We start from the raw sequence: 142,223 nt of genomic DNA, 5'->3' as shown, positions 1-142,223 counted from the left end.
GCAAAATGATGACCAGGAAAGACAACGGGGCACTCACCTTGCTAGAGGTCAGGAAAACCAGAAGTGTCCCGTCCCCCCCCCCCTTAGCAAGCACGAGGACATCTGGTGGGGACAGCCAGGCCCAGCAGCTGCGCTGTCACACCACAGCACCTCGGGGAGGCAAACACAAAGGCTCTGGAAGTGACACTGTCTGTAATGGCAAAGGAAAAGAAGCCTAAAGTCAAGAAAGTAGATAAGGAAATTTCAATAATCACACAGTGGAACTCTACATAGCAGCGAAAATGAGTCATCACAAATCAGCATCACAAGATTGAAAGAGACAAGAAGCAGGAAGCCTGCCCCTGTGATGGCACTTCTGTGAAGAGGCACAGCAATGCCACCTGAGGCTCAGGCATCCTGGGGTGGAGGTTGTGAAGGGATGCCCGGCAGCGATTAGCTCCACACTCCGTCTCCATGGGCTCTTTCCTGGAGTGGGAGATGGCCAGAAGGGTGACACACAAGCTGTCTCACAGTCCGTGGGCTCCTGCCCGCTGGCCCCTGGACCTGGGCGTGACCTGCGGTTGTGCAGAGCAGTCGCTGTGACGCACAGCCCCCATCACAGTGCAGAGGTTGGGCAATGAGGTGTGGGGGGTGGTCAGTGGCAGTCATTCTTCCACGTTGTGCATGCCGATCATTGCCCCACCTATTTTCAACCCAAAGAGTAGGATCACCAACCCATAAACATATTTCTACTTTGGAATGAAACAGGCTTAAATTTGAGAACTGTAACTCTGACGGCAGGACAGGACAGGAAGAGGAGAGTTTGCAGACAGAAATGTTGGTGAGGTGCAAAAAGCCTTGAGTAGTGAGGACACAGGCTTGAGGCGGTATCTGGGCAGCTGGATCAGGGAGGAAGGGGTGGAGGTGAAACCAGCTGGGTCTGGGCACCAGCTGCAAGGGCTGGGCTGCCAACACAGACCGGCCAACACAGGGCAGCGTGTGAAGCAAGGTCATTGGTCAAGGAGAGGCAAGCCAGCTCAGGTGTGGACAGGATGACTGAGTTGTGATGCTCAGGTGTCCGCCCAGGTATGTGGAGCCTGGATCCAAGCACCCGTCAGTGCTCAGCACTAGAGCGCACTGTGCAAGCCACTCACACCCTGGGGGCCTTCCAACAGAGAAGGGAGAAGACAGAAAGCTCAGAGAAGGCCTCCTGGGGGTGGGCAGGGTGCCAGCAGGAGGGGCTCGAGGGGAGAAAGTTGAGAGAGTACATTTCAGAGGGTTGCTGGCTGAAGGACCAAATTAGGTTGGCACAGTTACCCGGGAAACGGGGAGGACCCTGGAGAGAGGGAGCACTCAGTAAGTCCTGAGGTCCCACAAAGGATGGCATAGCCACAGTGTGCTTCACGGTGGCCTCAGAGAGGGGGTTTGTGCAGGTGTTCTAAGGAGAGTTGAAGACACTCAGGAGAAGCTCTCCATTGCACTGAGGGTTCCACCAAGTCCTGATCCCAGAGGCAAGAAATGACCACAGGGAGCAAGACTCTGAGATCAGTGGGTGGGAAGGAGGCTGCCGTCGGCTGGGAGGCAGAGAGAAGGACGGGAAAAGAGAGGGTGGTGGGGACACTCTCTCCTCTGACCACCTGGCTCCAGGTTAACATCACAGGCACTGGGCTGGTGGTGGCTAGGGTGTGTTGAAGAGGAATGGAGTGGGATGCTGTCCTCTTCCAATCTATATTCACTCCGTCCCCACCCCCCAGAGGGCCGCGCAGTGACAGAGACCAGCATAGACGGAGCTGCAGTCTGGTTCGCTTGTGACTCCTTGGTAGGTTTTCGTCTTCATTACAGCTCAGTCTGGGATCTCCTGTCTGTGGTCAGATGGATAATCAGGAACACCCTGAGCCTGTAAGGCTCCAGGGCCATTGACTATACCTACTGGGTCAGTATTTTGCTACTGCCATCAAAGGCCTGACAAGACCAATTAGAGGAGGAAAAGTTTATTTGGGGTTCATGGTTCCAGAGGTCTTAGTTCACAGAGTGCTGGCTCCATTGCTGGAGTCCTGAGGTGAGGCAGAGTGTCATGGCAGAGGAAAGCACATGGGGACTTGGCACCAAGAAGCAGAGAGAGACTGAGCTTGGCTTACCAGGGACAAAATGCAAGCCCCAGAGGCACAGCCCCAGTGACCCACCTCCTCCAGCCACCTCCCACTGCCTACAGTTACCACCAGTTAACCCTGGTTCAGGTTCTCCTAACCCATCATTTCACCTCTGAACTTTCCTCATTGTCTCACACATGAGCTTTGGGAAGACACCTAATAATGAAACCATACCTTCTGCCTCTGTGCCCCCAAACTCATTCTCATCTCTCAGTCCATGCCCAAGAGTCCCCACAGTCTCCACAGTTCCAAGACTGCCCAGAAATCCAAGTCCAAAATCTCCACTGAAGTAAACTCTCAGCGAGAGCCCTGTAAAAATAATTTTAAAAAAGCAAGTTATACATATCCAATATGTAAAGGCACAGAGTAAACATTCCCATTCCACAGTGTGAAATGGGGTCTCAGAAGGGATGAGACCAAGACAAGACTGAAATCCAGTTGGGAAAACAAGCACTCTCTCTGGATAGTTCCACATCCAGCATCTGGGCACCAGGCATCCTGATGTGAGAGACTCCAAAGGGCTTATGTATCTGCCCCAGGGCCTTGATGCTGCAGCCCATGTGGCTTCTCTGTTGGCTTGTCTGGTAGATAATGGTAGACATCCATGGTTCTGGCATTTCTTAATCTCAGGGGTCTCCCCTGCAGCTTCAGCTTCCTCCTCGGACTCCCATGCTCTGCCCTCTCAGGGGCTGCCTGCAGGGACTCTGACCTTGGGGCACCTGCCTGGCTCCTTAGGCCTTCCTTTGAAATCTCAGTGGAAGCCTCCTGACCCCCTGGCTCCAACATCCTGCAATCCTGCAGAACCAGCACTGCATGGGTGGTGAAAGGTAAGTGATACCACACTCCAGCAACCAAGAGATCTTTATTGCTGCAGTGTCTGATTAATAGGGAAGGAAGAGAAAAAAGAGAGAGAGAGCGTGCAGGGAGAGGAAGGGGGGAGAGCAAAGAGAGAAAAAGGGAGGGAGGGAGGGAGGGAGGAGAGAGAGAGAGAGAGAGAGAGAGAGAGAGAGACCCCTGCAGAAGAGAGTTTTTATAGCCCAAATCTAATGGGCTCTCTGGGTCTGCAAGCTGCCTTGTTGGTGTACAGTGATTGGGTCATATAGTAGTTGCTAAGGGTATCATCTTCTGTTCTCAGCAGACTGGGCAGGGGCTAGATGTGGGTTTCCATTGCACCAGACGGGTGGGGGTTAAGCCTTGAGTGGGGTTGAGTATTCAGATTTGAGGCCAACAAGTGATTAGGAGCCAGACGGGTGAGGGTCCAGTGTTCAGCCCACCCTGCAGCTAACATTTGTTCAGCCTACTCCTCAACTAACAGGTGACACCAAAGTCTGCCACCATCTCGAGCAGTAGCCAAGCCTCAAGGACCATGGCTGAGGGAGCCTCTGAGTGCTGGTCATCTGAGCCTGGAGAAATAGCTTCCTAGGCCCCTCTATGCCAGTGGCGTGCCCCACTGGTCTCTTCTCAATAGAACTTTTCCTTTTACACCCTTGAGCCTGAGATGTGGTCTTGCCAATTCCGGAGATGCCCTCAAGCCGTATTTCCTACTCTCTCTGGTCAAAGTCTTTAGCAGCATCTCTGTAGTGGCTGTATTATCTTTAACAATCACAGCTTCCTTAGCCCTTGGTTTATTCACAGTTTTCTGGCCACACTGCAAGTTTCTCATATCTTTCTGCTTTGCTTTCTGCTCCTGATTATCACAGTAAACTTGGCTAAAAGCTGCCAGCAATATCCATGCCACCACCTGAATGCTTTGCTGCCTAGAATTTTCTTTTGCCAGATTAAGAAGTCCATCACCTTTAAATTCAGCCTCACAGGAAATCTCAGCACAAGGGCAGAACACAGACAAACCTCTTGGAACACAACATGAATCAACTGTGGTCAGTTTCCAGGAGAGTTGTCCTTCTCCTCTGAAACTGTAGTCGCGGCCACTTTGTGCTTTGCTGCTCTGCCACTGTGACTTGTGTTTAAAACGGACACGGACACATTTCTTTCTCCTCCTCTCTCCTCCCTAATCTCTCCCCCTCCCTAATCTCAGGAAAACAGGATTACCTTTCTTCCCTATCCTAGGCAGAGTTATCTGTCCTGAGCACTCACCCCAGTGATCCAGACCTTGGGGACAGCACCAGAAGCTCTCAGAAACTACCTCCCAAATTAACAAGTGAATTACAGCTCCAACAGAGAGCACTTGGAATGTAGACTTTGAGTCACCTCTTTAACAGCCCCCTGTTCCTGCTGATGGGCAGAATCACAGCCTCTGGGACAGGAGTCCCCTGTGTTTCTTTCTCCTTTGCTAGCAAAGCAATAAACCTCTTTTTTCTCTTTCTCAAAACCATGTTATTGTTATTGGATTGGAAACAGGGACAAGGACCGAACTTTCAGTAACAAAACCACAGGATCCCAATCTTTACTGTGCACAGTCCTGTTGGCAATCTAGTTTTCTAACTCCCACCAGAATTGCCCGTGCCGTTAACATCAGCTTACAACACTCTAAAGCCTTTCCAGTTTGCTCTGCTAAAATTCCCAAAATCCTGCCATAAATTCCAAAAAGCTCCAAAAGCTTCTAAACCATATGGTCAGTTTTGAAAGGAAAGTGAGAAAGCGAGAGACGGGCGAGCGAGAGTTGAAGGATGGAGACCAGGGAGAGAGCCACGTGGAATTTTAAAGGCCATCACTCTGTAGAGAGGAGAGAGGCCCGAGTGGTTCAGGTGTCAGCCTTTGTGGAGTAGGGAGCTGTAGCTGAGGCACCGTGGGGTAGGCTGGGGTGCTTTCCTCAGAGCTAGGCGGGATGGGCTTAGGTCCAGGGCACCGGGGGCTTTCCAGAGTCAAGGGTTGAGGGGTTGTGTCCTTCTGGGACTGGCTTAGGGCTATGGTACCATGGGGTAGGTCACTAATGGGGGTGGGGAGTTGGGGTAAGAGGAAGTACAGGAAAGTGAAGCTTACTTCATAAGATGGTGCTAACATCTAAGCTGGCTACTCAGATGTTAAGTCAAGACCCTATACGTTTAGTCACAGCAGTGAACCTACTTTTCAGTACCAATTTCTATTTTAGTTGGAGTTTTCACTGCTGGGGCCAAAAGACATGACAAGAACAATTAGAGGAGAAAAGTTTATTTGGAGCTCCTGGTTTCAGAGGTCTCAGTCCACAGACGGCTGAGTGCGTTGCTCTGGGCCTGAGGTGAGGCAGAGCACCCTGGGGAGGCTGTGGTGGAGAGGAGAGGCTCAGCACATGGCCCCAGGAGTCAGAGAGAGAGCTCGGCTCAACAAGGACAAAAACCGCAAACCTCAAAGTCTCTCCTCCAGCCACACACTACCTGCCTACAGCTACCACCCAGTTAACCTCTATCTGAGGATTAACACACTGATTGGGTTTAGGCTCTCATGACCCAACCTCTAAACTCTCTTGCATTGTCTCCCACATGAGTTTTGGGGGAACACCTCATATCTAAAACCTAACACCCCCTCTCCAGTGGCTTCCTGGGAGAAACCATGCTCCGTGTTCATGGTGGCACCATAGAGGTTGACAAGGTGCCAGCTGTGTGTGGGCCTCAGAGCGCAGTGCCTTCACTTTCAGTAATGTGGTCTTTTCCTGGAATCACATGGCTTGCCTCTGTTTTTCTGTGAGTAGCAGTTAACTGTCAGCATCTACTAGGAAGTGTACAGGAGAAAATCAGCCTGCTTTCTTGAGCATCAGAGAACCCCTGTGCCTCCCTGGTGCTGGCTGTAGAACCTTCTGCTTCCTATGATTCTACTGGATCGAAGTGCAGGCAAGGGGTGCGTGGAAGGAGAGTGACCCATGGCGCATCCTTGCCATCTCACCTGGGCAGGGCAGGTAATTGGCCAGAGGAAAGACTTAGGCCACACGAAGCCTCTCACCTTCAGAGAGAATTTGTATAGATGATAGTTTCCTGACTCCAGATGTGAGAATGTGTCTGTTTTATTTACTCAGAAAAATTATCCAACTTCCGTGCCCACATCAGATAAAAACAGCTTCCTAAGAACAGACTGATCTTTGGGAGCTGGAGGTTGGCAGGCCTGGAAAACTGCTCTGGGGGACCTTCCAAGGCATGCTCAAGGGCACCACTGTTCTTGCTTACTTTCATGGAAATACACACATAAATCATATTTTCAAAATGATAGCTATGTCACTCAAGTTCATACTGCAAAACACCCGAATGTTTTATGGAAACAGAAACTCTGTTGAGGGCCACAGCCGAGTTGGGATGAAGCATGGCATTTTTGCCAGAAGTAGTGGCTGAGAGGTGACGCCAGCGAGCCATTAAGATGATGACTTTTGAGTTCTCTGGGAGTTCCCGTTGAGTTCCGGTTGAGCTCTCGAGGGGATTCCTGAAGAGTTCCCATTGGTTGGGGAAGTGCCGGAGGAGGGATTTCCGGTTGGTGGTTCCTGGAGGAGCCGTGTGGCGTTGGGAAGAGTTCCTGGGGAGTGTGTGTGGAGTGTGCTGGTGGAGTTCAGAAATAAAGTTTGTTCCTCTTAAGTGGCTCGTGATTTGTGCCCAGCCAGACTGCGGCAAAACTCAGAAGATTTATTGAGTGTAATTAAACAACACAAATCTACATTTTATTTCATTAATATGGAGGCTGGCTGAAGTTTAGAAATTTCTAGACAGTAGTGCCAGAAAGGATGTGTTTTATCTTTATTAGCCTCTTTATTTTAGAGCAATTTGGGTGTGTACAACCATGCAGGTGGCACAGAGCGTGGCTATAGAGCCTGTGCCCATTTCCCCTCATTAGTATCTCATATTAGATGGCACATTTGTGACAACATAGGAGCTGATTTCAATGCATCAGTCTCAGCTGAAGCCCTCAGTCTCTGGCTGATGCCTCAGGTCCTCTGCAGGAGCTCATCCAGGACCCTGCCCTGCATTTAGCCATCACGTCTCCCTGGCTTCTCCCTGGCTTGAAGGAGGGCTGGCCAGATATTTTGTAGACAGTCCCTTGATTGGGATTGTCTGGTGATTTTGTTTTGATGAGACTTTTACTCCAGGGTTTGGAAAGAAGACCCAACACACAAAGTGCTGTTTTTGACATCACATCAAATTTGCGTGCTTGTCCCTGCGGGTTTGCAGCTTCATCACCTGGTGATTGTGGAGTTACTCTTCCCCTCGTTAGAAGGGAATGTTGGTCGTTTCTTTCTGGCAAGGTCTATTGCTTCTTCCCTGGAGTTGGCTACGGACGTGGTCTCCAGGGTCCTGGGACTCACACGGTGGGCAGTTCTGCTTATGACCAGTTTCAGTCAGCTCTGTCCTCACTGTGAACAAAGACCTGAAAAGAACAACTTTGGGATGGAAAGTTTACTTGGCTCACAGTTTCCAAGGTTCAGTCCATAGACAGCCAGGTCCTGGCTGTGAGCCTGAGGTCAGGCAGAGCACCATGGCAGCGGGCGTTGCAAAGGACAGCAGCTGGGGACATGGCACCAGGAAGCAGAGAGACTGAGCATGGCTCACCAGGGATGATATATCCAGGAACCTACCCCCAAGCCACACCCCACCTGCCTACAGCTACCATCCAGTTAATCCCATCAGGGAATCAATGCACTGATTGGTTAAGACTCTCATAACCCATCATCTCACCTCTAAACTTTCTTGCATTATCTCACACAGGAGATTTCGGGGGACACCTCCCACCTAAACCACAATTTGACCTGACATAGTGTCCCAACACCTGGAAGCCCAAAGCAATGAATGAGGAGACCAGTGCTGAACTGCTGATGCAGGAGGATGAGCCTGGGTAAAGCAGGAGCTGCCCTGTCTCCACTGCGTCTAGCTGTGGCCGTAGTGGAGACAGCCACTTCTGCCCAGTCCTTGGTGAGGTGCATAAAGGAAACACACAGGAAGGGTACCTGAGGGCTCCAGCGAGCTGTTCAGGCTGTGGGCATAAAGCCAATGCCCAGCCCATGACGACCAGCAGGGGGCAGCAGACGGAGGGCCTCAGGAGAACTGCACTGCTGCCGGTCCCTATGAATCCCTGCAAGAATGTCTCCTAACATTTTGGGTCTCAGCATCCTTGTGGATAAAACTGGACAAACCCCCTCTGTCTGCCTCCAAATGATGTGAGAATCAAATGTTAACATGGTAAAACATTTTACTAAGAAGAGATAAATATCATTTGAAATTGCACATTATTTGAAATTTCACAATGAAGTTTTGCAATGCCCCCAAATGAATTAAGATGGCACATTTGGAGCTGGAGGTTGGCAGGCCTGGAAAACTGCTCTGGGGGATCTTCCAAGGCATGCTCAAGGGCACCACATGCAAGAGGCAAGCCATGTGATTCCAGGAAAACACCACATTACCTTCTAGGTCTCAAGTTGTTTTTGTGTGTTGTTTTTATGTTGTTAATGATATAAAATTTTATTCAGAATTTTGAAATTATATCTATTCCTTCTTTAGCATTTTTTCAGGATTAAACCCATTATTTAAAATAGTTCAAGCAAGTAAAGACTGTATTTCTGCAGATGTTTAAGTCCTCTTTGTGTGAAGTGGTTGAACTGCATACTGTTCCCAACCCTGCTTCAGCATTCTTCACACCTGCTCAGCTTCCTGCTGGTCGGGTGGGAGGTTGTGGCGGGGAGTCTGCCTCCTCTCAGCTGGGCACGGGTGGCTCGGTGGCACAGAGAGGGTCAGGTGCCCATCAGCAGCCCGCAGTGACCTCACTCAGAGGATACCCAGGCCCTGGGGTCTGCTCAGGAGGCACTGTACTCACCTCCTGCCCACACTCCTGACACAGGACATCTGTCTAGTGTAACTGAGCAACTCTGCCACTGGATAATAAGATGACAAGCCAATGGAACCTGGCTGAGGGTTTGGATGGATCCTGCATCAAGGAGGATGCATCAATGGCAGGCAAGCAAACAAAAAGGTACTCAGAGAAAGATTGTTACCCGAGAAAGAAAAGCACACCTGTGGGAATGGCCAAATGCAAAAGGCTAGGAGTTGGAGAGGCTGTGGAGTGGCTTGTCACCCATCACTGGTGGAAATGCACAACAGTTTCATGTCTTCTTGGAACCAAACATGCCTTCCACATGACTAGCCACTCTCCTAGGAATTTACCTAAGAGAAACAGAGCACCCACCCCCACAGGGACTCAGCACAGGTGTTCACAGCAGCTTCATCAAGGCTGGTGCCTGGCTGGGGCCAGAGGGTCACTGCCCCAGGTCTGAGGGTGAGGGCATACTTGAGTGGGCACTCAGGTGCCTCGTGGGCTCACCCACTTCTGGGACCTATCTACAATTGCCAAAGCCTGAATACAGGCCTGTGTTCATCAGCATGTGGGTGGGTACGCAAATCATGGGGTGCACACACCTCTTCTGCAGCAACATGGAATGAGATATCGATTCACACAACAACACGGATGAGTCTGAAAATAATTTTTCAGGGTGGAAGAAATCAGACAAACAAGATATATAGTGTATCCTCCCACTTGTATAAAATGCTAGATGAAATCTAATCTGTTCTGACTGAAAGAAGATGAGTGGTCTCCTGGTCTGCGGAGCAGGGTGCAGGAGGGAGGAAGACAGCAGGAGGAGAGAATATCTGTGGGTGGCAGGAGACGTGCAGACCTTGGCAGGCGACGGTCTCACGTCTGTATACGCTTGCTGACACCTGAACTGCCCTCAGTATGTGCGGATGAATGTAGGTCAATGACAGCTCATGGAAGCTGCTAAAAATAAAATAAGATTGAAAACAATTTAAAGAAGAAACCCTTCATGGATTCTAACTGGAAAAATGAGACATGGTAGAGATCATTGAAAAAAACAAATGTGGGCTAGATATTAATAATATTAGGAGTTTATTGGTATGTTTTAAAGTAATAGTGTTGTAAAAGTGAAACAAAATTCCAGTGTTAGGAAATTCATCCTGAAGGAGCAAGATTGAAAGGCGAGTGACTCACCTGAGACAGAAATTCAACCAAGAGATTTTATTGGGGGGTGGGCGCTGTTCGGAGGGGAAGAAAGGAGAGGGAGAGAGCAGAAAGGAGAGGGAGAGAGCAGAAAGGAGAGGGAGAGAGCAGAGAGAGTGAGGCTGCAAGCCTCAGCTCAAGAAGGGTTGCTCAGGTGACGTGGCAGGTGCTGATTGGCAGGGTGACTAGGACTGGCAAGCGGACATGTCTCGTGGGGATTGGTCGAGAAAAATTTGACTTTGGCGCCCTTGGGCTTGGTGCCCTTCGGAGAGGAAGGGGAGGGGTAAAGGATCACGTGAGGTGATGTTCTTCTCAGGAGATGGAAACTTAACTTCAGCGGGGCGAAACCTGATGGGGGAAATAAAACCAAAAGGCAAGGTCTCCCATACACCCAACAAAGATCATATGATGTCTGGGATTTATTTTAAATAGTTCAACAAAATAATCCATAGAACAATGAGTAGATTAAGCAAGTATGGCAAAAATATCAAGAACTGTTGGATCTAGGGGTCCATTATATTGTTTTTCTACCTTTTTTTGTACGCTTGATAGTTTTCTAAATAGAAATCTAAAAAACTGATCAAGTATATTTAAAAGAATCAGATTAAAAAAGAAAAATATTTGAATTATCAAATTTAATGGATATATTTAATTAGATACTACAGAAGACAAAATTAATGAAGTTTCTATAGAAACTCACCATAATGTAGAGAGAGAAAGAGAGAAATAAGAGTTAGGAGTATGGAGACTAAGGCAAAGACCTATCCTATATGGGCCAATTCCAGAAGAAAGAGGGAGGACGGTGCCAAGAGAGACTTGCAGAAACTATTTCTCAGAGGGATTCCTGAGAAGGAATTCTGAGCACTGCCAAGGAATCCCTGAGAGCAGGAGGGATGTAAGCCCCCGGTCAGGCACAGCAGCAATCTGCTGGCCACCAAGGGCGGGAGGGAGGTGGTCTCCAGGGAACAGACCTGATTGCTGACAACCATCTGCAGCAGGAGCCAAGTACACGTAGGATGTCATCAGTGGGTTGAAAGAAAAAGTCTGTAAACTTGAATACCAACGCCAGAAAAATACTTTAAGCCAAGTGAAGACATATTCAGGTAAACAAAAAAATTACAGGTTTGCCACCAGATAGCCTCTCCAAGGGAACTCCTCAGAAATGTTTAGGGCGTGGCAGGAAATGATCCCAGGCAGAGTCAGATCAATAGGAGTGGAGAACAAGCACCCAGCAAACCAGGAGTCCAACCAAAATCAATGAGGCTATGTAAAGCACTCCCTTCTGCAGTTCAGAGCCACAGGATTAAAACAGGACAGCAAGAGCCCAGCAAAACCCAGGAAGGGTAAAAGATATTAATTAACACCAGACTCTCCAGAGCATGAAGAAGCTTCTCCATGAAGCTTGTAAGGTGCCCTTCAAACTAGTGAAGGGGGAAAAGTAAAATGACAAAACAAAGTCCAATCAAAAGAAGACAAGAATGTAAGGGAGAATAAACTTCTAATGTGGGACAAACAGAAATCATGAAATAACGTAATAGCTGCGATATTTTCACACTGTGCTTTTAAAATCAGAAGACAAGTATAATAAAACTCTGCATTATGTCATAATGAAAAAAAAGTTGATGGATATAACCCATATGCCCATAAAAATAAATAAATTATGATATAGTCAACAATGAAAATAAACAAACCATGGCCACATGCTTCAGCATCAATGAATCTCATACACACAACACTGAGCAAAGAAGCCCAATACAAAAGAAATCATATGAACTTTAATGAAAGTTCAAAGTCAGGAGCAATGATGCATTGATTTAAGAATATCTGAATCAACTCTAAGCCACAGAGGAAAGGCCAGGAGAGCAGCACTAAAGAGGAGCAGCGTGTGGGGAGGACTCCTGGAGACATGGAGGGTGGCCTGGGGAGGAGCATTTATGTGGCATACAAGACGTGGCCTAACACAATAGCATCTCTCCTGGTGGTGGTGCCAGGAAGGGCATGTTTGAGCTGTCTTGCATTCATTAGCGATTCACTTTTAAAACAAAAAACAGCAATTAAGAAATGAAAGACAAAGCTGCTGCGCATGGTAGTGCACACCTGTGATTCCAAAACTCAGGAGGCGGAGGCAAGATCGTGAATTCAAAGCCAACCTCACAACTTAGTGAAACCCCTGTCTCAAAATAAAAAATAAAAGGGCTGGGGAGGTGGCTCAGTGGTTAAGTGCCCCTGGGTTCAATCCCCAGCACAAAAATAAAAAAAGACAGAAAAGGCAGCCCTCCAATGAACCTCACGCGCTCCACTAAAGAGTGGTCTAGAAAAATCACCGAGGTACAGGTGAGGGCAGGAGGAGGGGCCAGGAGCCAGGCTTCTGGGAGACTGTCAGGAAGGAGTTAGGTGGTGTCTGGTCAGGAGAGCACTCAGGAAGTATCCCAGGCAGGGGTGACATGGGGCCTGGCTGTTGTTCAGGGTTCCGGAAGGATCTACCTGAAGAGAATTTGGAATAGTGATCCATTTTATGCTTTGAATATAGTAGCCCTGGCTCTGCCACTGCAACTTATTTTTAAAATGGACATGTTTCTGTATTTTCCTCTTCCCCCTCCTCCCTAATCTCAGGGATTGCTTTTTTGCCCGTCCTAGGCAGAGTTACCTGTCCTTGAGCACACACTCACCACAGGAACAAAGTAGTCCAGACTTGGGGACAGCACCAGAAACTCTCAAAAATGTAATCTCCCAAATTAACAAGTGAAATTACAGCTCCAACAGAGAGCATGTGGAATGTAGCCTTTGAGTCACCTCTTTAACAGCCCCCTGTTCCTGCTGATGGGCAGAATCACAGCCTCTGGGACAGGAGTCCCCGTGTTTCTCCTTTGCTAGCAAAGCAATAAACCCTTTTTCCTTCCTTATTAGATTGGCATTGGGGACAAGGACCAGCTGTCAGAAACAGATTTATGGAAGGGTCTGCTCACCAGGCTTTGGGCAGAGAGGTGACAGCAGTCATGCATTAAAGATGAGGGGCTCCCAGGGTGGGCCCAGAAGGACAGGCAAAGAAGGAAAGCGGAAGTCAGAACTGGGGGCTTTCGGAGACAAGGGGCGTCTGGCTCCGTGTTGATGAAATGTTTCTGAGCTGGTTCTGCCGTCTTCAACCAGCACCTGAGAAAAGGTGAGAAGGTGCTCTGGGTAAAGAGGGCGGCACTCTGCTCGGGAGCAAGTGGGTGCAGCCATGGGGACCAGGCTAGAGGACACAGGGGAGACCTTGCTGATCACCGGGTGCGACCCCCATCAGGCACCCCCCTCCTGCGGGTCGTTCCCACAGTCTCTGGAGAGGTGGGCTCTCGGCCTGGTGGGGAGGCTCCGGCTGGGGTCTTGGGTGGTGGGGGGCTCTCCCACAAAGGGGGATGCAGGGGTGGGAGGAATCTCCCGTGGGAGGGGGCGGGCTCTACCTCTGGGGGTGGTGGGCGCAGGCGGGGGTCCTGGAGCCGGTGCTGGGAATCAGTTGAGGCCAAGCCGCCTTAAGGGAATCGCCAAACCTCCGTGTAGGGTTTTACTGGGGGATGTCTATGAAGCACGGAGATTAAACCGTAGGCACTTAATCTCAGAGGTGTAACACCTAGCCTCGGGTTCCGATATAAATTAAACCTCTCCTCCTTTCAGGTTCATTATCAAGAGTTTGAGAAATTTTAAGAAATCACCAAATACCTCCAAGGTATCAAGACAGTAATAAATGGCATTATTCATCAGGATCCTGACATAATTGCCAATGTAAAATAAGTGACGTCTAGGAGGCTATTTCAATGAAGAAAGTATTTTTCTTTAAGGGAAACATCAATGAAAATTATATTCATAGCAAAAATGAGCCTCCGGAGGCTTTGCAGTGCTGGGCATCAATTCCAGGGCCTGGCACATGCAAGGGAAGCACTCTCCATTGAGCGGCACCCCAACCCCACATGAGCCCCTTCTACAAGATTCATTTAGAAAACGGTGAGTATATTTATCACTTTTATACTGTAACTGTAACTGTAGAAAAAGTAACTGTAAAAAGTTACTTTCTTTTTACTGAAATAAAATGCCAATTAAAATTGTCATTTGAATTGTTGGATACAAACCCAGAGTGCTAATTTTAAAATATTTTTTAAAACTCTTAAATGTATTTTAAATAATTTAACCTTTTCTTTGAGATTTGAAAAATATTATAAATTGAGGGAACAAAGATTTTAAATGCTTATTTTATTATTTGCCTTTACTGTACCAAGTGAATATTACTGAATGTCCAATATGGCTCTTGAATCTCATATTCTAAAAATGACATAGATTACAGATGCAGATTGGCCAAAATTGTCACATACCAGAACACAGTGGGGCTTTCTGAAGTATCCTCCACCCCTCGGCTGTTGATGTAAGTTGTACATAGGACATGCGGATGAACTGGATCCTTATAAATGCAACTATGTGCAGCTATGCAGTATCACCACCATCCCTCAGCCCTGTTTCACTTTCAACATGAATTTTTAAATGAAAATGGAGAATACATTGTTAGCAGCAGCTTCGGTGCAGTCAGGGGCTTGGAAGTTAATGCAACATGAAACGTAGATGTCAAAGGACAGAGGGTGACATGGAAAGTACTACCACAAAAATGGGGAAACGTGGAAAAGCGGATCCTTGGAGAGAAGTGGCCTGCTGGGTACTGAGGAGTAGGGACAGGATGAGGACCCAGCCAAGAGGGCACCTGCAGGACACAGGAAACTTCTGGGCAGCAGTGAGCCGTTTCATAGGCACACACTGTGATATGCTGTCACTGCATGCAGCTAAATTCCCACAGGGCTCCCCCTATGACCCTGAATCTCTTGGTTTGACACTTGGTGGATTTTTTTAAGGTAAAACAGCTCAGTGCTTATTAATTAAATATGGATGTTTTATGCTTTTCCACTTTAAGTTCAGTAAGAGAAGGAATACAGACCCTTATACATTTGCACTTTTGTGCATATCAACTACCGTTGAAGTAAACCTGGACACGGTGGGCATGAGCCCCTCGTGTAGTATTGTCTACCACCCCTATACACACTGCTGGCCTAAGAGGACTCCTGAGCACTGCTGTCTACCGCCAGTCATGGGACATGGTGCTCATCCATACTCAAGAGTCAAGATCAGCTGAAAAATGTGTTTACACTTTTTTAAAATTACTATGTGATTTGAATTACTTTTTAGCCATTCAAAACCTATCATAGTACGTATTACAATAAGATACGGAGCTGCAATGAGGAGGTAGCTTCCAAGAGCTGCAAAGGAGAAGGACCTGCCCCCCCCAGAACAACTTATATTAGGGAATTCAGTCCAAGTCCTTGCTTCCTTCCAGAAGCCTCCAGGGAGCAAGGAGGCAGGGAAAGGGCAGAGGCAGTGGAAAAATGCAAGAAGCCTCAGTATTTCTTACCCCACTGTGATCCACAGGCTAATTAGAGCTCTGAATGCTCCTGCAGGACCCCAAGGCAATTTCGAGGTACACTTATCTGTACACTCCAGGGTTTATAGGCTACTGATTTGATTTTAAAGTTTGGGCAAGACCTAAGAAACCTTCTAGAAGACTCCTTCACTAGAACCCTTAGGACTAGCTGCTCTCAACTCTGATGCAAAGCTCTGTGCTCATGATAAAAGGCTGAACTTTCACTGCCCACACTCCTCGAGGGCTCATTGTACCACATGACACTGCTGCCTGGACCTCTCCCATTTTTGGAGTCGCAGGACACAGCACCAAGAAGTTGTTTAGTGTGTTTCTTTGAAAGCAGAGCAGAAAGAGAGTGGGAGAGCTGTGTGGGATGGAGGGTAGTCTTCTTACCACTGGGTGCTCTTCTCAGGAGAGAAAGGCACCAGAGAGTAGCACTCCAGTTCTCTTCTGCAGTGTGGCAGGCCCAGGGCTGTCCAGGCAGACTTTGCTCTTATCCATAAACAAAGCATCATTACCTTTTTATAACAAACATTGTGGTAAGGTGGCCAGGCAGACCGAGAGCAGACTCCTGGCTGCCAAATGTGGTAGTTGACTTCAGTGAGTTGAAGGTCCTTCCTGCAGGCTTTCCCCAGCAGCCACATTGCTCAGCACAGCCACAGGCACAGTGACTTGCAGCACTGTCAGGCATCTTCAGGAGCATGCCTCTGGCCCCCAGGTGCCTGCTGGTGGCTCACACCCACGCTCAGTCGATCTCTGGTTAGCTGGCCAGCCAGTGCTACTTCACCCCCTGACTGACAGATGGCTGCTCCAGGTAAAACAAGGATCTCATCCAGATTGTGGGCCTGCTGTGGGACTCCAGGAAGAGGAGTGGGAAACAGACCCATGCCCCTTCCACCCAAGGCAGGTTCTCTAGCAAACCTGGTGGCACTTGCTTGCAGCACCATGGAAAGGGTTTGGAAAGCCAGACCAAACCCATTTAAGCAGGTTATTTGCTACCAGGCTTTTCAAGCCTTCGACATACTAATAGATTTCTTTCCCCAAACAATTTCAGGATTTTATTTTGCCTGAACCCATCTTGTTCTCTTAACCCATCACTCCACAGAGCTCTTCAGTCACCTCCCTCAACATGGGGACCTGCTCATCTGTGGGGACTGGCTACCTTACGCACTGTGGGATGTTTAACAGCATCTCTGGTCTCCCTCCACTTGCCGGCAGCACCTCCCTCCAGGCTGTGACCACCTGAAGTGTCTCTGGATGTGTGTCTGTCCCCTGAGAGGCAAAGGCCTTCTAAGTTAAGAACCACTGATACATTCGAGAAAAGCTGATCATGCCTCCCCGCTGTCTCCGATGGCCAGTTCCCCAGGTTTGATGCCTCAGATTTTTGAACCCTGCCTTCCGTCTCTTTTGGCTCCTTATGTAAACACACACTTTAAAATTTCAACTTAATTTTTGGACAGGTGCTGGTATCTATCGTTGAGTAACACAACAGGCTGACTACACAGACCTCAAGTTAGTTGCTGCAGGTGGCCTCAGGAAGGTGCCACAGCTAGCTTCCCTGGAGCAGCGAGCCACCTCTGCCGGCCTTGGTCAGCTTCCTCAGGACTTTCAGGGGTGTCAGCTCCCTCTGGTAGGTCTCTGCTAGTTTATTTCTGACACCCACTCCTACCCTCACTGCAGTGTGGTGCCACACGTCCTTCCTTGCTCACCCCCCGCTCACATGTCCTTGCGTAAAATGACAGTAAGGAGAGGCTAGGTCCAGGGCCTCCACTCACTGCATCAAACACTGTAGTCAGGGCTGGGTTTTGTCTGACGAAAAACTAAAAGGAAAAAAATGAAAGGAAAATCCCATCACTTCAGAGGAGCTGTGGTAGAGGGAGGAGGTGCCGCTGGCCGCTGAGGCGCAGATGCCTGCTGGAGAGTGCAGAAGTAAAAGTGGGCCATCTCAGCAGGAGGACCCAGATCAACGTGGCTGAGGCTTTCAAAGCTTGTAGCCTTGGCTCCTCAGGCAAACCTATTCCTTAAGCATTCAATTTAACACCAGGTATATTGGTACATGTCTGTAATCCCAGCAGCTCAGGAGGTGGAGGCAGGAGGATGGCAAGTTCAAGGTCAACCTCAGCAATTTATTGAGACCCTGTCTAAAAAAAAAAACAAAACAAGGACTCAGGATATAGCTTGGAGTAAAGCACCCTGGGTTCAGGCCCCAAAACCACCTACCTCCAATTCAATTTGACTTTCAGACAGATCCTTGCAGGCTATAGTATGCAAACTCAGTTATCTAGAGGATACAAAGCTCAGTGCTGGATCTCAGGCATTTTCCATACTTTTTTTTTTTTTTCTATGGAAAATTGTTAAAACGAGTTCCTCTCACCTCTGGAGGAGAGAGAAGTTGTCATGAATGTTCTAGCTACTAAAGCAGAGCTTGAGGTTGGGTACTGAAAATATGTTATGTGAAATAGTAAACAACCTAAGTTCTTTCAGAAACTTAGACCAGCAGGCACAGGGATCCCACTCTGGCCTGAAAGGAGCAGGGCTAGCAGAGCAGCTAGGCCCTGGTGGAAGCGGAGACGGCTATGTTCAGAATGAGCAGGCTGGTAGGTTTCCATGGACAGTTGCGCCCTCGGCTGTCCACTGGCTGCAGGTGGGTTTGGCTGTGGTCTCACGAGGGGTGCCCTTCCCTAGCTGCCATGCATTCTGTGCATCACTGTGGAGAAAATCAGTGACCCCAGGGTCCTGTCTGCTGTGGAGAGCAGGGACTCCTTCCAGTGCTGACCAGCCTCCTCCTGTAGTCAGCCTCCAGGTGACTGAGAAACGCCAGTCTCTGTGACCAGGAGGAGGTGGGCTTTGCAGAGTAACTTACCATGGCAGGCAGACCCTGAGCAGTCTTGGGGGTGCTGAATTTTGAAAACCTAAAAACATTTTTTTTTTTCCTTAAAGCCCAGTACATTCCATTAATTTGACATCCTCAAAAAGTTACTGGAGGGCTGGGCTTGTGGCTCAGTGGTAGCGTGCTCAATTAGCATGTGTGAGGCACTGGGTTCGATCCTCAGCACCACATAAAAATAAAGACAATAAAGTCCATCAACAACTAAAAAAATATTAAAAAAAAAAAAAAAGTTACTGGAACAGAATTTCACTGAGGCGTTTGGCCTGGACCTAGGAAGGAGGATCAGCTTATCTCTGCAGCTCCCAGCGTTTTGGCAGGTGGGCTCCTACCAGTCTCTGTGGGCCTTTATTTTCAAAATCATTATGCTTTAATCAGCCTTCTGCCCTGCCCTGGCTTATCCACCCTCAAGTTCAGCCCAGGCCCTTAGGACTGCCCAGGACCTGGCCCTCCGCTCACTTGCTTTCCTCTGGATGGCAGCATTTGTTTGCCATGTCGACCTTTCCACAAAAACTCCAAGTTTCTTAGGTCAGATGGTTTCCATTAAAATCACAGAATATTCCATGGAATGCGTTAAATCGACCTCAACCAGACAGCCCTGCTCAGCCGTCACGGAGCGCAGTTTAAGGAGAGGACGAGGTACTTCAGTGTCTTTTCAGTGGCAGTTTGCTAAGATGACTGGGTCACAGTGGTGAGGTGCCTGCCTGGCATGCATGGGGCTTGGAGTTCAACCCCAGTACCACACAGGAATGATATAATGGCTGAGTTCTGAGTTAAGAGGGAGAGACAGCACTTATTTTCCACCTTTGTTCACTGCGGGCTTCCCGTTAGAGCTGAGCACTGACCCCAAGGATAGTCACTAGTGATGACCATGATTTTGATTTTCTCTGGCCAAGCTCCACTCAGGCACCTCTGAGCACATCTTCTCTTGGCACTGGAGCTTGAACCCAGGGGTGATTTACATTGAGCTATATCCCCCATCCTTTTTGAGACAGGGTCTTGCTAAGTTGCTGAGGCTGGCCTTGATCTTATGATTTTCTTGCCTCAACCTCCCAAGTCACTGGGACTACAAGCATGTACCACCACACTCGGCTCTGCGCACTTTTTCAACCAAGGCTTAATTGCCGCAGTCTGGCTGGACACAAACAACCGAGCTGCCACAATGCCTTGTAGATTCAAACAGCAGCCTTTATTCCTGAACTCTCACCGGCACTCTACACACGCTTCCCGGGAACACACTGCCTCCACCAGGCTCCGCACGCCAATTCTCTCAGAACCCCGCGAGAACTCAAGGGGAACTCCAAAGTAGGGGGTGGGTGCCCGAGGCAGCAGGATCCGCCCTAATCCCTGAGCAGGGTCACCTTTCAACCATTCCCTCTGGCAAAAATGCCAGGCATCATTCTGACTAAAAACTATAAACTGTGGCTCTTAACACTTAATGTTTGGACCTCATATTGTTTCTGCTGATTCAGTTTATCCAGAATCCAGCCCCCTGCCCCATATCTGATTATCTTTATATTGAGCAGGTTCCTCATCCTCCATGTCTCCCTGCTCCCCACTTGACGTCTGATCACCCAGCCTGCCCCCAACAATTATCATTAGGTTGGTTTAGCCAAAGTCCCACTAGTTTGACATTCCTGTTAGTCCATCCACTGATCCCCACCTTGCTTCCTGACTAGAAACCCACTTTCCTTGTATTTGGTGTTGAGCCCAATTTCTCTGTTTTGCTGCAAAATCCCAAGGAAGTAGTCCCTATGATACCACTGTTGACCAGTGACGAGTTCTTGCTTCCCCAGTGTTGAAGAATAACACCAAAGAAGCACACCGAGGCAAGGTCAGGATAGAAATCAGAAGTTTATTAAAGGACAGCAGAAAAGACTTCTCCCGGAGGAAGAAGGGGACCCAAGAGGTGGAATCCGTGGAAGTGCGGTTGTCTCCCCTTTTTATAGTTTTGGTGATGGAATGTAGGTTGGAGGCCCGAGGGGTGGGACACAGGTGGGCTTAATTATCACCTTTTGGGATGGGCTATCTCCAAATCTGTTGGGGCTGTTTCCTGGGCTCCATTAACATTTCTTTGAGGTGGACTTTGGCCTAGGGCCTTTTCAGGACTCATTAACATTCCATGAGTTGTCCTGCATTTTCCCTGAGTCATTCCCAGCATGGCCTCCATTTTAGATTTCACTCAATATTAGACCCAGTTTACCTCACTACACTGACTACCTAACTTTAAATCTGGCTTCATTCCCCCCTCTAATTTGGGAACTCCTTACTGCTGTAAGGAAGGGGGGCGAAGAAGATCTTTCTGGCTTCTTCAGGCTGAAAAGGGACGGTGTGGGGCAAGCAGTTTGGAGTCCCCCTTTAAAAAATCGGGTCTATCGAGTGGGTCCATGATAGAAGTCTGATTGAGAAGTAATAGACTGGAGGGCCATTTGAGTGATGGGTGGTCTATAAGAGAAACAAGAATTCATTAGTGCTGGAACCAGATTGATGCAGCAATAAATCCCATAGCACAGGAATATGCCAATGAGTATGATGGCAAAGACAAAGACTAACAATGTTATCCACCAGGAAGTACCAGAGAACCAGGAGCTAAGATATTGTCTCCATGACAAAGTTGCTGAGGACATGGCTTCTGTCTGAGCATGTAAATCTTTAAGGATATTTGTCACATTGCCAGAATTGTCAGGGATGCAAACACAACATTTAACTTTTAGGGTTACAGATGTCCTTTCCTTAAGATACAGTTTAATAACTTAATGTCATCTGAGCTTGCAAAATCCTTTTACTAGTATGACCTCAGTGTCTAATAGAGAAATATCTAATTCTGTTACTTAGGGCTGGTAACCATACTAGCAAACATTAAGCCTACCTGCGTAGGTTAGAAATAAAGGCCTTGAACTAAAAACTACTCTGGCAGTTCCTTTTGATAGTTATCAGGCATTCCTGTCTGAGAATCTCTTTTGAAGCCTCCAGTTTACTTATTTATGGAAGTTACATTTAACTATTATTTTATTTAAAATGCCCAGGAATAGCTGTGTTTTGGCTTTGACTGTCTTTGCTAAGTGTTTAAGATGAAGCAGTCAAACTGACTTTTGTTTCTATCTATTGTTAACAGTCAGCTGAGTTTAATTGGGAGTCCTCGGGAACGTTACAGCAGCTTTTCAGTTCTGCTAGTGCCATTTGCGCTAGGATGGGTCCAGGCCTTGCTTGACCATGTGGCTTCCCTCGGAAGCATCAGGGATGTCTCCCTTCTCTGATGACCCTCCACTTCATAGCAAATGCACTGATTGGCTTTCCGTCCTCTACTGGTCTCATTAATCTCCCTGTTCAGGAGGTTATGTGGCCCAGAGTTGCAGAGCCCTTTGGAGAAGTCCCCTATCCCCTGACTCAGACTGACTCAGAGGGCAAAAGCCAAATTTTTAATTTTAAAACTTGATCTTAAACATCTAGCAAATAAGTTAACAGCCTTATATTAAGAGCACTGAGCTTTAATGTCTATCTCTCTACATGTAGGTGGTAACTCCTTATCTTAAGTTGACCCAGGTTGTAAGTTCTTAAAGCAGTACCTCTTTAAAACATTAACAGGCAATCTTTAGACCATCTAAAAGCAAACTACAAAACAAAACTAACTAGGGTAAAAACATATTTAATTCATGTAATAGCTACCTTGAATTTTGGTGGAGTTATACATTATAATCCCCTGTTTGAGATCCTGGTAATCTTGACAAAAACTAACCTTTGGACACAACTTTAAATGTACTGAAATCTAGCTTACTTCTTTCATAGTCACTTTCACATGCAGTGAGATGGGACATAGAGCCTTATCTCAAGTAAGGCGGGGCTCTTCATAAATCTTAAGTACTGTAGTTCTGAGACTGATTTTTGCTTTTTAAACATTATTTTACAAAGCTTACATAAATTGTTGTGAACTTGAGCAAACACAACATAATATCACATCTAAAACATGAATTAAAGAAAGGCTGAAAGCTTTTAACCTTTTGTAGAAAAGTAGCAAAGTACTTTTGTTTTGCAATAAAACCTTTACATAGATTAGGCTCATTAACTTAAAAATACATTTAAATTGTATCTCAGTGTAAAAAGTAACATGGAACTTTACATCTTATTGATAACAAGTCCAGTTATAGAACACAAATGATATAAATAAATCTCCAACATGTTTTTCTTTTTTAAGCCTAAAATTACCATACAACTTTAGAACACAGCTTGATATACTGTTCTTTCTAAAGCTTCTACCTTACAGACTTGTATACCTGGAAGATATGAACACATTAATAGCACCAATTACATTGATGTTTTTATATTAACCAAGTTTAGCTTTTAAAGAAATAACCTAGCACAATTCTCTAAAACAACAGCACTTGTTTAACCAGCTGTTTAATTTCTTTAAGATTACTTTCTCAAAAACTTACACTTATAAGCAACTTACACAGACCTTCTTTATATCATTTACTTAAACCCTCTTAATTACTTAATCATATAGACTCTTATCCAGAAACACATTTTCCCTCTATTAAATCCATAGATTTAACTGGAACCTTTTAGTTTCTCTTTTTTATCTGTTAACCTCCTTCTGTTCCCATTTTGAAACAATATTTGTAAATTTTATAGACATCAAAATTTTATTAGGGCCTTTTTGAACACCTAGAAAAACATAAGCTTAATTTAAGACCTCTTTTTTTTTATCTATTTACCAAATTTAAATTGAGCCATTTGAATCACGTGAATCAAAGATATTTGGATCCATTTTTAAAATTTTTCATGAGCGCTCCTCATCTGTCAATTGTCATATCACTGCATGATATATGGACATACACGTATACAGACCTACTGACATACAACACGTAACACAAGTGTAACACAACACAATAGTAAAGGCCTTGTTGCTTTCTCAGGTGAAATCTCATTGCAATGTTTAAAAACTCCATAGTTGATCAAAAATAGAACTTATCAGAAAAACATTAACTTGTCTGTAGGATTAAAATCATGAGCTCAAAAAAAAAAAAAAAATACAGAATCTAAGAAAAAAGCAAAAGTCCTAGAAAAAATTGACCGGCCTGTAATTAGTAAATGCCATACAATTTACTCTTTGGTTTAATCTAGTTTGAATTTTGAGTTCCCATAAAAAGACACTTTTACCCCTTTTTTTTTTTTCCCTTGGGCCTCATATCTGTCTCCTACTGAGTGCTCCAGGCTTCTTCTATTTGCATATCAATTTAAGCCCTGACTGAGGTCTGGGAGAACTGGAATTCTGAGCACAAACCTCATGCCTAAGGCATTTTAACCATAAGTCACAATTTCCAGGTTTGGATGTTGAAAATTATGATACAAGTTTAAGATACAATTTATAAAATTTCATACCTTTACATTTTCCTACACTAGAAAAACTTGCTCACGCAAAACTGAAAATAGGATCTCTACCATCAGAAGAAATTTCTTTAGGATCATTAAGTCACTTTCTTTGTTCTGACATTCCTAAAGTAGTATTAAGTTACATTAAATCACCTGAAAAAAATCTTAAAAGAGAACCACACACTACCATGTATATCCCAAATTAAGCTTTAAAAATTTAAGACTGTTGTTATTCAATGTTATTTCAATAAGCCAGACCAACGTCCCAATCCAACATTTTCTTTTCCTGAATCTTACACACTAAGGGGAACAGATACCAAATCATAATTTACTATCCTTGCCCAAATTAATGCACTGGTACACCTAGTGAAATCTTTTCAGGCTACCCAGTTCAAAATTGATGAAAAAATAAAACTGAATGATTGGGAGTTACTTGCCAACTTGGAAGTAGAGTTCTTTTAATTTTCTATCCTAAGTATCTAAGTTCTCTGGCATGAATTATCTGAAATCACAAACAATTACTTAATCCTAACTTTTAACTACAAGATTGTGCAATGCTTCAAACTCATTTAGATACCAGATGTTACAATGAAACATCATCTTTTAGACACACATTTAGCCTAGATTATCCCCAAGAAACAATCAGACAACTAGATAAGAAAATATCTCTCCAGGTTTTGAATTTCCATTTAATTATGACTCCTATCAGTGGCACCATAGATTTCCCCATGAGTGGACCAGATGTTTTCACATAGGGGCAACTGTGGTGTAAAATCAAGGGTCTCAGTGTGACTGACTTTACTGCATTCAGGTGGAGTAATCCTTACAGTGCAGGGAAAGAATGAGGAAATTCCCCAAAGCGAAAATGGCTCTGGCAGCTGCTGGGAATTCCTGTCTCCCCTTTACTTACAGGATTAGCTTCTTTGGATAGATCCGATCCCAGGCAATCTGGCATATCTCCTAACTTTCCAGTAGAGTCGATTTTTATCTGCCTTAGGTCTTGAAGGGGGAAGGAGGTATGTACTTTGATCGGCCCAAATTTTTCTCTTGATTTTTTCCTCAAGTGAGTCCAAGATTTTTTCTATTCATGGCAGATATCATAGCTAAGTCTACTTTACACTGTTGGCATAATTTAGGATTTTCCCTTAGAGCAATGAAAATCTGAACATACAGCACCTCACACCATTTCCTTTTTGTAAATTTTATCAAACTGTCCCAATTTTTCAATATGCAGGCTAGTGGTGCACCTGGCGTATTGGAGAGAGAGAAGCTCCCGTCTGAGTGAGAAGAAAACAGGATTCAGGTGCCCACGCCGCGCCGGAGAAAACTGTTCTCATTAGGGACATCTCCCTAAGTTTGAGCTTCCTAAATGGTCCAGAAAACCCGTCTCTCACCTTGCTTTGCCAAGGGGTTTCTGGTCCCCTTTAGCAAAGTGCTAGGGTCTCAGTTTGCCCTGTGCCAGAGACCCTGGGAGGATTCAGACTTAAGGGCATAACTGCATCCTCCTGGCCACTAAAAACCCATTGGAAAAGAGAAACATGTTCTCTTTTGTTGCCTTTGCTCTGTAGACTAGCAGATTACCTGAGGAGTTGATTCTAAAAATGCTTCTCTAGTAGCTTGAAGAGAACACAGCTCATTCTAAACATTGGGTGGTAAAACAGACTATTGAAAGTTACCTATGCACCTGAGGGAACCTGGGCAGATTTTACTAATTATCTCATGCCTTTCTCAGTCCTACAACCTGAATTGCTAACGTTTCTGACCCACGAAGGAAGGGGAGCATCCAGGAGGGATTGGATGCGGGGTTTGGAGTGTTGTGTAGCCCATACGGAGGCAAATGTGATTGGGGCTTTCCCTCAGTGCCACTCATCTACCGATCACCCTAGATACCCCTGAGGGCTGTCGGGAGAAGGCTCAAGAGAAAGGAACCTTAAGAATCGTCTGAGTGTAGCCCAGACCGGAATTCCGCAGTTGTTCCAAACTCCTTCCTCCACCTCCACACATCTGAGGCAGATTGGGATTTGGGACACTGTGTACTCACGCCAATTGCTCTCCGGGCCCAGACAGAAAAGTTGGAAGCGACTTTGGCAGAACCTAACATGCCTGCTCTGTATTGAACAGGTGATTAAGAGCTGCCTAGGCTGAGAAACCTCTCACTCGAGTCTTGAAGAGTGGCGGCTGCGCTAATTGCGTTTAAGTAGCCATCGGGTGCCCACCTTACCCTCCAGAAAGAAAGAGAAAGATGCACCTCAAACAGACATGGGGTGCGTGCACTTACCTCGGTGTAGAATCTCGGTGGGACCTCCAATATGATACCGCTCTTGACCGGTGACGAGTTCTTGCTTCCCCAGTGTTGAAGAATAACACCAAAGAAGCACACCGAGGCAAGGTCAGGATAGAAATCAGAAGTTTATTAAAGGACAGCAGAAAAGACTTCTCCCGGAGGAAGAAGGGGACCCAAGAGGTGGAATCCGTGGAAGTGCGGTTGTCTCCCCTTTTTATAGTTTTGGTGATGGAATGTAGGTTGGAGGCCCGAGGGGTGGGACACAGGTGGGCTTAATTATCACCTTTTGGGATGGGCTATCTCCAAATCTGTTGGGGCTGTTTCCTGGGCTCCATTAACATTTCTTTGAGGTGGACTTTGGCCTAGGGCCTTTTCAGGACTTATTAACATTCCATGAGTTGTCCTGCGTTTTCCCTGAGTCATTCCCAGCATGGCCTCCATTTTAGATTTCACTCGATATTAGACCCAATTTACCTAACTACACTGACTACCTAATTTTAAATCTGGCTTCACCTACATCTTGAAAAAAAGCCATGCCCTGCCCCCAATAAAACTTTCTGTCTTTTAACAAGTTTCATTTATTTTCTTTAATAGCAAAAGTAAGTCTGAGAAAGGAAAAATGAAAATGCTGGTTTTTGTAGCTTCCTGAATTTCACAAAGATTACCATATTAAGTCCTTTGGAGCCCAAATGTACTTTCATTTTTCTCATGCTGACATTGACCCTGTAAGGCAAGCATTATTCTACTTTTTGGACAAACAGGCTTAGTGAGCTTAGATAACATACTCGAACTCAGAACCTTCTATGTGGCATCTTTTAATCTTAATCCTGTTTCAATGAGTCTCCACTGTGTAGTGCAAGTTTTCACTGGTGTCCCGGAAAATTACATTCCCATGAGATTGATTACTAACATTTAAGTTTCTAGGAAAAAATCTCTAGTGATGTTAGAAACTTTTTTTTTTTTAAAGAGAGAGAGAGAATTTTAATATTTGTTTTCTTAGTTTTCAGTGGACACAACATCTTATTTATATGTGGTGCTGAGGATCGAACCTGGGCCGCACGAATGCCAGGTGAGCGCGCTACCGCTTGAGCCACATCCCCAGCCCTGAAACTCTTTCATCTAGATCATTATTCTGTATTTTAGAAAAGACTTTTAGTATTGACAGCAAACTCAGCCAACTGTATTTTAAGATAATTCATTATTATTCCTTGGAGGCTAGTGATTTTTTTAATATTATTTTTGGAGTTGGGCACAATATCTTTATTTTATTTACTTATTTTTATGTGGTGCTGAGGATCGAACCCAGGGCCTTGCACATGCTAGGTGAGTGCTCTCCACAACCCCAGCCCGAGAGTAGTGATTTTTAACTTGACAGTTTTTGTCACCTGATAAACATCAAAAGGAAGCCTCACTCTCATGTCTGTCCATCACCAGTCACCTTACCCCACACCAGAGGGACTGGAGAGGCTGCTGGCTTCCTCCCAGAGCCCAGCAGTGACAGTAGCACCCATGAGTCACCTGCAAGCTCAGTGACACCACTGCTGTTTGTTGTGACCTTTATCTAGCCCTACAGCCCTCACACCAGCCTCCAGCTCTCCAACTGTGCCACTAACCCATGAGGTCCAGCCACTGCCAGGGTTGCAATTCAGTAGCCTTAGCATGTGTGGAAAGAAATACCAATCAAGAAAAGCAGACTGTTTTTTACATGCTGTAGAAGGGAGTCAGCCTCCACTGACACTCCATTTTGGCAGAGATGGAAAGGCAGGCAGAGCAGCAGCTAGGAGAAGCTTCCCAGTGGAGAAAGGCCCTCTCGCTCTTCCTGGTTGATGAGCCAGTTTCTTGCTTGCCACAGGAGTTGCCCCATTTAGTGAGCTCTCTTCCACTCGGAGGTGCTTGCTTCTCTCTGTGGGGTCCATTGTCTCTGCACAGGCTCTTCAGCCCCATCTCCAGCCATACTTTCTTGTTCTCCCACCTGCTTCTCAAGCTGGACCTGAAATCAGGCTTTGGGCTTCTGTCTAGGGGACAAGTCAGGCACTTGAACAGGTGACAATGCTGTGACATTGTTGGGAAAAGTATAAATGGCAGCCGAACCCCAGAGAAAAAACCCCAACATGGTGCCTAAGGACCTCTTCTTCCTCTTTTCTGCAGTGGCTCGAAAAGTTCCCGCCTGTGTGAACTCTCCCGCCAGCGCCAATTTCAAATCTCACTGGCGGGGAACTTAGCCCCAATAAGAACTAATTCCTGGGCTCCGGAGCTGATATCTGGAAGAACTTGCCAATAAACAGGTGGCCTGCCATATATCTAAGCCCTACCATCTCCCCTTAGTTCTATGTAAGCACACAGCCTTTTGCAATAAAATTGGAATTCTCCCAGTGAAGTGTCTTTGCGTGGTGAATTCTTTCAGACATGACAAATGAAATGGAATACCGAGTGGTCACTCACTCTCCATTCTCCACACTGCAGGGAAGGGCCATCCATACACTGTCTGGAAACTGTCAGACAAGAACACAGCAAGATATTTCTGGGGGCCCTTCCTGTGCAGAGCCAGACATTCCAGGACTTACCAAATTTCAAGACATCTGCTTCTATTGTGACAGCCCCTTTAAAGTCAGAAGCCCCAGCCTCCCCTATTTCCTGATAATTGTTTTCTGCAACCGAGTTTCCTCATACTGAGGCTGGAAACGGAGGAACTGGCTCCAGAGCCTGGGCAGGCCCCAAGGAGGGCTGAAAAACTGGAATTGTGAAATCTCTGGCAGCAGGGTCTGGCTGCATATGCACATTTGTTTCCCGGATTTTGTTCCTATACACTGCACCATTATCATAGGATGGGCAGAGGTAGAGTAGCTGCCTTCCTGGTTTTGGCCTAACTGGGATAAAATTCACTTCCCTTTTTGTGTTGCTTTCTCTTATTTCTGATGTGGGTGGGTGACCAAATCTAGTTCATGGGAACTCCAGCAGGGCCTCTGACCTGGGGTGCCAGTAAAGTACTATTTTTCCTGTTGATGAGGATATTTATGTCTCCATTCATAGAAATCAAAAGGTATAAAATTGACGGCAGTGCCAATAATTCTCATCTACAGATCTGAAAATGAATTTTGTTAACAGGAGATCAAATTGATGTCTGCCCTCTAGGAGAGAAGTCTTCAAACATTGTACTTTATTTTTATTATTTTTAAAAATTACAGTAAAACCAACATAACACAAAATTCACCATTCTGACATTTTAAAGTCACTCACACTGCTGGGCAGCTATCACCATGTCCATCTCTGAAGCTCTCTGTCTGGTAGGAAGGACTGTAAGGGCACCAGGGCGAAGGTCCGATGTGCCACTGGTACGGAGCACTGGAAGGGCATTGCTTATCCCAGGATGAGCAAGTTGGTAAAATAATCATGACGCCCCCATGTTTGGAATCTAAAAAATGAACTTCTGAAGAGCCCATGAATCAGAGAAAAAAATGGCAAAACAAAGTGACATTCTGGATATGGCTGGTTCTGTGGTATCAATGTGTCCCCAAAGGTCACGCACTGGAGAAGAGTCTAGCCCTGGTGCTCTGGCTTGCTCTCCCTTGCCCTCAGCCTCTGGGCCCGAATGATGCAGCACAAAGGTTCCATGGATGCCAGTACTGGTCTGTCAGCTTTCCCAAACTCCAGGACCACAAGTAATGTAAGTTTCTGTTCATTTTAAGTCATCCAGTCTCAGGTAATCTGTTACAGTAATAGAAAAAGGACAAAGATAGATGGTAATAAAAAGTAGAGAGGAAGGAATGGAAGGAGGAAGAGAAGAGAGGGATGGAGAAAAAAAGAGCAAAAATTAAAGAAATAAAACCAATAGGACATCTATACATATAGGTACATACACACATGAGAGGGGATTTATATGGGAACCGGCTCATGCCATTATAGTGCAGACCCTGGGGTGCTCACTGATTGCCTGGCTTGGTCCAAGTCTGAAGGCCTCCAGACCAGGGGAGCCAATGGTCCTGGGAACTGGGGAAGGGCTGCTGGTGCCAGGTCTGGAGTCCAAGGACCAGGAAGCCAGGATATCTGATGCGTGGGGCAACAGACCTGCATGCCCAGCTCACTGGGCAAGTACCGATTTGCCTTCTGTTTCTCTCTCTCCTGGGCCTTGGATGACTGGATAGTGCCCACCTAAACTGAGGGTGGTCTCCCCATGAGTCCACGAAGACTCAGATGCTGACCTCCTCTGCAGCACCCTCACAACACACCCCAAAGCATGCTTTTCCAGGTTTTTGGTGTTTCTAATCTAGTCAAGTCGACACCTGAAATCAGCTCTCACAAAGGCAAACACAAGGTCAGGATGGAAGGGGACGGGTCAAATGCACTGAGCAAGGGCAGTGTCTGGAGTGCCACACTACTGCCCTTGAACACTCAGATGAAATGACACATCTGTAAAAGTGCTGACACTAACATGTTAAAAAAACCCAAAACTGTCCATTAAATACTGTGAAATTGAATCTGTAATTAAAAATGTGCCCATGAAAAACCTCCCATATGGGGCTGGGGATGTGGCTCAAGCGGTAGGGCGCTCGCCTGGTGTGCGTGCGGCCCGGGTTCGATCCTCAGCACCACATACAAAGATGTTGTGTCCGTCGAGAACTAAAAAAATAAATATTAAAAAATTCTCTCTCTCACTCTCTCTCTCTCTCTCCCCCACTCTCTCTTAAAAAGGAAAAGCCTCCCATATCACATGACTTCAGAAGTGACTCAAAAAATAAGGAAGTACAATTCTAATCTTTGAGAACTCTTAGAGTAAAAGGTAATGGTACATTTTTTAGTTTGTTTTATGATGCTAGCATCATCCATATAGCAGAACAAAGACACCAAGAAAAAGGAAAGTGAAAGCCAGTTTCATTTGTGATTACAACTTTACAAACTTTCAACAAAATTCTAGCGAACAAAATATAGTTATATATCAGGATACTACATTATAACTGAATTGGGTTTACCTCAGGCACACAAAGAACACATCTGGGAATTCCTGCAGGGGGCAGTACATGTGGCTTGTGCACACAGGCAGAAGCCCTGTGCAGCTGGAGGCCACACTGACTGAAGCTAAGCAGGTGCCTGAGGGCTGCAGTAAAGAAGGGTAAGCAAGAATGATTCCCAGACATTATCCAATGATCAAAAAGAATGAGTTATGAATCAATGATAGATGATTTTCCAAATTACTGTGCTTAATGGAAGGGTGACTGCCCCTCTCACCCAAAACAGAACATGCATACAATTTCGCATATACTAAACTAGGGAGTTTTAACTCATCTAGAATCATGAGCAACTGCTTGGGGGGTAGGAGGAAGGGTGGCAGAGGCAGGAGGGCCTTTCAGGGTGACAAATGTATTCTCTTCACATGGTGATGGTTAACCCTGTGCAGGTTAGGACTTGTCAAACCATACACTTGAAGTTTATGCAGTTTATTGAATGCTAGCTGTACTGCAATAAACCAGCCAGGCACGGGATCTCTCCTGGGTCTTGGGAGGTGGGATGGCAGTGTGTTAGTGGTACTCACATCCCCTTTCATAGGAGAACTTGAAGAACAAGGATATGGTGGGCTAAATACACCTGCTTTATTCTGGTTCTGTTTGATGCAACATGCAATTGGGAATACTGAGAATGCCGATAGAAATATATCCGATATTTAGGAAAGAGGTCTTGGGTCACAACACGGAGAAACCCTTCCAACATTCTTCTACCAAGGGTTGCCACAAAGAAACAATCCTATAAACCTGCAAAAGGGGTGTGGCTGAGGATGGTGCACATTCTTCCAAAGCAATTTCACCAAAGTACCTTCAGTTAGGACTGGATGCCAAAGGCAGAGACCTTAATTTAATCTGGGTTTCCTTGAGTGCTCTCATTGGCTCACATAACTGAAAAGTACACAGATAGGATTGGGATCCACCTGGTTCAGGGCTCCAGTGGAGACAGACCCACATCTGAGCTGTGCGTTCTCTGGTTACCTTCATTTCCAGGCCACTAATGCCTGTGGCTCCAGAATGACATTCTCATGCTGCAGAGGCTTAAGGAACAGAGTGAAGAGCTCTCCCACTCACACACATCTTCCTTTTCCCTCTGTGACTCTTGAGTGTCCTCTGGTGGTAGGTTAGGATATGATAGTGGCAACCACAGTAGGTAATGGGCCTACAAGTGGAGAAGGGAAAAGACTCAAAGGAAACACTCAGTTGCCACTGGCAACAGTTATAAGGAGGAAATGGATGATGGGTGCAGCTCAGGGATTATTTTATTTAATTTTTTTAAAGAGAGAGAGAATTTTAATATTTATTTTTTAGTTATTGGCGGACACAACATCTTTGTTTGTACGTGGTGCTGAGGATCGAACCCGGGCCGCACGCATGCCAGGCGAGCGCTACCGCTTGAGCTACATCCCCAGCCCCTCAGGGGTCAGTTTTTTCTGGACATTGGTCCAGCCAAATAAACCATGTGGGAGGTTCTTGCAATACTGCCTTTTTTTTTCTTGGTACTGGGGAATTGAATCCAGGGGTGCTAATCCACTGAGCCACATCTCCAGCCATTTTTGCTTTGAGATAGGGCTTTGCTAAGTTGTGTGGGACCTTGTTAAGATGCTGAGGCTGGCTCTGAACTTGCAATCCTCCTGCCTCAGGCTCACTCTTTGCTGGGATTACAGGCGTGGCTACTGTGGCCAGCAACACTATCTTTAAATGAGATGGTACCTGTGTTCTCACTGGAGAGCTGCCTATTCTGTCATGCTGAGCCTCTGCTTTTCCTTCACTCTGCTCTGACAGATCCAGGGTTCAGAATCTGCTTGCCTCTTCATTCCTTGCTATTTCTAATTGCATCAAAGCAGGAATCTTAGCCTGGTGCAGTAGTACATGCCAATAATCCCACGGCTGCATTTTATGTGTTTGAATTTAAATCATATTTTGTTCTGTGAATTTGAAGCAATTTACAAAAGTGTATGCCTATCAGGGTGAATAAATAGCTGAGGAAACCATATTGAAAGGAAAAAACAGAAAAACCAAAGGCAGAGGAAGTAGCAGAATGCATCCAACAAATCCTCTAGTTACAAAAGGTGAATTTAAAATTGGATTTCAAGCTCCTTAGATGAAGAAGAGAGGAGAGCATAATTAGTTGCAAGATTCCGTTACCAAGAAAATCAGACAATTCTGTGGTTTGGATAATGTGTTTTCTTCCTAATGAGTGTTAAAAGCAGTGTCTTCAAATTTCTGTCAAGTTACCATTGTGTGTAGTTACTGAAGTTACTTTGGTAAAATTGCTTTGCAAGAATTTGCATTTTCTTCAGGCATACCCCTTTTGCAGGTTTGTAGGATTATTTCTTCATGGCAACCCTTGGTTGCCACATATAATGCACATTAATTTATATGTCCAAGTTTTTTTTTTTTTTTTAGAGAGAGAGAGAGAATTTTTAATATTTATTTTTTAGTTTTCAGTGGACACAACATCTTTGTTTGTATGCGGTGCTGAGGATCGAACCTGGGCCGCATGCATGCCAGGTGAGCACGCTACCGCTTGAGCCACATCCCCAGCCCGTATGTCCAAGTTTTTATGATTTGCCTCTAACCTTTATTCTCAGCTTTACATGCTACTTGAGCCTTAATATGCATATGGAAATAATATTCAGATTTTGCCCAAACTTAAGATTTCCCCCCCCTTTTTTTTTTGCAGGGGGGCGGGTACCAGGGATTGAACTCAGGGGCACTTATCACTGTGCCACATCCCTACCCCTATTTTGTATTTTATTTAGAGACAGGGTCTCACTAGTTGCTTAGTACCACACTTTTGCTGAGGCTGGCTTTGATCTCTCGATCCTCCTGCGTCAGCTTCCCAGCCGTTGGGATTACAAGCGTGTGCCACTGTACCCGGCTAAGATTCCTGCTTTGATGCAATTAGAAATAGCAAGGAATGAAGAGGCAAGCAGATTCTGAACCCTGGATTTGTCTTTAGAAAATTACTTAACCTCTTTCAACTTCAATTTCTTCATCTGTAAAAAGGCATCTTGCAGAACTGCTATAAGGATTAGAGATGTTTTATATAAAAGCACACAGCACTACTCAAAAACAGATGTTGATAAAACAATTATCATTTGTCATTCACTGGCTGGCAGATCTTGGAAATAACCTAAGTATGAGAAGCTTATCTAATTGAGGTTTTTCAGGAATTGTATGACTATATGGAAACATATATGGACATACATAAAGCAGCTGACACACAGCTTCCCTTCTTGACTGGTCTTCACCTGAAAAGATCTTTCCTAACCAACTCTGTTAAAATGCAAACCTTTTTCTAAGATATAGTTAAAACAGCATCCTTCCTATTTTTCTAGTGGTAATTAGTCCTGCTTTCTCAAAATTCTCTACTGGACTTTTAAAAACCTCGTTACAACTTGTTACTGGTTTTGTCTTTTTTGCCCTTCCAAGTTTCAAGTTTCTGGCCAGTGGATTGTTCTTACTTCTGACTCCCCTGTAACACCCTGGTAGGCTCAGAGTAGTCATTGTCTATTGCTTTGAACTAACTTTGCTGAGCCTCTGACGTCATGATAGACTGCTTCTGACTTCCTTGAACAAATGGGTTTCTCTGGTCATTCATCATTTACTTTCTTAACCTGGCCTAATACTTTGTTGCCCTGCAGGCACATCACTTAGTGGAATGACTGGGCCACACCAAACAATGCAGGATGAACATACCTGTAACTCTTTTAAGTTCTAACATATTAACATTTAATGTACCCAGGAAACATCACTGACTTCTGGCTTTGTCCTCCTGAGGTCCAAGGTCCACCCTCTGGATGCATTTAAGTTCCAAGGCTTTTGCCCTTGCAAGGATGGTTTGGCAATGACGCTGTCTGAGGCATCCAGAAATGCTGCAGGAAGATGAGGTGCTCAGCAGAGATTTTCCTGGAATGAAACCAATGTATGTAAACCCAAATGAACACAGGATAAAGGCCTGGAACGTAAACCACCATTGGTTCAACCTGTGGTGACTCCATAGGGCTCCAATACCTTAGGGACAAGCTGCCAAAGGGCTGGAATGATGCCGCTGGCGGGCCACACTTCGGAGCCTGATCAGGCCATGGGCCCTGATGCTTGAGAATGGGCTGAGCTGGGGCCCCCAATACCCACCGACAGGATGGTTCACCCCACGGACCCAATGCCAAGGATGGATAGGCCTCTCCACGGTCCCGGTGTTTCCGGAGTCACAGGCCGCTGTGGTCCTCGTGGCCGCTGAGGGTCCGGCTCCAAGGTCCCCCGTGCCCGCAGAGGAGACAGGCCTCGCTGGTTCCCTTGCCCGAAGAGGGACCGGCCTCCCAGGTCTACGTGCCCGCTGGGGGGACAGGCCTTCCTGGTCCCCGTGCCCACCGAAGGCCACCCCGAGGGCCCCGGGCCCGTGGACCCACAGGCCACGCGCGGACACCGGCCGCCCGCGGACCGGCAGGTGACGCCGCCGCCCGCCGGGCCGCGCATGCGCGCCGCGCCGCCCCCGCCCCCACCGCGCCCGCGCCCAACGCCCCCGCCGCGGCCCGCGGGCCATGGAACCCGCCGAGGCCGGCGCGGTGCGAGCGCTGCCGCCCGCGCGTCCGGGCGCCGTCGCCCCGTGAGCCCGGCGGGCCGGTCCGGTCCGGCCGCCGCCCCGCCGGTGCCGCGCGTGCGCGCCGCCGCCGAGCCAGACGCCAGAGAGGGGTGGCCGCCGCGACGATGCCGCGGGGCCGCCCCCCGAAGCCCCGGGACGGCGCGGCGCGCGGCGACTCCGGTAAGGCCCGCGGCCCGAGTGCCCGGATGGGCGCGGGGCGCGCCGGGAGCGGCGGCGGCGGCGCGATGGCCGGCGGCGCAGCGCGGGCGGACGGATACGGGCGCCGCGGCCGGCGCCTCCGCGCTGGGCCTACTTTCCGGGCGCCGCGGCGGCGGGGGCGGCGGCCCGCGCGGCCGCTCTGCGCGCCCGCCCCCCGCCCGCCGGGCCCGCGCCCGACCCCGGCCCCCGCCCCGCTGCCCCGCCCCGCCGCCGCGTGGGAGGCGGCCGCCCTCGGCCTGGGCCGCGGGGAGGCGGGCGGTGGCGGCCGCGGGAGGCAGGATGGGGGCCGCGCGGCGGAGCGACCCGCGGGCCGCAGCCGAGCCCCAGGGCGCCGGGAGCGCAGGGCGTGCGCGCAGCGGGCGCCGGGACTGTCGCAGCCGCCCGAGCTCAGGGAGCGCCGGGCTGACCCGGGCCCGCAGCCCTGCGCTCTGGAGCGCTGATCCTGCACTTAGTAGGTGCCGGGCTGGCCCGGGCCCGAACTCCCAGAATTCTTGGCAGGCACATAGTAGGTGTCAGGAGTATTTCTGTTGCCTGGAACCTGAGCTCGGAGAGCTTAGTGCGCACAGTGGGTCTCAGGAACTGTTCTTCAGTTTATGCTTGTGATATAACTCGGATTCTGAAAACTGATGCAAATGTACCTCGTCTCTGCTCTGCCACGGGGGTTTAATTTTCTCCTCACGGCAGCTTGATTAGAACAATTGGATTTTACTGGACAGGGACTCCACTTGTGGCATGGTGTTTTTGAGGTGCAAGGCTAATGGGTCTGGAGGCAAGGAGCTCTGCTTGAGTGCTGTGATTGTGATTTATTTCTATACTTGGGAAATACCTGCCAGTACTTAGTCCCAACCACTGTGGTACTGAAGTGCCCCAGGACAGTTTGCACATTCAGAGAGGCTCTTAGTGTGTGGAAAAGATCTTGCATAGGACGGAGGGAGGATGCATGCCTGGAATTTGTATAGGAGCGGTGGATTCCACCAGGACTTCCATTATGCTTCATATAGCCGGTTGCTTAGGCTAGTGACTCAGTGTCAGGCTTTTCTTGAGTTAATACAGGCTCATGACAGAATTTGAATTAGGAGCAAAAGTGCAGGAACCCAGAATAAGGTCAGATCTGAAGATGCAAAGGAATAGTGTAAGCTGGGCATGGTGGCACATGCCTGTACTTCCAGTGACTTGGGAGGCTGAGACAGGAGGATCACAAATTCAAAGCCAGGCTCAGCAACTTAATGAGACCCTGTGTCCTCTGAAGCTTTTATGGAGAAAGGTGATTGTTTGGATCAGTGCGTGAGCTTAGAAACAAGACATGGAAAACCAGAAGTTATTATTGCTGCTGCACTTGACATAGTTAAAAGGCATGTAATTTAGGGAGTTGTCGTGGACCTGGTATCCATGCATTTCATTGAAGTTCATATACATTGTCGCCTTTTGGATTGTGGGGAGTGATGCTGGCAGATGTTAACAGGTATGTGTTAGGTAGCTGGGTAGCTGGTCAGAATTTTTATCAATGATTGGTGGTTTCTCATTCCTTTTGCTGCTTTGCTTTGACATTATCTTGTTCATTTTTTTTTTTTTTTTTTGGTTAATATGACTTATGCCAAGAATAAAGTGCAAGCTGGGCATGATGGTGCATGCCTATAACCCCAGAGACTCAGGAGGATTGCAAGTTCAAGGCCAGTTTTAGCAACTTAGACCCTGTCTCAAAATAAAAAAAACCAAAAAGGGCTCTGGGTATGGCTCAGTGGTAAAGTGCCCCAGGTTCGAAGCCCTCACCCCTCGAAGCAAGAATAATTTAAGGTGCAGTGTCTCTGCTATGGGAAGGGCTTGGTGGAGAGACAGTGTGAACTCCCATTGACAAGAACCTGCACATCCCATCTCACCAGGTGGCAGCACTGTCCACTGGGTTTTCAGGCTCCAAAGCTAAGAGCAGTTGTTTCTCCTGTTCCCCACAGTACTTCCCACCCTAGCCTGGTAGCCTCTTTCTCAGAACTGTATTTCCAGTCTGCTCCGTCCTTCCATCTCTAAGGTGGAGCTTCTTACCAACCTCTGCTGGTTGTCTCCTCCTTGAATCCATCACATGGCAGCCTGGATGATCTCTTCAGGTATACCTTGACAGCCACACCCTGTTTAAAGCTCTTGAGTGGGCTCCTTGTCCCCTTGATATAAACCCTGCACCCCCAATTGACCTTGGAGCCCCATACCCCTGTGGGATCATTAAGAAAGCACCAGGCTCAGCAGCATGCCGCTGGGCCATGTCCAGAGGCCCGCTACTCTCCGGTGGGATCTAGAATTCCTTGGCAGGTTTTGATTGGTTATGATTTAACATGCTGGGGTTTTGCTAAACTTGGGTAATGTGTGTAGTACCTGAATATACATCTACCTGCATTTAAAGTTTTCCTGAGAAATCAAAATTCACTAGTAGGAAAGCAGGTATTCAAAGGAGGCCACTGTATCTCTTAGTGAGAGGGAAGAGAGAGCACGAGGCAGGGAAAGAGAATTCACACAGGCAGAGATGCTGTCAGGATGGTGTCCACTGCCCACCTGGGTTGCGGCCTGTTCAGATCACAAGCTCCCCAGTACTGGGAGGACTGGTGGGTGAGTTTTCCAGTTGATTATCTTTGCTCTGGCTCATCATCACAGTAAACACTGGCGTTTTGGAAGACAGGTGTTTGTGTACATGCTGGAGCTTCTGACGAGGGCCCTCTGGCACTGCTTTTTGTGAGTCTTTTAGGCTGAAAGACCTGGGTGGCCTGGGGTTGCACCTTGAGGTACTGCAACCAGCAGGTAAAATCAGATTTGTCTCTGTCTGTATAGCTGGCATGTGGAAACCGGGGTCTTGGGCTGTCAGTCAAGAGGAGAGGGGATTGTGTTTGATCCGAAGGGAGCCTGGAATAGAAATTGGAAATCAGTCCTCCTTCTGCCACTGGTTGGTTGCAAGACTTTGACCAAGTGCTTCAGTCTTTCTGGGGACTTAGTTTCTGAGCTATCCAAGAGCAGGGACCATGTGACTCGCCCTATTTTGGGGGATTATTATTCTGTGTTGCATTTCGTTTCCACATGAGTACCCACTTAGGAGCATAATGTTCAGGTGGTGCTTAGCCTGCACACCTCTCAGTGTTGTGGCCTCTGAGGTTCTCATGGCAGCGGGTTTCACTTGGCTCCTGGAGAGAGTTAGCAGGAGAGGAAAGCAGGAAATGCTGTTCTAAGGGAATCCTGAGACAGGGCAGGAGCCCTGCTGCCTAAAATTAGGAGCTCTCAGAGGTATTGGTCTTGGGAGCTTCAGACACCCAATTCATTAGCTCTTCCCATCTCTAGATATTTATCAGGCGTTGGGCACGTGCTGCGTGCCAGGTCCGTGAAGGTTTGGAGAAACAACGCTGAGGAGCAAGGACTAACAGTCAACTTTACCTGATGATGTCCTGCCCTGGGGAGTGGCAGGAGATGATGACAATGCGGGACACTGAGGCATGGCTCAGCTTGTACAAAGCCCTGGGTTCGAATCCCAGCACTACAAAAGACAAGCAAAAGACTTTGGAAGCTGACCAGCCTGGGAGGAGGAGCAGAAATGGAAAAAGAGAAAGTAGAAAGGAATTAAGAAGAGAAGGAATGGTAGAGCTCACCTGAAGTGACAGTGATCTCTAGTAGCAATGGTGACCCGAGACTCCTGGGTTTTCTTGGGGATGGAGAACACTTGGGTGAGCGGGTGGCAGCACACCACAGGGTCAGGCTGGTGTCCTGGAGGAAGGATGGACTGTGGGACAGGGTAGGAGCCAGTGTAGTGTGTAGTGTCAGCAGAGAGAGGAGGGGAGCCGTGCTTTAGAAAACATGTTCAAAACAAAGTCACCGTCGGCCAGTCTGGGGATTAGCTTGGTTGCTTAGAATTTGGAGCTGTTATTTTTCATTTTAACATTAAGAACATGTAAGGATCTGTGGATGACCGAGATCTTAACTGCACAGAGGTTTTCTTGAGTTAAATCCCTGCTGTGCTCTGAATGTAGCAGGTTTGGTTGGAACGTGGCATCATATCACAAAGAGGCCAGTGTGGTGCCTTTAGGTTGGGGACAAGAGGCAGGGATTCAGCCTGGTGGCCTAGCATGGGGAGAAGAAGGAGTTGAAGGTAGCTTGCTAGACCCAGGACCCTAGGATGCTGCAGGAGGTGGCTGTGGCATTATGTGATTGAGGATGGTCCTCGAGCAGCAAGTGAGCGTCTTGGAGATGGACACTTTCTAAGTTATTGGTAGGCTCAGGACCTGCTGCTTCAGGGAGCATCGTCTCACGGTTCTTCCCTACTCCAAGATATATTTTTTAAGGTCGGTATTTTCATAGAGTTAAATTAACTTTAAAAGTAGACTTTAAATTACTTTTAAAAAGTCAAAGTTTCTTAAATCTTTCTGATGACTATGTAGTTTTTGTTTAGTCTTGATGGTGAATATAGAGCCCATATTAGCAGAAAGGCGAATAATGAAAGCCACCAATGGTCATGTTTTTGTTTGCCAAATGAGTGTGTGGAAACACTGTCCAGGAATTGACATACCAGTCCCCAGCAGTGAAATCTTCAGTGGTCCCTTCTGTCTCGTCGCGGGGGCAGGAGCACAGACTGAACAGTGCTGCTCTGGAGGGACTCTCAGGTCGGACAGTGGCTCAGTGATTGTGTGTGTGTGAGGGGAGTGGCAGAGGTGCACATCTGGTGGCATGTTAGGACCTTCTGCCCCGAGGCTCCTATGGTAGCTGCTGTTTGAGAATGCAGCCTGCATAAGGGACGCACAGTTGACGAATGTGACTCGGCCATCGCGGAAAGCAGCCCTGGCATTTGCAGTTAGACGCATGGCACTGGAGGACTCCGCTGAAGTGAAGTGAGCAGGTGCAGAGGACCGGCACCAAGTCGACCTGGGGTAGAGTAGTGACCACCAGGGACAGGGTGGGTGGGGGAGGTTGGAGGAGGGTGGTCCCCTACGGGTGATGCACACTGAGTGTGTGGGAACACAGTGGATCCCATCCTAGTTGTGATTAGAAGATGCCGTGGTCTTCAGGAGGGTGGGCCGCAGTGAGACTGCCATTCATTTCTGCTGTCTTAGCTTATTGGTCCCTGAAAGGATCTGACAGCCTCCGTGGCTGCAGAGAACCCGGAACAAGGTCTCTAGGCACAACTTGTGTGCATGCCTTTCAGCAGGACACTGGGGTCTCCTGCAGCCCCCAGGCCCTCCTCTGGGTTAAGACCCCACATCACACTGTAAGAGACATTAATACACCTCTTTGTGGACCACAGATTCTTTGGGGACAGAAATTGGAATGGTCTTAAAGACAGGATGGAGGAAAGATGTTGCTGGGCCTAGAATACTGCCCAGAAAGGGTGGACTGAGCAGAAGGGAGTCAGGGCCACACAGACAGCAGATCTCAGCCCAGAGGAGGCCTGGGCTGAAAAGCCACCAGCAGAAGGACTGGCCACACTGCCGAGGTGTGCCCCAGGCAGGCGGGTCCAGCGGGCTCTGGGTTTTAATTTATGTTCAGGGTGCAAACTAAAGCGTGCTTGCTTCTCTTCTTCTCCAGTCGTACTTTAATTTTAATCATTATTTTGTCTTTAAGCCAACTTAATGTTATATCATTACCGTTTGAAAGAAGAGACTTGCTGAAGACACCATTTATTATGTCTTGAACTTTGTTAAAAAAGGGAAATCTTACTTCTTAAGATACTTTTTTTCTGGAAATGTCTTAGTTTTTAAGTGAAGCATTTTCAAATTTAATGGATTGTTCCATGTCTCTTAGGTTTTTTATCTGTCAGATGCAATTAAATCCCTGATCATCTTTGGTAATACATTAAGAAGTTTCATCACAGCTAGGAAAATTATTTTATTCTATATCTGGAGATAGCTTTTTAATTTTGCATTTTAGAAATTTAGTTGAGGATCCCTTTTACTGCTGTATCTAGCTTTTAGGTTAAAATGCTACTGAATTTTTAAAACAAATTTAAACACATCTGTACTTCCCGCTTCTTAGTATTCTTACCGTCACTACAGACTTCTCTGAAGGGAATAACATCCACTGATGCAGTCCCCCAAATCCTTTTATTTGGGCCTGTGGATTCATAAACAGTTTAGTACAGACAATTTCAGTTTGTTCTATCTGGACATAGTTTAGAATAAATAGAATCAAGTTTATGTAAAATCCTTCCTCAGTAGACTTTTTAATTTTTTTTTTTTTTTTTTGTGGTACTTTCTGGGAATTGAAACTAGGACCTCCCATGTGTATGTGTTCTACCACTGAGCCACACTCCAGCCCTTTCTAAATTTCATGTTGAGACTCTTAAGTTCCTGAGGCTGGCCTTGAATTTGTGAAGAGCTTGCCTTTGTCCTTTCTCAGTTTTCCTAGCAGCTGGGATTACTGGGCATGTGACAATCTACCCAGCAGCGGACCTTTTTTTTTTTTTTTTAATGTATGAAATTTTGATCTTTTGAATCATTAATATTTCTTTTCTTAAAGTTATACATGACAGTAGAATGCACTTTGACACATCATACATAAATGGAGTACGATTTCTCATTCTTCTGGTGGTGCATGATGTAGAATCATACTGGTCGTATAGTCATATATGTACAGAGGGTAATAATGTCTGATTCATTCTGTTATCCTTCCTACCCCTGTAACCCCCCCACTTCATTCTCCTCTACCTAAAGTAACTCTATTTTTCCGTAGCCACCCGCCATCATTGTAAATTAGCATCTGCATATCAGAGAAAACATTCGGCCTTTAGTTTTTGGGGATTGGCTTATTTCGCTTAGTGTGATATTCTCCAGCTCCATTCTTTTACCAGCAAATGCCATCATTTCATTCTACTTTAAAGCTGAGTAATATTCCATTGTGTATACACACCACATTTTCTTTATCCATTCGTCTGCTGAAGGACCCCTAGGTTGGTTTTAGAGTTTAGCTATTGTGAGTTGAGCTGCTGTAAACATTGATGTGGCTGTGTCCCTGTAGTGTGCTGATTTTAAGTCCTTTGGATATAAACCAAGGAGTGGGATAACTGGGTCGAATGGTGGCTCCATTCCCAGTTTTCTGAGGATTCTCCATACTGCTTTACATAATGTTTTCACCTGGAACACTAATATTTCTAAAAGCTTGACTTTGCCCTTTACCCTAAAGATCTGCAGAAGAGTTAGTTGCTGTTGTCCCCCCATCTGCCCCTGCCCACCTCCGCTGCACACACCTCCTATCCTTGCTAACAGGCAGGTTTCTGCCCAGGGCAGGAGGCTTGGCATCAGGGGACTGCGAGGTTGTCCTCTCCCATAGGAGTGTGCAGGGCTGTGAGAAAGGTGTCATGCTTGTGCTGTCCCATCTCTGAAGGAGCAGAGCCCCTCCTGAACCCAAGTTTTCTCAGATCCCAATTTTTGGAATCAAATTTGATGCAGAGTTGCATGGGATGTATTCAGTCCCTATGCAGTTCAGGTGCTTTATGTATTTACATCCTAATTTTAAGACTTGGAGTATATTTACTTATCTTAGAGAAGAGTAGTGGGGATTTGTGACATTCTTGACAAATCTTGTGATTATTCTTGAATATTCTTTGCTGTATTTATTCTTGCTGGAGGCTACCTTAAAGTTTATAGCTTTACCTGAGCGACTTCATAGGAGGCTTAGTGAGAGCAGGATTGGCTAAGCTGCCGCTTCCCTTAACTCCCTGGACGCTGGCCCCCTGAGAGGACAGAGCCTTTTCTTTTTGACTTAATCTTGCTTTGCAGCAGTTTTTAGAGATAGGTCAAATTGGAGAATTAGCATCTAAAGGCTTTATGCTTCTGCTGGAGTTTGGCTTACTGAGTGATTGAAAAAACAGTGTGGATTATTGATGCCTCTCAAGGTGATTTAGAGGTGACTGCTTTATGGTCCCAAGGGATTAAAAGGAAATTAAGTGGGTCTGTGAAGTTTAAGAAGCTTCATTATGGCCTTTGTCTGCTTTTTCGTACTGTGACTGAAAGACCTGACAAGAACAATTTTAGAGGAGGAAAAGTTTATTTGGGGGCTTATGGTTTCAGAGGTCTCAATCTATAGATGGCAGGCTCCATTCCTCGGGGCCCGAGGTGAGGCTGAACATCATGCAGAAGAGTGTGGTGGAGGAAAGCAGCCCACATGGTGACCAGAAAGGGGACACACAGAGACACTCCACTCACCAGAAACAAAATATATATCCAAGGACTCATCCCCACTGCCCGCCTCCTTCAGCCACACGCTACCCACCTTCAGCTACCACCTAGGTAATCCCTGTTAGGGGACTCACTTGATGATTGGGTCAAGGCTGTTATAATCGAATCATTTCTCCTCTAAACCTTCATGCACTGTCTCACACGTGAACTTTTGGAGACACCTCACATCCAAACCATAGCAGCCTTCGAGACCAGCATGCATGGTTTCAAGTCACAGGTTTCTAGAAATCTTATGATGATTCTCTTATCTTGTATGTCAGCTATCTCAGATTGCTCATTTCTAACTTTAAAACAAGTTCATTGTAAAAAATTTGTGCATTATTAATTTCCTCTCACATCTTTTGTAGATCTCTGGTATGGGTTGGTTTTTAAATAATAATCAAATAATTTAATTTTGTTTATGTAATGAGAATAACACCTGGTATTTATTGTCTGTATGTACACAATTGTGTAGATGGGATGTTACCACTGAACGCGGAGAACATTGATGATGACTGTCCAACTCCAAACTTCCACAAATGTGAGATCTGCCTGCTGTCCTTCCCAAGAGAGGCTCAGTTCCAGCGCCACATGAGGGAGCATGAGCGGAATGACAAGGTATGTGGGCCTGAAGCTGGAGGACTGGTAAGAATCGACATGTAAAGGACGACTTCTTAAAATTAGGTTCCTAAGTCATAGAACATTTTATATTGTCTAAACATTTTGGCATCTTTTTAAGAGATTGTCATAGTGAATGAGTCTATCGAAGTTATTTATAAGTGAACAATTTATTTATTAAATATGACTTTTTTCTGTAGTTTCAATATCTAATGTGACTAAGTGCAGATTTGGTGTATTTTAAATGTTTTTCTGCAGCAGGAAGTTTTACCCTTATGTGCTTTTGAAAGGCATTCTAGATGTTTGATTGATTGATTCATTGATTTTTGCAATATTGAGGATTGAAACTAGGGCCTTGAACATTGAGGTAAGCACTGAGCCATATCCCAGTGCTTTTTAAAAATTTGAGACAGGGTCTTTCTAAGTTGCCCAGGCTGGCCGTGCAACTGTGGTCCCCCTGCCTCAGACTGAGTAGCTGGGGTTACGGTGTGCATTGTCAGGCCTGGATTGCATCCCGATGTTTTTGAGTTCTAGCAGGAGCAACACCACCTGGTGGGTTGATTGGTTGGTTGGTTGGTTTTGGTGGGTGGGGTTGAGTCAGGGCCTATGCATGGTAAGCATGCCCTCTGCCACTAAGCTACAACCCAACCCCTGTACCATCCCCTTGTGGGTGTGCCAAGGATTCTGTGTAGTCATGGAAAAGGATTTGCCTGACGGTTGGAAATGGTAGTGGTGGTCATAGCTAAAAAGTGGTTGCTGATTCTTTTGTGGTAGGGCAGTGTAAGCTGGTGAACTGTGGGGACCAGGATCCTGGGTCGTCCTGGGCCACGGGAGGGCTGCCTCAGGCTCTTCTGGCCGAGCTTGGTGTGGCACAGAGGGAAGTCGGGCTCTGTGACCCCTGGGGGATTCTGCCCCTGGGAAGCAGCTCTGGCAGTCTGGAAAGGCAAGTGTGGCTTTCTGTGCTAGAGGTGGCTCTGTTGGCAGCGTGAGTGCTCAGAAAGGAAGGGGAGGGTGCTGCCTGCGGGCTGGAGCTTCTCCTTATCCAGTGCTGAGACTGTGACTGGCACATCTGCAGGCACTTCACCCCCAGTGCTGTCTGTGTATGCCATTGTTCTGCCATCCTTGCTGTCCTGCCAGTGGCTTTGCTGTGTCCCTCTGGATCTATTGACACAGGTCCCTGTGCAGCTGAGAAGTGTTTGGAAAAGGTCTGGATTGGTGCTGGCTGCTGTTTAGAAACACTAATTGAACAAGTATTTGTGGAAAGGTTGGGTTTCAGTGGCTTCTTTACTTTTTTCTCCAAATAGCCACATCGATGTGACCAGTGTCCGCAGACGTTCAACGTCGAGTTCAACCTGACTCTCCATAAGTGCACCCACAATGGGGACGACCCCACCTGCCCCGTGTGCAACAAGAAGTTCTCCCGGGTGGCAAGCCTCAAGGCACATCTCATGCTGCACGAAAAGGAAGAGGTACTGTCCTATCCTGAGCTCAGGGCCAAGTGCTCCTGCTGGTCAGCAGGGTTTTACCTGTGGACTGGGGTGTGTGTGTGTGTGTGTGTGTGTGTGTGTGTGTGTGTTGGGGATTGAATCCAGGGGCACTTTAACACTGATCCACATCCTCAGCTCTTTTATAATGTTTTGTTTTGAGACAGGGTCTTTCTAAGTTGCTTAGGGCCTCACTAATTTGCTGAGACTGGTCTTGAACTTGCCGTCCTCCTGCCTCAGCCTCCTGAGTTGCTGGGATTACAGGCTTGTAACACTGCATCTGGCTACATATGAACCAGGTTTTTTTTAAAAAAATTATTTTTTCTAATTTATTAAATATGACAGCAGAATGCATTTCAATTAATAAGTAAGCCAATCCCCAAAACCCAAATGCCGTATGTTTTCTTTGATATGCTGATCATTTCAATTCATAGTACACATATAGAGCACAATTTTTCATGTCTCTGGTTGTATACAAAGTAGAGTCACTCCATTCATGTCTTCATACATGTACTTGGGGTAATGATGTCCATCTCATTCCACCATCTTTCCTATTCCCCTGCCCCCTCCCTTCTTCTTCCTCTGCTTTGCCCTATCTAAAGTCCCTCCATCCTCACACGCTACCCCCCCACCCCCATCCCCACATGGATTGGCATCTACATATCAAAGAAAACATTTGGTTTTTTGGGATTGGTTTACTTCACTTAGCATGATATTCTCCTACTCCATCTACTTACCTGCAAGTGCCATTATTTTATCCTCCTTTAATGCTGAGTAATATTCCATTGTGTATATATACCATGGTTTCTTTATCCATTCAACTACTGAAGAGCACCTAGGTTGGTTCCACAGTTCAGCTATTGTGAATTGTGCTGTTATAAACAATGTTGGTAAAATGTTGGGTAAAAACTGAGGAGGGGGATAGCTGGGTCAAATGGTGTTTCCATTCCAAGTTTTCCAAGGTATCTCCATACCACTTTCCATATTGATTGCACCATTTGCAGACCTACCAGCAATGTATGAGTGTGCCTTTCTCCAACACTTTGATGTTTGTATTCTTAATAGCTGCCATTCTAACTGGAGTGAGATGAAAACTTAAAGTAGTTTTGATTTGCATTTCTCTTGAACATTTTTTCATGTGTTTGTTGATTGATTATATATCATGTCTGTTTAGTTCCTTGGCCCATTTATTGATTGGGTTATTTGGTTTTTTTGGTGTTAAGATTTTTGAGTTCTTTATATATCCTAGAGATTAGTGCTCTATCTGATGTGTGCAGTAAAAATTTGCTCCCCAAAAGTAGGCTCTCTATTCACCTCACTGATTATTTCTTTTGCTGAGAAGAAGCTTTTTAGTTTGATTCATACCATTTATTGATTCTTGCTATTAACTCTAAAGCTATGTCTTATTATGGAAGTCAGGGCCTAATCTGACATAATGATATAATGACTTTTTTTTTTTTTTCTATTAGGAGCAGGATCTCTGGTTTAATTCCTAGGTCCTTAATCCAGTTTGAGTTGAGTTTTGTGCATGGTGAGAGATAGGGGTTTAATTTCATTTTGTTGCGTATGAATTTTCAGTTTTCCCAGAACAATTTGTTGAAGAGGCTATCCTTTCTCCAATATGTTTTTGGTGCCTTTGTATAATATGAGATAACTGTATTTGTGTGGGTTTATCTCTGTGTCGTCTATTCTGTACTCTCGGTCAACAAGTCTATTTTGGTGCCAATACCATGCTGTTTTGTTATTATTGCTCTGTAGTATAGTTTGAGGTCTGGTATAGTGATGCCACCTGCTTCACTCTTTTTGCTAAAGATTGCTTTAGCTCTTTGGGTCCCTTATTTTTCCAGATGTATTTCATGACTGCCTTTTCTATTTCTATGAGGAATGTCATTGGGAATTTGATTGGAATTGCACTAAACCTGTGTAGTGCTCTTGGTAGTATGGTCATTTTGACAATATTAATTCTGCCTGTCCAAGAACAAGAGAGATCTTTCCATCTTCTAAGGTCTTCTTTAATTTCTTTCTTTAGTGTGTTGTAGTTTTCATTGTAGAGGTCTTTCATCTCTTTCATTAAGTTGAATCCAAGTATTTTATTTATTTATTTATTTTTTTGAGGCTATTATAAATGGGGTAGTTTTCCTAGTTTCTCTTTCAAAGGATTTGTCACTGATGTTCGTAAATGCTTCTGATTTATGGATATTGATTTTATATCCTCTACTTTGCTGAATTCATTTATTAGTTCGAGAAGTTTTCTGGTGGAATTTTTTGGGTCTTCTAGGCATAGAATCATATTATTGGCAAATAATGATAAATTGAGTTCTTCTTTTCCTATCCATATCCCTTTATTTTCTTTTGTCTAATTTCTCTGGCTAGAGTTTCAAGAACTATGTTAAGTAGAAGTGGTGAAAGAGGGCATCCCTGTCTTGTTCCAGTTTTTAGAGAGAATGCCTTCAAATTTTCTCCATTTAGAATGATGTTGGCCTGGGGCTTACTATAGACGGCTTTTACCATGTTGAGATATGTTCCTGTTAGCCCTAGTTTTTCTAGTGTTTTGAACATGTCAGAGTGCTGTATTTGTCGGATGCTTTTTCTGCATCTGTTGAGATGATCATTTGATTCTTATCTTTAAGTCTATTGATGTGGTGAATTACATTTATTGATTTCTGTATGCTGAGATGACTTTGCGTCCCTGGGATGAACCCCACTTGATCGTGTTGCATGATCTTTTTGATATGTTTTTGTATTTGATTTGCCAGAATTTTATTGAGAATTTTTGCATCTATGTTCATTAGAGACATCGATCTGAAGTTTTCTTTCTTTGATGTGTCTTTGCCTGGTTTTGAAATCAGGGTGACATTGGCCTTATAGATTGAGTTTGGAAGTGCTGCCTCTTTTTATATTTTGTGAAATAATTTGAGGAGTGTTAGTATTAGTTATTCTTTAAGGGTCTTGTAGAACTCAGCTGTGTATCCATCAGGTCCTGGGCTTTTCTTGGTTGGTAGGCTTCTGATGGCATCTTGTGTTTCATTGCTTGAAATTGATCTGTTAACTTGTGTATATCTTCCAGATTCAGTTTGGGCAAATCATATGACTCTAGAAATTTGTCTGCCTTCGATATTTTTATTTTATTGGAGTACAAGTTTTCACAATGATTTCTAATTGTTGTCTATTTCTGTAGTGTCAGTCATGTAGTTCCTTTTTCATCACGGATGTTAGTAATTTGAGTTTTCTCTCTTCTTCTCTTCGTTAGCATGGCTAAGAGTTTATCAATTTTGGTTATTTTTTTTCCAAGAACCAATGTTTTTTTCCAAAATTTTCAATTGTTTCTTTTGTTTCAATTTCATTGATTTCAGCTCTGATTTTAATTAGTTCCTGTCTTCTACTGCTTTTGGTGTGGATTTATTCTTCTTTTTCTAGGGCTTTGAGATGTAGTGTGAGGTCATTTATTTGTTGACTTTTTCTTCTTGTAAGGATGAACTCCATGCAGTGAACTTTCCTCTTAGTACTGCCTTCGCATGAACTAGAACTAGTGTCCCATGAACTAGAACTAGTTTTATACAGATTTCCAAATTCTAATAGTTATTTTTAAATAATCTCAGTTAATCTGCAGGTCACTGATGAGTGTCTGATTTTCTGATTTGGTCATTACTGTAGGTGGAGCCATCAACTCTTTTTGAGTGTGTGTGATGCTGGAGGTGGAACCCAGGGCCTCTTATGTCCTAGGCAAATGCTTTACCCCTGAGCTACATCCCAGCCATGTGCAGGTGATGAGGTAGAGCTTGGGTGGGCAGCTGCACTTCTCTTAGCCCAGTGTGGCTGCACAGGCCAAGAGCAGAACTTTCATGCTCTGTGTTCTTTGGAGATGCTTTTCAAAATTTGCTGTGATTTCATCCACAGTGGGGCTTGCAGTCCTTCCTGTCCACTCCATTTGCTGGGGTTCCTTTTGCTGTTGTCTGGGGGCTGTGCCTGGAAGCTCTGGGAGTGGCACTCTTGAGTGCTTCCTGGGGTCAGCACAGACCACAGAAGGGATCCAGTGCAGCAGTGAAAGCTACTCATAAAAGAGGCAGAAAGTTGACTTAAAATACCTCTTCTTACTATACCTGAACATATGTTCTTAGGAACATGGTTCACCTTTTAGCTGTAGGTGCTACACTCTTAGAACACCGTAGGCTGATGTTTCCATAGAGCTCTATTGAAAGGAGTAGTCTGAAAACCAGAGTGGTCAGTAGTCTATCAGAATAAATCTCAAACTCGAGAAGTCAGCCAAAAGAGTGAGCACAGCTCCAGTCACTTAGGAATGGTTTCCTGAAAGGCACTTTATTGTTGAGGTTCAGTGTTTACTGAGTCATCACTTCCTGTAAGGGGCTGCAGGGGGTGTGGGGATAGCACACTCAGACACACCTGCTCCTGGGGGCTGTGCACACACCTGTGCTGTCTGGGCAGCGCTGCAGTGAACAGTGACATGGAGAGGGCCCAGGATGCCACGAGGGCAGCTTTCTGTGTTCTGATCCGGGTCTCGGGCTGCGGGTACCATCTGAAGTCCAGAGATGGGTGCTTCTGGAGAGCGAGAATGGCTGCTGGGAAAGCTGGGCAGGAAGGGCAGTGTGGCCCAGGGGCTTGCAGGGCAGCCTAGAAAGGGGAGGCCCTGGGGCTCAGGTGGGTAAAGGTGACTGCCCAGCCAGGGACCTGGGCGGCAGGGAGCGCGACCTGTGCAGATTGCATGCTCTGGCTCCTTACAGATGCCCATCTTGAGCAGGTTGAGGTTGATTTGGATGCTGTACATTTGCCCTGGTGACCTACTGGCCACTCAGCATCATCACTGTTACCTCAACAGTCTGTTTCAAGGGAGATTGGTGTTATCTCTAGTGCGGAGAATATCTCGAAGTGAGGGCTGTGGTCCCTGTGCTGTGCATGCGTTTTGGGTCTCCTGCCTGGGACTTCCTCAGGTGTGGCCCAAGTGCAGAGCTGGAGGAAGGTTCTGACTCCTTTGGAATGCTGGTGGAGAGCAGAGGGACAGTGGTGGCCCATCTTGGCTCTGACCAGGGATGCTCAGCCCTGCTTTCCAGCCTGGTGAATCGGGCACACGCCAGCATTTTCACAATACAGAATGGACTTGTGGCGTGTTTGCACATATATGAAAACACGACTGGAATGTGCCCTCCTCACGCTCCCTGTGCTCCCCTCCTCCCCAGCACTGTCGGCTCTGCTCTGCTCTTGTGGAGTCATCAGATGCTTCTGAGGAACATCTGACAGTATCCATGGAGACAGTCCCTGAGATACGTACCCCTGGTCCTTTGGTACAGCAGCTAGTGAAGAGGACAGATGTGAGCAGAGCGTGAGAGAGTAAGGCCGGGAGGGTAGATGTGAGGGTCAAGTTCAGCTTTGTACTTTGAAAGAGAGACGTGGGGGGATGTTTGTTACGAGGACGAGCATTTCCTTCTGCCCAGCATGCAGGGATGAAGAGAGGGCAGGCCTTTTCTGTAGAGATGCAGTAAGGGAAGATACAGATAATTGCTTCCTTTTTGGCAGAATCCTAGAGTAAATTTTCTTTATTATCAGCACATCACTAACAACCTAGTAATTAATTATTTTCTTCAATTATTATATAATAATGCTAATTTAAAGTCATTTAAGTTTAAATCATTGTTGGACTGCTCAAAGTATTTTATTCATCCTTGTCATTTCCTGAAGCATAATTCTAGGTAGGATCAGTTACAATGGCCTGATTGTAACAAGGTTTGCATACGTTTACAAAACGATATCCATAGTAATTAGAAGAAATTTGAATGGAGAGAAATGCAATTTCAATTTTTTTTTTTTGTAGTTGTAGATGGATGAAATAATGCCATTATTTTATTTGTATATGGTGCTAAGGATTGAACCCAGCGCCTCACACATGCTGGGCAAGCACTCTGCCTCTGAGCTACAGCCTCAGCCTGAGAAATGCAATTTTTTTTTCTTTTAATTTGGAAGTAACCACTTATGTTCATTGACAGATTAAACTCACTTTTTCATGTTTGGACAGTTTGTTTGGAGGGACTATAAATACTAGCATAAATCATTTAAGGAAATGATATATTATGGAACTGCATGTGGGTACATGACTGGAGCCTGTGCCAGGCTAAGGGCCACTAGCGTGGCTGCCGAGCACTGGCTTTGTACCACAGTGCATCTTCTGCGACGATCCCAGCACAGTGGGTTTTGTCATGGTCTCCCAGGCTACTACAGCCTGTCCCCAGCACACTGCAGGGAAGGTGGACTTACCTGCGGCTTGTGTGGGCCAGTGCTGGCCAGCTGCAATGGAGCAGCAGTAGGAATAGCACCAGCAATCCCCCAGCAGGTGAGGTGCATTACTAAAGAGTACCCAAATATAGTTAACTTAGTGTTTTTCTTTTTGGTATGAGGGGTTGAACTCAGGAACAGTCTACCTCTATGCCCTATACCCAGCCCTTTTAAAAAATGTTTTGAGCAACGTCTTGCTAAATTGCCCAGACTGGCCTCGAACTTGTGATCTCCTGCCTCAGACTCCCCAGAAGCTGGATTACAGTGCACACCACTGTGCCTGGTGGTCAGTTCAGATCCTTAGTCTTTTTTTTTTTTTTTTTTGCGGTGGGCTTGTGCTGTCCTGTATTTTAGCCTGTTTCCTGGCACACACGCAGGGCAATTCAAGATCAGCTGTGCCCGTGGATCACACTGAGCAGAGGATGTTGTGTCTCCATTTGAAACCCCTGAGTCTTTGTTCTGTTTAAGTGGTATGCTAAAGCACAGTCTGTCCTTGAATTCTCTCCTGGCCCTGTTGTAGGTTGAAGTCATTCTGTTCCTTCGAGGTTTTGGGAACAGGTGGCTCAAACGCTAGCTGTTGAAGCCACATGGTATAGAGTTCATTTGTCTTAAAAATTGTCTTGTTTCCCCGTCCTTTTCTAGTCTTTCTCTTCCAATAAAGATGATTTTTATCCATTCAAATCTGGGCAGTGGTTATTATTTGAGATGTGAAAATAATGTTTGCTAGGAGGGAAGAATGTGTGTCTATTGACTGTTCAGGTGCCAGGTCTATTAGGGAGCAGTGGCTTGGCAGTGTCTGTCCCGCTCACAGCTGCATTTCTTCTTCCAGAACCTCATCTGCTCAGAGTGTGGGGATGAGTTCACGCTGCAGAGCCAGCTGGCCATCCACCTGGAGGAGCACCGGCGGGAGCTGGCGAACACCCGTAGCCACACCTGCAAGTCCTGCAAGGAGGAGTTCGAGACCTCAGCAGAGCTGAAGGACCATGTGAAGACTCACTATAAAGTTAGGTATGGACTGTTCTTTGAGCTTGGTAGAATTCTGAACCTGGCCTTCTTTGCCATGATGGATGAGAAGTACATACTGTGCCCCAAGTGAGACCACATGACAGTGTGGCACCAGACCACTGCTCCGCACACCTGGTTCAGGTCCACGGTAGTGCAGGTCACTGGGAAGGTCAGTGGGAGGTGCCAGCCATGGTGTAAAAGCTGTAGAACAGGTTCGGCTCTGCGTTTGTGGGCTGATCTGCTGCTTTTATGATGCATTCGCTTCTATTAGCGTGTTACTCAGATGAGGCTTAGCATTGGTGTTTTTGATGTTTCTTCTAAAGGTTTTGGAGGTGACTGGGGATGTCCAGGTGGTAATTACACCTAGGCAGCCCTAGCTTCTAGGTCTTTGCAGATTGAGGGATGAACCAGGCAGCTGAGGCTGTGTCCTTAGGGAGCTGTCCTTTATAGGACCACGTGAAGGGGTCAGTCAAGGTGAGCGCCGTCAGGTCGTCTGATCAGAGCGAGGCAGCTCTTTGACCCGGGTCTCCTAAGGAGGGCTTTTGAAGGAACGGGCAGGACTACACAAAGGGCAGCCAGCCTGCCGGGAGGGTGTGCAGAATCCTAGCCTGAGCTTCCTGGGTTGAGAGCAGGAAGGAGGCCAGGCTGGTGCGTGCCCCTGCAGAGGGCAGGCATGGGGGTGTGAGGGAGGCCACTGTCCCAGGAGTCAGGGTTCTCATTCCTGAGGGTGGCCCTTAGAAGACTTTACCCACAGGCCAAGGCTGACCAGGCCACTGGGAAAGGACACTGCTGTCTGTGATGAGAAGGTGGCTGGAAGTTGAGAGGGGTGTTTCATAATAAAGCCAGTGACTTGGAGAGGGTCTTGAAGGATCCATTGTGACTTCTGAGTTTCAAATCTGTGCACTTAGGAGCCTCTGGGTCCTGATGTGGAAAGGGGAGGTTGGAAAGAATCAGAGTACTTTGTTGGATGGGTCAGGCTGGAGCTTCTGGCCAGCCAGTCACGAGGCCAGGCCAACAGAGCCCCCGTCCAGGGCTGGAGTTCAGAGGGGTGGCCAGGTTGTGGGAGTTCCAGGTGGAAATCATCAGAGTCCATACACTAGGAAAGCAAGCAGACTGCAGGAGGTGGCGTGCAGTTGGTGTCCCCATGGAAATCATACCTGCCAGTGTCTCCATATTTGACCATGCCAGGCAGAACCTGTGCCTGCCAACTGCAGTGTCCAGACCTGCAAAAACCAAGTTTCTCTTTTCAATAGAAATAGAAAAAATGAAGTTCATGATATTGGATTCAAAAAACTAGGGTGTGTGTGGACATGACTGACCTCTAGAACCTGTTTGCATGACCCGCCCGCTGGCCGCCTGGCAGTGTTTTCACTGTGAACCTGTAATGTAAAGGAGATAATCTAATGAGCACCTTCCTCTCTCACACTAGGGTGTCTGGAACCAGGTCTTATAACCGGAATGTTGACAGGAGTGGATTCACATATTCATGTCCACACTGTGGAAAGACGTTTCAAAAGCCAAGTCAGCTAACGCGACATATAAGGATACACACAGGTATGAGAAACACTTGTTTTGGGATGATGTATTATGTGGCTTGGAGGAAAGAAAATGCCCCTCAGAGATGGCTCAGCTTGTAATCTAACCCTGGCTCATCCATAGCCTGCTGTGTAATTTTGGTGAAATTACCTAATTTTTCTCTGACTTAATTTTCTTATGTGAAAAATGTGGACATAACATCTGTCATGTAATTTTCCTAACATATAAATGAAAAACTACCTGAAGTGCTCATAGAAAGTACTTGGTATATTGTGGCTGCCATTAGTTGGGAGTTGATGTTATTACTGTTATCTTTGGTGTGATATTTATTAACTTATTTAATTCAGGAATATCTGTTATATGTCAGGTGTGACACTGGACCAATGGGGCGTAGCTCATTGGGGGAGTGCTTAGCATGCACAAGGTCCTGGGTTCAGTCCCCAGTACTGTAGGGTAAAAATACAATATGAAAGATATCCGAGGTATGCTGTTAAGTGTGAATTAACCAAGAGCATGCCGAGCGCTGGGTCTTCTTACTATGATAACTCTGCCTTTGCCAACCAGGCCATAAAATATCAGAGTAATGAAAATGTTTCTTTATGTCCTGCTCATTTGCTAGCTTTGCTTGAGCATTCAAACCTGAGCATAGCATTCACAGCCAAACACTCCACTGTTGGGTAAGACAGAGTCAGTGGGGAGACGGAGTCAGTGGGGGAGATGGAGTCAGTGGGGGAGACGGAGTCAGTGGGGGAGACGGAGTCAGTGGGGGAGACACAGTCAGTGGGGAGACACAGTCAGTGGGGAGACACAGTCAGTGGGAAGACCAGGACAAACCTGTGGATACTTAACGTGAGTGGGCAGAGTAGCCCTTTGCTGTCCTGCTTGGAGCGCCCTTCACAGTGCCAGAGCACGGCCCTTACACCTGCCTAGGGGCTGTTGTTCGTGTTACTTCTTCCCTCCCCAGGGTTTTGGCGAGCGCCTGTTGTGTCTTGGAAGGGTTCAGATGTCAGAGCTTGTTTATGTCGGGACCAAGTGGGTATTTTCAGAGTAGCAGCTTGTGTTTATCCTGTAGCGCAAGGGAGAGAGAAAGTAAGTCTTTGGAATGGTAGGTAGTGCATTTGTATTTGTAGAAATTAAATTTTATTTTATCTCCCTTAAAGTTTTAATTAACAAAAAATAGTTTGAAAGTGTTATATACCTTCCACAGAGTGGAGCCAGGTAGAATCCTCATGCCACCATCAGATGCCTTCAACAGTTCAATATCTGCCCCTTTCAGATTTCCTTCATAAATACATGTGTCACACCAGAGGTCCACGCACATGCCTGTCCACGCCTTCACCACACATATGCTCTTCCTGTCCTCTGGGCTGCCTGGAGGACTGGGGGGCAGCATGTCCATCCTCTGGCAGGCTCAGGTCGGCCCGCTTCATCAGCTCACCCAGGCTGGCCCTGGAAGGAGGTGGTGGTGATCACTGCCCTTGTGGTCTAAGGAAAGGACACGACGGTCTGGGCTTGGTATCTCCAGTGGTGTGCCTCAGGGTGCCTGTGGTGTGATGCCGTGGCCTCCTGGTGGATTGCTCCTCGGGCCTGGGTGTCCCGCCCAGGTCCCATCCTGTGAAGGTGGGGAGTCTCTCAGCAGTTAGATCCAGAACAGGAAGGATGTCTTCACCAAGTTTGCCTGTGACCACCAGGTTCACCTGTGGCCAGCACCCGGTTCCTAGCTGCTGCCCCTCGTCCCCAGCATGTCCCCGGGTCGGGGTAGGCTGCCTCCTGTCCCAGCCTTATCTCTAAGGTTGTGCTGTCTCATTTAGTTACCTAATTAACCCTGAGACTTGCTCAGAGTAGCAGAGTCCTCTGGTGTTATTTCTTCTTTGTGTGTGTGTGTGTGTGTGTGTGTGTGCGCGAGCGTGCGCGCGCTCACACTAGGAATTTAACCCATAGTGCTTAGCCACTGACCCTACATTCCCAGCCCTTTTTTATTTTTTGTTTAGAGACAGGGTCTTGTTAAGTTGCTTATGGGCCTCAGTAATTCATGAGGTTGGCTTTGAATTTGCAGTCCTCTTGTCTCAGCCTCCTGAGCAGCTGGAATTATAGGCATGTGCCACTGCACACAGCTCTCTGATGTTATTTCTGAATTAGCTCTTCTATACGTATTAGGGAATGAGTCCTTAGTGAGATCTGAAATTAAACTAGTTTGCAACTGGGTTTTAACCTACCCCATTTTTCCTTTTATTCATTCTTTAGAGAATGTTTGGTGAGTGTTAATCTGTGTCAGGTACTGTTCTAGGAACTGAAGGTGGAGTCCTGTGCAAAACAGACAAAGCCTGGGCTTTCCTGGAGCATGTATTCTAGCAAAGGAAGATGGATAAGAATAGGATGTGAAGAGCCATGTGCTGGGGGGATGTGGAAGGGGGAGGGGGTTCAGCATTCCCAGGATAGCGTTCTAAGAAGCTGGAAAGCCATCCCTGAGAAGGTGATTTTGTACCAGGGCCAAAGAACATGAGGAAGTGAGCCTGTGAGTCCTGGGATGGACGCTCCAGGCCAAATCTCAGGTCAAAACTGGAGCTGCCTGTTATGCTGGGGTATCAGCCAGAGACTCGAGGGACTGAGGAGTGAGGCTGGGAGGTGGGCCCCAGCCAGTTAGCCCTGGCTCAGTTCTAGAAAGGGCTCCTCCATCTGCTGAGCTGAGGGCAGCCCCTGCAGGCCACGGAGCAGCAGTGCATCCTTGGGGCTGTGCAGGGGGCAGAACCAGAAGAAGTTGCTGGCAGGGAGTGTGGGCCCAAGAGACTCCTCAGGCAGGATGTCAGGCCCCAGGAGGATGGCCTTGGTCGGAGGGTTGCCCTGGAGCTTTCAGGCGATGGTCAGAGGTTCTGTTTGGGATGTGTTGCACTTTGATACATTGAACAGACAGTTGTGTGTCTGAGTGTAGAATCTCGGGAAGCAGTTTTGGCTGGAGAGAGAGGTTTGGGGACTCGATTTTAGGTAGCTTGTGTGTGTCTCTTTGCAGTCCTGAGATGCTCACACAGTGGTCCTTTTCCTCCCCCTCTAGGTGAAAGGCCATTCAAATGCAGCGAGTGTGGAAAAGCTTTCAACCAGAAGGGGGCATTGCAGACCCACATGATCAAGCATACGGGCGAGAAGCCCCATGCCTGTGCCTTTTGCCCTGCTGCCTTTTCTCAGAAGGGGAATCTCCAGTCCCACGTGCAGAGAGTTCACTCAGAGGTGAGCATGCATCTAGGGGTTGCACAGCCTGTGGGAGACACCTGGCCTTAAGGGTGAACCATTGTTTAGAAATGCAGAGTGAGTTTGTGCTGAGCAACCTGTTTTAGAAGAAATGTGTATTGGAACTTTTTGGATAAATAGGTAAAAATGTATGTGGAACCTTAGATGGATAAGTATCTGAAAGTAAGCATGATATCTTTGTTAGTTAAGATCTATTAGCCAAACAATGTCTGTCATCCCTTTAGTGAACTTGAAATACAGATACAGTAAGTGTAAGAATCTGAAAGACAAGATATAAAGTTGAGAGGAAGAAAGCAGTGTTCCTATTGCTGACTTCCCTTAATGTGAGTGTGGCCTGTGGCCTGCAGCGGCTCTCCAGCCTGTGCTGTTGGCTCTGCCTTTCTGCATGTTCCATTCTCTGTGACTTCGTCCCCATTACCTTTGGGTCCCAGTGATTTGCAGATTCTCTGGCATTAGTTTTGTTAAGTAGGATAACCTTTGCTCTTACTAGTTGTCATGATCTGGTCTCTTATTACTGTAGAATATAAAGAAATATTTAAGCAACACAAATACTTTTGTTATGGATGAATTTAGTCCACGAAACATCTTGAACAATGAAAACGGCTGTATTTTAAAAAGTAAATATTTATCTTTTTAATTTTTCCTTGGAGTTAAACCATAAGCACCTCTTAAATGACTAGGGAGTTAGTAAAAACATAATAAAACAAAGGTAGAAATTGTCTTTGATTATAGAATAGCAGAATAAAATCTAAAATGAAGAAAATGGAATTATAAGTTTAAAAACCCTATACACTTCACGTAGTTTTATAATTACATTAAAATATAATTTTATAATCACAAAGAATAATAAAATATTTTTAAAACATAATTTATTGAATTCCAAAATCAATAAATAATTTTTAAAAAACCTTTGTTATCCAAGGCCTAGAGGCAGTAGAAGGGCGTGTGACGATGGCCTGGGTTGGCCCGGGAAGCCTGGCCTAGGAGTTTTCTGGGGCCTGGAATCCTCCTCTTGTGTTGCTGGGGATTGCTGTTGTCTGTGGCTTGGGGTATGCCTCCCTGGAGCTCGGGACAGCGCTGAAGGATGCCCTGTGCCCCTCATATGGAGGGCCCTGCAGTGGGCAGGGACTGGCCTGTGCCTCTTGAGGATGCCCTGAGCCCTGTGCTGGGGTGGGCTGTTCCAGAGTGGCCTCTGCAGAGTGGGTTGTGACTATTATCCAGTCCTTAAATTTGGTTCTTAGTGAGGTGCCGGAAATAGAGTGGGGTTCTTCCTCACGTTCAGCTGGGCCGGTGAGTTTTCAAGCAAGCCTTTCTTACTAATGGTAACTCACCAGGGTTTTAGTAATAGTGAATATTTTGGATGCTTTCTCTATTCACAGGCATTCTTATTACTCTATGGTCTGTTTCTAGCTTTACTGTTGTTCTAAAAATTAGTCCTTGATAATGAATATCAAAATCGGTGATGAAAAATGTACACATTGTGGTCCTTCTTCTCAACCTGCATCTGAGGCCCTCAAAAACTCGTTTTCCAGTCATGTTTCTCTCTAACCTTCATTATTGAACACTATGTTCAGCTGTTTAAGAAACTGAAAACATGTTAGATGTTTTATTTTTAATTAAATGACAGTAAATGAAAAGTATGTTTCTTAACTTGAGCCATTTCTCATGTAAAAAGACTGCAATTTCAGTTAATCTCAATATTAAAGAGTTGGGTGATTGATTCTATAGCTGTCTGCTTCAAAAGAAAGAATAATGTTGAAGGCTTGTTTATTATCATTTTGAATGGAATAATAAATTATGACTTGCTGTAATTTAAATATACTTTTCAAAACAACTTTTTCTCTTATTCTGTAAGGTCAAGAGTGGTCCTACCTACAACTGCACAGCATGTAGCTGTGTGTTTAAGAGCCTCGGCAGCTTGAATACGCACATCAGTAAGATGCACATGGGGGGGCCCCCGAATCCCACAAGCTCTGCAGAGACTGCGCACGTCATCACGGTAAGTTTAGGGACTTGGTATCAGGGGATTATTTATTTATTTATTTTTTTAACTAAAATCTGTCATTTTAGGTATAATCTTTAACATTGAACATTGAAATTTGTATTAGTACCAGAAAGGGTCTGTGGAGGTTTTTCTCTGGAGATAAGGTGCTGCTTTTTTTGTTAATCAGTGAAAGTCAATCTTTTTAAACTTCAGAATAATAGTAGATGATGCCATCTGAACTCATTAGAGTGAGATAAAATGTCAGTTATTCATGGAATTAGAATTCCTACCATCAGTGTGATTGATAATTATTGAATATTGTTTATCTTTGCATTATAATTTAAGAATTGATTAGCATGCATAGACAGAATATCTCTCTAACGTCAGGGTTCTGCTAGATGTTAGTGCTCTTGAGGACAGTGTGTGCGACTGTTTCTTCTGTTGAAGTTGGAAAGCTGTGTTTCTCCTGACCGTATTGCTGCATTCCAGGCCACGCTGTTTCAGACCTTGCCTCTGCAGCAGACGGACACCCAGGCCTCCGCAGCCTCAAGCCAGCAGAACTCTCAGGCCGTGACGGATGTCATCCAGCAGCTTCTGGAACTCTCAGAGCCAGGGCCTGTGGAGTCCCACCAGTCCCCACAGCCCGGGCAGCAGCTGAGCATCACAGTGGGCATCAACCAGGACATTCTACAGGTGAAACACGTTTGCCTGCCTGCCTGAGGTTTCCACCTGAGTGCTGTCAGAAACCAGGGTCATGGTGCCAGGTGGGCAGGCAGGCTTGCCTGAGTGAAGGCACCTGGCTGCACATGGGCGCTGGAGGAGGAGACAGTGAGAAGTGCATGCTGTTTTGAGGCCCGTGGACAGTGTAGAATTCCAGATGATCCACTCATTAATACATTGAAAACCCTGTTTTTTTACTCTGAAAGAGTAAAAGTGGTTCTCCTCCTCCTCCTCTTCTGTTAAGCCAGCTTCTTCCCTGTACCTGGTGGGGAGAAGTGGGCCAAGGTGATAGGGAACCTTAGGATACCACCTGAGTGTTCTCATGCCCTGAGGTAGAGCCCCAGGTCTGCTCAGAGACCACCTGGGTTGTCTGAGGTAAGCTTCTGAAAGTCGATCGATTGATGATGCTATTTCTCTTTAATTAAGAGATGTGACTGCTTGTGGGTAGGGGTGAGGTGTCAGAAATCAAAAGGGACATTACAGTCTGTGAGAGTTGGAGGCTTCTGGTGACTAAGTGCTTGAGTTGTAGGATGAGTTCTCAGAGTGCAGTTAGACTCTGGGTGAGCTGTGTGGCACTGTGGGATTGAGTGGCGGCAGGTGTGGCTGCCGCCGTCTAACCTTCTAGTTCTCTTCTGTCCCAGCAAGCCTTAGAAAACAGTGGGCTGTCTTCACTTCCAGTTGCAGCTCCGCCCAGCGACTGCAGCCACACCAAGACGTCCACAGGGCCAACCGGGAGCCCCGATGCTGCCAGCGCGTCCCCCGGGCAAGCAGACCCCACGGACACGGGGCCAGAGAAAGGGCCAGAAAGCCCTGAGAAGCTGGATAAAAAAGAGAAAAAAGCTATAAAGAAGAAGTCTCCGTTTCTGCCTGGTAATTCTGTAGGCTTTTCTTTGAGGAGCGCAGGGGAGCATGTGCTTGCGTTAGGAGAGTTGTCCCTTCCCCTCTGGGGGGGCATGCTCGAGGCGCATCAGCTCTAGCTGTAGTCAGTCAGTATGGAAACTGAGAGGGTGGAACCCAGGCGACCTCTTCTCCTGCCTTTGGTTTCCAGAGCTTGAGCTCAGGGCTGCCTGTTCTCTGCCGCCATAAGCTCCTGAGACTCAGACCCATTGCTCCCGTGGCTCTGGCCTGCTGCTCCCTTGTCCTGAGCTCCTGACAGGCGCGTCCTCCTCATTACCCCAGTGCTGCCCCGGCCCTCGTCCACCGGAGCCCTCCTGCCACCTCCACTTGTTGGCTTGGTCCTCGGTCGCCTGTCTCTGGGCCACAGGCTCCCCTCCACTGTTCTGGCGGTCACCTTTAGTGATGTGGATTGCTGCTGCCTCCAGACACTCCTTCATTTCCCAAACACCTGCTTCTGAGGTTTTTTGACACGAGAATACCTTGCTCTTCACCTTCCTTCTGTACCCTGATGGTCTCTCCAGGCCAGCCTCAGTGCTACCCCTCCACACGCCACCTCTGGAAACCCTCACAATGCCTGCCCATGTTGCCTCGCTGAACACTGGTGGTGGCAATGCTTGCCTTCTCCCTGGGGGTCTCTGTAGAGATGCAGCTGCGTGCCCCTTGTAGATGGCCAGCCCTCTCTGTCCTGGAGTCAGTCTTTCGTCTCTGAATTCCCTGATGCTCAGTGCGCTTTTGCACAGGAGCAGGCACTTGTGGGAGAGTCCTGAACTGTGCAGACCTCATCAATGCTCTGAGCAGTGCATGCTTTCTTGCTGCCAAGTGTGGGGCAACTGGGCGACATTTCTTTTCCAGAGCACATTTCCTCATTGGTGACATGACTTGGAAGCCTTTTCTTGCTCCGCATGCCCCTTGATCTGGCCTACTGCTCACAATTGAAAAAGGGTTTCTTGGACTTCAGAGGGGAAAGGTGGGGAAGAGAGTGTTTCTGTGTACAGTGATCAGCTGTAGTGTAGCCCTACAGGTCACGGGTGTCTGTGCCAGAGAGCTATGCAAACACAGCCTGTGTGGTACCTCTCATGAGGCACTGCTGACTCTTGTTGTTGTGCCAAATTAAAGAGGTTCTGTGGGAGAGATGGGCACACCTGTAATCTTAGTGACTGGCGAGGCTGAGACAGGAGAATCGCAAGTTTGAGGAGAGCCTGGGCAACTCAGCAAGACCATATCTCAAAATAAAAAAGGGCTGGGGACATGACAGTGTGGCTCAGTGGAAAAGTACCCCTGGGTTAAATACCAAATACCCCCCAAAAGATGCTCGTACCTGGATGTAGGCCACTGAGTGGGGAGTAGTCTTCCCTGAAGGCGGACTTTCCTTCCTACAAGTGCCAAGTAGCGGTGGCGCCACAGGTGCCAGGTGAGCCTCACTGAGAGGCCCCTCCTGCCCACAGGTGCTGCAGGCGGTTTTCTCTCTTGCACCTGTCTAACCTCATTTCCAAAATGCTTAAGTGAATTAAGTGCACAGAGTTCTAACAAGTGGGAGCTCTTCTATTAATTTTACATGCGATTCTAAACACTTTAAAAAAAAAAAAAGCCAGTCCTTCTGGTTTTAAATCTGATAACTGAGGTGAGATAACTGATGGTTTCCAGTTTCTACGTGAAGGTGTTCTTGTTTAAAACTTCCCAGGGATCAGTTCACCTTGAATATAGGAGTTTTGTCTGGAAATGCCTTGCCAAGACGGAATGTGATCACCCAGGAGGACACGTGCAAGACTGTTCTTGTCGCCTAAGTTGTAGTGTTTTCTTAACAGCTTGTAATTATTCTTGATTACATTCCTAGATTGAATGGACTCTACTACATAAAGTCACTGTTTTTAGATTTATTGTTCTGTCAGAACAATTTTCTCGTACAGTTTCCTTGCTATATTAAGAGGTCTGTATATTATTTGAAAATTTAACAATTTTAACTATCAGCTGACTTACAATAGGTAGCTCATGGTGAATTTTCAGTGACATTTGGAGTTTACTGCAGAATAGTATTGACCATCTAGAAATTGCATTATTGACCATCTAGGAATCATGGTGAGAGGGGTCTAGTGGGAAGCTGGTGATTATTCTTGCAAGTGTAAGAATGGTGGTTGCAGCCATTCTATGTGGAAACTCATCAGAACATGGGTACTCTGGTCTTTTTAGATCAGCATGGGTTTGCTCCATGTTTTTTGATGTCTTGGGGTCGTTGCTATGAGCTTTGGTCATTGTAGAGTGCTGTCACAGGCTGTTGACCTTGCAGCACATGGCCCCCAGCATGCTGCCACTTTCAGGATCACCTGCTTTTAAAAGTACAGTCATCCTTAGCAATCTGGGGGTTCTGATTCCTTAGTTCCACAGGTACCAAAATCTAAGGGCGCCCAAATCCCTTATGTAGGACAGCCTAGTGTTTGCATATCACCTATGTACGTCCTGTTGTGCACTTAGGCCATCCTTAGGTTATTTATAATACCAACACAATGTAAATGTGGTGTAAATAGTTGTATACTGAATTGTTTAGGGGATAATGACAAGAAAAATGTCTGTATGTGTTCAGTGCGGGTATAATTTTTCCCCAGAACATTTTTGCTCTTGCTTTAAAAGCCAATTGTATACTTACTATCCCTGAGGTAGCCCTTCCCTGCTAAGATTGAGTCTTGTTCTGGCTCAGTTCTGTTCCACTTGCCCGTTAGCTTAGGTTACTGTTAACAGCACACTATCCCATCATTCTCTTAAAATCCATATGACAGAGCTTATCTTTCATCCTCTTCAGGATTAACTTGGTCTTTATCCAAGAATGTATTTTTCCTCCTGCTGATACCGTTTGGTCCCTTAAAGTCTTGTAAATCTTTCATTACATTTGGCCTAATCTCTTCCATTGCTGTGAGTCATCTTCAGGTTGCATTTCCTGTCTGTATGGAAAGGTGATTGACTTTTATATACTGATTGTGAATTCAGAAACCTCTTGACTTCTGTTGATGGTGGTGATCGTCTGCAGGTTGTGGGCTTTCTGTGTGGACCCTGGTGTTCTGGAGCCTGGTGACTTCTCCTCTTGCTGGGCTAGCTGGCCTCTCGTGGAGGCAGTGCTTACAGGTCTGCTTCCTTCTGTGGGCGCGAGAGGCCTCTGCGCTGCAAGCTTGCACCTGGCTTTCTGTGATGGGCTTCTCAGGTGCCTTCCGCTTCCAGAGAGTCTCACCTTTGTCAGTTTGCCAGGAGGTCAGTTTTTTCTTCAAGACTGTGAATATTATCAAATACTTTCTTTTCCTTTGTTGCTTTCTCATATTGTTTTCATCTGTAATGTGTGAAGTATGGTAGCTAATTTATGAATGTAAAACAAACCACATGTTCCATCGGGGCTGTGATCTTTTTGCCTTCTTTCTCTTTTTGTCCTTTTTTTAAAGGAATTATTGGATTTGCTCAGCTGTTTTTTTTTTTAATTTTCAATTTTGCTATATAAAAGTTATGTACATTTTTGTAAAAAATGTATATTACCAGTACTCATTTTAATTAAATGTATTCCATTGTAGAATACACACTGGCATTGAGACAATTCAGATAAATCTGATTGTAACTAGGTGTGTGATGTGTGCCTATAATTACAGGCATTTGGGAGGCTGAGGCAGGGAATCATAGTTTGAGCCCAGCTTGATGAGGCCCTACCTCAAAATAAAAAAATAAAAAGGACTGGAGATGTAGTTCAGTGAGTAGAGTGTCCCTAGGTTCAATCCTCAGTACCCCATCCCCCCCCAGGAAAAAAAATGATATTTTTAGTTTTGATAGTTGTATTTTATCTAAAATTGTCCATATTACATAAAAGAAAGTGAAACTTTCATGAAAAATATGTACAGTATTTTTGACTGATATGTCTTTATGAAGGACACGACTTAAAGTTTCAGATAAAATAATTAAGAGGGCAGGAGGGCTGTGCTGTATTGGTGCTAGGGATTTAACCCACCCCTTGGACGTGCTAGACAAGTGCTCTGTGACTGAGCTGCACCTCACCCTTCATGACCTTTTTATGTACAATTTTTGAGTCATTAGGCAAGAAACTATTTTTTGTTGTCACCTATCTGTATTTAGGGGAAGTTATGCACATTTTATTGGAGATTCTCAATAAATCATTGCAATAACCTTGAAATAGTGTTAAAAAATTCCTGATTACAAATTAGGCACTCCTCAGATTTTCTCTCAGATATTCCCTGAGAGAATATTTTTAGTGACTTTTCGAAACTTTAGCCTGTCACGGCTGAAACACTTGAGAAATTCTGAGTTATGTGTACAGTGGCTTGCATAAAAGGACATGACTTCTGGGCCCCATGGAGGGCCTGTGTCTTTTTTTTTTTTTTTAAGAGAGTGAGAGAGGAGAGAGAGAGAGAGAGAGAGAGAGAGAGAGAGAGAATTTTTAATATTTATTTTTTAGTTATCGGCGGATACAACATCTCTGTTTGTATGTGGTGCTGAGGATCGAACCCGGGCCGCACACATGCCAGGCGAGCGCGCTACCGCTTGAGCCACATCCCCAGCCCGGGCCTGTGTCCTTGCTGATGGTGCCGGAGGACTTCTGGGCCCCTTGGAGGGCCTGTGTCCTTGCTGATGGTGCTGGATGCACCCTGGACCATGATTGAGGGGGCTTGTTCTTAGTACTCCTGCATAGCCTGGTGAACCAGCGCCATTGCACATCTGCCAGGTAAGAGGTTCACTTTAAAGGTATCAGGTGATGTGCTTGTGAACAGATCTCCTTGGCTCTCTCTTCCTGAGAGTCCTGCCAATTTTGAGGGACAAACGCTTCTATGTCCTTGGATCTGCATGTCCCACTGCTCCTTGCGTGATGGCAACCAGCCCTGGTTCTACACTCTCTACTTCTAATATGCTGTGACTTGCTCCTTCTTCCTGCAGACACGTGAAGAAACGTTGAAGTTGCTCCTCTGGAGAATCTGCTTCTCATGGCAGCCACTGTAGCTCTCTTCCTGCGTCTGAACACATGCTGACAGTGTGTGAAGCAGAGGCTGAGCACCAGTGGCCATGGGGTGCTTGTGGTTCAGACATGGCCTGGTCTGGCCAATGAGGGGAGTGGCCTCCTGAGGACCTCCTTCATCTTGGAGCATGTGTCTAAGCAGGTGCTTCTTCTAGGCAGAAAAACCTGCAAAGAGGGAATACGTGAACTCCAGTTTGCTTCTGTAGGATACATTGAGGCTGGCAAGAATATCTGGAGCAGTCCAGAGGAACTTGGGGTGAGCTGCTCCAGGGGGCTGGCTGGCCTGCTCGGCCTACCCAGGGGCCAGGTTGAGAGCATCTGCTGGATGCCTGCCTTTTTTCACCTTGTGCCTACAAGCTCTTCTACAGAATTCTAGGCTTTTCCATTGCTGGATTCAGCAATACTCTTAGGAATGCTTGTTTCCTTTCTGATGGGCATTTACTATCAGTAAGTAGCCCCCAACTGTGTGAAAGTGGAGTTTTTATTCAACAAGGCCTGGGAGCTGTTCTCAGTGGATATAGCTCCGGAAGTCAGTGTTCCATCAGAAGATCCAACAAGAAGCATGCCAGCAAATTTAGACAGCAGGTCCATTCACTGACGTGCCTGCCCAGAAGTGTTGCTGCCCTGGGTGCTTCTGTCTGACAGTTTTGATCAACTGCAGCACCCTGATAGGAGCTGACTCCTGATGCTGGCAGAGTCTGAGCCATGCTAGCTGTCAAGCCATGTCTGGGGAAGGGGCTCCAGGAGGCACTCCAGGGTGTTGGCTCCGCACCCTGACGGACGTCACGCTGTCAGGTGTGTCAGTGCTGTGTGCAGAACTGAGAACTCTGCGCACAGCTGGAAGCCGCCAGCCGACACCATTCCTCAAACACGCCTGCATCGCCACTGCTTTCCAAGGGTGCTTCTTCCCAGGCTCTTCACAGCGGCCGACCTGCCATCCTCTGCCAGTGTTTGCTGATCTGAGAACACTGTAAGCTATTTCAGGTTATATAGATAACGACAGCAAAGCCCAGTGTCAGCGACAGAAACTCTGTGGTCATGAATTAACTACACTGTCGTGGCCACTTTTGTTTCTGAAGCATTCTTGGTGTCCCCTTCTGAAGAAATTTAGTCCCTCTATCACTCAGCGACTGTCCTTTTATTTACCAGCCTGGACTATCAGGCCTTACCTTGGGTGGGAGCCAGATGAAGAGTCGGCTGCTGAAGAGTGAGAAGGGGACTCTGGACTCCCTCTCCTCTGGCCTGCCCTGGGTGGGACTGACTGAGCAGAGCACAAGTAGGGCTTCCTCTCCTGGATGTGAGACTTTCCTTATTCCAGTCTTGCCTGCATTCAGGGGCTTCATCTTGGGATTCCACCCAGTGTCCCTTATCCTGGCCATCTTGATGCTTAGGTCTTGGAACGTGTGTCATTGCTGGCTTTTGCTGTTTTTAATCTGGTGAATGTGCCTAGGCCAGGTCCTTCAGAGTGCAGCTGAGGGCCAACTTGCTGATACAGGAGCTCCGTGGCATTCTCCCCTCCAGGAAACTCATCTGCATTGTCTTTGCACACTGTCGTTCTTGAGCATGAGCACCTGTCTCAGCACCTGTAGGGCTGTCCCACCCTTGTGTGGTCACACTGCCTGCCTGCCTGCCTTGAGACTGTAGTCAGTTCAGGGGCAGGGGATGACTGGAGCCTGGCTTGGTCCTTGGCACGTGGGAATGCTTTTCTTGGCGTAAAGCTGGGAGGTCAGACCTATTTGAGAAAGCACACTCGGGCTCTGGGACCACGCGGGCCCTTTGTGAACACTGGCTCCATGGCCCTGACCTCCTGGGCCAGTCCTTTGGTCTTTGGGATGCCAGCTTTCCCATCTACAAATGAGGCCGATGAGGGAGCAGGCAGGAGAGAATTGAAAGGAAATCCACATAATAGTGCTTGGCACATAGTAAGCACTTAGTGAATGCCTGTCTTTCCTGCAGTAATGGGGGCATCAGAGCGATGGCTTTCAGCAGGATGTGTGCCTGTGTGTCTCTGTTCTCAGGTTCTTTTCCACCTAATGTCTTATTTTTCAAGATTCCTGAATGGTGTTCCATTTTATAGATGTTTTGCAGCTTATTTAACTAGCCTGTTTATTAAATAAAGACGTTCCACTTATTTGCAATCTTTTATTTTCACAGTGCCGCTCTGATATGTGTGTAGCTTTGTCATTTCACACATAAATTTATCTGTGGGGTATGTTTCTAGAAGTGTCAAAGGTTTCGTTTCAAAGGGTAAATTCTATAAAGATTGTTTTAAGATTTTAATTTTGAAATAATTTTGATTTTAATAGAAAGGTTTCAAAACAATACAAAGAATTCTCTTATACCTTTCACCCAGAGACCCCTGAATGTTCCCATCTTACTGCATTTGCCTTCTCTACTTAGAGATTTGAATTTTCCCAGTGGCCTGCAGATGTAACACTGCTTTAACTGGGAGTGTTTCCCTAATAGTGTATTGCCTAAAACCAAGGACAGCTTCATGGAGCCATAGTACATCACCACCAGTAGGAGATTGCTACTGTGCAGTCTTTACACCTCGTACAAACTTCATTTTTTAAATTAGTGTTGTGTTTGCTAACAAAAGAAAAATTACTTTGCTTTGACAATGTTTCTAGTTTTGTGTCCACTCCCAGTAACAGTGTCTTGGAGTGCCTGTTTCCTCACTGGCCTTTTCAAGACAGAGTTATAAGATTTTGGGGTCCACTGTGCTCATCTGCTTACCTGGTTAAAAACTGGTACTTTATAGTCACGTAAATTATATTCTCTTACAAGGCTTAGGTTGCGACCTTTTCATATTAAAGAACACTTGTATTTTTCCATTAGACTACTTCTTGATTTTCATTTTGTGGCTGTGATACATTAAAGTTGGTGATATTTTGTTATCTATATTTGTGACACACATTCTTTTCTAATGTGCTTTTCCACTTAAGGGAAATGTTTGCCTTTATATTGCTAAGTTTTTCAATTATTTATGACTTTTGGGCTTGTATAACATTTAGACTTCAGCACCAATCTTATGGAAACATAACTTCTTCTTTCACATAATGCTTTTGAATCTTGGATTCAATGTAATTTCTCTTTGGCTGGCTATCCAGGAGTCCAAACACCATTTGTTGAACAGGTTTGTGTCTCGCTGCCTAGATGAATGGCCACCTTTACATACACCACTCCATATCTGCCCAGGTCTTTTCCCTCTTGTACTTCACTAGTTTGTTAGTTATTTTATTCAAAAAATTCTGGTACCTGTGCTTAGGCTTTATTGTGCATTTTAGTAACTAGGAAGCCTAGTTCTCTCTTGATACTTTTGTTTTGAAGTGTGTACTTGATAATTTTCCCATGTTTATTTTTTAAGATTCACTTTTGCTAATGTTTCCAAAACTAGTCTTAGTATGTATGTATGAATGATAAATTAAACCAGGGAGAATCAATGAGTTTATAAAGTTTTATATTTATATTATTTATTCATCTTTTTCTCATATTTCAGTTGTATTTAAAATTTTTCTTGTGGCTATTATTTGTAAATAGAAAGAGTGTTGATTTTGTTTTCCTTTTTAGTATTGTCTTGATATGTTTTATTCGCCTCTTTCTGTTTTTAGACTTAAAAAAGTTTTAGAGTAGATGATCTTACGAATTCCTTTTCTATTAAATATGATTACATGTTTTTTTCTTTACAAATATGGGAATGTGTTTGAGGAGGGGCGCTGTTGCCCTGTGCTGGGAAACTTGCCTTGTGGGGTGTGGGTCTGGTTTTACCGCCTTCCCACTTGTTGCAGTACAACTCTGGATTCAGCCTTTCATTTTTGCACATGCAGGTCACATTTTGAGCCAGCTCAGAGCTGCCAGTTTGGAATTTTTGTTTCAGTTTGTTTCCAGAAATAATTAGAACTTGGTGACAGTTTTATACTGTGTGTTCTTCATAATTAAATATATATTTTAATTAAAAAAATTTTTTTAGTTGTACTTAGACACAATATCTTTATTTTATTTATTTATTTTTATGTGGTGCTGAGGATAGAATGTAGCACCTCGCACGTGCTAGGCGAACACTTACCACTAAGCCACAACCCCGCCTCTGTATTTTCATTTTTGTTTGGAAAAAAATTTGATTTTCAGAGATGAGTTTCTAATTTTAGCTAACAGAAGATATAGTTATGTTTCTGATTTTCTTTTACCTAATAATTTTTCCATATGAATTGTTCTTGCAAAGACTATTATCAGAGAAAATTCACTTTCTCCTTTTACAGATTCCTTTGTATATGTGGAAAATTCCTTGTATTTGCTGATAACAAAGAGAAAGAAGAGATTTTCCTTTTCCCTAACAAAACTATGCCTGTACAGACACAGTAAAATAAATAAATTAAAATTTTCTGGTGGATTTCATCAACATGACCAAAATCTTTTAGAATTTACTTAAATTGAATCTACATAACTACTGTAGATATTTATTTCATTTCAGATAAATACATGTAGTCAAACTTTTCAACAAAAAGTGTGCTGAATTTTATTTAAAATGTACATATGTGTTAGAAATAATTTTGCTTATTTCCATAAATTTTTATTTGTGATCTTCTGTTAGGATTTAACTTTGATTTGGAGTTGAATAATGACCTTTGTAGTTGAAGAAGGCAGGATCTTTCACATCTGACGTGGACCGTCTAGTGTCATGTACTATTTCTTGGTCAACTGTTCGTAAATTTTCTTTCGAAGCTGAACAATTTATCATTTCCTGATTATTTGCATTCATATTACTTTTCTGGGGGAGGGGGTGCTGGGGATTGAACCCAGGACCTTGTGCATGCAGGGTTAGCACTCTACCGACTGAGCTGTATCCCCAGCCCCTCATATTACTTTTTATTTGTGGTGTGAGAGGCTCAGTAAATAGTTTTGCAGACTTCATTCCCATCTGCCGGTTCCTGGAGTCGGTGGGTCCCTGGGTCACACTGGCCCTGGCTGTGGGGCAGCTGGTGCTGGTCTGTGCACTGGTTTCGGAGATGCTGTGTTCAGCTGCAGCCTCTTCCTGTCTGTCCTGGAGGCCTTGCCTCATGTACTCATGGAAAGTCAGGGTGTCTTCTAGATTAAACATCACAGTTGGTAACTTAGCCATGGGGTCAGGGTGACCAGGTCTCTAGTAACTTAGGTAACTTAGCGATGCGCTGGGTAATCTAGGGGTGGGGTTCAAGGCCAAGCTGTGGTAACTGCTGACGCTGCACTTCCTGGGGCGGGCACACGAGTGCAGCGGTGCATCCATCCTTCATGCGCCCGCGTGGTTTCTGGGCCTCTGGACTGCCCTCCTCTCCTTGTCGCTCCAGGCTCCGTTCGGGAGGAGAATGGCGTGCGGTGGCACGTGTGTCCCTACTGCACCAAGGAGTTCCGGAAGCCCAGCGACCTGGTGCGCCACATCCGCATTCACACCCACGAGAAGCCCTTCAAGTGCCCGCAGTGCTTCCGCGCCTTCGCCGTGAAGAGCACGCTGACGGCGCACATCAAGACGCACACGGGCATCAAGGCCTTCAAGTGCCAGTACTGCATGAAGAGCTTCTCCACCTCAGGGAGCCTCAAGGTGCACATCCGCCTGCACACAGGTGCGCGGGCGGGGTTCCGAGAAGAGCTGGGCGTGACCGGCCTCCACGCGCACCGCGCACCGCGCACCACGCGCCGCGCAGGGGATTGAGCGCACGGGATTGCACGGGATTGAGCGGGGGCTGAGCTGGGGCAGGAGGGGACCTGCTGCCTGCCGCTGTGGGAACCTTCTGCAGTCACTGGTAGGGCATGAAGGGGTCGCACTTGAGCTCCACATCTTTTAAAATAACAGCCTTATTGAGATGTAAATCACATACCATAACATTTATAAGCGCACAGTTCAGAATGGTGCAGCTACCCCTCCCCCAATTGGAACATTTTTGACACCCCTCCCAACTCACCACTCTCTGGCAGGCCCCCTCCTGAACCCTCAGGCTCCCTGCCGGGGTGGCGTTGTGTGCCAGAGGTTAAATACGTTGGAATTAGTGTTATGTCCGTCTATGGAATCTGCATTTTTATTTGTCAAAAAAATTATAAAAGGAAACAAATTCGTTCAGAAAATGGGAGACAGGAGAGGATGTTCGGATGCTATTACTGGATTGTTACTTACCACCCATGAGCTACAGCTAACCGCTTGTCAAGAGCTGCTGACAGCTCTGCAGGCACTGGGGTGTAGGACCCAGGAGTGGGTCTTGCCATCAGCCAGCAGTGGGCGGCCTGAAGGGATGAGCACTGGACACAGAGGCTTGAACCCGTAGGGAACCACTTAAGCCTTTGTCCTGGAAATAAGTGTTCTTTTTCATGTAAAATGCTCTTATTATGTTTCCCACATTTGTCATTATGCACTGTATATAAACAAGAGAAGATAATTTATAAAATCCATGAAATTATATAAGCATGGAATAACAAATGAATATTCAAATCAATACTGGAAATACTAACATTTTATGTTGGAATTTTTTACTGAAATCTGATTCCTTGAACTAATTTTAAACTGTGCTCTCATTTTTATTAGGAGTTAGACCTTTTGCTTGTCCTCACTGTGACAAAAAGTTTCGCACCTCAGGCCATAGGAAGACCCACATTGCTTCCCACTTCAAACACACGGAGTTGCGCAAGATGAGGCACCAGCGCAAGCCTGCCAAGGTCCGTGTGGGCAGGACCAGCGCTCCACTCCCCGACATCCCTTTGCAGGAACCGATTCTCATAACTGACCTAGGTAAGAGGCACCCGAGGAGTGAGCACCGGCTCCAGTGTGCATGTTCAGTGTGTCAGCCACGGGCTGAAGACACCTTTGTCGAGCACTGTTTTGTCTGTGAACTAGTATTTTTCACAGTCAAGGTAAAAATCATAAACTGTTGCTCAAATTATGTTTTGGTTCAAAGAGAAGCACTGTGTGTGTGGAGGTATGCCAATCTTCATTAAATGTTCTGCCTTGCTGACACCATCAAGGTGACAAGGGGTTTTTAATGTAAAACATGTGGCATGTTTTGTGTTCATTTGTGAAGTCCCACAAGGTGTGTGACATAGTGAAGCAGTTTGGGCTGCTTTAATCTTTGCATTGAAAAGAAAAACCTGCCTGCTTTTAAGTTCTCTTTAGGCTCAGTATATTATATAATCAAGCCAAATCATGATTTTGTTAATTCGCCAGAAAGAGAACACTGCTTACCAGTATCCTTGGGAAAATGATCTTTTTACGTACTAGAGAAAAATGTAAGAAACCTCATTTTAGTGCGGTTTGGTCTGTTGTAACAAAATAGCGTAAACTGACCCCTTCTAAGTAACAGACATGTACTTCTCCCACTTGTGGCAGCACCTCTGGTTGGTCTGGTGTGCGTGTGCATGTGGAGGAAGGAGGGGCAGGCAGCTACCCAGGGCTTCCCATAGAGGATCCTGATCCATCCAGGAGGGCTCCCCCGCAAGGCCCCATCACTTCTTAAGGCCCCCCTCATTGTACTGTCTCATTGGGGGCTAGATTTCAAAATATGGATGTCTTGAGGGGACACAAACATTTAGACTATACCACTAATTAAATTCTGTGTATGAATTCAGATTTTTATGCAGTCCCTGTATAATTTCCTAGGTAAGATAATCTAGTCTATAAGCAAAATTAGTATCAGACAAAATATAATTTAGAATAAAAAAATTTAAATAGTATGTAGAGATATATTTTAGATTGATATGAATTATAGACCTTCAATAGCTGATCAGTAGTCATGATCTCTATATATTTAACAGCATGGCATTAACATGTATTAACTAAAGCAATCAGAAGGAAAAAGTGTTCAAGTTGTCAAAAAAGTGTTTAAGTTGCTAAGTATAATGAGAGATTCGCAACTACTAAAAAGATCAGTTTTAGATAACACAGTAAGAAGATTTGAATACACACATTAAAAAGGATATTTTAATACTTTGTACAATCTTTCCCCTTATATTACACATTCTCAAATATACATGAAATAAAAGTCCACATTGTAGGGTTCAGGAAAATTTCACTCAAAAGTGGATGCTGATTACAATTCCATGAAAACAAGAATCAAGGAAATAGCTATCTAAAATTTAATTTTAAGGAAAAGAGAGACTCAAAATTGAAATCATGTTTATAAATGGGAGCAGTATATAAGCAGATCAGAGAGACTAAAGGTGTTCTCAGAAAAATTAAGGCTTTTGAATATTTTCTATTAAAAAATAAGGATGAAAATAAATAATAGTTAACTCATCAGCTAGAAAAATGGGGGGTGAGTTGGGGGAAGAGAACAAAGGAATTAATACATATAAAAGAATTTAAAACAAATTTGATAATTTTACAAACTTAAAAAAGTGAGCCAGGTGCAGTGGTGTACACCTATAATCCCAGTGGCTCCAGAGGCTAAAACAGGAGGATTGTGAGTTCAAGGCCAGCCTCAGCAATGGTGAGGCGCTAAGCAACTCAGTGAGACCCTGTCTCTAAATAAAATACAAAATAGGGCTGGGGATGTGGCTCAGTGGTTGAGTGTCCCTGAGTTCAATCCCCAGTACAAAAAAACCCAAAAAAGTGAATAGTAAAATAGATGACTTGTCATTGATAAACTAAAGGGAAAGTGAAATATTGGGAATGAAAAATTGTATCTGTAAACAGGGATACAATTGAGATGAAAATTGTTTGCAAACACGTACAATTAGTTGCTAAAACATTTGAAAATTTGGATGCAGTGGCTCTTTTCCTGGATAATGTACTGGCCATAACTGACCTTAGAAGAAACAAGAAACCTGCACCATAGGCAGATGGGCAGGTGGTGGTGGCTGGGGTACTGCAGCTCCCAGCTCTGAGATCAGGAGGGTGTGCTTTGCTCACCTCCCGGGAGGCACAAGTGTCAGGGTGCAGTTGTTTGATGTTGTGGAGCATGAGCCAGACTCCCTGGGTGTCTGGAGCAGGGGCTTTCACATCCTCTTCTAGCTGGGCGGCTTACGGAAGAACAACCTCCTTTGGGTCAGTATAAGTTGAATCAAGTGCCTGTGAGTTTGTGAACCCTTAATTGAATTCTGTTACAGTTTTTATCCTACATTTTTTCTGGGTTAAGTGGAACCTCTGCTGGGTGCCTTCCTAGTGCTGCTCCTTGACCCATTATGGCAGCTGAACTCTGCTGCCGGGCTGTGAGGAGCACAGGAACCCTTCCCTAGAGGTGGTGTCATGCTGCAGGGTGCAGTGTCACACCTGTTTCTCAGCTCGTGCTTCTGGAGGCTTACAGCAGAGACCTGATGGGTGGAATTGAGGAGAACATTAGGGAGGATGTTAGCATCAAGTGCTCAGGTCTTTGACTTGATGTAGTTATTTACAGCACAACCGGATGTCTTACACCAATACTGTCATTTTAAAAAGCATTGGAATGCATTACAAGTATGGTGGCCAGTGTTTAGCCTCTGACATTAAGGAAGAGGGTTGGATGCATGGTGTCACGTGGCACCTGTGTTTTAAAATGTGTACCACTGCCAGGGAACATAAACTGTCTTCCACAGCCGCCACACTCACTCTTCCTCATTGCTGTGAATGGAAACTCCTGTCTAGGCGAGTTTGCGACTTTGTTTGGGTCGTGCCGCTTGCTCATGCCCATGGGGTACCCAGAGCCGAGTCTTCTGGCTTCTGGGTTCATCTGAGACAGAGTCCTTTCCACGTCCTCTGCCAGTGTTCTGCTGCTTGCGAGGCCAGGGAGGCGTGCACTGAACCTAGAGAGCATGACTTACAGCTCTGCAGGATGGCATCTGCTGCACTCTCAGTGTGCTCTTCCCCGAAGCTAGGGACTGCAGTTCAAATACTGTAAGGTACAGACAGGGATGTGGGTCATAACCCAGTCTGAGAGTCTCTCGTCCGTAGTGCTTGGGAACAGAAATGTTTTGGATTTGGGGTGTGTGTGTATGTATGTGTATACATATGTGCGTGCGTGTGTGTATATATATAAAGTGAAATGTTTGGGGATGAATCTCAAGTCTGAAGGTGAAGTTCATTTTTGGTTCATAGGCACATTACACACATAGCTCTTGGGGCATCCTGTTTGTTGATGCTCAGAATGGTTCATATTTTAGAATATTTTGGATTTCAGATTTCCAGATTAAAGATGTTCAACCTATATTCTGTTCTATAGCTGCTTTTTGGTTTTCAAATCATGTATGTTATGTCCATTTCAAGTATTTTTCTACCTTATATGACTATACGTGTGTGTTTATAGGTGTATAAAAATGTCACATGTGGGAAATGTCTTTCATTTATGTGAGCCAGGCTTTGATTATTTATTATTATTGTTCATTTATTTTTGTGGTACTAGAGATGTTTTGGGGCCTGTGCATGCTAGATACAAGTTCTGCTACTCAGCTACATGCTCAGTCCTTTTTATTTTGAGACTGGGCCAAGTTGCCCAGGCTGGCCTTGAACCTCTGACCCTGCTGCTCAGCCTCCCGTGCAGCTGTGATCACAGGCGCGTGCGACTACACCTGGCTTGTTGTCTGTTATTTAAAACCCCAAGGCTGTACAGGTTGATCTCAAGCTCATATTTGATGTTTTAATCATATTAATGCACTGATCTTGCTTGTCACCTACACACTGTTCGAATGTGTGTCACATTTGCAGCACATGTGCTGGTGGTATGTGTGTCGTGGTTTCCCACGATCCCCCTTCTGTGACATCTGTACAGTTGCTTCTCACCGTGCGTGAAGTCTGTTGTAAGGTCAGTTATGAGGCCCAGCTTCCTAGCGAGATAAAGCTCTTCTGGGTCTGTTATGATAGAAGGACTTCTATGATAGTTCAAGGATATTTCTAGTCTAGTTAGTTTTGTTACATTCATTAAATAAAATCTAATCTTGCCTTTCTTTGAGATAAGTTGTTGTCTTCTCAAGATCAAATATATTAAAGGACTGCTGGTCCAGTAGAGATGACTAACATAGTCAGCATTTTAGCACTTACATGTTTTATTTATTCTTAATTTGTTTCTTTAAAGAATGAAACCTCATAATTAGCCTAATTATTAATTTTACTAATTTTGTTTATTCAAATTAGCAAAAGTAAAAATGAAGCATTTGAAAAATGACTGTTATTTTACTTAATGTATCAAATTAGGAACTTCTGCCCCAGAAGGGCTCAGAATCACATTGAGATCTGTTTAAAAAATGCATGTACCTGGGCACCATCCCAAAGATGAAAATTGCATGCTTGGGAGGAAAAACTAAAGCAGTTGTGTACCCAAGGTTTGTTGATTGTGGTGGTGTTCATGCTAGTGGAAATATTCCTCCTACATGTGTTCAGTGCATCTGGCACCTCTATACAGCGCAACCTGTGCAGATGTCCAGAGGACAGTGTGGAGCGGCCTGGAGAGGTGTCAGGTGTCGGTATGGAGTGTGGCCAGGTGATTACAGAACGGAACGTGTGGAGATTTGCATAGAACTCCACGTGACTGCCTGCTTGCTGCTGTCCTGCATCATTGGTGGTCCTCTGAGTAGCATTGGAACTGTAAAGTTTGCCAAGCCCAATAGTGACCAAAGACATCATCTTAGTTGCATTTTGTTTTTTCTGTTTGTAGTTTTTTGAAGAATAGCCACATTAGTTTTTTTTGTTCACCTTCCTGAACCTACTGTGGTTCCCTGAACCAAATGAATATCAAATAAATGTTGACCGTAAGACCATTAATAAATGAGCCTGGTTTGAATTTGTACTTAACTGAATTTTCCTAATATTTAGATGCTGAGAACAAGAGTTAGTTCATTCAGTTATATTTGTGTGTCCTCCTATTTGACAGTATTATGTGAACTCACATACTTGACTTAGGGTTGAAAACTTATGGCCTAGGGGAGTGGAGAAAAGATGTGATACCAAGTGTGAGTGACAGGTGCTGAAGTAGGAATAAGTACAAATAAAGAGACGAGAGGAGTGGGGTTTGCTGAGGGAGTGGTGAGAGCATAAAGGTACAGAGGGTATGGTAAGCTGCGTGGTGGGTCAGCAGATGATTGGATGGTTGGGTGAGTGGGTGAAGGAAGAGATGGTGGGTGGATGACTGGATGGATGGATGGGTGATAATGGAAATGGAGATGAAGAAGCAGGTTTAAGACACATTGGGACAGTGTGATCTCCAGGACTGCGAATGGCAAATGACACATGCAATCAGACAGGGAAGGGAGTTCTCAAAGATTCTAAAAACCTAGCCTCGCATTCACTTGGGAAAGTGGGGGAGCACTAGGTTCTAGGGAAAAGAACTGAAACACCCTGTACTTCTGGGAGAGTCAGGAAACTATCGTAAGAGATGTGTCATTATCACATAGAAACTAGTGTTCCTGCTGGAAGAGGCGGAGGAGGGAAAGGGAGCGTTGGAGCCAAGGGCAGAGTGTGGGCAGGAGGAAGGATAGTCCAAGACTGGCCAGAACTGAGTGTTAGGTGACTATGAAGTGACCCAAAAGTCGACATCTAAGTTTGTCCTGAATGACAGATATAACCCACAGGCTTCCTTAAATTCTATTTATAAATGAGCAAACCAAGAGAACCCTTTCTCGAATTAAAAGCATGTAAATTCAGAAATAATTCTTAGTAATTTTGCTATTTGCAGATTTTGTAGAAGGAAATTTCTGAGACGATGCTAATGTTTTTAGAACAGAAGATCGTGTTAGAAGCAGTGGTGTTTTGAATTCGTCAGAGGAGCTCATGGGCAGCATTCATATTGAATAAATAAGGGGTCTCACATCCTGACCTAAATTTAGGATATAGCTATGTAAATTCCATGTCAGCCAATGCCTTTATAGCACACAAATAAAGGTATTCACAGGAAACTGGCCGCAGACTCCAGTGAAAGAATTGTGACAACAGACAGACTCCTCATGTTGGTGCAAAGCATGTCCATGTTTTCCTCTTTCTCCTAGGTGTCTGCATAGTTTCTAACACATCACAGTAGCACTTGGCTGCAGCACTGGCTCTACAGCACATTCATGTTTTCACCTTCAGGGTAACAGGTGCCTTTTGACATTTAATTTTATTAGTGTCGACACTGAATGATTTCTGCTTTTTTTTTTTTTTTTTGGTTTGCAGGTCTTATCCAACCCATTCCAAGAAACCAGTTTTTCCAAAGTTATTTTAATAATAATTTTGTAAATGAAGCAGATCGACCATACAAATGTTTTTATTGTCATCGAGCGTATAAAAAGTCCTGCCATCTTAAACAACACATCAGGTAAGTTGTAGGTGTAGAGAGGGCGTTCACTGTAATCTGGAGATTTGGTGGTCTGGTGATCTCTACAAGTAATTGGAATAGTATTGTTAGGTTTTAGTATTTAAAATGTCATATTTCACCCCCAAATGTTGCTAATTGATATTTTTATTCTTTAGTGTCTCAATAAAATATTTTACTCAGAAATTAGCACTTAATTTTATTTGTATTCCCAATGTATTTTAGTATTTGCAGCTTTCAGGAAATATCCAAGAAGCATTTGTTTTATTTGATGAGATTGCAGTTAAGGTTTTTCCAACGCATTCAGTGGAGCTTTATTCTTGGTGCTAGCTGGAGCACAAATAAAGAGAAGATAGACTTGGTCCTGCAAGGGGTGGTGCTGGAGGAAGGCTGGAGCCCATGGAGATGGGCCCGCCGTCTCCGCGTGGCAGCTGTATGCCTTGGGCTCCTCTGCCGCTTGGCCTGCAGCATGGTGAAGGGAACGCCATCTTTCTTTTAGGTCACACACAGGTGAAAAGCCTTTCAAGTGCTCTCAGTGTGGAAGAGGCTTCGTGTCTGCAGGAGTGCTTAAGGCGCATGTGAGGACGCACACGGGCCTCAAGTCCTTCAAGTGTCTCATCTGTAATGGAGCCTTCACCACTGGGGGCAGCTTGCGCAGACACATGGGCATTCATAACGACCTCCGGCCCTATATGTGTCCCTATTGCCAAAAAACCTTTAAGACCTCTCTGAACTGCAAGAAGCACATGAAAACCCATAGGTAGGTATACTTATGATTGTAATTCCCTGGTGGTGGGGCGTCTTCTTAATTTTGAATCCCGTGCTGTTATTTCTCACCTTGAGTATGTGGGCTAAAGAACTGAAGTGTCAGTAACTGGGGACCCACCGAGTGCCACACGCACAGCGCCAGAGTTTTGAGGCAGTCTGTGTTGGGCTAAGCCCCTAGTGGTTGGCTCCCTCTCAGAGATGACCTCTGGTTCTTAGATGAGGTCTTGGACCCTGCCTGTTACAGTCAGGAGGTGAAGTTCTGATCAGCGCTGTGCTTTCTAGGAGTGTGATTGGTGAATCTTGGAGGTGATTGTTCTGCATTTGCACTTGAACATGTATTTGGGGCAGCCTGTGGAACCTTCATTGAGTAGCCCGCTGCTCATCTCCGAGGGGTCATTTCTGGCTAGAGCTGGGCTTTCACACAAGGGTTCCTGAGGAGTGTGGTGGTGTGCAGTCATGTCGAGCCATGAGGTGGCCCCCTCCGGCTTATGGAAATTAAGTCCTTGGCACCCAGAGATGCTACGCTCTTTTGCCCGGGGACATTTACTTTAGGAGTCCCAGTGGTCTAACCCAGATGCGTCTGCCTGGTGTCCCTGTGACCCAGACCCTAGTGTTAGAGTGACTGGACTGTGCTGGTTTGGTGGTGTTCGCTGTCTTACGGATCTGAGAGCCCGAGCTTGCTTGTCAGCTTGGCTTCCTTGAGGCAGCACGTTCGGTCTTAGCCTGCAAGCTCACCTCTGCTGGGGACTCTCAGGGAGCTCCATATCGGTGGTGCCATTTAGTGGCCCTCACAGCAGCATGCTCTGTCGTACTGTGCTGTGGGTTACGAGGACATTCTGTGATGTGCAGGTGTTTGAGAACTGGATGTCTGTGTTGGTGTAGACACTCGGGATGCTTGGCTCTGCTCGTGCAGCAGGAAGATGGGTCCCCATGTGGCTAGGGGGCTGTGCCGTTAGAGAGGACAGGAGCCGAGTCCTTGTGTGCCCCAGCATTGTGTCGAGTGCCATTTTTCTCCATCAGGAAGCCTGGCCTTACCATGTTCCTCTTGGGATAGGGCTGGGAACATGGGGCCTGAGCCCTCGTTGGTGCGGTTATAGGGTCAGCTGTGTGACATGGAGCCTCGTGTAGACAGTGTTTGTCATGGTGACACTGAGGGCTGCCGGCAGTGGGTCTCTGCAGTGTTTGACTTTGTGGTGACAGTGTGCTGGCCGGTCGGCCTGCCGAGGTGGTTTCCCCTGTAGATCACGTGCTCTTGGATCTTCCTGTAGGGAGACTCCCTTTGAGATATTGCAGAGAGTTCCCAGAGTACTGCATGTTATGTGAAAGATGGATGCACGTGGTCACAGTTGTCAGGCTGTGGGGAAGAACCCAGGCAGACAAGCATTAAGCGCCTCTCCCACCCACCATGTGAGACCCACGCCCTTGGAACCATGGTGGAGTCTGACGTCTCTGCGTCACTGGCCAGAACTGTGGTGGCAGAGTCTGGGTAGCATGCTTTCTTTTCTTTCTTTTTTATTTGTTCTTTTTTAGTTATATATGACAGTAGAGTATATTTTGACATATTTTACGTGCATGGAGTTAAACATTCTAATCAGGATCCCATTCCTGCAGTTGTATATGATGTGGAGGTCACTGCTCCTGTATTCGTATGTGAATATAGAAAAGAGGTGTCCAGTTCCTTCTACTGTCTTTCCCATTTCCATCCCCGCTACCTTCCCTTTATTTCCCTTTGTCTAATCCAGTGAACTTCTATTCTTCCTACCACCCACCCTAATTGTGGGTTATTATACACATGTTAGAGAGAAATTCAGCCTTTGGTTTTTTGAGATTGGCTTATTTCACTTAGCATGATGGTTTCCATTTCCGTGTTCACCAGCAAATGCCATAATTTCATTCTTCTGCATGGCTGAGTAATACACCACTGTGTATATGTACCACATGTTCTTTATCCATTCATCTTTTGAAGGGCATCTAGGTTGGTTCCATAGCTTAGCTATTGTGAGTTGAGCTGCTATAAACTTCATGTGGCTGGATCACTGTAGTATGCTGATTTTAAGTCCTTTGGGTATAAACCGAGGAGTGGGATAGCTGGGTAAAATGGTGGTTCCAATCCTAGTATTTTGAGGAATCTCCATACTGCTTTCCAGAGTAATGGCACTAATTTGCAGACCCACCAGCAGTGTCTGAGTGTGCCTTTTCCTCCAAGTCCTCGCCAACGTTTATTGTTGCTTGTATTCTTGATGATTGCCATCTGACTGGAGCAAGAGGGAATCTCAGTGTAGTTTTAATTTGCATTTCTCTAATTGGTAATGGGCTTTCTGACTTCTGACCTAGATGATTGAGAATCGACGCCAGGAAGACTGGAGGTAGGGAGCAGCGTCTGAGGAGACAGCCTGTGGTGGTGCTCGGTGGGTCTGAGAGCACATGTAAGGAAGGGTGGAGCAGACAGCCCCTTGGTCAGGTGGCAGGTGGCTGTCAGTGGGTCAGTCAGTCATGGTTGATCTTTCTCTTTGAAGGAGAAGTACCATGATGAATACATACTGGATGTGTTTTGTGCATGCAGATGTTGCTATGAGCAGCATTAGCACCAGGCCATCTGGGAACATGACTCGTGACGGGTCCTGGACCACGGGCTGAAGTGCCCTTGCTTGTAATTCTCAGGTTGGTCTAGAGAGGCACTGGCCAGGATGGTGGTGTTCTGAGAAGTTGAGCCCACAACAGAAGTGAGTTGGAGTTCCAGTGTTACGCATGTTGCCTCTTTGAGTTTCTGGTGTGTCTTGGGCCCCCTCTCTAGGAGCCTCTGTGTCCTGTGGCCTTCGACGGCTCTAGAAGTAGTGCGACTCCCTTCAAAATGATTAGCAGTGTGTACATGTTAGCTGGGTCACTGTCATGACTTCAAAATGAAGCAATTTAAGAATAAAATGTTTTTTTAACAAGTCCCACAACTTTTGTGGGCAGATCCTCAGGCAAGTATGGCCAGGTGTCTAACTTTATGAATCGTCGTTGCTTTTTCTGAAGATATGAACTTGCCCAGCAACTGCAGCAGCACCAGCAGGCCACCTCAGTGGACGACAGCACTGTGGACCAGCCGAGCCTGCAGGTGTCGGCTCCCATGCCAGTGGAGATGGAGGGTGCTGAGCTGCAGCAATCGGCCGAGCCTGTCTCCACTGACCCCGAGGCCATGCTGGACCTGGGGTCGCAGCACGTGGTGGGCACAGAAGAAGCGGCACTGGGGCAGCAGCTGACAGATCAGCCTTTGGAAGCGGATGAAGGTGAATTTCGGGAGTTTCAGCCCCTGCAGGGTTTTGCAGTGCTATTGGGTATTTTACATTTCTCCCTGTGCTCTCCAGTCACTCTTTGCCCTTCAACTTTACTAGATCTTTAACTGCAAGGATTTTTGTTGGTTTTAAACACAACCAACATTTGAAATCTTAGGGCTACAGCAAAGTCTACTGACCAGTTCTAATGCAGTTCCTTTCAGTTTTTTCAAGTGAATGCACAGACACTCTGTTGAGTGTGCACCTGTAATCACACTCCACGGTCTTCCTGTGTGTGCTTTATGACCTACCCGTGTCCCTCATATGTCCCGCACCTCGAGGTCTTCCTCCTAGTGCGTGTCTGCACATCAGTTGATTTCTGTGACAGTTTCCGGGCACAGAGTCATGCAGGCTGATGCAGCTCAGAGAAGGGTCCATTGCTGGTCTGCAGAGAGGTCAGGTGCCTGATTCCTGATATAAAGCAACACATGGCTTCCTTCGTCAGTATAGTCTAGTGCAAAAAAAGTCACCTCGGCCGTGGCAGTGCGCACAGTGCTGTGACGGTTTGCTCTCTCACACAGCTCTTGCCTCACACAGGCCTGTCAGCCTTCAGTTTGCCGACCTCAGGGATGTCTCCGTGTTCCTGTAGTCTGTGGGCAGGATTACACACTGTTTGCCCTCCATGATGCCTGGAGTAATGGGTACCCAGCAGGGTTTCAAGTGGTTCTGGGGGCAATTGCTTTTTAGAAGTATCACAGAGCAATGTCCACAGCCTCCCTATTGCTTTTTCAAAATAAAGAGGCTAACTTTTGAAAACGCAGTGAAGTACACCTTTGAACAAATGTATGTGTCCAAAAGTGAGTGGCCTCAGCGTATAAACTGCCCTTTTCTTTGTGTTCTTATACTTAGATGGGTTTACAGCCGCCCAGGACCCTCTCCCAGGGCACATGGACCAGTTTGAAGAGCCGACTCCCACACAGCAGTCCTTTGAGCCATCAGGGCTATCTCAAGGTCAGTGGGTAGGGTGAAGTGGAGAAACCAGCTGACCTACATGGGGTTCACTTTCACGAACCACATTTCTGTGTTTCTCTGAAGTCCCTTCTAGAATTTATGATTTCAAACCAAATAACTTTAGCATATATTATGTAATATTTTAAAATTGATAATATACCATGTTGTGGTGTGGTCAGATCTTCTGCAAAATGACTTTCACAACCATTCCACGAATGTTCTAGCCAGAGAAGGCGATGAGTGGGAGTCAGGACGTGGCAGTAGGTGAAGTCAGTGACTGGTTCCCAAAGCCTGCACCAAAGTGATTTGGGGGGATACAGACCATCCTAGAGCTGCTGGCACAAGTGGATTCTGATTCTCAGAAAGTAGAAATGTACCTTTAGATGTTTTTTATTTATAACTCAATTTAAAAAATTTTTTGTATAAAAACTGTCCTATTTCTGTAGAGCTCTCTTTGTAATGCATTTCAGGTTTCACAGTGACCGACACGTACAACCAACAGGCTCAGTTTCCACCTGTGCAACAACTACAAGATTCCAGTACTCTCGAGTCCCAAGCCCTGTCCACGAGTTTCCACCAGCAGAACCTGCTGCAGGTTCCAAGCTCTGACACGATGAACGTAGTGAGTGTTTGCAGAGGATGGTGCCAGTCATTACCTAGTGGATGCTGGTCTGTCTTCTCTGTGGTTAGAGCATGCCCACTTCTGGTACTTCTAAGACTAGTGCATCACCTGGGGAACCTCAGTGTGTAGCATGCAAGCTTTCTCCTTAAAATGTCTCCACTTGCTTAATGAGTTCAGCACCATGTGGTGGCTTTACCTTTTTAGCTAAAAGCGAGGAAGTCAGTAAGAGTGCAATAAAATTTGAAGGATATGGCTTTTGCAACAAAACCTAAGTATTTTTGTTTGTGGAATCTTAAAAGAAATAAGTTAGATGGATAAGTAAAACGAATGCTAGCATATTGAAATCAAGTATTACGTAATTAAAATTTTTAATATCTTATTCAAATTGGAGATGTTTAAATTTGATTTTTCTGTTATTGGAAATTTTTTAATAGTGATGAAAATAATTGACCTATCAATCATTGTCTTCTTTCCTTAAAATCTCATAGTAGCTTTGCCCAGTGGTAGGCCTGAAGACGGCCGAGTGCTTTCTCATGGGCAGACACCGTGTGGCTGGCACAGGTGCTCAGCCTGGTGGAGAGCGTGCTGCTGAGGAGCTTCCCCTCATCCAGGGCCCTCTTAGGAAGCTGCCCGCACGGGGCTGGGTGGTGGCAGAGGGCATTGTCCCATGTGGTCATGGACGTCAGGCAAAAATCAGAAACAGCCCTTACTTCCAGCACCACTGATGGGCTCCACTGTTTACTCGCTGCCCTTGCCATCCAGGTGTCCGAGGCCTAGCTCACCCTCTGGGATCCAGAGTGGTCAGCGAGCCTGAGCCAGGCTGAGCTGTGACCCTGTGTTGAGGGAGGGGTTACCGTGACTATTCCCTGTGTGTGTGACTATTTCTGGGGTGGATGGTGGGTCCTTTTTCTTCCCTTGTGGCTTTTGTAACAGGAGAGACAATCTTTTCAGAAAGTGGGATTTTCATTCACTGCAAGTGTGTTAGTCATCTCTCCATCACTGTGACAAAACAGCTGAAAGAAATCACTCAAAAGGCTCCTGGTTTCAGGGGTTCAGTCCCTGGTGGGTGGCCTGTCATTCAGGCCTTTGCTGAGGCACAGCATGGGGTGGAGCGTGGTGGGGCCACGCCACTCACCTCATGGTGGCCAGCAGGCCAAGGGCTGGGGAGGGGCTGAATCCAGTGTCCCTGCCAGTGCGCACTCCCAGTGGTCTCATTCCTGCCACCAGGCCCACTTCCCAGTGGCAGCACAGGCTGGAGACCATGCCTTTAGCACGTGGCCTTTGGAGGGACATCTGCAGTCTAGACTGCAGCAGCCAACAAGAGTCCAGCTGACTCGAGTGTCTCTCCTCAAATAAGTCAGTCTGGGCAGCAAGGAGACCGTGCCTTACCACGGGCCAGAGAAAGCCAGCATTGCTGCTCAGGGCTGTCCATGGTCTTGTGGCCGCTGCAGCCCAGCTTCTGCAGGGGACTGTGCATCCTGTCCACGCTGCTGGCTGCTGCGTCCCTTTCATGTTCACAGACTGCTAAGCAATCTCCTCCTGCCTCTGTTCACTTCAGACTGCTCGCTTGATTCAGGAGTCGTCCCAAGAGGAGCTGGACCTGCCGACACAGCGCCCCCAGTTCCTGGAGGACGGCGAGGACCAGAGCCGGCGCTCTTACAGGTAGAGCCACCCAGCTGGCTTCTAAGTGCAGTGTTGGTCACCTGCGGGCTTGGCTCCCTTGGACCCTGTGAAACAGGGTTGGTTGTCACCCCGCTTCCTCTGGGATCTGGGACAGCAGAGGTGACCTTGACACAACACTGCTAGTGAGGGCCAAGGCAGTTTTTCTTCAGCATGTGCACACCTAGAACCCTTTGCCACAGCTTCCTGTCACCATTGTAATCGTTGTTATGTGGTGGCACGTTTGTGCTCAAGACTGTGCATTCTAAGAACAGCTGTGCCAGGGCACGGGGTTGATCTGTCTGCAGGTCGTTGGCCCTGTGGAGCACCATGTGCCCACTGTACCATGGAGGGGCCTGGCAAAGGTCCGACAGGGAATAAATCAGCTATCTTACAAAATCAAAGATGAATAAAAGTGAAAAAACTGAAATGAGCATCGTCTATAGAGATAGCCTTGGTTTTATGATATTTTAATAATTTTATTGTTTTCTTAAAGTACTTTTTTAAACTCTTAATCCTTATTTTCAGAGTCATTTAACAACAACAACAAAAAGAGGACATTTAACAACAACAGCAACAAAAAAACACCAGGTCATTTAATAAAAAGCCCCTCTTTTCACCTGAGCACCTGCCAGGCCGAGACTCTTGTCCCTTGGAGAGGGGCAGGTTTGGGTCTTTGTTGCTGGGATTGACGGTTGGGAAGAATGGCATGCATGTGCTCCTCTCCACCAGGCTGGCATGGGGGCGTTCAGGCGAAAAGTCCACATTTGAGAGTTATCAGTACAGAGACTAGAACTTCATGCCCAAAACAGAAGGGGTTCAGGCTTGTGCCCTGGCCACTCACAAGGAGGTGAGTGGGAGAGGAGCAGCTAGGGGTGGGCGGGCTGCCTGAGCGTGAGTGGCGGGAACTTGGGTAGTGCCGGGAACTTGGGTAGTGCTGGGAACTTGGGTAGTGCCGAGGTGCAGAGTCTTTCTCTAAGATGCTGCAGAACCTAGGACACGTAGCTGTCCTTTCCTGTAGTGGGACCAGTGTAGGCAGCAGCACGCCTCCCTGGGGATGGGGTCCCAGGCAGACTTGCTCCAGGTGGGCTGGGTCCCCCTCTGCACCTGGTTTCACGGGGAGACTCCTCAGAGTCATGTCATGGTGAGTTGACAGGCAGCTGCTGGGTGGTAGATCTAGGCAGTTGGTTAGACATGTTAGAGAGACAGTAATTTTAATCTCTTTAGTAACTACTGAGAGGGAAATAAATAATACCGCATAGTTACAGACTCAGAATAACTCTAGTACAATCCGTTTCCTTAAAGTTTAAACAAAAACAAATGTGGATTGGCATTTCTGGAAATCTAGTCTTGGGAGTAGGAAGCACCAACTCTGTGAAAGCAGCAGCTCACAGTGATGTGCTGCTGTTGGGTTTGGGAGAGTTTCTGATGAATCGGGTATTTTGTCTGTCGGGGTGTCGTTGGAGGAGTTGTTAATTTGGAAAGAATAAAGCACGTTAAGACCCCGACACCCCCGCAGAACCTGATGTGGCAGGTTGTCCCGCCATTGGTGCTGTCTGTTGTGTTGTCCAGGTGGGCAGTAAGCCTGACCTCAGTGCGCTGCGGCTCCCTCTGCAGTGGGGCCTGGTGACCGTGCTCTGAACTCTCTGTTTGGTTGCAGATGTGACTACTGCAACAAGGGCTTCAAGAAGTCCAGCCACTTGAAGCAGCACGTGCGGTCACACACAGGAGAGAAGCCCTACAAGTGCAAGCTCTGCGGGCGCGGCTTCGTCTCCTCCGGCGTCCTCAAGTCCCATGAGAAGACACACACAGGTCACTGTCTGCTTGGCACGCAGGGACTCGGCTGTCTTGTTTTTAGCACGACAGCTCTGCTGAGATGGGGACCCTCGTGCCGCCATCACAGCTCCTGGTTGCTGTTGGGGGGTTCGGTTTGTTCAGAACCCTGAAGCCCCTGTTTCAGTTTAGAGCTTCTTTGTCTCTGACCCTGAGGTCCACACTTTCTCCCCTGACCTGCCTTTGTCTTCACGGACTGGTCTGTGTGAGCATTCCGTGTAAGTGGCTCGTGCCACCTGTGGTCTCTCGCGACTGGCTTCTTTCACTTGGCCAGTACGTTCAGGATCATCCATATTGTGGCACGTTTCAGTACCGCTGTCCTTTCTATGGCCAGCATATCCCTTTCTGTGGCCACTTTTCATGCACACGTACCACCTGTCGTCAGGGGACATCTGGATCCTTTCCATTTTTTGACTGAGGAATCGTGCTCTTGACCTCAGTGACCTCTGTTTCTATGTGGCCACGTGTCTCTACCTGGGAGAGGAATCTCTAGGATGTAGGATGATGCTTTTTAAGCTTTTGAGCATATTCAGCTCTTTTCCAAAGTGGCTGCACGTTTTGCATGTCCACCAGCAAGCGCGTGTGGGCCTGGCCTGCTCCACGTTTACACTAGGCTCACTGCCAGTGCCTTTTACTGTGACCATGTGGGGCAGGTGCAGCGCCGGCTCCTTATGGTTTTGATGTGCATCTTCCGTGGCTCATGTGCTAATTGAGGAATGTCTATGCTAATTCTATGTCTACTTCAAAGATTGCTTGTCTTAATGTTACTGAGTTGTAGGAGTTTTTTTTTAATATATTTTGGCCACTGAACCTTTATCAGATATATGGTTTACGATTACATATCTTGAGTGCATTACCTTTGTCCGTTGAGCACATCCAACATACTTAGTCAACATCAGTAGTGTACACGTTTAATATAGGTATGGCTCCTGTAGAGGATTTGTTTGAGAATGAAGGTGTGTCACTTAGACATCTCCTCGCAAGCAAAGAGGAGAATTCTCAGGAGTGCCTCCGTAATGTAGAGGCTGGGGAGTGGCGTCAAGGCTGCTGGGAACACTGGTGTAGCAGAGGCCCAGGAGCCGCCAAGGGCCAGGGCTGGGTGGCCACGCTCCTTTCTGGATCCTTCCTTGAGTTGCTGGAAAGGAGGGAGGGGCTGGGGTCGCCTTCCCAAAGGTGAAGCCACAGATGCCCAGGGACTCTCCCCAGGGCCTGAGGCATTTGCTGTGGCAGTGAGGTGAAGACGAACTCGAGGAACGGTCACTTGGGTCAAACTGTACACACTGTCAGCTTCGGTGAAAATGCTGACGGTGGAGAACACTAGTGTTTTTGTGTGCTGGGGATTGAACCCAGTGGTGCAGTACCACAGAGCCACATCCCCAGCCCTTTTTGTTTCTTTATTTTGAGACAGGGTCTCGCTAAGTTGCCGAGGCTGGCCTCGAACTTGCGATCCTCCTGCCTCAGCCTCCTGAGTAGCTGGGATCATACTGCGCCCGGTGACTTGGTTTGTTTTGAGAAACGTCTTCTCAGAGGCTGTTAATGTCAGTAGAGAATATGGTAAGATGTGCTCTGTCAGTTTCCATGTTCCTAACACAATCCAGTTCCTAAAGCTCGGAAACCACAGCACACACACGGTCTGAGTTGTAGCTTACTGAACATGTCTATGCTTTGCGTGCGTATGGTCTGAGGCGGTCAGATTCTCCCCAACGGCTGCTGTCTCCTCTGTCGTCACAGGGGTGAAGGCGTTCAGCTGCAGCGTCTGTAACGCCTCGTTCACCACCAATGGCAGCCTCACGCGGCACATGGCCACACACATGAGCATGCGGCCATACAAGTGTCCCTTCTGTGACGAGGGCTTCCGCACCGCGGTTCACTGTAAGAAGCACATGAAGAGGCACCAGACGGTCCCCTCTGCTGCGTCGGCAGCTGCAGAGACTGAGGGAGGAGGTATTTTCCATTTGTTGCTTCAAGGTTTATTAGCCAAATGCTGATTTAGTAATAAAGTCACATACGAATCTCCTGGAATGTTTAAACCTGTGTATAGATTAAGCTTGGGAGCACCCTCAAATTTTAAGTATGAAACCCTCCATGCCTTTGGAAGAAGTTGAGAAAGGCCCTGGGCCGCCACTGGAGGCGCTGGCACGCGTGAGCTCAGGCACACGTTGACACGTCTACTCCAGCCGTGTGACGTCTGTGCGTGCTGTTGGAGTCCACCTGGGCTTTTTTCCCAAAGCCTGCCGTACAGGCGTGATCAGGTGGCCCAGGCCATGCCAGGCGAGGCAGCTGCGTGGAGCAGCCAGCCTCCGCCTCCCCTGAAGTCCTCATCAGCCGTCACGGCCTCTTCTCTGGTTGTGCCACGAGACTTCGCCCTCCCTCCCCCAGGGCCGCCCTCCTGAGGTCCTGGCCTCCGAGCTCCCGCCTTCCGAGCTCGCCAGGGTCCCTCCTCAGCAGGTCCCACTAGCGCACGGAGAGCAGCTCCCTGGTGCTGGCTCGCGGGTGCCTGCAGGCTCTGCTGAGGTTCCCCCTCGCTGTGCGTCCCACAGGCCTGCTGCATCCTGTGGCCATGAGCGCTGCGCTTACCGTGCTGCTCTGTGCTTGCTAAGGGCGTGTTGTGCTGATGAGGGCGCCAGGTCATTTGGTCAGTGTCTGGGGACCAGGTCTGCTAAGGACATGGACCCCTGCCCCAGAGTCCTGGTCCTTCCATCTGCTTGTAGCCAGCTGCTCACGAGGTCTCAGACCCTGACGGCCCCTGCATGTTCCCTTGAAGTGAGAGTAGTGTGGTTTTCTTCAGAATCCACCTTGCTTGCCTTCAAGAGGCAAAATCTGTGACCTCCACGCAGCGCAGCGGCCACTCTGAGTTCCAGCTTCTAACCTCTGAACCTGGTGGAGTGGTCATGTGCTCAGGTTCAGTGCTTAGTAGAGCCTCTATTTCCACAGGTTAAATTCTGCCATGAGGTTTAGTAAGGTGTAAAAAGCAACGGAGGTTTGCTTCAGATGAATAAAGAACACAGGACATGCAGGCATTCCATGTGGCTTGGAGGGTGCTCACTGGTCAGCCCGTGGGTAAAAGCCCTTGATCCTGTCGTGGACACTCAGCATGCTGACGAGTTGGTGCCTTGGGATTGGTGCGGGTTCTGGAAGGCTTTGTGCCACTGCCTAAGTGCTGACGAACACCAGGACAGACCTGTTGCTGTCTCCTCCCATCTTGTGTGTGAGAAGCCACCTGTTGTCTGTTCCTGCACAGCTGGACTCCTGGGACAAGGCCTGACCCTTGGTTTCCCTTGGCAGTTGCACTGTCAGCCTGTGCCGTCGATGCTCTCTTTTGCTTACCATGCTGAATCTCCTTGCACTTCTCTCCTTCCGTGGCTGGTGATGGGTTGACATGTTCTTTTGATCCCTTAAAGTCCTCAGTCATCCTCACTTGCATTGCCAGCCTCACAGGACCATGTCATCCTGAGCTCAGCTGCCGGCCTCTCCTCCCCGCGCCCCTGCTGCCAGCTCTGGGGCCACCAGATGGTCTTCCTTGGCTCTCTGGGTCGGCACTGGCCGCTATTCACGTTTCTGTTGAGTTCTGGGTGTCAGTCGTGCATGCCGCTGTGGTCTCCCCTCCCGTCACACGTTTTCCTGTTACGTTTCGTCGCGGCTTATTCTTACTTTACACTTCACTCAGGCTGCCCAGACATACACGTATGGATGTATGTATTCCGTTTCACCTTGTTCTTTGCAGTGAGTTTCTTAACTGGGGCTCTGCTGCTTTATCAGCTTGGTCTCCCATTTGGGGCTTCTGGTTTCCCTGCTGATGGCAGTTTGCTCTTGGCCTGTCCCTAAGCGACTGCATTTGTGAGCACTGCAGGCTCGTGCGGTTCCAAGCCGCCGGCTGGCCTTGTGTTGGGGTCAGTCCCAGCATCCTTGGGGTCAGCAGGCCCTCCCCAAGGCAGGTCCTTCCCATGCCGTTTTCTTCCATGATCTTGCCTGACTTTTCAGCAGGATCGTGGTGGGAAGGGCAGCCCTTACGTCCTTCAGCACAGCTCAAGTGGACTGTCCTGAACGTTACAGGCACAGCCAGTTGTCATTGACTTGTTCTGTGGAAACCTGGGCTTTGGTGAGGTTTTGATCCGTCTTCCTGTGTTTGGGTAGACATGTGCCTGGAGGAAGAGGAGGAAAATTCTGACAGAAGCGCATCGAGAAAGTCCCGTCCTGAGGTCATCACCTTCACCGAGGAGGAGACGGCCCAGCTGGCCAAGATTCGGCCCCAGGAGAGTGCCACTGTGTCTGAGAAGGTCCTGGTGCAGTCGGCCGCAGAGAAAGACCGCATCAGCGAGATGAAGGACAAGCAGGCGGAGCTCGAGGCTGAGCCTAAGCATGCCAACTGTTGCAGCTACTGCCCTAAAAGCTTCAAGAAGCCCAGCGACCTGGTGAGGTGAGGCACCTTCAGCCTTGTGGGTGGCTCTCAGAGACTAGAAAATACCTGCTGGGATTCCTGTGGCACTCCTCACTGCAGTGAGGGAGGTTGGCTTCTGCACCGTTGCCCTGTGTGCAGGAGTTACAGTAGTGTTCCCTGCTGGAGTGGCGGGTTCCAGCCGTGTTAACTCAGTAGTGACCTCATTCAGGATAGTAGCGGGAGGCCTGTTTCTCCATGGTTTGCTTGTGCATATTTCTGTGTGATTGTGGTCAAAGCAGGAAATAAAAATATTTTTATATCGAGGAAGACAGAGTGCCAGGCTTTGAGGGTGTGCAGAAGAGCAGCAGATGCCCTCCTGCCTGGGGTTGCTGGCCTGTGTGAGGAGCACACCTCCAGCTAGAGCCCAAGGAGTACTCGGGCCAATAGCCAGAGATGGGCAGTGGATGCAAGAGATAGAGCATGGCGGGTGGTAAGGAGGCCAGAAAAGGCGGAGTGAAGTTAGGAGGAGCTAAGGACTGTGCACCTGGGGAGGTCTAAGTCTAGACACTCTCCCCAGGTTCTGGAAGTTTCTGTCTGAAGCAGGGCCGGTTAGTTGTACCTCCTAGAGCAAAAACTAGACATATAGGCATAGAGCAGCTTGGTAAGTCCAGGTGGTGAGAGTGCAGACTGCTCCAGAACATAGGTGGGGCATTTTCCACGTGCTCTGGATCCTCAGTGTGCTCTGCAGGGCTGTGGGGGCAAGGCAGGGAGGGGTGGGGTGTGGGTGGCACTGGGGACATGTGTATCCTGAGAGAAGGGGACGTGTGTTCAGCCAGAGTGACGACAGCTGTGCAGGTGGAGAAAGCCCAGAGCTGGCTCGTGTGGGAAGAAGGGCCTTGTGTGGTGAGCTCCTCGGGCCTTGAGCTGCAGCTCAGGATGGGCATCCAGGTTTTGTGCTCTGAGGTTGGGGGACACGGCAGTAGAAAGTCAAGCCATGGAGGGAGTAGCCAGGAGAGTCTAGGTTTTAGGAGTGGGACTGCAGCCTGGCCAGCAGTGTGGGGGGCCGGGAAGCTAAGGAACTGGCTGGCAGGGACAGTTCTGTCACCGAGGGAGTTGGCTGAGGGATCATGGATAAGACAGTTGGCCTGACACCTGTGTGTGGGTGTTGTTGAGATGGTGTCTGAGTCTGCACCCCACTCAGAAGTCCCCAGACTTGTAGGGAGGAGGTAGATGGAAACTGGGCTCTCCCTGGGACTGCGGTCCATCATGAAGACCAACAGGACAGGAGCCAGTTCTGAAAATAAGAGTGCATGGTGGACGGGGGCCCGTCCTTCCCTCAGCAAGCTTCCAGGCTCAGCCTCCCCTCCTGCGTCTGAGTCGGGGTCACCATGAGGCAAACCAGGCAGGAGGAGGGCTGTGCTGCTCCCCAGAGACAGCCGCTGTCCTGTCTCCTGTGCTTTTAGAAATTTGCCTGCACTTTGCCTTCAGTTCTGTGGTCTGCTCCCCGTTGGCCGCCTTCCGTGTCCCCACGGGTCTGAGGTGTCTTTCTGTCAGCCCCGATCTGCCCCTCCTTCCCTGTAGTACTGACCTAGTGTTCCTCTGCACAGCATCCTGGGCCCTGGCACCCCGTGCTGAAGGCCACGTGCTCCTGCAGGCCTTAGGACCTGTGTCCCCTGAGCGCCTACTTACTGCTGGTGTGGTGAGAGTGTGTCCCCCGGGCCACAGGGCTACACTGCCTCCAGCAGGAGGGCAGGCTTTGGCTCTGGGTGTGGCCGCCACTTAGCCTGGGTCTTGGGCTTGCTTTATTCTTTTTTGGTACCAAGGATTGAACGCAGGGGCACTGACCACTGAGCCACATCCCCAGCCCTATTTTGTATTTTGTTTAGAGAGAGGGTCTCACTGAGTTGCTTAGTGCCTCGCCATTGCTGAGGCTGGCCTTGGACTCATGAGGCCTTAGCCTCCTGGATCACAGGTGTGTGCCTCCGCGCCCAGCTGCTCAGTCATTTCTTGTGTGAAATTCACCTTGTCCACTTCTCTACGCTGATGTGGGCTGTCTTCTTGCTGATTGACAAGAGTTCTTTGTTGTTTCTAAGAAATCAGCCTTGTTTCCATTTGTCTTACAAATGTTTTTATTGTTATTTACATTTTAATGGTATTTTTCACGTGTAGAGTGAACCTCAAAATTTTTATTTGGAGGGGCTGGGGTGGTGGCTCAGTGGTAGAGCACTTGCCTAGCATGGGTGAGGCACTGGGTTCAATTCTCAGCACCACATATAAATGAATGAATAAAATAAAGGTCCATCAAAATCTAAAAAAAGAAAATATTTTAAAGAAATTAGTTTGGTCAAACTTAATCAGAACATAGGAATATGTGATTTTTATTTATGTGGTTATAAATTTCAACTATGCGGCTGTTTGTAAGTGTATGTATATTTAAAAACAAAACCCCTGAACTACAAGTGTCTTTGTCAGGCATGTTCGAATCCACACTGGAGAAAAGCCATACAAGTGTGAGGAGTGTGGCAAGAGCTTCACTGTGAAGTCCACTCTGGATTGCCACGTGAAGACCCACACAGGTAGGTCACCTGGGCAAGGCTGTGCTGTGCTCGGGTTCCGTCCCCACGTATTTCCCATGCTTTGATACTTTCAGCATCATCGAAAGCTTAGAAATCAGGAACCATGAGAAAGTAGACATAAAAGATATTTTTTTCTAATCCTGACATAAGGAAAATGATCTAAAAAAGAGGATTAAATCTCAGAATTGAAGTCACAGGTTGTCTGTATTCTTCATGTGACCTAAATGGCTGTTGAAAAGATGACCTCTGGGTCTCATTTGGCTATCAGAGTTGCCTGCAGCTTGTTGAGGCTTTTTTAAAACTGGGACTGTCAAGTACTACCGAAGTGTCCAGGTCGGCATACTTTCTGTGTGAGGAGGAGACAGTTAATGTCCAGCTTGCCTGGCCTTTTTCTTACTTTTGTCTGGATTGAGGCCAGAAAGTCGGTGGTCCCCTCACATCCCTAGCTGTGCCTGCCTGACTTCTGCACTGTGGGCCCTCCTCCTGCCCAAGGTGGGCTCCTGCTCCTCTGAGCTGCAGGTTCCTGCGTGTGCAGCAGGCACAAGGGTGGCACCTCCCTCCCAGGCAGTTGAGCATTGGCTGCATGGGAAGTGCTGGGTGGACCTTGGAGGTGCCTGCCCTTACTGTGACGCTCAGGGTTGTGACTGCCACACCCTGATGTGCTCTTCATGTTGGTTGTGAGCAGAATTGAACAGTGTGTGGTGTCCTGTGGTTCTTTTCTGACGGCGTCATGTTTAGAGCTAAGCAGACACGTGAATTCGTGTGCAGTTTTCCTTTTGTGTCCTGAGGGTCTTGTGGTTTTCTTTTGTGTCACTCTGTGAACTTGGGGGGGGGGAGAAATTGGCGCTGCCTGCCTTGGCACCCCAGGGCTGGCGCACCATCTTCAGCATGGTGGGTGCTGGGAGGGGCTCAGGGTCCTCAGCACCTGCTTGGCGGACTTCCTGCAGCTCACGTGGACCGGAAGTAGAGAGGCGTCTCTGAAAATGCTTCCGGTGCACCTTTCTCCATGTGAAAGACCCCAAACAGTGTAAAATCTCGTCTTCCCATGGTCCTTGCCTGCACATCCCTGGTGAATCCCGGTGCCTGGGCAGCAGAGGGAAAGAGGGGGCAGGAAGCTTTTCTGCCCAGGCTCCTCCAGGGCAGAGCCTCTGCTGTGACACTTTGCCCTTGTGGCCTTTGTTACATGGATGATGGTAAGAAGGGTAGGAAGGGAAGAAGTGGGTCCATGATACCAGACACGTGGCCTGTGGACATTTCCCCATGTGTGGCATTACCCTGTGCCAGCCACATTGGTGTCCCTGTTTATGCTAAGATGCTAAAGCACCCTTTGTAAATCAGAGAGAAGCACATACAACAGCCGTGAGCTTCCAGTGGCAGGCCGTGGCTCAAGGGCTAATCCTAGGGGGTTAGGAGCCTCGCAGTTCACACAGTGGCAGCATGCCCCAAGGCTCTGCACCTGTCGGACAGGTCTGCAGGGTCTGGGGAAGGTTCCCTGTGGAGCACTTGGGTGGGCTGCCTCGCTGCTGAGCAGGGTCCGGGAGCCCCGCTGACACTCGGCTGGCTCTCTGTAGGCCAGAAGCTCTTCAGCTGCCACGTGTGCAGCAACGCCTTCTCCACCAAGGGGAGCCTGAAGGTGCATATGCGCCTGCACACAGGAGCCAAGCCCTTCAAGTGCCCTCACTGTGAGCTCCGCTTCCGCACCTCGGGGCGCAGGAAGACGCACATGCAGTTCCACTACAAACCAGACCCAAAGAAAGTCAGAAAGCCTGTGACACGCAGCTCACCAGAAGGCCTGCAGCCGGCTAGCCTGCTCAGCCCCTCCTCCACGGACCCCAACGTGTTCATCATGAACAACTCTGTGCTAACGGGACAGTTTGATCAGAATCTGCAAGGACTGGTGGGCCAAGCTATTCTTCCTGCCGCTGTGTCAGGTAAGAGTCGAGCTGGGGAGCGGCTCAGTCCTGGCACACTGGGCATCCCCTCGTGCCCGGGTGGGAGGACTGCCATTTCTGCAGCAGGATGCCCTTCCTGGAGCCCCTCCCTCCGAGGCCAGAGGGATAGAGAGTTCACCTCCCCTTCCCCTGCTGTTACGTCGCTTCCCAGCGCCTCAGCCCTTTGGTTGCTTTCATTTTTAATGGGCTGAGCCTTGCTTCTCGCTGCTTGGCACCCTTTTACATTCAGTGTGAGGGTTGGCTCAGGAGCACTCGTTGACATAGTTTCTGGTACAGTGGCGTTACCAAGTTGCTGGGCCACGGTCCGTGGAAGGCGTCCAGGTCTGACCCACTGGGCTGTGAGTTCTTACTGCCGCAGACATGCTGGCGCCTGGCAGCAATCCATGCTGGCCTGGCACTTCTTGGGCACTGCTGTTCCGACCTGGTCTTACCTGAGGACTCTCTTTGAGTCAGTTTGGTATGTTCAAAATGGGTAGTACTATTATTTATCTCACACGATTTGTTCTTTGGTGATTAAATTAGGTCGTGTATGGTGTGGTGAAAATACAGGATTACTGTAGCGTGTCGCGACATTTATAAAATGTACCTATTTAGAAATCCCTATGTAAACATCAGCTCCTTCAGATTTGAAAATCATTTATGGTGTTTGACTGTCCCTTCATTCTTTTCTTGGGTAGCTGGTGGTGACCTGACCGTGTCTTTGACAGACGGGAGCCTGGCCACCCTGGAAGGCATCCAGTTACAGCTGGCTGCCAACTTGGTTGGGCCAAATGTTCAGATTTCTGGAATCGATGCCTCTAGCATCAACAACATCACGTTGCAGGTGCGGTGACTGTGTGGTTCCTGTGCTTTCATGTTGTCTACATCACGGGACTGCGCGAGATTTCCCTGACGGGCGTCTGTTACTTTTCAGATCGATCCCAGTGTTTTGCAGCAAACACTGCAACAGGGCAACCTGCTCACCCAGCCACTCTCAGGAGAGCCCGGCACCGCCCCTCAGAACAGCTCCCTGCAGACCCCTGAGAGCACCGTCCCAGCCAGCGTTGTCATTCAGCCCATCTCAGGCCTGTCCTTGCAGCCCACAGTGACATCTGCCAATCTGACCATCAGCCCACTGTCTGAGCAGGATTCCGTGCTGACCACCAGCAGCAGTGGTGAGAGTCGTGTTTGTGTCATGGTCATTTCCTTCCCTGGGCAAACCCGCCACGTGAGCCAGACATCCTGGGGATGGGGGGAACCTGTCTGTGTCCTCAGCCCTGCTTGCTCTGTGCGTCCATGGGGCACTCGTTCTGGCTGTCACTTGGCTCATGCTGCATCAGGTTCCCTTGCAAGGCTGTGGCACATGTGCACGTATGTTGTGTCTCTGTGGTGCTGTGGATCAGACCCAGGGCCTTGCAGGTGCTGGACACGGCTTATCTTAGAGGAACTAACTAGAGGTGATGGATAGGTCATTTTGAATCTTTGTCTTGTTGAAATAACAGTTTAATCAAATCATTTTTAATAACTATGAGGATATATGTGCAGTTTTAGATCTCAGCTGTGCTTTGCTTTTGTGCTGATGAGCAGGGACCCAGGACCTCACTCAAGTGATGACTTCCCAAGGCCTCGTGTCCACATCCACGGGCCCGCACGAGATCACCCTGACCATCAACAACTCCAGTCTCAGCCAGGTCTTGGCCCAGGCAGCGGGTCCCACGGCCACGTCCTCCTCAGGGTCCCCACAGGAGATCACGCTGACTATCTCTGGTTAGTAAGTGGGTTTCCGCCTCCTCGCCCTGCAGCTCAGGTCCACGCTGTTGTGGTTCCTCTCCCAGGACAGCTTGGCGTAGCACCAGGGTTAGGAGCGAGGAACACGAGCCTGGGAGCTCCTGCCAGAAATCAGGACGTGGTTTCTCCTGTCACTTCCTGCACGTGGAGTCGACTGTGTGATGCACTGATTGGTCTTGAGAGAGCCTGTGATTTTGCGGTGTTGTGTTCAGTGAAGAGCAGAACAGATAGCTTTGTGATTCTTCTCATGCTCTGTAAACCGAAGGCAGTCACTGGGTGAATTGTGTCAACAAGGACATCTTGGAGACCCGTTGTGTTCACCTGCTCTTTGTCTTCTGAAGCCTACTCAGATTATATAGAAGGAATTAAAGTATGGTAGAACATTGTAAAGCAGGTAAACAGGCCAAAAATGTCGTTGGGCAGTGTAGCTCATGTAGGTGTACAAGTTAGTCAGATCCCAGGTCAGTTGATGAGCAAGCACTCATCTCCGGTGCGCGCCTGCCTGGGTCCTGGCATGGCCACAGTCCTCACAGTGTGCTCTGGCCTATGCTAGCATCACGTGTGTCTGGCACGCTTCATCCCCAGGATTTTCAGCCCTGAGCTCTTCTTCATGTGAACTAGGAGTCACTTTTAACCTGACGATTTTTATAGCCCCATCCACGTGCCAGGCGTTATTCTAGTAACTTGTTGAATATTGATAAGTTTGTATTAGTTCACTTAATCCTCATAACTACCACATGAAGTTGTCCTTGGAAATAACAGAGCCATTTTAACTGATAATAAAAATTCCTTCTGTGGAGATCTGGTGTGAGGGAGGGCAACACCCTGTTTCCCCTTAAGCAAGTAAAGGGGAGCACAGCAGACCAAGTTCCCGCCAACTCAGCCATGAGGCCACCCGGGGTGTTTTACTTTTATTTCAGTGAGATCTTTGCAGAAATTAGCAATGGGATTAAAAGAAAGGCTATGTTGTGAGAACAGAACCCTTTTTTTTTTTCAGTATGGTGTCTTTATTCCTTTGTTTGTTTTTATTTTGTGGTACCAGAGATTGAACTCAGGGGCACTCAACCACTCGGCCACATCCCCAGCCCTGTTGTGTATTTTATTTAGAGACAGGATCTCACTGAGTTGCTTAGTGCCTAAGTTGCTTAGTGCCTTGCTTTTGCTGAGGATGGCTTTGAACTCGTGATCCTCCTGCCTCAGCCTCCTGAGCTGTGGGATGACAGGGTGTGCGCCACCACGCCCAGCCTTATTCCTGTTTTTTTTTTTAATGTGAGAATTTTAGATGCTCTTAACATTGACTTTTATGTAACTCAGTAATTTCCTGATGTATAGCTGACTTTTAATATTGGAACCATAGATGGTTATTTAAAGAAAGCTGTTTTGTTGATGAGATTGACTTTGAGGACCCCAGTATGGGTGGCGTTGAATGAGGCCCCATCAGAAACACTCGATGCATGATTCTCACTTTCAGTTCAAAAGATGTCTTCTTGGCCGCTGTATTCCATGGTACTTCTTAATATAGGCAAGAATAGTCCTTTGTTTCCCCAGCCCAGCCCAGTTGTTAATAAAAAGTGGTTCACCTTCCCCTGGAGCCTGCTCTGCAGATGGTGAGCAGATCCCAGCCTCGTGGTCCTCCTGCTCTGGGCGCTCCAGGCTGTTTAGCACAGGGAGGGCTCCACAGTGTGGGTCTTAGGGACTTTGTGTTTGCAGAAGGCAGCTGCAGGTGAGAGCTGGCTTTGCTGTTGGCTGTGGCTCCAGGGCAGGCTCCTGGCCGATGCGACCGTGCCTCACAGGTGTCGGCAGAGGGTTTTGTTGTTTTTCTCCATAATTGGGGTGTAGCTTTTTGAGCTTTGGTTGCCATCTTGGGATGCTCATGGCACCCATTGAAGGATGAGTGGGAAGTTGAGGACGGAGCCTGGGTGCCACCTGTGCCCGTGTGCGACTTGTGCCTGTGCCTGCGTGCTTGTACTCACCAGTAGCGCTGTACCAGCCTCTGCGTGCTCTCGTAGGTCGGGCAATCCCTCTGAGACCATCCTGCTTGCCAGGAGGAAAAGGCATCTGCTGTGTCCAAGAAAGGCCTGACATTACCGATTCTGTCCCAGACAGCTTCGTTCTCCTAGCACTGACTGCAAGGGAAAGCATCTAAAAGTGCTGTTCTCTTTTGCTAGAGAAACTTAAGAAAGAGTCAGCTAATGTTGAAGGACTGCATGAGGGTTCCTCTGACTCCCGTGTTTCAGAGCAGGAGGCACTGAGGTGAGGAGCCTGAGCGGAGCAGCGTGGGAGTCGGTTTCTCCTGCTGCGCTGTGGACCAGCTGCTACTCAGTGGGTCCTGTCTGGTGGCTGTTTTCAGTGGTCCCTCTTCCCGGGAGTCCTCACCTGAGTTTTCTCTCTACAGTGGCAGCAGTGACTGGGCTGTGGGTCTCATTTTCACTCTTCTTTTACTCACGTTTTTTAGTACTATAGTAAGCAGCAGAGCATCCTCACCTTAGATATATAGAAACTAAGAAGAACCTTCTCAAAAAATTGGGTTAAAGGCTCTGCCTTTCCTTTGTGAACTTCAGGACCAGAGCCCTTCTTGCCTGCTTTGCACTGACCTCCTTCTCTTGCCCACCTCGCAGAGCTTAACCCTACGAGTGGGAGCCTGCCTTCCACAACACCAATGTCACCATCGGCCATCTCCACTCAGAATTTGGTCATGTCTTCGTCAGGCGTGGGGGGCGATGCCAGCGTCACGCTGACCCTGGCCGACACTCAGGGTGTGCTGTCAGGAGGCCTGGACACGGTTACACTGAATATCACCTCTCAGGTGAGCATCATGGGGGAGGTGGGGACCTTTTCAGAGGGTGACTGTGGAACTTCATGAACTTGCTCTTTCCCAAATGTATAATGTTTCTGAATGTTTTGTTTCAAAATTAAAATTTGGCCAAATAAAGTAATTATATGTTAGACCCATAATGGGGGGAAAATTCAGGCAACACAGGAAAGCATAAAAAATAAATTAAAAAAAGTCTTTAATCAATACCTAAGTGGAATTATGGTGAACATTTTCATTTACTTGTCCTTCTAAATCTTTGTAGTCCCATATACAGATAGATATTTTAAAAATTTTTACAGAAATAGGGTCTATAATGTACTGTGTGGTGTAAACTCGTAGATGTCTTCTCTTATAATTTTAATACTGCAAAACCTGATAAGAGGCCTTACAGCATTCACTTTTGCAGGCAAGCCTTGCTGAGGGATATCGTGCTGTTTGCAGGGGTACGGGGAGTGGTAGGACCTTGGTGCCCTTATCACCGAGGTTCCTGGCGCATGGCTGGATCCAAGGCCTGTGCCTTTTCACAGGATGCTGGAAAACTGTCTGGCAGTACCTAAATTGTTACAGTTATTTACTGTCATAAAAATATGACCTGAAACTCAATAGGTGGTCATGAAAATTAGCAGTTTGTGATGGTGATGGAGAGACAGGTGATAGGAGTCAGTCTAGACTTGAGCACTGGGGGTTTATGTCGGTCCTGGAATCTCATGTGCTCCTTGGGTTTGGTGTTTTTGTTCTTTTGTTTTAATGTGGTGCTGGGGTCACTCCACCACGAACCACAACCCAGCCCTCCTCAGGTTTAGCGAGGAGATGGAAGAAGAGCACCAAGGGGGTCAGAAGCGAGGAATCTGTTTTGTGCAGTTGGAGGAAACTAGGGTCCCAGGGACTAAGAGGAAGCAACAGCTAAACATGTAATTATTATAAATGTTTGTAAGTTTTGAGAGTCTCAGATACTTATTATATATTAATATTTTTGTTTCTTTTTATAGTTCATGAAAGAAAATGGTTTTAAAAGCAAAAGCACTCTTAAGTAATTTACTTAAATAATATTCTTATGTAGTTTTGTCCATCAGGCAAAGTTGAATCTGTAATAGCAAAATATTTGGAAAAAATTTTTTATAAATCCATAGTTAACCCTAATTTAAAATATAGCTTTGTCATAGTTGAAAGACAGCGATGTGCAGCATCCTTCAGTGTAGAGCAACCTTGTGAGAAGCCCTAGAATGCTCCCGAGGCAAACGGGGAAGGGAGACACTGGGCCGCGGGCTTCAGAGGAGCAGAAAGGTGCGCCAGACGTCTGCTCAGAGAGCGGAGGTGTTCAGTGCGTACTCTGAAGAGGTCACTTGTTTCTGAAGAGAAGTGTGTTATACATGAATTCTTCTCAGTTCATATAACTCTGTTATTCCAGGCAGTTGTTGGGTACAAAACATCTGAAGCTCAATTGTTCAGGCATGTAATTATGATTTTTTGAGTCCTAGTTAAGTATCAGACTGTGGCCTTGGAGTGAGTTGGAAGTGGGACAGTCCCATGAAAGACCTGTGTGTGGAAAGGGGCCTTTCTCTCAGTGCAGTGCTGGCAGTGGCCGCCCCTGCTGCCGGGAGCTTCCAGAACTTCCACCTCTCTCCACTTTCTTCTCCTCCACTCACTCCTGGGGCCCTCTCTGGTGCTAACCCCTGTGATGTCTCTATGGAGGCGGTATTTATTTAGGACCGTTGAGGCAGTAAAGTTATATGCGCTGCTGAGAAGGATGTTTCTGATGAAGTTTTAGTACCTATAATTAGTGAACTAGATTGACCCTCAGGGGCCTGGTGGTGATCTGGGAAATTTGCTGTCACGTCAGGCGTTGATCACTAGTGTCAGCTCTTGGTCCTTTCTCAGTATTCCCCAGCTGGGTTCACCACTGGCATTCCTGGGTCTCACCAGCCCCTAGTGGGTTCGGTGGCCTCCTCTGGCTCAGGTGCAGCAGCCAGGCTGTCCAGCACTGAGCCTCCCTGCAACTATTGTGGGCGCAGGTATTGGGCTGGCATGCGCCTGTGGGAAGTTCCTGTGCATGTGGGGAGCGCAGAGTCCTGTCATTTCTCCCTAAGTAGAGACTAAGTATAGAAAAGAAATAAGTAGAGTGTAAGTAACAGTATCCACCAACAGGACTTTTGGGTGATACCATCTAAGTGGGTTCACGCGAGACATGTGGGTTCTCAAGTGTAGAATTTACTGGACTCTAGATTTTTTATTTGGGGCATTTGTGTTAAAAATAGTTACTATTTGCGATTAAAATACAAATAAGCAGCCAGTAAATGACATTGTGTTTCTTTGTAAAAGCTTCTGTTTTTAGGGGATTGTTGGCTCTCCAGCATCGTAGTAACTAGGAGGGAGGGCCTCTGTGCCCTCTCCTCCTCCTCCCCGCATGGTGGTATCTTGGAAAGACAGCAAAATGCAGGCACCTGCTGCAGCCTGGTGTCATCACCACGGAGTGGGGCAGACGGTCCACTCCGGACCCCTCATGCTGCCCTTTTATAGCTACTCATCCTTCTTTATCCCTGACTACTGCTAATGTGTGTTTTATGTCTACAATTTTGTCATTCCAATCCAAAAGGAATTGTGACTTTGCCCCTGTGAATGCTGGGTGCCTCAGCTTCAGGCTGGGAGTATTTCAATTTATGACCCAACAGTGATTCCAGTGCATACCAGAACTTCTGCCCAGCAGGTTTTCATTTTTTATCTTGCCTTTGATTAAAAAACCTGAATTAACAAGTCCAGTTTAACACCATTTTTCAAATACGATAGGCAGGTGGTAGCTGCAGTGAGCCACAAATACCAAGGGAAGTGTCATTGCTGTGGGCCATGTGAGAGCAGCACTGCTCAGCGCGTGCCCCTGCAGGGCGGTGAACACAGGACATAGTCCATGCCCACGTACCAGCCAGACTGACTGTGGAGATAGCCCAGATGCCTCCATCGGCTTTGTAAAAAGACACCTGTGGGAAAGGACCTCAATCCATTTAGGAAGCTTCCCTTTCTGGAATCACTGAAGAGCCTTTGCAGGTGTCAGTCTGTTTTGGTACCTGCCGTAGGCATTGTCTTTCCTGTGAGAAGAGAACCTAGTCCTCCACAGATGGAGTATTTAAACGCCAGCTGAGGCCGGCTCTCTTCCCCTTGCACTTTCCCCACTTCCTGTCACGCTGCTGAGAGGCTCAGCTACTAAACACAGGGAGCAAGCACTTACCTGAGTGGAAGGAGCCAGAGACCTCCCTGGGTGCTTTACCACCTCCGCCTGTTAAAATTCATAGATGTATAGAGGGAGTTTATTTATTTATTTATTTTTGGACTAGGAATTGACCCAGAGGCAATTAACCATTGAGCGACATCAAAGCCTTTTTTTTTTTATCAGAACAGGGTGTCGCTGAGTTACTTAGACCCTCACTAAGATGCTGAAGCTTGCTATGAGCTTGTGATAATCCTGCCTCAGCTGCTAGCAATATGGGCATGCACCCATGGTGTCTAGACTGAGATTGATGTCAGCCATTCAGGCTGCCCTGGGTTACTGTGTCAGTCAGACATGTGCAGTGTATGAGGCCCTTCAGGCTGCCCTGGGTTACTGTGTCAGTCAGACATGTGCAGTGTGTGAGGACATTCAGGTTCCCTGGGTTACTGTATCAGTCAGACATGTGCAGTGTGTGAGGACATTCAGGCTCCCTAGGTTACTGTGTCAGTCAGACATGTACAGTGTGTGAGGACATTCAGGCTCCCTGGGTTACTGTGTCAGTCAGACATGTACAGTGTGTGAGGCCATTCAGGCTCCCTGGGTTACTGTGTCAGTCAGACATGTGCAGTGTGTGAGGCCATTCAGGCTGCCCTGGGTTACACTGATAGTCAGACATGTACAGTGTGTGAGGCCCTTCAGGCTGCCCTCGGTTACTGTGTCAGTCCGACATGTGCAGTGTGTGAGGCCATTCAGGCTGCCCTGGGTTACTGTGTCAGTCAGACGTGCAGTGTGTATCCCTTCTGGCTGCCCTGGTTTACTGTGTCAGTCAGACATGTGCAGTGTGTGAGGCCATTCAGGCTGCCCTGGGTTACTGTATCAGTCAGACATGTGCAGTGTGTGAGGCCCTTCAGGCTGCCCTGGGTTACTGTGTCAGTCAGACATGTGCAGTGTGTGAGGACATTCAGGCTCCCTGGGTTACTGTGTCAGTCAGACATGTGCAGTGTGTGAGGCCCTTCAGCCTGTCCTGGGTTACTGTGTCAGTCAGACATGTACAGTGTGTGAGGCCCTTCAGGCTGCCCTGGGTTACTGTGTCAGTCAGACATGTGCAGTGTGTGAGGCCCTTCAGGCTCCCTGGGTTACTGTTTCAGTCAGACATGTGCAGTGTGTGAGGCCCTTCGGGCTCCCTGGGTTACTGTGTGAGTCAGACATGTGCAGTGTGTGAGGACATTCAGGCTGTCCTGGGTTACTGTGTCAGTCAGACATGTACAGTGTGTGAGGCCCTTCAGGCTGCCCTGGGTTACTGTGTCAGTCAGACATGTGCAGTGTGTGAGGCCCTTCAGGCTGTCCTGGGTTACTGTGTCAGTCAGACATGTGCAGTGTGTGAGGCCATTCAGGCTGCCCTGGGTTACTGTGTCAGTCAGACATGTGCAGTGTGTATCCCTTCTGGCTGCCCTGGCTTACTGTGTCAGTCAGACATGTGCAGTGTGTGAGGCCATTCAGGCTGCCCTGGGTTACTGTATCAGTCAGACATGTGCAGTGTGTGAGGCCCTTCAGGCTGCCCTGGGTTACTGTGTCAGTCAGACATGTGCAGTGTATGAGGCCCTTCAGGCTCCCTGGGTTACTGTATCAGTCAGACATGTGCAGTGTGTGAGGACATTCAGGCTCCCTAGGTTACTGTGTCAGTCAGACATGTACAGTGTGTGAGGACATTCAGGCTCCCTGGGTTACTGTGTCAGTCAGACATGTACAGTGTGTGAGGCCATTCAGGCTCTCCTGGGTTACTGTGTCAGTCAGACATGTGCAGTGTGAGGCCCTTCAGGCTCCCTGGGTTACTGTATCAGTCAGACATGTGCAGTGTGTGAGGCCCTTCAGGCTGCCCTGGGTTACTGTGTCAGTCAGACATGTGCAGTGTGTGAGGACATTCAGGCTCCCTGGGTTACTGTATCAGTCAGACATGTGCAGTGTGTGTGGCCCTTCAGGCTGCCCTGGGTTACTGTGTCAGTCAGACATGTGCAGTGTGTGAGGCCATTCACGCTGTCCTGGGATACTGTGTCAGTCAGACATGTGCAGTGTGTGAGGCCCTTCAGGCTCCCTGGGTTACTGTGTCAGTCAGACATGTGCAGTGTGTGAGGACATTCAGGCTCCCTGGGTTACTGTGTCAGTCAGACATGTGCAGTGTGTGAGGACATTCAGGCTGTCCTGGGTCACTGTGTCAGTCAGACATGTGCAGTGTGTGAGGCCCTTCAGGCTCCCTGGGTTACTGTGTCAGTCAGACATGTGCAGTGTGTGAGGACATTCAGGCTGTCCTGGGTTACTGTGTCAGTCAGACATGTGCAGTGTGTGAGGCCCTTCAGGCTGTCCTGGGTTACTGTGTCAGTCAGACATGTACAGTGTGTGAGGCCCTTCAGGCTCCCTGGGTTACTGTGTCAGTCAGACATGTGCAGTGTGTGAGGACATTCAGGCTCCCTGGGTTACTGTGTCAGTCCGACATGTGCAGTGTGTGAGGCCCTTCAGGCTCCCTGGGTTACTGTGTCAGTCAGACATGTGCAGTGTGTGAGGACATTCAGGCTCCCTGGGTTACTGTGTCAGTCAGACATGTGCAGTGTGTGAGGCCCTTCAGGCTCCCTGGGTTACTGTATCAGTCAGACATGGGCAGTGTGTGAGGCCCTTCAGGCTGTCCTGGGTTACTGTATCAGTCAGACATGTGCAGTGTGTGAGGCCCTTCAGGCTCCCTGGGTTACTGTATCAGTCAGACATGTACAGTGTGTGAGGACATTCAGGCTCCCTGGGTTACTGTGTCAGTCAGACATGTGCAGTGTGTGAGGACATTCAGGCTGTCCTGGGTCACTGTGTCAGTCAGACATGTGCAGTGTGTGAGGCCCTTCAGGCTGCCCTGGGTCACTATGTCAGTCAGACATGTACAGTGTGTGAGGCCCTTCAGGCTCTCCTGGGTTACTGTGTCAGTCAGACATGTGCAGTGTGTGAGGCCCTTCAGGCTGCCGTGGGTTACTGTGTCAGTCAGACATGTGCAGTGTGAGGCCCTTCAGGCTCCCTGGGTTACTGTGTCAGTCAGACATGTGCAGTGTGTGAGGCCCTTCAGGCTCCCTGGGTTACTGTGTCAGTCAGACATGTGCAGTGTGTGAGGCCCTTCAGGCTCCCTGGGTTACTGTGTCAGTCAGACATGTGCAGTGTGAGGCCCTTCAGGCTCCCTGGGTTACTGTGTCAGTCAGACATGTGCAGTGTGTGAGGCCCTTCAGGCTCCCTGGGTTACTGTTTCAGTCAGACATGTGCAGTGTGTGAGGCCCTTCAGGCTCACTGGGTTACTGTGTCAGTCAGACATGTGCAGTGTGAGGCCCTTCAGGCTGTCCTGGGTTACTGTGTCAGTCAGACATGTGCAGTGTGTGAGGACATTCAGGCTGTCCTGGGTTACTGTGTCAGTCAGACATGTGCAGTGTGTGAGGCCCTTCAGCTGTCCTGGGTTACTGTGTCAGTCAGACATGTGCAGTGTGTGAGGCCCTTCAGGCTCCCTGGGTTACTGTGTCAGTCAGACATGTGCAGTGTGTGAGGCCCTTCAGCTGTCCTGGGTTACTGTGTCAGTCAGACATGTGCAGTGTGTGAGGCCCTTCAGGCTCCCTGGGTTACTGTGTCAGTCAGACATGTGCAGTGTGTGAGGCCCTTCAGGCTGCCCTGGGTTACTGTGTCAGTCAGACATGGACAGTTGTCTGAGGCCCTTCAGGCTCCCTGGGTTACTGTGTTAGTCAGACATGTGCAGTGTGTGAGACCATTCAGGCTCCCTGGGTTACTGTGTCAGTCAGACATGTACTTGTGTGAGGCCCTTCAGGCTGTCCTGGGTTACTGTGTCAGTCAGACATGTGCAGTGTGTGAGGACATTCAGGCTGTCCTGGGTTACTGTGTCAGTCAGACATGTGCAGTGTGTGAGGCCCTTCAGCTGTCCTGGGTTACTGTGTCAGTCAGACATGTGCAGTGTGTGAGGCCCTTCAGGCTCCCTGGGTTACTGTGTCAGTCAGACATGTGCAGTGTGTGAGGCCCTTCAGCTGTCCTGGGTTACTGTGTCAGTCAGACATGTGCAGTGTGTGAGGCCCTTCAGGCTCCCTGGGTTACTGTGTCAGTCAGACATGTGCAGTGTGTGAGGCCCTTCAGGCTGCCCTGGGTTACTGTGTCAGTCAGACATGGACAGTTGTCTGAGGCCCTTCAGGCTCCCTGGGTTACTGTGTTAGTCAGACATGTGCAGTGTGTGAGACCATTCAGGCTCCCTGGGTTACTGTGTCAGTCAGACATGTACTTGTGTGAGGCCCTTCAGGCTGTCCTGGGTTACTGTGTCAGTCAGACATGTGCAGTGTGTGAGGCCCTTCAGGCTGTCCTGGGTTACTGTGTCAGTCAGACATGTGCAGTGTGTGAGGCCCTTTAGGCTCCCTGGGTTACTGTGTCAGTCAGACATGTGCAGTGTGAATCCCTTCTGGCTGCCCTGGCTTACTGTGTCAGTGAGACATGTGCAGTGTGTGAGACCATTCAGGCTCCCTGGGTTACTGTGTCAGTCAGACATGTGCAGTGTGTGAGGCCCTTCAGGCTCCCTGGGTTATGTGTCAGTCAGACATGTGCAGTGTGTGAGGACATTCAGGCTCCCTGGGTTACTGTGTCAGTCAGACATGTACTTGTGTGAGGCCCTTCAGGCTGTCCTGGGTTACTGTGTCAGTCAGACATGTGCAGTGTGTGAGGCCCTTCAGGCTTCCCTGGGTTACTGTGTCAGTCAGACATGTGCAGTGTGTGAGGCCCTTCAGGCTGTCCTGGGTTACTGTATCAGTCAGACATGTGCAGTGTGTGAGGCCCTTCAGGCTGTCCTGGGTTACTGTGTCAGTCAGACATGTGCAGTGTGAGGCCATTCAGGCTCCGTGGGTTACTGTGTCAGTCAGACATGTGCAGTGTGAGGCCCTTCTGGCTGCCCTGGCTTACTGTGTCAGTCAGACATGTACAGTGTGTGAGGACATTCATGCTCCCTGGGTCACTGTGTCAGTCAGACATGTGCAGTGTGTGAGGCCCTTCAGGCTGTCTGGGTTACTGTGTCAGTCAGACATGTGCAGTGTGTGAGGCCCTTCAGGCTGCCCTGGGTCACTGTGTCAATCAGACATGTGCAGTGTGTGAGGACATTCAGGCTCCCTGGGTTACTGTGTCAGTCAGACATGTGCAGTGTGTGAGGCCCTTCAGGCTGTCCTGGGTTACTGTGTCAGTCAGACATGTGCAGTGTGTGAGGCCCTTCAGGCTCCCTGGGTTACTGTGTCAGTCAGTCATGTGCAGTGTGTGAGGCCCTTCAGGCTGCCCTGGGTTACTGTGTCAGTCAGACATGTGCAGTGTGTGAGGCCCTTCAGGCTGTCCTGGGTTACTGTGTCAGTCAGACATGTGCAGTGTGAGGACATTCAGGCTGTCCTGGGTTACTGTGTCAGTCAGACATGTGCAGTGTGTGAGGCCCTTCAGGCTCCCTGGGTCACTGTGTCAGTCAGACATTTGCAGTGTGTGAGGACATTAAGGCTGTCCTGGGTTACTGTTTCAGTCAGATATGTGCAGTGTGTGAGGCCCTTCAGGCTCCCTGGGTTACTGTGTCAGTCAGACATGTGCAGTGTGTGAGGACATTCAGGCTGTTCTGGGTTACTGTGTCAGTCAGACATGTGCAGTGTGTGAGGACATTCAGGCTGTCCTGGGTCACTGTGTCAGTCAGACATGTGCAGTGTGTGAGGCCCTTCAGGCTGCCCTGGGTCACTGTGTCAGTCAGACATGTACAGTGTGTGAGGCCCTTCAGGCTCTCCTGGGTTACTGTGTCAGTCAGACATGTGCAGTGTGTGAGGCCCTTCAGGCTGCCGTGGGTTACTGTGTCAGTCAGACATGTGCAGTGTGAGGCCCTTCAGGCTCCCTGGGTTACTGTGTCAGTCAGACATGTGCAGTGTGTGAGGCCCTTCAGGCTCCCTGGGTTACTGTTTCAGTCAGACATGTGCAGTGTGTGAGGCCCTTCAGGCTCCCTGGGTTACTGTGTCAGTCAGACATGTGCAGTGTGTGAGGCCCTTCAGGCTCCCTGGGTTACTGTGTCAGTCAGACATGTGCAGTGTGAGGCCCTTCAGGCTCCCTGGGTTACTGTGTCAGACATGTGCAGTGTGTGAGGCTCTTCAGGCTCCCTGGGTTACTGTTTCAGTCAGACATGTACAGTGTGTGAGGCCCTTCAGGCTCCCTGGGTTACTGTGTCAGTCAGACATGTGCAGTGTGAGGCCCTTTAGGCTGCCCTGGGTTACTGTGTCAGTCAGACATGTGCAGTGTGTGAGGCCCTTCAGGCTGCCCTGGGTTACTGTGTCAGTCAGACATGTGCAGTGTGTGAGGCCCTTCAAGCTGCCCTGGGTTACTGTGTCTGTCAGACATGTGCAGTGTGTGAGGCCCTTCAGGCTGCCCTGGGTTACTGTGTCAGTCAGACATGTGCAGTGTGAGTCCCTTTAGGCTGCCCTCGGTTACTGTGTCAGTCAGACATGTGCAGTGTGTGAGGCCCTTCAGGCTGCCCTGGGTCACTGTGTCAGTAGGACATGTACAGTGTGTGAGGCCCTTCAGGCTGTCCTGGGTTACTGTGTCAGTCAGACATGTGCAGTGTGTGAGGCCCTTCAGGCTGTCCTGGGTTACTGTGTCAGTCAGACATGTACAGTGTGTGAGGACATTCAGGCTCCCTGGGTTACTGTGTCAGTCAGACATGTGCAGTGTGTGAGGACATTCAGGCTGTCCTGGGTTACTGTGTCAGTCAGACATGTGCAGTGTGTGAGGCCCTTCAGCTGTCCTGGGTTACTGTGTCAGTCAGACATGTGCAGTGTGTGAGGCCCTTCAGGCTCCCTGGGTTACTGTGTCAGTCATACATGTGCAGTGTGTGAGGCCCTTCAGCTGTCCTGGGTTACTGTGTCAGTCACACATGTGCAGTGTGTGAGGCCCTTCAGGCTCCCTGGGTTACTGTGTCAGTCAGACATGTGCAGTGTGTGAGGCCCTTCAGGCTGTCCTGGGTTACTGTGTCAGTCAGACATGTGCAGTGTGTGAGGACATTCAGGCTGTCCTGGGTTACTGTGTCAGTCAGACATGTGCAGTGTGAGGCCCTTTAGGCTGCCCTGGGTTACTGTGTCAGTCAGACATGTGCAGTGTGTGAGGCCCTTCAGGCTGTCCTGGGTTACTGTGTCAGTCAGACATGTGCAGTGTGTGAGGCCCTTCAGGCTGCCCTGGGTTACTGTGTCTGTCAGACATGTGCAGTGTGTGAGGCCCTTCAGGCTGCCCTGGGTTACTGTGTCAGTCAGACATGTGCAGTGTGAGTCCCTTTAGGCTGCCCTGGGTTACTGTGTCAGTCAGACATGTGCAGTGTGTGAGGCCCTTCAGGCTGCCCTGGGTCACTGTGTCAGTCAGACATGTACAGTGTGTGAGGCCCTTCAGGCTGTCCTGGGTTACTGTGTCAGTCAGACATGTGCAGTGTGTGAGGCCCTTCAGGCTGTCCTGGGTTACTGTGTCAGTCAGACATGTACAGTGTGTGAGGACATTCAGGCTCCCTGGGTTACTATGTCAGTCAGACATGTGCAGTGTGTGAGGCCCTTCAGGCTCCCTGGGTCACTGTGTCAGTCAGACATGTGCAGTGTGTGAGGCCCTTCAGGCTGTCCTGGGTAACTGTGTCAGTCAGACATGTGCAGTGTGTGAGGACATTCAGGCTGTCCTGGGTTACTGTGTCAGTCCGACATGTGCAGTGTGTGAGGACATTCAGTCTCCCTGGGTCACTGTGTCAGTCAGACATGTGCAGTGTGTGAGGCCCTTCAGGCTCCCTGGGTTACTGTGTCAGTCAGACATGTACAGTGTGTGAGGCCCTTCAGGCTGCCCTGGGTTACTGTGTCAGTCAGACATGTGCAGTGTGTGAGGCCCTTCAGGCTCCCTGGGTTACTGTGTCAGTCAGACATGTGCAGTGTGTGAGGCCCTTCAGGCTGTCCTGGGTTACTGTGTCAGTCAGACATGTACAGTGTGTGAGGCCCTTCAGGCTGTCCTGGGTTACTGTGTCAGTCAGACATGTGCAGTGTGTGAGGCCCTTCAGGCTGTCCTGGGTTACTGTGTCAGTCAGACATGTGCAGTGTGTGAGGCCATTCAGGCTCCCTGGGTTACTGTGTCAGTCAGACATGTGCAGTGTGTGAGGCCATTCAGGCTGTCCTGGGTTACTGTGTCAGTCAGACATGTGCAGTGTGTGAGGCCCTTCTGGCTGCCCTGGGTTACTGTGTCAGTCAGACATGTACAGTGTGTGAGGCCCTTCAGTCTCCCTGGTTTACTGTGTCAGTCAGACATGTACAGTGTGTGAGGCCCTTCTGGCTGCCCTGGGTTACTGTGTCAGTCAGACATGTGCAGTGTGTGAGGCCCTTCAGGCTGTCCTGGGTTACTGTGTCAGTCAGACATGTGCAGTGTGTGAGGACATTCAGGCTGCCCTGGGTCACTGTGTCAGTCAGACATGTGCAGTGTGTGAGGCCCTTCAGGCTGCCCTGGGTCACTGTGTCAGTCAGACATGTGCAGTGTGTGAGGACATTCACGCTGTCCTGGGTCACTGTGTCAGTCAGACATGTACATTGTGTGAGGCCCTTCAGGCTGCCCTGGGTTACTGTGTCAGTCAGACATGTGCAGTGTGTGAGGACATTCAGGCTCCCTGGGTTACTGTGTCAGTCAGACATGTGCAGTGTGTGAGGCCCTTCAGGCTGCCCTGGGTTACTGTGTCAGTCAGACATGTGCAGTGTGTGAGGCCATTCAGGCTGCCCTGGGTTACACTGACAGTCAGACATGTACAGTGTGTGAGGCCCTTCAGGCTGCCCTGGGTTACTGTGTCAGTCAGACATGTGCAGTGTGTGAGGCCCTTCTGGCTGCCCTGGGTCACTGTGTCAGTCAGACATGTACAGTGTGTGAGGCCCTTCAGGCTGCCCTGGGTTACTGTGTCAGTCAGACGTGCAGTGTGTGAGGCCCTTCAGGCTGTCCTGGGTTACTGTGTCAGTCAGACATGTGCAGTGTGTGAGGCCCTTCAGGCTCCCTGGGTTATGTGTCAGTCAGACATGTGCAGTGTGTGAGGACATTCAGGCTCCCTGGGTTACTGTGTCAGTCAGACATGTGCAGTGTGTGAGGCCCTTCAGGCTCCCTGGGTTACTGTGTCAGTCAGACATGTGCAGTGTGTGAGGCCATTCAGGCTCCCTGGGTCACTGTGTCAGTCAGACATGTGCAGTGTGTGAGGCCCTTCAGGCTGCCCTGGGTCACTGTGTCAGTCAGACATGTGCAGTGTATGAGGCCCTTCAGGCTGTCCTGGGTTACTGTGTCAGTCAGACATGTGCAGTGTGTGAGGACATTCAGGCTGCCCTGGGTTACTGTGTCAGTCAGACATGTGCAGTGTGTGAGGCCCTTCAGGCTGTCCTGGGTTACTGTATCAGTCAGACATGTGCAGTGTGTGAGGCCCTTCAGGCTGTCCTGGGTTACTGTGTCAGTCAGACATGTGCAGTGTGTGAGGACATTCAGGCTGCCCTGGGTTACTGTGTCAGTCAGACATGTGCAGTGTGTGAGGCCCTTCAGGCTGCCCTGGGTCACTGTGTCAGTCAGACATGTACAGTGTGTGAGGCCCTTCAGGCTGTCCTGGGTTACTGTGTCAGTCAGACATGTGCAGTGTGTGAGGCCCTTCAGGCTGTCCTGGGTTACTGTGTCAGTCAGACATGTACAGTGTGTGAGGACATTCAGGCTCCCTGGGTTACTATGTCAGTCAGACATGTGCAGTGTGTGAGGCCCTTCAGGCTCCCTGGGTCACTGTGTCAGTCAGACATGTGCAGTGTGTGAGGCCCTTCAGGCTGTCCTGGGTAACTGTGTCAGTCAGACATGTGCAGTGTGTGAGGACATTCAGGCTGTCCTGGGTTACTGTGTCAGTCCGACATGTGCAGTGTGTGAGGACATTCAGTCTCCCTGGGTCACTGTGTCAGTCAGACATGTGCAGTGTGTGAGGCCCTTCAGGCTGTCCTGGGTTACTGTGTCAGTCAGACATGTGCAGTGTGTGAGGCCCTTCAGGCTGTCCTGGGTTACTGTGTCAGTCAGACATGTGCAGTGTGTGAGGCCATTCAGGCTCCCTGGGTTACTGTGTCAGTCAGACATGTGCAGTGTGTGAGGCCATTCAGGCTGTCCTGGGTTACTGTGTCAGTCAGACATGTGCAGTGTGTGAGGCCCTTCTGGCTGCCCTGGGTTACTGTGTCAGTCAGACATGTACAGTGTGTGAGGCCCTTCAGTCTCCCTGGTTTACTGTGTCAGTCAGACATGTACAGTGTGTGAGGCCCTTCTGGCTGCCCTGGGTTACTGTGTCAGTCAGACATGTGCAGTGTGTGAGGCCCTTCAGGCTGTCCTGGGTTACTGTGTCAGTCAGACATGTGCAGTGTGTGAGGACATTCAGGCTGCCCTGGGTCACTGTGTCAGTCAGACATGTGCAGTGTGTGAGGCCCTTCAGGCTGCCCTGGGTCACTGTGTCAGTCAGACATGTGCAGTGTGTGAGGACATTCACGCTGTCCTGGGTCACTGTATCAGTCAGACATGTACATTGTGTGAGGCCCTTCAGGCTGCCCTGGGTTACTGTGTCAGTCAGACATGTGCAGTGTGTGAGGACATTCAGGCTCCCTGGGTTACTGTGTCAGTCAGACATGTGCAGTGTGTGAGGCCCTTCAGGCTGCCCTGGGTTACTGTGTCAGTCAGACATGTGCAGTGTGTGAGGCCATTCAGGCTGCCCTGGGTTACACTGACAGTCAGACATGTACAGTGTGTGAGGCCCTTCAGGCTGCCCTCGGTTACTGTGTCAGTCAGACATGTGCAGTGTGTGAGGCCATTCAGGCTGCCCTGGGTTACTGTGTCAGTCAGACATGTGCAGTGTGTGAGGCCCTTCTGGCTGCCCTGGGTCACTGTGTCAGTCAGACATGTACAGTGTGTGAGGCCCTTCAGGCTGCCCTGGGTTACTGTGTCAGTCAGACGTGCAGTGTGTGAGGCCCTTCAGGCTGTCCTGGGTTACTGTGTCAGTCAGACATGTGCAGTGTGTGAGGCCCTTCAGGCTCCCTGGGTTATGTGTCAGTCAGACATGTGCAGTGTGTGAGGACATTCAGGCTCCCTGGGTTACTGTGTCAGTCAGACATGTGCAGTGTGTGAGGCCCTTCAGGCTCCCTGGGTTACTGTGTCAGTCAGACATGTGCAGTGTGTGAGGCCATTCAGGCTCCCTGGGTCACTGTGTCAGTCAGACATGTGCAGTGTGTGAGGCCCTTCAGGCTGCCCTGGGTCACTGTGTCAGTCAGACATGTGCAGTGTATGAGGCCCTTCAGGCTGTCCTGGGTTACTGTGTCAGTCAGACATGTGCAGTGTGTGAGGACATTCAGGCTGCCCTGGGTTACTGTGTCAGTCAGACATGTGCAGTGTGTGAGGCCCTTCAGGCTGTCCTGGGTTACTGTATCAGTCAGACATGTGCAGTGTGTGAGGCCCTTCAGGCTGTCCTGGGTTACTGTGTCAGTCAGACATGTGCAGTGTGAGGCCATTCAGGCTCCGTGGGTTACTGTGTCAGTCAGACATGTGCAGTGTGAGGCCCTTCTGGCTGCCCTGGCTTACTGTGTCAGTCAGACATGTGCAGTGTGTGAGGCCATTCAGGCTTCCTGGGTTACTGTGTCAGTCAGACATGTGCAGTGTGTGAGGCCCTACTGGCTGCCCTGGCTTACTGTGTCAGTCAGACATGTGCAGTGTGTGAGGCCCTTCAGGCTCCCTGGGTTACTGTGTCAGTCAGACATGTACAGTGTGTGAGGACATTCAGGCTCCCTGGGTCACTGTGTCAGTCAGACATGTGCAGTGTGTGAGGCCCTTCAGGCTGTTGGGTTACTGTGTCAGTCAGACATGTGCAGTGTGTGAGGCCCTTCAGGCTGTCCTGGGTTACTGTGTCAGTCAGACATGTGCAGTGTGTGAGGCCCTTCAGGCTCCCTGGGTTACTGTGTCAGTCAGTCATGTGCAGTGTGTGAGGCCCTTCAGGCTGCCCTGGGTTACTGTGTCAGTCAGACATGTGCAGTGTGTGAGGCCCTTCAGCTGTCCTGGGTTACTGTGTCAGTCACACATGTGCAGTGTGTGAGGCCCTTCAGGCTCCCTGGGTTACTGTGTCAGTCAGACATGTGCAGTGTGTGAGGCCCTTCAGGCTGTCCTGGGTTACTGTGTCAGTCAGACATGTGCAGTGTGTGAGGACATTCAGGCTGTCCTGGGTTACTGTGTCAGTCAGACATGTGCAGTGTGAGGCCCTTTAGGCTGTCCTGGGTTACTGTGTCAGTCAGACATGTGCAGTGTGTGAGGCCCTTCAGGCTGTCCTGGGTTACTGTGTCAGTCAGACATGTGCAGTGTGTGAGGCCCTTCAGGCTGCCCTGGGTTACTGTGTTAGTCAGACATGTGCAGTGTGTGAGGCCCTTCAGGCTGCCCTGGGTTACTGTGTCAGTCAGACATGTGCAGTGTGTGAGGCCCTTCAGGCTGTCCTGGGTCACGTTGTCAGTCAGACATGTACAGTGTGTGAGGCCCTTCAGGCTGTCCTGGGTCACTGTGTCAGTCAGACATGTACAGTGTGTGAGGCCCTTCAGGCTGTCCTGGGTCACTGTGTCAGTCAGACATGTACAGTGTGTGAGGCCCTTCAGGCTGTCCTGGGTCACTGTGTCAGTCAGACATGTGCAGTGTGTGAGGCCCTTCAGGCTGTCCTGGGTCACTGTGTCAGTCAGACATGTGCAGTGTGTGAGGCCCTTCAGGCTGTCCTGGGTTACTGTGTCAGTCAGACATGTACAGTGTGTGAGGCCCTTCAGGCTGTCCTGGGTTACTGTGTCAGTCAGACATGTGCAGTGTGTGAGGCCCTTCAGGCTCCCTGGGTTACTGTGTCAGTCAGACATGTGCAGTGTGTGAGGCCCTTCAGGCTGCCCTGGGTTACTGTGTCAGTCAGACATGTGCAGTGTGTGAAGCCCTTCAGGCTGTCCTGGGTTACTGTGTCAGTCAGACATGTGCAGTGTGTGAGGCCCTTCAGGCTGTCCTGGGTTACTGTGTCAGTCAGACATGTACAGTGTGTGAGGCCCTTCAGGCTGTCCTGGGTCACTGTGTCAGTCAGACATGTACAGTGTGTGAGGCCCTTCAGGCTGCCCTGGGTCACTGTGTCAGTCAGACATGTACAGTGTGTGAGGCCCTTCAGGCTGTCCTGGGTCACTGTGTCAGTCAGACATGTACAGTGTGTGAGGCCCTTCAGGCTGTCCTGGGTCACTGTGTCAGTCAGACATGTGCAGTGTGTGAGGCCCTTCAGGCTGTCCTGGGTCATTGTGTCAGTCAGACATGTGCAGTGTGTGAGGCCCTTCAGGCTGTCCTGGGTTACTGTGTCAGTCAGACATGTACAGTGTGTGAGGCCCTTCAGGCTGTCCTGGGTTACTGTGTCAGTCAGACATGTGCAGTGTGTGAGGCCCTTCAGGCTCCCTGGGTTACTGTGTCAGTCAGACATGTGCAGTGTGTGAGGCCCTTCAGGCTGCCCTGGGTTACTGTGTCAGTCAGACATGTGCAGTGTGTGAGGCCCTTCAGGCTGTCCTGGGTTACTGTGTCAGTCAGACATGTGCAGTGTGTGAGGCCCTTCAGGCTGTCCTGGGTTACTGTGTCAGTCAGACATGTGCAGTGTGTGAGGCCCTTCCGGCTCCCTGGGTTACTGTGTCAGTCAGACATGTGCAGTGTGTGAGGCCCTTCTGGCTGCCCTGGGTTACTGTGTCAGTCAAACATGTGCAGTGTGTGAGGACATTCAGGCTGTCCTGGGTTACTGTGTCAGTCAGACATGTGCAGTGTGTGAGGCCCTTCAGGCTCCCTGGGTTACTGTGTCAGTCAGACATGTGCAGTGTGTGAGGACATTCAGGCTGTCCTGGGTTACTGTGTCAGTCAGACATGTGCAGTGTGTGAGGACATTCAGGCTGTCCTGGGTTACTGTGTCAGTCAGACATGTGCAGTGTGTGAGGCCCTTCAGGCTGTCCTGGGTTACTGTGTCAGTCAGACATGTGCAGTGTGTGAGGCCCTTCAGGCTGTCCTGGGTTACTGTGTCAGTCAGACATGTACAGTGTGTGAGGCCCTTCAGGCTGTCCTGGGTCACTGTGTCAGTCAGACATGTGCAGTGTGTGAGGACCTTCAGGCTGTCCTGGGTTACTGTGTCAGTCAGACATGTGCAGTGTGTGAGGACATTCAGGCTGTCCTGGGTTACTGTGTCAGTCAGACATGTGCAGTGTGTGAGGACATTCAGGCTGTCCTGGGTTACTGTGTCAGTCAGACATGTGCAGTGTGTGAGGCCCTTCAGGCTGTCCTTGGTTACTGTGTCAGTCAGACATGTACAGTGTGTGAGGCCCTTCAGGCTGTCCTGGGTCACGTTGTCAGTCAGACATGTACAGTGTGTGAGGCCCTTCAGGCTGTCCTGGGTCACTGTGTCAGTCAGACATGTACAGTGTGTGAGGCCCTTCAGGCTGTCCTGGGTCACTGTGTCAGTCAGACATGTACAGTGTGTGAGGCCCTTCAGGGTGTCCTGGGTCACTGTGTCAGTCAGACATGTGCAGTGTGTGAGGCCCTTCAGGGTGTCCTGGGTCACTGTGTCAGTCAGACATGTACAGTGTGTGAGGCCCTTCAGGCTGTCCTGGGTTACTGTGTCAGTCAGACATGTACAGTGTGTGAGGCCCTTCAGGCTGTCCTGGGTTACTGTGTCAGTCAGACATGTGCAGTGTGTGAGGCCCTTCAGGCTCCCTGGGTTACTGTGTCAGTCAGACATGTGCAGTGTGTGAGGCACTTCAGGCTCCCTGGGTTACTGTGTCAGTCATACATGTGCAGTGTGTGAGGCCCTTCAGGCTGCCCTGGGTTACTGTGTCAGTCAGACATGTGCAGTGTGTGAGGCCCTTCAGGCTCCCTGGGTTACTGTGTCAGTCAGACATGTACAGTGTGTGAGGCCCTTCAGGCTCCCTGGGTTACTGTGTCAGTCAGACATGTGCAGTGTGTGAGGACATTCAGGCTGTCCTGGGTTACTGTGTCAGTCAGACATGTGCAGTGTGTGAGGACATTCAGGCTCCCTGGGTTACTGTGTCAGTCAGACATGTGCAGTGTGAGGCCCTTTAGGCTGCCCTGGGTTACTGTGTCAGTCATACATGTGCAGTGTGTGAGGCCCTTCAGGCTGCCCTGGGTTACTGTGTCAGTCAGACATGTGCAGTGTGTGAGGCCCTTCAGGCTCCCTGGGTTACTGTGTCAGTCAGACATGTGCAGTGTGAGGCCCTTTAGGCTGCCCTGGGTTACTGTGTCAGTCAGACATTTAGTGCTTGGGGCCATTCCAGCTGCTGTTGCCTTCTGTAGTGTTCTTCCCCACAACTATCTCTACTCTCATAGCTAAAGGTGCTGGTTTCACAGAGATCAGCCATTTTGTGTGTGATAGCAAAATTGAATCTTTTTCTGAAAACAAAGGAACATGCATTTTTTTGTGTAGGTTGTTAGTCAATACTTAAATTGCAGTATTACTGGCATTCCACTGGGTCTACCCACTTATATAACGGACAGCTTTTGCCTAGCTGAATTCCACCCTGTAACCATGAAAAAGAACACCCTGTGTCACCTGAGGTGACATGTGGGCCTGGGTCATCAAGCACTGGGAGAGGGGAATTCTAGGGTTCTCAGGAGGAGGAAACACGATGTCTCCCCTTGATCATTGCACATTCTGTCTCACACCCCTGTGTCACGCTGTCCCCCGTCAACTAATAGTTACGAAGACCTGGTTTAGAAGAAGAAATCTGCCCAGGTTCCAAAGACATAGGTGTCGGGATGCTCACTGCTCATCTGTGTGTAGTAGATCCTCTCAGCAACCAGTTGGGATGCCCCTCGACAGGGAGCAGCACACGTGGGCATCATCATTGGTCTAGGTGGAGAACACTTCCACCCCCAGCAGCCTGGTGCACTGTCCTTCACGCCCTGCTCTCCCTGCCAGGCTGCCCAGCCCTCTCCTATCCCTCTCCCCTGGTAGCCATTTGGCTCCTCCGTTTCTACCTGTTGATCACTTGTGGAATCCTAGGGCAGGCGGGCTTGTGTGACGCTGTTCTTCAGTTTGCATGGTTTCCAGGTTCTTCCATATTGCTCCATGTCTTTTTACTGTCCAGTGACGTTCCGTTCTGTGGAGAGACCCCTGTGTTATGCTCTGTCACTGCGACAGAACACCTGGGAAAGCCACTCACAGAAGGCAGATTTCTTTTGGCTTTCAGGTTGCAGTGCTGGTGATGGACATTGTGGGAGGGGCAAAGCACAGCTGCTCACCGCATCCCAGCTGGGAAACAGAGTGTGGCGGAGGGGCGGCAGTGTCCACCACCTCCCAGGAGCCCATTTGCTTAAGAATCCCTCAGTGGAGAGAGAGGAGATCCCTGTGATCCAGCTGCTCCCTGAGCTGTACTTTGTAACGTTGCTGCATTGGGGACCAAGCCCTTATGCAGTCCATGAGCCTCTGGGGAACATTGTGACCCAAAACTGTCACCACCACATATATGCCTTTACGCGTCCGTGTGTTCCTCAGTTGGTGGCGTCTGCACTGTGTTCCCTCTTTGGCTGTCCCAGTGCTGCCCTGACCTCTGTCCACAGGAGTCCAGTGGACTAGGTTTCGTTTCTTTGCGATGACTGTGTTGTCTGGTGAGTCTTCTTTCCACAGTGGCTGCATCGAGAAAGGTCTTTTGAATTTCTGCTTATTTGGTAATGGTCTGAATGAGTAATAAAATAATACCAATTCTTCTAAAGTTAACACAATTCTTTGCCAGGGTCAGCAGTTCCCGGCGCTACTCACGGATCCATCTCTCTCGGGCCAAGGTGGAGCGGGCTCACCGCAAGTCATACTGGTGAGCCACACCCCACAGTCTTCATCAGGCACATGTGAAGAGATTGCCTACCAGGTATGCATGTCCTTTTATCCACATGCACGGACCTCGGGGTGGCCCATGTGGTTGGTCTGACCTTGAGGGGGCATGCGTCCGTGAGCCCCAGGTCTGTGTGCGAGTTGCCTGGTGGAGGCCAGTTCTGTCCTTGGGGCTGTTTGTAAGACTCGTTTGGCACCTCCAGCCTGATTGTGTCCTTGGGGACAAGCGGCCCTCTCCAGCCCGCCCCTGCAGCCTGCCCACTGAGGAGCTCAGGCAGCACTGGCTTGCCTTAGGGCTTGCAGGGGCTATTTCTGCTCTTCCACTCCACTTTTCCTGAGAACTGGCGGCTGGTGAGTCTAGGGCTTCATCCAGCAGGAGCCTCTGCTTTCTCACCTGGCACTGGTCCCCTGCTCCTGCCTGAAGGCCCGTCGCCCTGTGTCCACATTGCTGCTTGTGGACATTTGCTGCCCATACTGAGGCTGGCCCTTCCTGGCGCTTGGCCTGTGTGACCCGTGTCCTCACCTCAAGCCTGTGCAGTGCCCAGCCCCCTGCCACGTTGCACCCGCGGGATCAGGAGTAAGCTGCAGGAAGGCTTTGGGTGGCGTCGATGCCCGGTGGATCTGGAGCTTCCTTGCTCCGCACCGTGACCGAGTGCAGGAGTGAGGCTCTGGGCATTTGTGCCAGGCTGCTGGCCCTGAGCTCAGCTGGTCCAGGGGGAGTGTTTGGTAGGGAGTGAGGTTGTTGGAGACCTAGGGTCAGCAGATCGGTGCTGTGCCTCGGGTGCACGCGGTGGCCTTCAGCTCCACTCACCTGGCTCCTGCTGGGCAGCCCTGGGCCTTTGACAGCATGACGGAGAGGTCACTGGGTTCCCCTGCTGGCCTCTCCTCTTGAGGGCCAAGCACCTCGCGCTTCTGCCTTAAGGCCTCCACTCCCAACACAGGCACATCCCACACATACGCCACCCATACACACACCACACACACACCACACACACACACACCACACACACACCAGACACCACACACACACCAGACACACCACACACATACCACACACACACACACTAGACACCACACACACACACCACACACACACCAGACACCACACACACACACCACACACACACCAGACACCACACACACACTAGACACCACACACACACACCACACACATACCAGACACACACACACCACACACACACCAGACACCACACACACACACCACACACACACCAGACACCACACACACACACACCACACACACACCAGACACCACACACACACACCACATACACATACTAGACACCACACACACACACCACACACACACCAGACACCACACACACACACACCACACACACACCAGACACACACCAGACACCACACACACACACCACATACACATACTAGACACCACACACACACACCACACACACACCAGACACCACACACACACACACCACACACACACCAGACACACACACACCACACACACACCAGACACCACACACACACACACCACACACACACCAGACACCACACACACACACCACATACACATACTAGACACCACACACACACACCACACACACATACTAGACACCACACACACACACCACACACACACCAGACACCACACATACACTAGACACCACACACACACCAGACACCACACACACACACACCACATACACACGCCACACACACACACACCACATACACATACTAGACACCACACACACACACCACACACACACACACCACATACACATACTAGACACCACACACACACACCAGACACACACACACACCACACACACACCAGACACCACACACACACACACCACACACACACCAGACACCACACACACACACACCACATACACATACTAGGCACCACACACACACACCACACACACACCACACACACCCCACACACACTAGACACCACACACACACACCACATACACATACCAGACACCACACACACACCACACACACACACCAGACATCACACACACATACACACACCACACACACACCAGACACCACACACACACCACATACACATACTAGACACCACACACACACCACACATGTACACTAGACACCACACACACACAACATACACATACCAGACACCCCCCCATACATACACCACACACATACTAGACACCACACCCCCCAACACACACACCAGACATACTAGATACACACACATACTAGACACCACACACACACACCACATACATATCAGACACACCCCCACACACCCCCCCATACACATACTAGATACCACACACACACCCCACACACACCAGACATACTAGATACCACATACATACCAGACACCACACCCATGCACGACATACACACACCACACACATACCAGACACACAAACCAGACATCACACACACATACCACACACACACAAACCACACACACAAACCACATACACATATATATCAGACACCACACACACATACCAGACACCATACCCTCCACACACACACACTACATACACATACCAGACACACATCACACACCACACACACATACCAGACACCACACACACATACCACACCCACACCCACACCACATACACATACTAGACACCACACACACACACACACCACACACTAGACACCACACGCACACCCCACACGCACACTAAACACCATACACACACACTAGACATCACACACACACAACACATACACCACCCCCACAGATTGGAAGTGCATGAGGCCTGGCTCCAGTGGCATGTGTCTCTGTGACGTGAGATCTCGTCACACTTGCTGTGTCCGTGTGTCCTTCCCCTCCTGGCAAGGGGGTTTCAGCAGGTGTCTCCCAAGCCCGCTGCGCTGTCGGGTGCCCTGCACGCCCTGTGGAGTCGGTCAAGCTCTGCGGAGGTGCCTCCGAGGCCATCGGGCACCTGTGGCCCAAGGTGGGGTGAGGACCTGGGGTGCTTGCGCCCTGGTGGCCTGCTGCCTGTTGGTGTGGGCCAGGGCTGGTGTGGAAGCTGTTTTTACAGTCAGTCTCTGTTTTCCCCAGTCCTGGGGCTTTACCCTGGGGCTTCCAGCCTTTTCTAGTTTTTATTCTGAGACAAGGTCTTTCTCAATGACAAACCTGGCCTTGAACTGAGGTCCTCCTGCCTCAGCCTCCGGATGAGCTGGGGCCACAGGCGTGTGCCACTGCGCTGGCGGTTTCTCCTGAATGAAGTGGGTCAGGTGCTGGTGTCTCCCTCTACACGCCAGGCACTCCGCCCGCTCTGGGTTCTGTGCAGTGCTCGGCGCTGGGTGCCGATTCTGCCAACCACGTGGCGGGTTTTTATCTGCAGTTATAGAGTAGCAGCTTGGAGGTCATTTTTTACAGGAGTCTTTAGCCTCTATGCAGGCTTTTTATTGGTTTCTTCACAGACAGGTAGACCAGGCCTGGCTTGCCATGCATTTGTGGTGTCTCTGTTTGGCTCCCTCCTCCCTCCGTCTGTTTTTTAATAACACGAATTAACCACCTCAGAGCACCTTTGAGCCCTTTGCTGCTGTGGAGCATGTTTCTTTAATGAGGGTCCGTTTTCCTGTGTCCCATGTCTGTGAACCAGCATAGGTGAACCAGGACAGCGCGCTGACAGCCCTTCGTCCCTGCCAGCTCCGTGTCTGTCGGGGTGTGGCAGTGGGCCTCCTCTGCACTCACTGGTCTTCACCCATGAAGGTGCCCGGGACCCCCGTTTGGGGGAAATGCCTTGTTTCACCACAGGCTGGAAGCCTTCCCGAGGGCTGTCAGGCTGTCTGCTGAAGCAGTCGTGCTGCGAAGCCGTGAGGCTGGTCTGTGCCCAGGCCGTGGCTCTCCCTGCAGGCAGCATGTCTGCCTGCCCGTGCCTGTGCCCAGGTGGGGTCCCGGCTCCCTGCATCGCTCAGCCGGTCTTCACCTGTGCTGCGTCAGGTGCCTTACTGCTCGTCGCTAGGCTGAGGAAGGGGCTTGTGTGGTGGCTGCCTGGCCCAGGTGGCCAGAGAGGATGGTGGAGCTGATCTGCCCTTGGCTGGGGATTCGAGTGTGCCAGGCAGCCGTGCAGAGGCAGGCGGGAGCTGGCTGCGGTGCATGGCCGCTGTGTGGTGTGGGTTGCTGGGTTGCCTTGCTTGTGTGTCTGGCAGTCACAGGCCCTGACTCCTACAGGTGGCCGATGTCTCCACTCTGGCCCCAGGCAGCCAGCCCGAGAAGGACAGCCTGGCGCACCAGTGCCTGGAGTGTGCCCGCACCTTCTCCTCGGCCGCCGTGCTGGCGCACCACAGCAAGGAGGCGCACGGCCGGGAGCGCATCCATGGCTGCCGCATCTGCAGGAAGGCCTTCAAGCGCGCCACGCACCTCAAGGTATGTCCCTGGGACCGCAGCCGTGGGCAGCACACACGGGTCCTACTGGCGGAAATAAGCACGCTTCTCCCATTTTTCTCCAATGAGAAGGACAGTGACGTGAGTGTGTGTGCCCGGGTGCTTAGTCCCAATAGGTGTTGTGCACAGAGAGCTGACTGTGTTCGTGTGCAGTTCCAGTCCATCTCCGCCAGGCTGAGGAGGCGCTGGAATGCCCTCTCCCCTGTCGGTCTCAGGGCTGAGAAGAGCTGCCAGCGTGTGGCAGGAGTTGGAGCAGCCGGTGACTGCGCTGGGCAGGGCGTGCCGCTGGGCTGAGCAAGTGTGCGCCTGCTCACCAGCGGTGCCCCTCAGCACAGGTGAAGAGCTGCGCGGCCACAGGGCGGGGTGGTGGGGTGAAGGGTGGACGTCCAAGGGAGGCTTTCGCAGGTAGGAGGCAAGAGGAGGGCTCTGGGGAGGGGCTTCTCACGAACCCCCTGGCGTTCCTCTCCGAGGCGCTGTGCAGGGTTCAGGTTAGGTTGGCTCTGCTGTGCTTGGCGTCCACGTCCTTGGCCACACCTCCCACGACGTGCATCCTTGCTGCAACCTTCCAGAACCCTGTCATCTCTGCCTAATCACAAGTAAAACATTAAGCGAATCCCAGTTGAGGGACATCCTGAGCCCTCAGCTGGAGGTCCTCAGACACAAGGAGAGTCTTGAGAGCCTATGACCGCCATGAGGGGCCTGAGCAGACATGGGACAGAAAGTGGGCTTTAGGGAAAGCTCGTGAGTCGACGGCGTGTCCACACTGTGGTTCCTGTGACCCACACCCCAGTACTGATTCAAAATGGCATGGGGTGGGTTTGTGGGGCGCTGCCCCGTTTTTCTATAAACCTGAAGTTGTCCTAAAAATCCCCTGTTAGTAAACTTGGCAGCGTGCACAGGGACGGGACCACAGCAGTGGTGCCTGGAGGGGGTGTGGCATGAGAGCAGAGGAGGTGGCCCGGTCTCAGGCTCCAGGGACCTGTTTGCACTTGGTGCTGTGGTTGTGCTGCTGGGAAAGGGAGAAGGCAGAGGTCTCAGCTGCAGCGCGGGCTCCTTGCCGCCCACATCTTCCTGAGGGTGGAATTGTGGAGGCAGGCACAGGCAGAACGGGGTCTGGTGTCGTCAGCCGTCGCTGGCCTCTCAAGGGACTGGCTGCCTGTGACCTTCGCTGTGGCTCGATGGCTGCATGGATACTGGATCCCACCTGCAGCACGTCTCTGCCCAGCGTCCTGGAAAGCCGCGCCTCGCCGTGCTGGGTGGAGATGGGGCAGGGCAGTGAGAGGCAGGTCATGTGTAGTCAGTCTTGACTCTGCCTGAGGGGTCTTTCCTGGGGACTCCTTATTGTTCTGGAGAAATCGGGCTCTGGCAGATGATTGCTGCTTCTGTGACAGTGGCTTTGAAGCCTTGCTCTGACCTGGTTTCCCTGGCTAACTCACCTGGCAGCTGAATGTCCTCACTCCTAAGATCCCTTCTAGATTCAGACTAACCCTCCCTTTTTAAAGAAGGTTTCTTGAGAGCTAGAGCATGTGGTGCTTGAGTGCCTCGGGGTCGGGCCTGCCCCAGAGTTGGGCATGGAAGCAGTCCCTGCTCACCACTGCAGGCTGTCAGCCCCTGGGTGTCTAGGAGCCGTCCTACCAGAGCAAGCTGACCCCTCCTCATGCTGCAGCATGCTGTCCCCACCCCTGGGGCAGGTCCCTCCACCTTCTGACGTAGGCGACAGCAGCTCAGTGTCATCTGTCAGATCGTGGCCAACCTCTGTTCAACATAGATGGGCTTCCAGAAAAGACTCCAGCTAGAACCCCTTCTTGGGAAAGAAGAGGTACTGACTGGAAGGCGTGGACCTCACCGCTGGCGCCCACTTCTCCAGGGGTCCACTTCACAGGGCTCTTGGGATCTCTCCTTTGAGACAGATGGATAGATCCTAACAGGCCCTGTAAGGAATGATGGGAATGAGGTGCTTTACCCAGCACTCATAGGAAGGTGCAGGAAGCAGGTGTCCCCTCCGATCTCTACCCATCCTGCCCCTGACCAGTCCAGCACTCGTGAGCCCACAGGGCAAGCTGGACCTCTGCCCGGCAGAAGGAGGAGCCCATGCTGATGTCCTGCAGGCCCCCTCGAGCTGGGTGCTCTGCCAACACTAGGCCCCAGCAGCCCCTGCGCTCACCTCCTGGCCCTGGATGCAGGCCTCACTCCCACCTCCCACTGTCAGCAGAGGCAGGGTGCCTCCTCGGTGTGCCCTGAGCTTCTGCCTTCTGTCAGGCTCCGCCAGCAAGGGAATGCTGAGACATAAGACAGACGTCCTTGTGAGGAGAGGCAGAGCTGTCCAAGACACAGAGGGAGTGGGTGCCGCAGCCCGGCTGGCTGGGCAAAATATCCAGGGGGTGACGAATAACTTGTGTACATTGATGCAGCAGGAGTGAGAGCCATTTATTATAGGACAGCAGCGGTATTTATACATTTTACACAGCTTATCTAATTAGCATAAACTAGATACAGCAGTCAACCAATCAGGAATCTCCACACTTAATGGCTCGCTTTTGTTACTTTACAAACCACTCCCTCTGGCATTTGGCCAGGCGCCATCTTGACTTGTTTACAGACCTTAACAAGTGGGGCCAACAGACATCTCTCTCCATGGTCCCCTGACAGATCACTCCAGGAGTCTGGGTCTGCTCTGCCCTAAGTTGACGTAGGAAACACCAGGTGCCTGTGGACAAAGAAAATGGCCCCAGAAGCGGTGGCTGTGTCCTCAAAGGCTGAGTCCCACGGATCATGTGTAGACAGGATAGAGACTGGAGGACAGAAGCCCAGACTGAGCAGGGAAGGGCAAGCCCAGCTGCTTGCAGGTGAGGGTGGTGCAGGCGTGTGGAGCTGCAGGCGTGTGGAGCGCTGCGGATGTGCCTGCCTTGTGGCCAGGCCCAGCTGGAGTCCTGGCTCAGTACGGCTCTGATGCTGGGACCCCAGTTTCTCTGGAGCCTGGTTCTCGTCCCCTGTTGCCATCATACCCACCTCCTAGTGGTTCTGGGCATGGGCTAGCATGGCATGGGAGGCAGTACGCAGGGAACCCACGCAGCAAACTCTCCTCCTCACATATGATTCTTCCTTGAATTCTGCCTTAGGGCAAGAGGCAGAATAACCACACTCCTGTGACAGGCTGGAGAAGGGGGCAGCAGGCGTCCTTGAGAGCCTGAAGCCCGGCAGCTGCCGGATCTCTCAGAAAACATCAGCACACACACACACAGTCACTGACAAATGGGCAGATATGCAATGTTCAAGGCCCAAAATGACATGGTGACTTCAGACACCCAGAGTTCCCTGTGAAGGGATAGTTGTGTCCTGGAAGAACTTGCCCAGAGGTGCAAGGGTTTGGGTGGGAATCTCCTGGGGTCTGTAGGCGGGGGCCACAGGCCTTTGGGGAGCCAGCCATGGGCCATGACTTCCAGATGGACTTGTGTGTCAAAAAGAGACGAGGGGAGGCTTCTGAGGGCTCTCACTAGACTCACTGTTGATGTCCCAAGTCTCCTAGGAAAGCCCCAGGCCTGTCACCGTCTGGCTGCCGACCACCTCCGTCCTAGGCAGACCTTGCCACTCACTTGCGCCTTTGTGGTGGTTTGCCCTGCTTCGCTGTCCTGAGCCCCTGAAGTTCTGCTGTGGTCTGATGTGCCCTTCGTCCCTCCAGGAGCACATGCTGACGCACCAGGCCGGCCCCTCCTTGAGCTCTCAGAAGCCCAGAGTGTTCAAGTGTGACACTTGCGACAAGGCGTTCGCCAAGCCAAGCCAGCTGGAGCGACACAGCCGCATCCACACAGGTGAGGCTCAGGGGTGGCCTGCTCTGTTGCTCCTGAGTGGACAGCCAGTGTGAAAGTGGACTCGGTGTGCAGCGCCAGAGTGTGCTCCGCGATCTTCAGGAAGCAGTGTCTGCACGCTCCCCTCTCCCCCGACTTGGGATGGATGGGTCAGCATTCCTGGGTTCTTCAAGGGAGGTCCCGCTACTGCCATTGTCACCACAGAAGTGGAGGCCATCGGGAGTGAGCTCCGGGCCGCCACCTTCCCTGCCTCTGCTGAGAATCGCAGAGGGCTCCTGCCAGCCCTCCCGCCACACCCCATCTCTCTGCAGTCTGCCTGTCCTGCCTCCCTCTGCTCAAGCCTCGTATCCCAGGGAGAAACAGCGCAAAGACAAGCCCTCCGCGGCCCCCCCGGCCTGAATGACTCCTCTGCTCACCCGTCCTGCCCCCATTGCCAGGGTATCGCTCTGCCCCTTCTGTCCCCAGCACCCCACATCTGCCACCACCAGGACAGGGTTCCCTCTGGCTGTGTCCACTGAGGGCCTTTCTCTGCTCCCTGTCAGAGGACAGCCAGGCTGGGACCTGCAAGGCAGACCTGAGCCACTCATCCCCTCCTCCACCTCCGGGTGTCCAGCGTCCTCTGTACGGCCACGCCTCCTAGGGCGCAGCTGCCCGCCTGCCCTGCTCAACCTGCAGGTGTTCTCCCCACCTGCTGCCTGCTGCCCCTGACGTGTCTTCAGGGGCATCTCGCATATCTCTTCCCCAAGGGTCCCCGTAGCTACCTGAGCTCAAGGCCAGCATGGGACACTGAGGTGCCACCCTGGTCCATGGCTCCCTGGATGGGTCCTGTCATGCAGGCTCCGGGCACATGGGGCCACATGTCTTGTTGTAGGCTGTGGCCTGGATGGTAAGCTCAGAGCCCCACACCCACCAGGCATGCAGCACAGAGCTGCTGAGTGGGAAGCCGATGTCTGTGCTGTGGCTTGGAACTACCAGTAGACCGTCATCTTTCTTTAGAATGAGGTAGATGCCCCGCGAGGGCGTGGCAAAACCACGCAGCACCACTTAGTGTGGCATCAGGGTGAACAATGGAGTTACAGTCCCTTCCAGTCTGCAGTGAAGGTTTGTTAGGGTTCCAGCAAGTGGGCCTAGTGGGCTGTGTGACAAGGCGGTGACCGTGATCTTCTGCATCCCCAGGAGCCGCAGCTCAGTTAGTCAGAGTGCTGAGTCCACATCAGCCAGATCTCCGTCCATCTTGAGGTCTCTCGTGCTTTGTTAACTGCTTCTGTTACATTTCTGAAAACGTAGTGACTGAATTGTACGTGTCCCTGATTTTAATGTGAATCTTTCCATTTCTTCAGTTATTTACTACTAATCAGCCTGTGGACCATGAAGAATTCAAATGTTTTTGATAGTTTGGAAGTACTGTCTCTACCTCTGTCTCCGCGCTCCCCCATTTTCTCTGCAGTCCAGGGGGATGGCGGCAGCCCTGAGGCCTCTCAGTGGTGGGGCGTGGAGATGGTCTGGACTTAGAACCATGTCTGCACTCAGCACCTGGCCTGTTGGTGGACAGCAGGCTGCCTCGCACCATCTCGTGTTCCTCGTGCTCTCACCTGCGTCCTCCCCAGAGGTGACCGAGTCTGGGAGGCGGAGACGACATGCAGCCCTAAGCCACCAGGGCGCACACACTGAGGCGAGCTTCTCCAGCAGCCTCTTGCTCTCCTCCAGGCCCGTCTGACCCTCAGTGCTCTGGCAGTGTTTCCTAAGTGTTTTAAATCACACTGAATCGTCTGCGATTTTAAGAGATATGAGGCATGGGATGGGTGAGCTGCTCTGCCATAAGCAAGTCAGTGGTGCTGGTCAGCGATGTTGGCCCTCATAGCGTTCAGGGCCAGTGCTGCTGAGGCCAGAGCACAAGGCCTGGGAGGGTCACTGCTCAGGCCCCACAGGCCAAAATCAGGACTTCACCTGTGCCTGGGTACTCTAGAGAGGCTCACTCCCAGGTCACCCCAGCTGGGCAGAACCTCGCTCTGTGTGGCTGTGGCTGTGCCCACCGAGGAACTGCTCTCACAAGCTGCATGGTTAGATAGGACGCCCTGCCCGTCTCCCTTCTCATCAGACTGCAGCAGGGATGGGGCCTCACCCAAGTCGTCCCTCCTTGCAGCCCACGTACTTGGAGGAGCGAAGTCACTAGAGTCAGGGTGAGGGTGAGGGCAGAGGCCATCTCTGCTCCGCCATAGGCTGCTGGGGCACAGCCTCATCTGCCACGGCCCCCAGGAAGGAAGAACAGACGCCGCGCAGCGTGAGTTAGCATGTATGAGCACATGGCGATGCTTGAGGGCAGCAGCAGGGCCACCACACAGAGTGGGTCGGGAGGAACCCTGTGGGCAGAGGGGAGAGGCCATGCCCCACCCAGGGCACTGGAAAGCTGGCCCAGGGAGGAGGATTGTGGGGGCCCACGGGCAGGACAGCGCGCCCGGCCTTCCTCCAGGTGGCTCCCGGCAGGCAGCGGGGTGGCCACTCCTCCTTCCATCCTGTATTAACGTCAAGCCATTCTGTGGAATACGAAAAATATTGCATACATTTTACTTTATATTAAATGGATTTGATTCTCTGTCCTCGATGTCTCTCTGCAGCACAAAATGCATCGGAGGTGTTTTGTGTAAACTATATGTGTTCTGCTTTGATTTCTGGATGCTTCTGTGGCTTTTAATAGCTTTTGATCAGCTTTAGTTTGTGTCTCAAGACAAAGTAGATTTGCCAGAATCCTGCTAATTAGCAATCTGAGTGATAGTAATAGGAAGAACATTGCTGTGGTCTTTTTAAAAATCGTGCATCTTCTTGAGAAGGGGTTCTTTCACATCTGTGGCATTGACGGTGGCTTTCCTGTGCAGGGGAGCGGCCCTTCCACTGCACTCTCTGTGAAAAAGCCTTCAATCAGAAGAGCGCCCTGCAGGTGCACATGAAGAAGCACACCGGGGAGCGGCCCTACAAGTGCGACTACTGTGTCATGGGCTTCACGCAGAAGAGCAACATGAAGCTGCACATGAAGCGGGCCCACAGCTTCGCAGGTGAGCCCTCCTCAGAAGCAGGCCTTCGGCTGCGCGTTCTGCGTGCGCTGTTCCCCGCAGTGTGCACAGTAGCTGTGTGTAGACCTGAGCTATGGGGGAACATGGCCAGAAGAGGTTGGAGAGGCCAGAAGTGGTGAGGTCCAGTGGGCGGGGCAGGCCTGGAGGCCTGGACATTGGTTACTCCAATGCCTGGTGTGGTCCCATGCCAAGTGAGGAGGCTTGGATCAATGACGGGTGGCCCCTGCTGATATCTCAGTCGTTCTAGCTCCCAGGAGCCGACTGGAGCAGGCTGCACACTGACGCACCCTGGGGAGGAGCGCCACTCACAGTGCACATGGAATCGGAGGAGATGAAATGTCCCGTTTATTTAGACAAGGACGTAGAAGTGCCTCAGGAACCAGGTGCCACCCAGAACCTGCACACATGTAGCACTCCTGGTTGGCTTGCTTCTTACTGGACAGAGCTAGCCATAGTGAGCAGTCAGGGCCTGGCACCCCGAGCAGCGGCTCCATGTCTGTCTGCAGTGTTACTGGAGGCCTTGCCCTGCACTCAGCAGGTCAAGGGCTGTTTCGGGGCCCAGGGGTCAGGGTCAGGGTCAGCCTGGCGGGGGCACACAGGGTCTGCAGAGGTCAGGGTCAGCCTGTCTGCTTTCTGTCTACTCGGTGCAGACCACACGTGGGCCTCTGTTTCTCCACGCTGATCCACGAGGTTCATTCGTAGCAGAGCAGCTGTTGGGGTGTGATCTGAGGCTGCTCCTCCTGGTCTTCGTTTCCCACACAAAGCCTAGCATCAGTGTCTATTTGAGGACGAAACGATGACAGAGAGCCTCAGTTGGGCTCACGGGAGTGGTAGCTGTGCAGAGGAGTGTGGAACGTAAAATCTGAGAAGAGCCCTGGGTGTGACCAGGGGGTTTTGCGTCTGTGTGTTTCGAGTGTGGCAAGGTTATGAAAGAGAGTGTGCTCTGTGAGTGACAGCAGACAGGCCTTCCTGTGTCTGGTGGGGCTGCATCTAGATGTGTCTGGGGTGTCTAATAGAAAGCAGCTTATATTATGGGGAGTTGTTCTTTTTAACATCTGCACCGTAGAGCTCCTGCTTTCCTTCCTGTTAGAAAAGTCATCCGTGTTGTTGACGTTAATTGTTAGTCACTCATCACAGATCCCGTGTGGACGTGTGGACGCACTGAGTGCCCGTGTTTGTGTGCATGCCATGCTGTCTTATCAACAGACTGGTTCACTGGATGGAGAGCAAGGCAGGGTGGTGGTGTCCGTCTTGGTTCCTGTGAGGCTCTGAAGTTGGACCCTGGGTGCTGCTGAAGGTCTGAAGCTATTTTCTCTTTGCTGCCTTGCAGGAACCTTGCAGGGCACAGCTGCTCCCCCGCAGCAGGATGGGGAGGAGCTGAGGACCCTGCACCTGGAGGAGGTGGTGCAGGATGCTGCGGGCGAGTGGCAGACCCTTACCAACGTGTTCTGACGCAGCGAGGGCACCTGAGCTGGCTCTGCAGCTACGTTTATGAAGAACAGAGCGCTTGGAATTTCTATTTTAAAGCTTCAAGTGTTAAAAATGTACCACAATAGTTTTTTAGCTATAAAATTATTTAAAGAATCATTGTCTTTCAGAGACTTAGAGGAAAAAAACTGGGAAAAATGTAAACACGTTGTTCTCATTTGTCTACGAATCACTGAACTCAGGTACTACAATAGTCAGCTTCACCTTCTCCATGGCCAGTGTATCTAGTTAAAAAGAAATTAACTGGATCTTACTATCATTGTAGTGTGATTTCTTTGTATTAGCAAAGACAAAAGTTAACCTGGAAAAAGTATGTAAGATTTTCCTTCATGCTTTCTGTTATAAGAAGCATCGCTTACAAAACAAACCTAAGATAGGTGCATGAAGTTGAGAAAAATGTCGTGAAACATGGGAGGTTCTTCACTTTTTACTCTGTGCATTTTGGAAGTTAGTAGTAGTCGTCTCTTTTTAACCTTCCCTAAGTGAATACAGCTGACACCCTGAGAGATGGCTGGACCAACTCTCCCTCACAGGCATCTGGTCACCAGCTGGAAGAGCCAGGGTCTGGGGCAGCAGGGAGAGGACACCTGGCCCCAGGAGGATCAGCCGTCCCACAGGTGGTGAGAGACCTGCTGTGTGCATCTGCTGAGGCTCAGGGTGAGGCCACTGCAGAAGCACAAGCCACACCGTGGTAGGGAGTGGCAGGATGGTCTCCTGGGAGCAGGTCTCCGCCCTGCCTTCTCCCCGGGAGGCTTGTTTTAGGTTAAGGGTGAGAACCCCCAGACCCCATGATTCCTCTTCATGCATAAAGAGATGTGTCTTTTATTTCAGGGAATTCTTTATTGTCCTCAATGGTGCCCGCTAGACACGTCCCCACCAAGCCCCATCCGGCTGGGGTGGAGCGCGGACGCTGCGTCCGGCAGCATTCCAAAGGCCGAGGTTCGCCACGCCGTGCTGGTTCCCTGTGGGTTATTTATATGTTCTATATATAAATGCGATGTACATAGTATGGGCCTCTGTGTGGCTGAGCAGTATATTTTGTAAATAGAAGCACTAGTCCCCGTCCCGAGTGCGCACCTGAGGCTCCTCCCACGAGCACTTGAGACCCCTGGTCATTGTTAATAAATGGTTACCTTTCCCACCGTAACACAAAGCTGGGTTTTATTTTCTTCTGAAAGATAATTGCCTTTGTTTTTCTCTCCGCCTCCCTGGCTCCAGAGGAGAGTCGTGTTGTTGTAAATATCGTGTGGATTTTGTATATCAAGAGGAGTCGCTCAGACTCCGAAAGAAAGAGACGTCCCACTGTTCTTCTGAAGGGCATCTTTGACTTTGCTGTTCACCTCTGTATATGTATATACGTCACACTGCGCTGACATGAAGACTTTTGTTATTTTGTGAAAATATTTAAGTCAGAAAACTGTTGAATAATATTACCTTTTCCCCCAAAACTACTTTGTGTATTGTATATTTTTTTAAGAAGAGAAAAGCCTTATTTGACCTCTTGTGAAGCTGGACTTGTGACCCCGTGGCCCCCAGAGGCCAGCCCGCTCACTGGCGCGGCAGCATTTTCAGAAAAACTGTAACTGTGCAAGAGTTTTCAAGGCTCTGCTTTTAATGCACTTTTTCTTTTATAATTTTGTATTAAAATATTTTAGATATGTTGATTAATTTTAGTGAACAAATATCCCCAAAGTTGAAATTATTGGAATTTAAAGTTTTTGTTCTTGCGGGTTTATTTATTTTGCTTTTAACATTAAATGTCATCTCAGGACATCTCCAAAAGGGGGTGTTTAGTTCCTAACTATATAGAGAGCAGAGTGTGTGACTGTGTGGTTCATTGCTGTTTAAGTAAGGCCTTCCCACATGAATCTGAAGCCTACTTTTATTTTGGTTAAAGAAAAAGAAAAAAATTTATGAGTAGTCCATTCTGTGTCTTTTCTCAGTTTATTAGCAGGCAAACACAAGACGTGTATGTATTATTTGGGTTTACTTTCTAATCATAAAAGCTGCTCCTTTGCAAAACATTCCTTGAAAATACAAGGTTTTAAAATGATATGTTTTCACTTGAATGTTTGTGGTGTACAGGTTGATCTTTGTATTTTACTGGCTGATTAAGAAGTTGTTTTAGGAAAGAGATTTCTAGCCTCATGCGTAACCAGGGTTTTGAGGATAGAGAGCTGTATTTTTAGAACTGTCTCACCAGGGCATATCTGCTTTGGAATAGCTATAAATACAAAATGACATTAAGAAATGTGATTAATTCTTTTCCTTTAGAAATATTTAAGATAAAATTGTTTGGCACATGAATTAATTTCAAGTTCAGATATGTTTACCAGAGAAGAACTTAGTGATATTTCTTTTACCTCTGAGGCCCAGACCATGGGAGGTAACCCTCGCAGTGTCTACCTGAAGAGCTTCGGACCGAGAATCAGGGTACGGCGTGGAGTAGGTCCTGCACAGCGCCACCAGGCCACCTCCACCACAGCCACGCAGGCTGCTTTTGAGAGTTTGTAACTGCCTTTAACCCGCTCATGGTAAAGGAACTGCTAAGCACTTACACAGGCTGAAAGAAAGGATTCCGTTTCCAAAGATGTGAGCATGAGCCCGCTGCACTCCTGCAGCCGAGACAGCGGGCGTGATCTGGCGGACAGAGCACAGGGAGGGCAGTAGCCCCGTCCGCTCCTGGAGGTGATGGCCACGGCTCAGCACCACCGTCCCTGTGCCGTGGGACGAGCCCCGCGCTGCTGAGGGAGCGCTTGCTGGGGAAGCATCTGCAGTCTGTTCCTTTGTGTCCTCCCTCGCCACGTTCAAGGAAATTGGAGTCTTAAAATCATATCTGCATTTTGTACCTCCCTTTGAACTTGGGTGCTTTTGTGTGTGAGAGGTTCAGGCCGCAGAGCAGGGGCAGATTCTGAAAGTAGATCTCGGTTCTTCCTGTGGAATTCTCTCTTATTGAGAAGGATGTTCGTAGCTCATGAAGATCCACATTTCAGCATTAACGACCACCACAGATTTATGTAAATAACATTTATAGAGAAGTATATAAGATGTGTAAACTGCTTGCTGGTCCTGATTTGGAGGGTGTCTCCCACCTGCTTCTCAAGTTCTCCCAAAGCTGATTTCAGTGGGCGTCTGCCCTCCCCCACCGAGAGCGGTAATGCCTGCTGTGTGCCTCAGCCTCCTGCAGAGTGGGGGGCCGACTGCTGGACCCAGAGCCCTCTTTCACACTTAATTTATTCGTGCAATGTGGGTGCTTTAGGATTTTTAGAGTAAAATTTCAAAAGAGCCTACATATACATAACCCAATTTAGTGTTACATATCTGCTTGGGCCCCTGGAAAGCAGCATTTTGAAATCTGGTTACGTCTTTTGCATTGTCTGGTAATGGGTCAGCAGAGCTTCGTGAGGCCAGAAGCCCTGCACACCCCCTGACAGTGACGTTTCTTCACCTCGGTGAGCACAAAGCCACCGTTACGTGGTCTCTGTGCTCCTAGTTGCCCCTTCCTCTGACACACGGTCCACTCGCCCACTGCCTCCCAAGGCGCCTGGTGGTTTCTTAGTGGATGACTAATAAGCATTTAAAGCACTAAAAAAAAAAAAAAAAAAAATCATTAGTATCAATGTCAGCAGCAATAGGCAGTGATCATAAAAGATTTTGCTATTTAATCTTTTCTATGTGTAACGCTTTACAGCATGAAGACTTTTGTATTAAATCAAGTTTTGTATTATATTTGACAAGTTCTAAAATGCCATAGTGATTGTTCTTGAGTCACCACTGAAGAAAATTTAATTTTTTAATTTACAGAAGAGTCCTCTTTTTATCTTCGGAATTGTCTCATGGTCTATTTATACATTGGATGATATTTATTTAATCCAATTTTGTATTAGAAATGCATAGTTATGCCAAAAGCCACTGTGCTGGCTTTTAAAAATAATAAAGATAGTTTTTGTATTATTTTAAAACTCCTGTATATTTGCTTCTTTGGGTTTGGGGCAAATGGTCACCGTTTGGAGTTGGTTTTCTCTGGCTGTCGCCCAGCGAGGGTCCGTGCCGTGCAGCAGGGTGACTGTGTTGCGAGGCCACCAGGCCCCCTGCTAGGAACGACCATGCCCCCTCGCTCAGAAGGTGCTTGAAAGCAAGTGGGCACGACGCCAGTTTATCTGCTTAAAAGGGTGCAGATGCTGGCTTTCTGGAAATACAGTGGAGTTGGGTCACAGCTTCTCCCCCTTGGAGACAGCGTGGGATCTGGGTTGCTGTGTGTCACACGGCCGGCCAGCCGTGGGGAGTCTGGGTTGCTGTTGCCCTCCTGCCTGTGTGGCACGTGAAGAACACCATGCCTTAGACCACTCTGCTCCTCACTCGGGAGCAGGCCTGGTGTGGACCAGTTTGGGCAGACGCCGTCTCCGTCCTCGAGCCCGTTGTTTTCAGGAAGCCTAGGCTCAAATGGGTCCGAGTGCGCTGGTGGGGAGGGGCTTTTCCTATGGGCCAGGTTATAAAACCCATCTTTCAGCCTTCTCAGAGTGCTCCACTCTCCAGGAAAGCCAGCTGCTTCCTTGGGTTCTGGCAGAGGACAGGAGTGCCCAGCACCAGTGCCCCCCTTTCTGGGGGGTGGGGGGTGGGACCAAAGCTCCTTTGGGGTTATTGATAGAGGTTCGTTCACTCCAGGTTCTGGGACAGACGTCCCTGGCTCAGGTCACAAAGTGAATGGAAATGTTTTCACAAATGTGATTGGCTTACTCCTCACCCAGAGCTTTCCGTGATGTCTGGTACCTTTGAATATTAAGTCAGTCCCCAAGGAAAGTACACACTCTCCTCACGTGATGCTTTCCACCACTAAACTCGTTTCCCGTTTCCATTTCTCAGGGCAAAGCAAGAGTTACTGACAGTGTTAACAGAGTTACATGCTGTTTCAGTAACCCTGGCCAAGCGGTCCCTGGTTCCCCTGGTTTAGCCAAGCTCGGCAGGGGACTGTCTTCCTTGTAACACACGCAGCCCCTTGGCCTGACTCTGCCTGGGTTCCTAGTGCTGGGTAGCCATGGACAATGGCTGCCGCTGCTTGGGCCTTTTGATTTGGCCATGTAATTATTTTGAGTATTTTCTTACTTTCTGGCCCAATGAATTGTTCTTCCCCAGCTCTGAGATCACTCATTTTTCCGAGGAGCCCTACTTCCTTTTTGTGGAGAGAGACATCAGAATCCAAGGCCAATCGTAGGTGTGCTTCCTGCCATCTAACCAGCGGGCAGTGCTGGGGAAATCTGGAGAGGGACATCTCTTGTTTCTTTATATAGAACCATGCTCCACAAAGGCGCCCCTCGTCCCAGCCAACACAGAGTCCCCCAGCTCTCTTCCACATCTGCCTCCCCTCTCCCCCTGCAGCTCTGTTTGCCTTTTCCTGCCGTCTGTCTCCAGTTCCCGCGTCAGCCCCTGTTCAGGCCCCTTCGTGCAGCCTGGGCCCAGCCACCATGGCCCCCGGGGAGGGGGAGAGAGCTGTCTCCTTCTGTTCGTGCACAAGCACCTGGGGGCCCTGCTGTTTGCGCGGCCTTCATTGCTCATTGCCCTGGAGCTTGCCTGTAAGTTAGGGATGAAAGTGTCCCAAGGAGACCGTGCAGCCATGCAGCTCAGGTTGTCCCTGGGGCCTTGCCCTTGAGTGTGGTAAGGAAGGTGGCAGGTGCTGAGCTGGTCACCTTATTGGCAGGTTCTGCCTCCTGAGGCTGGCATGGGCTGGGACGGGGAAGGACCTGGCCGGTGCTGGGTCCAGCTGCAGGATTGCTCCACAGAAGCTCGGTCTTGTCCCTCTGTTGAGTCCCAGCAGACTATGAACTTCTGGAGCCAGCAGCGTGTGTCTGCTGCTTCACCGCAGGGAGAGCTGAGCAGAAGAGACTCAGCCCAGAGGCCTCCACCCTGCCTCCGGGCTGTGTGGGAGGCCCGTGCGAGCATGGGAGTCCAGTGGAAGAACCAGAGGACTGATCGGCGTCCAGTGTAGACACTGCCAGAGCATTTCGGAAACCGTAATGACAGATAAAGCACAGCCTGGACTGCACTGGTGGGTTCCACCTTGGTCTCGATTCATTTGGAATCCAGTAACTGTTCACTGTTGAGAGAGACCACCATAGAAAAATGCGCTGATTCACTTTACATTACCCTTTTGGAAAAAGAAGCACTGATACTGCAGAGTCTTGGGATTTACTCTTGGTATCCTTCCGTGTGGGGTTTAGGAAATATTTGTTGCATGTGAAAAACAGGCACCCGTTGTGCACTGACTTGTTCTCAGAAGCAGGATTTGAAGCTCTAACTCCCAACGCGCCTCCTGTAGAGACGGACCTTGAGGAGCCGCTGAGAAAGGTAGCCAGGCAGAGCTGGTGTCATTGTGAGAGGAGAGCGCCCGTCTTGGCCACCGTGGAAACAGTGATGAGAAACCACCAGAGACCAGCCCGCCAGCACCTGGCCCTTGGACTTGTAGCCTCCAGATTGTGACAGCCTAGGATGTTATTGCTTGAGCCCCTGGCCTCTAGCACTCTGATTTGGCATCCCTGGCAGACCCAGCCAACACCGAGAACTAACAGATGGCTTAGCCCTCGGGTTAGTGAATCGTGACGAGCAGCTTCTCTTCAGCCCCTGGCTGTCTCTCCTGGTCTCCCAATTCCAGGGTCTTGTGCATGGCCCAATTCATGAAGGCCCCTTCGCTGTGTGGGAGTGCTCCTCTTCTGAGCCAGGTCCCCT

At 48.8% G+C, this 142,223-nt stretch overlaps 1 protein-coding gene and 1 long non-coding RNA gene across 9 annotated transcripts; one reads left to right on the top strand and one right to left on the bottom strand.

The window, feature by feature from the left end:
• Positions 1–29,161: 29,161 nt before the first annotated feature.
• On the bottom strand, positions 29,162–35,506 carry LOC143382751 (uncharacterized). 2 transcript variants are annotated; one of them, XR_013089032.2, is made up of 3 exons: positions 35,181–35,506; positions 34,721–34,930; positions 29,162–29,726 (listed from the first exon to the last, which is right to left on the bottom strand). It is a non-coding gene; the product is annotated as an uncharacterized LOC143382751 (long non-coding RNA). The 2 variants fall into 2 exon arrangements; XR_013089033.2 differs by having other exon boundaries at positions 34,781–34,930.
• A 200-nt stretch (positions 35,507–35,706) lies between these two features.
• Positions 35,707–139,465, top strand: Znf236 (zinc finger protein 236). Of its 7 annotated transcripts, none has more exons than XR_013154544.1 (32): positions 35,707–35,783; positions 44,469–44,611; positions 45,916–46,080; positions 53,207–53,385; positions 54,812–54,936; positions 57,968–58,140; positions 60,017–60,160; positions 60,635–60,838; positions 61,507–61,735; positions 72,083–72,355; positions 73,309–73,512; positions 79,834–79,975; positions 80,472–80,732; positions 83,759–84,012; positions 84,907–85,008; positions 85,479–85,630; positions 87,189–87,292; positions 88,950–89,101; positions 90,854–91,066; positions 93,257–93,539; positions 95,973–96,076; positions 97,648–98,007; positions 98,706–98,851; positions 98,942–99,182; positions 99,595–99,774; positions 102,414–102,601; positions 122,660–122,791; positions 126,929–127,123; positions 130,821–130,950; positions 133,821–133,997; positions 135,346–136,467; positions 137,880–139,465. XR_013154544.1 is itself a non-coding variant. In XM_076836768.2 (31 exons), the coding sequence occupies exons 1-31, from the start codon at positions 35,729–35,731 to the stop codon at positions 135,465–135,467; spliced, it is 5,532 nt and encodes a 1,843-aa protein (XP_076692883.2). In that variant the 5' UTR covers positions 35,707–35,728; the 3' UTR covers positions 135,468–139,465. The 7 variants fall into 7 exon arrangements, 5 of the variants coding, with proteins under 5 accessions (XP_076692883.2, XP_076961714.1, XP_076961712.1 ...); XR_013154543.1 differs by having other exon boundaries at positions 137,874–139,465; XM_076836768.2 differs by having other exon boundaries at positions 135,346–139,465.
• The last annotated feature ends 2,758 nt before the right edge of the window (positions 139,466–142,223 follow it).

This window comes from Callospermophilus lateralis, chromosome 17 (genome assembly GCF_048772815.1).
Source record: "Callospermophilus lateralis isolate mCalLat2 chromosome 17, mCalLat2.hap1, whole genome shotgun sequence".
In the NCBI taxonomy this organism is placed as follows: Eukaryota; Metazoa; Chordata; class Mammalia; order Rodentia; family Sciuridae; genus Callospermophilus; species Callospermophilus lateralis.
The sequence above is the reverse complement of the archived record's forward strand: the minus strand, read 5'-3'. Positions and strand labels throughout refer to the sequence as shown.

Bases quoted from the DNA above. Each gene is read 5' to 3' on its own strand.
- Znf236 (XM_076836768.2), top strand. From the start codon at position 35,729: ATGCCGCGGGGCCGCCCCCCGAAGCCCCGGGACGGCGCGGCGCGCGGC. The intron at 99,775-102,413 runs GTTAGTAAGTGG...CCCACCTCGCAG, and splicing joins GATCACGCTGACTATCTCTG to AGCTTAACCCTACGAGTGGG. The intron at 133,998-135,345 runs GTGAGCCCTCCT...GCTGCCTTGCAG, and splicing joins GCGGGCCCACAGCTTCGCAG to GAACCTTGCAGGGCACAGCT.